The sequence below is a fragment of the Oncorhynchus tshawytscha genome, linkage group LG01 (assembly GCF_018296145.1).
Source record: "Oncorhynchus tshawytscha isolate Ot180627B linkage group LG01, Otsh_v2.0, whole genome shotgun sequence".
Lineage (NCBI taxonomy): Eukaryota > Metazoa > Chordata > Actinopteri > Salmoniformes > Salmonidae > Oncorhynchus > Oncorhynchus tshawytscha.
The window spans coordinates 12,670,152-12,814,330 of NC_056429.1; the positions used below are offsets into that span (position 1 = coordinate 12,670,152).

The 144,179-nt window shown below is 41.5% G+C and overlaps 1 protein-coding gene across 2 annotated transcripts; it reads left to right on the forward strand.

Moving 5' to 3' along the window:
* The first annotated feature begins 34,453 nt into the window (after positions 1-34,453).
* On the forward strand, positions 34,454-99,487 carry LOC112218638 (chemokine-like protein TAFA-5). 2 transcript variants are annotated; one of them, XR_002948647.2, is made up of 5 exons: positions 34,456-35,440; positions 64,061-64,210; positions 88,134-88,261; positions 94,668-94,802; positions 97,041-99,487. XR_002948647.2 is itself a non-coding variant. In XM_024379697.2 (4 exons), exons 1-4 carry the CDS (start codon positions 35,350-35,352, stop codon positions 97,047-97,049), a joined length of 378 nt encoding a protein of 125 aa, XP_024235465.1. In that variant the 5' UTR covers positions 34,454-35,349; the 3' UTR covers positions 97,050-99,487. The 2 variants fall into 2 exon arrangements, 1 of the variants encoding a protein (XP_024235465.1); XM_024379697.2 differs by lacking the exon at positions 94,668-94,802 and having other exon boundaries at positions 34,454-35,440.
* The last annotated feature ends 44,692 nt before the right edge of the window (positions 99,488-144,179 follow it).

A 144,179-nucleotide genomic window follows, 5' to 3' on the forward strand; every position in this document is an offset into this window, starting at 1 on the left:
ATTTGGTTGCAAGGTTACAGCCACTCTCATAATAACGCGGACACTGACAACTCGTACATAGGGTCCAAACTTTTAATTTGCGCCTCGGATAGCAACACCACCCGCTGGTGGGGGGATCCCGAGACACAAAGGGGGGAATAGTAGCCCAGACCCATGATGAGCCTTATCGAGGCCGGTGGGGGGGTCGAGACTACAGACAACACCGTACGAGGCCGCCAGAGCATAAATCAAATCTAGTTGTAAACTCCCCTTTGAGAACAGTGAGGAGCAGACAAGCACCTAGACGGGATTATCTTAGAACGCATCTAAGATAGTACTGAGGTGTACCACACTTGTCATAAAGGAAGTCCAGTGGACTTGTCCACCTCCAAAACAAATGGCAACAATAATCATTCCTTGCCATGTGTAGTTGTCACTACAAGACAACTAGTAAAATGCTCTAATCATGTATTTGTGTAGGATAACATTTCAGAATAAATCGGTAGGACAACTGGACCCCTTGAGTACCAGTACCAATACCACAGTCAGTCCAGCAACACTCAGTAAGAGGATTAGTAACCTCACAAGTTAAATTGCTTTTGATAACAGTGACATAGCAGTCACTCAGAGTGCAACACGGGGAAGGGAATCTCCATTGCACTCTTCCAATGGTTACACACGCCACTGATAAATAGAACCCTCCGTTCAGGAGAAAAGTTATTAGAGTCATGAACCACGATCACACCACATACGACTGGTCTAATACTTAGAGTACTTCCGTCATGAGGTTAGCTCCTCCATTGATAACATAGCTATGAAGTAGACTTCTTCATACCTACCGCCACTACAATAGTGGAAGACAGTGACTGATAGTAAAACCACTAGACTCCCTCGACTGACCTCCAGGCATCGACTTAAAAATTACCTGACTATGCCAGACTCATTCTGAACAAGTTGTAATCTGCCAGGATACTTGGTTTCCTTCCCTTGACATGTGCGCTTGCGTAAGCATAAACGCACATGCACAACGGAACATCCAATTAGGATTTATGCTAGGATCACTTAAGGGTCCGAGCAAAATACCAGCCTTAGTAAAGTTGAACATTTATTTTGAGGCCTTTAACTCTACAGCTACAGCACTCACCAGTTTTCTTCTCAGAAGTCCATAGGTCATCCCTGTAGATGGCCCAAAACTAGTGCCTTACAGCTGTAGACTTATCATATAGTACCCTAAGCAACACCCCGCAAATTAGGAAAGCCCTTGATATGACATTAGACAATGCCATGACAGGGTCATTTGACAAGACCATGGACGTAGATAGAATACAGTCTAATTAGATGATTAAGGTGGCATAACTACATTTTGTTTTGTTTATGCTTTCATTCATTTTGTTTCATTTTCTTCGGCACGTAGAAAGTGATAGAGCCATAAACAACTTCCACATACAACCATCAGTTAGTGCCACAACGCTGCTCATTTGGGAGGAAATGTAATGAAATATTTCATGAGTGTGTGTGCGTTGTTAATAACATCTGCCTAAGTTACTGCCCAGATCTTCCAGTCTGGAAGACCAGACGATGGGTCCGGAACGCCGATCCCAATCCGCACATCCGCTGCCCAGCCGTGGAGCGGACTTCTTCATTTGCAGACACCCTACCCTAGTCGACCACCAGAGGGGGCACTGCAACGGCGATCCCAATCTGGACATCCGCTGCCTACCATGGAGTGGACTTCTTTATTTGCAGACACCCTACCCGGGTCGACCACACCAGAGGGGGGACTGCAACAGTGATCATCAACTGGACATCTGTTGTCCAGCCATGGAGCGGACTTCATTCGCAGAAAGAGTACCCGGGTCAACCACCAGATGGGGACCACATCAATGGTCCACAACCAGGACAACCCACTGTATTTTTTATGTTGGTTTGCAACATGCAGGTTAATCGCAAGATTGAACCCAACATTGGGGGACTGTCATGACGTTGGCCTGGGGGTAGGTTTATTACGGTCATAAATACCTCTTCCCCCCTTTTTCCTCTCTCTACCCGACTGAGGTTACATTTAAAAAAAACTTGGTTAACATAGAGATTCTGAGAACATCAGTAGGTGGGGGGAAATGAACTATATTCTGGTAATCCGAACAAATGAACATATGCGATGGTACTTAATGAATATGATGTCAGTTCGGTTGTCATCTGAGACATTCTCATCAATGACAAGATGACAAACTCTACAGTGGAAAGTCTACACATCAGAGTTATCAGATTCACATGGAATTGTTGTTGTTCAAATTAAATGTTTGAATATGAAATTATTCGTGATGGGATGAAATGTGATTTTAGCTTCTAAAATGTGAGATTTGAGTTTTCATAAGATATTGCTGCTCACTCAGTGGCCCACCCACGTGAAGAGACAGAGGTTGTAAACTATGAAACACTCCCTTCCTATATAAATCCTTGACGACAATAGAACTTCCTGTTCCGAGGATATGAGGACGACGGTCCTATGTCAGAATGGTTCAGATAATAACTACAGAACGAAGCCAACATCGGAGTGAGCTTTGGTTGCGAATGGTATGAACCTTGAACTCTTAATCACTACAGAATAGCCGTTGAGTTAGCAACCGCAGCTGCAAAAACAGGTTAGGAAGGAACAGACAGAGTATCCCATCTCCCACACAACGATGTTACTACAACGTATCCAATTGACCACCAGAGACATTCTTCAAAGGACTCGGTTGGGCAGCACGGCCTTCCATCAGAGTAAATATTTATTGCATTTTCCTTTTCCAAATGGGCGGTAATTTAGAATGCATAAGATACTGTATTTATGATATCACAGCTTCGCCTTTGTTCTTGTCTTCCCGCTCTTTCACTCAACCCAGCCCCTTTTCCTTTGTGTAACAAGCAGTCATATCTGTTCCGCCCTCCAGGGACGTTTTCCTTTATGACGTCATTTGTAATCAAGTTATGATTTAATTATGTGTGATTAGTTAGGTATTTAGAAAATAAATAATTAAACCCAATTTGTATTGCTGATTCAACTTGTTAGCCAGGGTTCGTGCAAATTAAAATAATTGACAACTTTCAGATGGGACTGAATTAAGATGACAATTGATGTTGACTGCTATTGATGTAAAATATTACTAGGTCTTTAAGAGGTTATTCGGAAGATAACAGCTCTATAAATATTATTTTGTGGTGCCGGACTCTCTACTTAATTCCATTTACATTAATAAAAAATTATTTTATAGAATAGCATATCATATGAATGGATCCGGCATAGGCAAAGACACGACACACTACTATGCTTGAAAATATGGAGAGTGGCACTCAGTAATGTGTTGTATTGGATTTGCCCCAAACACAATGTTAATTGTTTTCCAAAATGTTTTGCAGTATTACTTTAGTACGTTGTTGCAAACAGGATGCGTTTTGGAATGTTTTTAGTTACAGGCTTCCTTATTTTCACTCTGTCAATTAGGTTAGTATTGAGAAGTAACTACAATGTTGATCCATCCTCAGTTGTCCTATCACAGCCATTAACCTCTGTAACTGTTTTACCATTGGCCTCACGGTGTCAACATTGGCCTTATGGTGTAATCCCTGAGTGGTTTCCTTCCTCTCTGGCAACTGAGTTGGGAAGGACGCTGGGTCACGCCTGTTTATTTGTAGTGACTGGGTGTATTAATACACCATCCAAAGTGTAATTAATAACTTCACCATGCTCAAAGGAATATTCAATGTCTGCTTCTTCTTTTTTTTACCCATCTACCAATATGTGCCTTTCTTTGCGAGGCATTGGAAAACCTCCTTGGTCTTTGTAGTGGAATCTGTTTTTGAAATTCACTGCTTGACTGAGGGACCTTAAAGATAATTGTATGTGTGCGGTACAGAGATGAGGTAGCAATTCATGTTAAACACTATTATTGCACACAGAGTGAGTCCATGCAACTTATGTGACTTGTAAGCAAATGCCATAACAAAGGGGTTAAATACTGTTGTTTCAGCTTTAAATTTTTTATTAATTTGTAAAAAAAAAAAACATAATTCCATTTTGACATTGAGATATTGTGTGTAGGCCAGTGACAAAAATAATCTAAATGTAATCAATTTTAAATTCATGCTGTAACACAACAAAATGTGGAAATAGTCAGGGGATGTGAATACTTTCTGAGGGCGCTGTATCATAGTTCAACCTCAAAGGATTTGATGTGATGGCGTTCGTTGGCCCTGTAGAATAGCCCCACAGTTGTCATGACAACACTGACATAAGTAAGGGATAATAAAAGAGGGGCTATGTGTTCTGTGGAAAATAATGTACGACGTGGAAGGTGACACGATGCGCTAGCGGAGTGGCACTAACCTTCCACAGAATTACATTATTTTCCACAGAAGACATACAGCTCTGAGTTGATTATTCTGCTTATTATCCGTGGCTATAATTTAACTCATTTGCCACTAGAAATGTGTTTATTGCACTGAAGTAGCTCGCAAGTTAAATAGATAGCTGTAGTTGCCTTGGTAACCAAGGAAACAGACCTGCTAGCTTAGCAAAATAACATATACAGTTGAAGTCGGAAGTTTACATACACCTTAGCCTAATACATTTAAACTCAGTTTTTCACAATTCCACAATTAATCCAGTAAACATTCCCTGTTTTAGGTCAGTTAAGATGCCACTTTATTTTTAGAATGTGAAATGTCAGAATAAAAGTAGAGATTTATTTCAGCTTTAATTTCTTTCATCACATTCCCAGTGGGTCAGAAGTGGTTTAACTTGGATCAAAAGCTTCGGGTAGCCTTCCACAAGCTTCCCACAATATGTTGGGTGAATTTTGGCCCACAGAGCTGGTGTAACGGAGTCAGGTTTGTAGGCCTCCTTGCTCGCACAGGCTTTTTCAGTTTTGCCCACAAATTTTATATAGGATTGAGGTCAGGACTTTGTGGCCACTCCAATACCTTGACTTTGTTGTCCTTGGGCCATTTTGCCACAACTTTGAAAGTATGCTTGGGGTCATTGTCCATTTGGGAAGACACATTAGTGACCAAGCTTTATCTTCCTGACTCATGTCTTGAGATGTTGCTTCAATATATCCACATAATTTTACGTCCTCATGATGCCATCTATTTTGTGAAGTGCACCAGTCCCTCCTGCAGCAAAGCACCCGCAGAACATGATGCTGCCACCCCTGTGCTTCACGGTTGGGATGGTGTTCTTCGGCTTGCAAGCCTCCCCCTTTTTCCTCCAAACATAATGATGGTATTATGGCCAAAGAGTTATTTTTGCTATTTGCTAGCTATTTTTGTTTCATCAGACCAGAGGACATTTCTCAGAAAAGTACGATATTTGTCCACATGTGCATTTGCAAACCGTAGTCTGTTTTTTTTATGGCGGTTTTGGAGCAGTGGCTTCTTCCTTGCTGAGCAGCCTTTCAGGTTATGTCAATATAGGACTCGTTTTACTGTGGATATAGATAATGTTGCACCGGTTTCCTCCAGCGTCTTCACAAGGTCCTTTTGCTGTTGTTCTGGGATTGATTTCAACTTTTCGCACCAAAGTACGTTCATCTCTAGGAGACCGAACGCATCTCCTTCCTGAGCGGCATGTCGGCTGCATGGTCCCATGGTGTTTATACTTGTGTACTATTGTTTGTACAGATGAACATGGTACCTTCAGGCGTTTGGAAATTGCTCCGAAGGATGAACCAGACTTGTGGAGGTCATTTTTTTTCTGAGGTCTTGGCGGATTTCTTTTGATTTTCCCATGATGTCAAGCAAAGAGGCACTGAGTTTGAAGGTAGGCCTTGAACTACATCTACAGGTACACCTCCAATTGACTCAAATGATGGCAATTAGCCTATCAGAAGCCTCTAAAGCCATGACATAATTTTCTGGAATTTTCCAAGCTGTTTGAAGGCACAGTCAACTTAGTGTATGAAAACTTCAGACCCAATGGAATTGTGATACAGTGAATTATAAGTGAAATAATCTGTCTGTAAACAATTGTTGAAAAAATGACTTGTGTCATGCACAAAGTAGATGTCCTAACCGACTTGCCCAAACTATAGTTTGTTAAGAAAAAATTGGAGAGTGGTTGAAAAACAGGTTTTAATGACTCCAACCTAAGTGTATGGTAACTTACAACTTCAACTGTATACTGACAAGATTGACCTCAATGCTGTAACTATTGGAATCATTTACACGAAGGCAAGAGGCAGGTGGGAACATTCTAGTCAATGAAAGTGCAGATTTACATTTGAACAACAGGCACAACTACAATATAACATTGTTTCTTAACTGCCACATGCATCCAGTTAAAGTTAAATTTGTAACAACCTAAACATGACAAAAATGTCTATTCGATCAAATAAGCCTAATTAAAAAAATTAGCAATTACATTTATGTTGACCAAATTTGTCACACTCCCATTGACCTTCTGACAAAAAATCTCAACTTTCACTGGTTATCGCTTTATTTTCGCATGGACAGATTTTGGGGCGTAGTCAGCTCTTTCGCTTCACCTCTTCCTCTCTGGCTTAGCTAACCAAATCATCAGTCCTGCTTGCTTGCTATGTTGAAAATCGATTTCAACAATGTCTATAATATTTTCAATTTCACTTTTGCTTTCAAAAGCAGTTGAAACAGAACATGTAAGAATAAACTTCATAGCCATTTAATATTGTCGTACATTAAAGGGAAATAATATACGCTCTAGAATGCCTTTCAAGCCAAGTAGAAATTAGTATTCGTCAATGCTGTGCTATAAACTGCTACAACACATGAAACATTTTCAACATAAAGGAACCCCACAAAAAATGTAGCTGAAGAGACAATGCAACAAATGCATTTGAACTTTGTTTCTGAGGTCAAGTCTCTTCTAGGAATCTTCTGTAATGGTGTTGTTAGAAGTGATTGTGTCTTTCAGAAGGAGTGCCTGGTTTTGTACATGCTGGCTACTCCATGACTCAGCCTCTCTAGCCTGTTCCATGTTCACCAGCCAATCATTACATTAATGTAATTACCTCAAGGTTCCATATTTCTTCATTGCAAGAAGACTTGCCTGGAAGCAACTCTCAGCAATTCTCATTAGGGAAATTAATTCATGAGATGCTTACATATAGATAAACTCGAACCAATAATCTATCTTAGACATAAGGAAGTGATAGCATAAGTCTTCAATGTTCATACAGAATGTGAACACTGTCAATATTTAAGAATGTTGCGCTTGTCATTGGTGGTTAGTGTTCTAGCTGAATTTAAACAAGTGAAACAGATCATAGTGAATATGTGATTTGTTAATTTACAATATACTGAACAAAAATATAAACGCAATATCCAACAATTTCAACGATTTTACTGAGTTCCGGTTCACAAAGAAATCAGTCAATTTAAATGCATTAATTAGGCACTAATGTTTGGATTTCACATGACTGGGTAGGGGCGCAACCTTGGGTGGTTGGGAGGGCATAAGCCCACTCACTTGGGAGCCAGGCAAAGCCAATCAGAAGGAGTTTTTCCCCATAAAAGAGCTTCATTACAGACAGAAATACTCCTCAGTTTCATCAGCTGTCCGGGTGGCTTGTCTCAGATGATCCTGCAGGTGAAGAAGCCGGATGTGGAGGTCCTGGGCTGGCGTGGTTACACGTGGTCTGCGGTTGTGAGGCCGGTTGGACACACTGCCAAATTCTCTAAAACAACGTTGGAGGCAGCTTATGGTAAAGAAATTAACAATCAATTCTCTGGCAACAGCTTTGCTGGATATTCCTGCAGTTAGCATGACAATTGTATGCTCCTTCAAAACTTGAGACAGCTGTGGCATTGTGTTGTGAAAAAACTACACATTTTAGAGTGGCCTTTTATTGTAACCAGCACAAGGTGCACCTGTGTAAGGATTGTGCTGTTTAATCAGCTTCTTGATATGCCACACCTGTCAGGTGGAAATTTGTTCACACAATTTGAGAGAAATAAGCTTTTTGTGCATATGGAACATTTCTGGGATCTTTTATTTCAGCTAATGCAGTGGCAATTTTAGCATATAAATCTTGGTTGGGCAAACCCCCAAATAATTTGGGGTATGCATGTCAGCAAAGCCAATACACAACACAACACTAAACAATACATTAATTGCACTACAACGATGACAAACGGTGCCCACAAACTGTTAGGGCCTACATAAAGCTGTCCCAACAGCAGTCCAAACACTTTACCACTGCTACACCTGGCTATCAGGGGAGACTAGTCTGGCAGCGAAACAGTTCATTCAGCCTCATTTCCCTCCTTTTTTAAAAAACATAGCTGATATGGATGACTTGCTTAAACTAATGTTGTTTCTATTGACGATTGAGATGTGCAAACTATGGCATAAGGGGACAACAAGAGGATAAGAGGCAATCTGTCATTTCATTCATGAGCGAGCTAGGATGGATGTAGTCACTTTAACTATTTGTTTAGCACTTTTGAAATGTACAGCGTCAGAATTCAGAGCCTGGGCCGTTCTTACAGTGTTCTCCCTATACACCAAGTCAGAACCGTATGATAAATAAAGGGGGCATATAAGCAGACAATGAAAGCTCTTACAATATTCAATGATTACATTTCTCTAAAACAGGTTATAGGCTACATGTGCAACACCAAGTCACAGGACAATAGGTGAAAATAAGAGGGGAAAATAGACCAAATTATTAGGGTGAGGCACATGGGCTACTAACAGCTTACTACACAACATACACTTAGTATTACTTTATTAGCTACAGTATACATATCTCCCTGGCATATTACGTCATTTATGCAGCAGCATACAATACATTTTTGGACTCACCTTGTGGTGTTGGGCTCACTTGAACAGGAAGGTGGCATGGCGGTCCTTCGTGGGCAAATTTTACCATCAAACTTTAATCAAAGTCTGCCGTTCTCTGGATTTATGGTGCTTTCAAGACAATTGGGAACTAAAAAAATCATTGTCAAATCACGTTGACGTCAGTGATCTTCAGGTCGTTGCTCAAGAAATAGGCCTGAGTTTCCGACTTACAATCCCAATGTGGATGACCATTAAAAATGTAGTTCCCAGTTGTTTTGCACTCACTAAAGTCAGATTTTCCAGTTCTGAGTTAACAGTTTTGAGCACGGCAGAAATCATGCTGGATTGACAGTATGATTGACAATGTTGAATGTTTAGAATTTTAAGCTTGGAAAAGAGAACCTTAAACTGATAATTGTGACCACACACCCACTTCACTGAATAGCAGGATAGTGATTGCTGGCCTGCTATTCCCTTCCAAACCACTCATTGTTGAATTTGCAATTTCCAACTTGTTGTGTAATGTATGTCCTATGGCCGATGAGCACCGATACGTTGTATCTATAATTTCTCTTCATTATTTCTCTTCATATGACACTGATTAAAAATGATTTGCCAGCAGATTGTCAACTTGATTCATGATGATGACTGCTACCGTAGCTAAAATGTTGTCCAATCAAAGCTACTGTAGATATAACGTGATTTGACATCATTTTATCTGTGGCCAATGACCTTGAGCCTTCTTGGATGGGTACTTCTAATGTAACTCTAGGGCAGCACACAAGGGACTTGAATTTTCGAGCTCTACCCTTAGATTTGAAAGTGACGTAGTGTCGCCATGAGTGACAGAACACTGAGCCAATCACGGTGCAACTAGAGAACATTGCTAACCCCTACGCTCCGTATTTTCTGCTGGCTGCCCCACCACCACAGAAAGCACTGAGCTAGGCTGAACCACCTGCATTTTGGAGCTGCCTTACTCAAGAAAGCAAAAAAGAGTCCATGTTTGTATGGAGGCTTTATTAACTAAATTTAAAAAAAAAAGTTTTATATTGTTTGCAAACTGATATGTGACACATATTAATTCCAAAATAACATGCAAAACAGACAAGCCAAAATAACATGCAAAACAGACAACGGTCATTCTGCCTCTGGGTCGCCACTGAGCTAATGGAACATTGCACCGACACTTTACATGCTGCATTTATATATTTGTTCAGTATATTATCTCTATTTTATCTCCTAAAATACTTATAGAATTTGGAAGCCACAGTCCTTTCATGTCTGCTTGAAGTATTCCAGAATTTTTGCAAATTTGCAAACATGTTCCTGTGAGAATAGACTGGCTTGTGCCTTAACTTTAAGAACATCAAGTGGTTTGTTAAAAGGGCCTTTAAACTATTTGGGAGGGTATGAGGCAGAGCATCTCAGAGGAGTCTGCCGCCATATGGAAGACGGCTTTTAAGCTTGCTTCCTCTTTCCTTGTGGGGTTTGTTAACTTTGCGACAGAGCAGCCATTTACAGCGTCTTCCGAAATTATTCACACCCTTTGAAGTTTTCCACATTTTGTTGTGTTACCAAGATGACATTGAATGTTCTCAAATCTCAAATCGGCTTCAAAATCTATGGCAAGACATGAAAATGTCTGTCTAGCAATGATCAATAACCAACTTGACAGTAATTGAAGAATTTTTAAAACAATAATGTGCAAAATAAAAACTTACCCAGAAAGGGTCAACTGTTATCGCTGCCAAATTTGATTCTAACATGTATTGACTCAGGGGTGTGAATATTTATGTAAATTCGATATTTCTGTTTTTCATTTTCAATAGATTTGCAAACAATTCTAAAAACGTGTTTTCACTTCGTCATTATGGGTTATTGTGTGTAGATGGGTGAGGATTTTTTTAAAATACATTTTGAATTCAGGCTGTAACAACAAAATGTGGAATATGTCAAGAGGTATGAATACTTTCTGAAGGCACTGTAGGCGTCAACCATTTACCAGGTCAAATACTGTATACCATTCAAGTCAAGTAATCTCTATTATCCCAGCATTCGATTGACATTCAGCTACGCACAATAGCAATACCACAATAAAATGCTTATTTGAATTCATATTGTTAGCAGAGCTGTGTTTACAGTGTACATATGCGCGCATGCACACACACACACACACACACACAAAATCACTGAGAGGGAGGGCTTTATCCACATTGGAGAATGAATGTTAAACCCATTCACACACTTGTAGATGTCTATGAAATTAACTGTTCAATATGAGAAAAGGCTAAACTAGGAAACGGCTCTCAGAATTCCTGGAGGGCCACATCAATGGGAATCGGCTTTCGCTGCTGTGGCAGAAAGCGTCTGAGGGACAAGATGAGGCAGGGAGGAGAGAACAGCGACAACAAGACATAACCAGTCAGAGGAAATTGTTCAGTCTGCTGATTCAACAGCCAAGGGAGTCAACAGATTTAATACAATAAATAAGTTAGGTCCAAACCATTAGGGAGGGTAACTTCAAACATGACATCAATATGAATGGCAAAATAAATACTCATATTTTACTTTCGGACAGATACCAACCATATTTTGGATCCCGTCACATCTTTTTTGACTGTAATATGGAGAATTTACCTGAATATAAGGTAGCATGTTGTGAAAGCTACACTAAATCCATTAGAAATGTGATCATGGGCTCTCAGGTTAGGCTACACAGTTATAGCTACCATAAAAGCCTGGGTGTTTATTTTCCTCAAATAAACATTGGATAACTCTGGTGTAATGTGTCATATAGCACTTACATATCGGCTCTGAAATAACTTCTAAATGTTGTCATTCATTTCCATGGAGTGAAACTACACTATGTCAACAATGGTTTATATTTCTGGGTTATGGATAGAACGATGAGGGCTCGCACATGCATTCCATCCTGTCCACACACAACATGTGAACACAGGTTATATTATTGCAGAGAGGATGTTTTGTCCCATTTTGTTGTTTTCATTCATTCATTACCACCCCAAAACATTAAATAATAATAATAATACGCTTAATAGGGATTTTCATTCGACAGAGTCTCAAAGCACTTGTTAAGCAAAATAAACAAGAAGTTATTTAAAAAGAGATATAGGCTACAACAGTAGCTGGATCAAGTCTGTTTGAGTTCTTCTTGAAGCCTCCAGATGGGCAGTCACAGTCATGAGAGGATCTGGAAGCTCATACTGTAGCTAGATGGTCAATGGAGGGGGTGGTCAGGTCAGCATGTCCAAGGGCAGGCAGGTAGGCAGGCAGCTCGATGTCATCAGGGCATCTCCACTGATCTATGTATTGGGACCCACAATTAAAGTAATTAGTGATTTATGCCAAGTACTCCAGGCGATCTTCACATCAAGTCTATTCACCCTAATGCTCTCTGACTTGTAAATCACATATAACGTGGATCATTCCTGCTGATGCATCTATTCAACATGGCTGTGCTATGCTTCATCATTGGCTACGCACATAGGGCTAGAACCCCCCCTTCTTTCGTCATCTTTCTGTCTCTGCTCAGTTGCTTGCCTATCAATTACATAACTGTATTTCTGACACTATGTCCATTTTATTGGCCCCTCAGGGTTTAAAGGGTCGTTGTGACAATCCAACTTGAACCCATTTCAAGTAAATCACCTTTCTGTTCCATTAGGATTGAAGTGTTTCAATCATGCTTACTTTGACCACCTACTGATTGGTTGGTCATGCAGGTCCAGAAATCACTTGCCTATCACGTTCTTAATCTAGTCAAAACCGATGAGGTCAAAATAGCCCGTGTGTGATGTTTTCGTGTGGTCACTGTATACTCTATGGAATGACTCATATTCAAGCATAACAATGATATGCTTGTTTACATGCTTCCCCCTTTATTTTCTGAATAGATCAGTTGAGGCATAACCCGGTGTGTGTTTTCAATATGATTCCAAGTAATACCATACATAATTCCTAGAGCACATTTATACCACATAAAATCATTTGTTTTGATCTTACTTTCATTAATATGTATTAGGACTTATCTCTCCAAGCAAATGTTTTGACATCTGTTGTCGCCAACATTCTAGTGGGCGGTGATTCAGAAAATCACTTTTACTCACCTAATACCACCCAACAGAGGACAGATGTCGAGATGCTAATTAGCTAATCTGCTGGTACTGTTACAGAATATTTTAAGGTTTTGCATCCACCGCTTTAATGGTGCAAGGTGTGCTTAGTGTGGTATTATGGGCTTACCTGGGGAAAACATAGCAAACAAACAAATCTATAAATGGAGGACGATTTAAACACAATCACCTTTTTCTAAATTGCAAACATCCACAGTAATTGGTTGTTCTACCTCGTACCCAGTGGCCGATGGTTAATTGTTTTGTGTTCAGTCATTATTGGTGAAATGTCTTTAATCCTCCTTTTCCCTTAATATTTTCCCTTAATATTTCTACCTTGATGGGAATTTGTAACGCTCAGTTAAGACCGGATCTGGGGATGATTGATGGGAAGGCTTGGTGGCTCAAGAACTCAAACTTATTTTAAGGGCAACAGATTCCCTCCACTGGCAATGATGTTAGACCACATGGTTATTTATATCTGTTCATCTGCCCACAGAGTTTCTCCTGCTAATGTAATCGGCATATTATTCAGCCTGCATCTATTAAAGGCAAGCACTGTTGAATTTATCGCCCAGGGTTTAAGTCTACGGTAAAGGATCACATTAGGCAGATGATATCGCAGTGTATGGAATGATTATGCACCCTTGCTGAAGAGAAAGGGAAGGCTGGCTTAATTAAATGCAAGGCCTTGGTTATACATCAACGGCTTCCTCGAGCAGTCCACGTACCCCGGCCCGGTCTTATACCAGGAAGATGCAGGCTAAGCACATTTTTTTCACACCTATTTCAGATACTTTTTTGTAAATAATAAATAGAACAAGCCTCCAAGCCTGGGGTTTAAATTTAGCGGCTGCAAAGTGGCTAAACAGTCATTTTGTTCAGCGCTCTTAAAGACCTTACTTGAACCTATGTTTGTTTCATGCTAATTGCTTACACCCATACTAGATTTCCTGTTACATTCTATAAAACACAAATTAGAGGAAAGTGTACTTTCAGTAATCATAGAAACAACCATTGTTTTATCCAACCATAGATCATTCCTGCTGCCAAACTGAGAGGCCAACACAGTGCTTGGCTTAAATCTGAGTCATGCTGTTTTTGAGCTGTGTTGTGAGAAGAAAAATTCAGTTTGTCACTGTGGTTCCAGTCACAATATATTTCATGGAGTTAGCGCCCATCTCAGGATAATTCAATTTGAAGCACAGATTCCCTCCAGGGTTGACCCACAGTATTGTTTCGCACCCGCAGGCCGCTACAATTTCAACAATTCTCAACACTGTAACCCTTGTAAATTGTGTCCCAGTACACGGGGCAGTGGAGGCGATATTGCCAAAAATGTATCAATATGATGGTAAAGCAATAGAAAAAAGCAACAAACACTTTTGCCCTCCAAAAGGCAGTTCGTCAAAAGGAGTCATTGGCAAAGCCGAGCTTTATGGCTTCTTCCTATCTGCGAGGCATTTGTTGTGTGGGATATCACTGTTACTGAAATTGTTTTTCCCACTTCCGTGACGCATCATTGCCATGTGCAACCAGCCATCATGCCCTTTACGCTGAGCTTTTCTTGCTAAACTAAATCAAGTTAAAGTTAAATGTGCAAGGCATGCCAAAGTGGAGTCTTGCAGCCCCTGAATAATGTAAAGAAATTGCTATTTTGGCCTGTTCGAGAATCTGCTCGGGGTTGAACTAATTTAAAGAATGCTTTCAAAACAGTTACATAAGCGTAATGACTGTGTTTCCATGCTTTCCCAAAGCTCTCAAAACAAATTACCGCAGGCACAAGACCTGACCTTTCATCCATTCATTTATATTGAGAAATGCTTATCTTTTTCCTGTCCAATTTGCAAGCCCAGATTTGTTTGTGCTTTTGCTGTGTTCCGTGGCAGGGTACCTGTATGGGATGAGGAACATCTAACATCACTTTGGCTTATGTTAAACTGCAAGAGGCTTTTACGTTCAAGTGGAACTCTGAGACCATTGGGTTCACACTGAATATTGTGGACATTGTCTGGATAATATGAGCTGTGTGTGCCTCTCTCTCTCTCTCTCTCTCTCTCTCTCTCTCTCTCTCTCTCTCTCTCTCTCTCTCTCTCTCTCTCTCTCTCTCTCTCTCTCTCTCTGTGTGTCAGGCAGACAGAATCCAGAGAGAGAGAGATAAAGGGAAAGGAGTTTAGTGGGCAGCAGTGTGAGGAAGTAAGCTCCGGAATTAGCACAGTTAGGTAGAACTAGGTCTCGCATTTACTAAGCTAGTATAAACGTCTTAAAAAGTTTTTAAAAAGGATACAGTAACGAGCCACTTAATTTCAAACCACATCGGCTTCTGAGGGAGTGGCCTTACATTGATGCAATCAAAGCTTGGAGCACGCCTGTAGCTTCAATCCTAGGTAATACCCCCCTGAGATCCGTTCAATGTCATAATGCCTCGACCATGGGGCAAAAAGACACAGGCTAACACCAAGTCCTAGTGTCATTTTCTAATCCTCTTTGCTTAAGTATTCTAAACGATTTGCAGCCTTCTACATGAATCTTTCTCTCTCTTGCACACACACACACACACACATCATACCCAGGCACACCAGCACCCACGAAGCCCAATAAGACTAAATGCGTCGCTCAGATAACATTTATAATACCCATTCACAGAATCACCTGCTGTCAAAAGCTGGGTCCAGGTATGATTTAAGTAGACAGGAAATGCATATCATGTTTAGGGGTTTGTTATTATCTTCCCTTTCATTTAAACCCTCCTCTCCGAACCCCCCTTCCTCTGTAGCGTTTAGTTCAGTGAGATTGTTTCTTGAGCTCGGTAGCCACAGGGACAGCTGGTTTATGGCTTGCCTTGAGAATGTCCTTGTGTGCTTTGCATAGCAATGACCGGGAAACAGATATAATTTCCGAGCTGAATTTAAAATAAATGTATTCCCATTTGACCTCCGGGCAATAAAATTCATAAAGTGTCCTATCTTTTATGGGTACATTAACTTTTCCCCCCTCCACTCCCAATACAGTGTGTGATGTTGGAGCAGGAAATGTGGCTATCTTCAATGGAATGCTATAATGTCATTACATCTCAGGCCAAAACTATATTTTAGCCTAAGCATTATTTTATATCCGTAATATCTCAAAATGATATTGCTTTCAAATGTTTTTACCTATTCAAAGCCCTTGCTGAAATACACTGTTCATATGTATCTGAGGTCAAATTGGTAATTGGACTGTTAAAACGCACAGTTTCTCTGCATATCCCTGATATTTTTTAGTGACATTACCATAAAAAGCCTTAGTTACAACATATTTGAATTTAAGTACAAGACACTTCCAATCGGTGAAGACACTCCAGATGCTCCACTCCAAGAGGCAAATATTTTTTTTATTGTGTTACATGCTGATAGGGTATTCTTTCGTCGGCAGTGTGATTAACTCCACTGTCATGGTTGTCATTGGTTGTATGACGACGGAGGCGATTTATCACCCAGGTGTTGGGATTGATGCGCTGTGACTTCTCTCTGGAATCTTTAGTTAACGGTGCGGTTTGCTCTTGCACTTGACTTTTCAAATCTTCTTAAGTTACAAACCGTAAAACTTCAAATAAATGCTGAGTCTCAAATATCCGCCTGTCCCTTTTAATGGCTGGGCAACGACACCCCTTTTCAGCAAATAAAAGCTAATTTCAAATAAACACTAGGTCTAAATGAATTGTTTGCGAAGTTGCCGTGAATTACCATGAATTGTTAGCGAGATTTAATGTTGATTTGCTACATTAAATAATTCAGTAATGACACAAAAAGGACGGGAATCATACTAAGACAAAAGAAATGTGACACAGTGTATAAATAAAAAAACAAATATTACAATGCTGAAAGTGAATGCTGTTATTAAACAATTAACTATGCAAATGAGCAAACGCTGTGTGCATTAAGGAAATAGACGCCTGGCTCAAATAGAATCCTGTCTCTAATAAGTGCCTCTTGTGTTCAGTGATTTAAGCAAATAAACACCCAGGCTATTAATTGAAGTTTTATGATAACGTATAATTGTGTAGCATATCCTCAGAGCCCATGATCAAATTTCACAATAGCTAGCTAAATTGATTTAGGAAGTCTGAACTAGCCAAACTAGCAGACACAGCATTTTCTCATATCTCTGAACCAACTAGGGCGCCCACATTTAAAACACCCAAATTAAGGAAAAAAGACAATCGCACACACACACACACACACACACATACAGATCCCCCTCCCGCTGCACCGAACAAGCTAATTGAAGCGTGCCTATAGACTAGTCTTTTGCTTTGTGCAAAATTTGGTCATGCAAAAACAACAGACCAAATGTGTGAATGTTTAATGAAAATCTGGGAACAGTTGGCCACGGAAACATTTCTGGTTGGTTTCAGGGAATGTAAAACAGGTAGGAAGGGAGACTTTGAAAACTGGATTGTGTGAAGTAGTCTAGCAGCAAATGTGTTTAATGAGCAACTAATGAGCATGCAGAGCTTCACAAGTTTGAAGAAATACCCTTATCTTTTTAGCCTAATATGGCTATTTACTTACTTTTGTAGCTCTTCGTCAGAAGCACACTTTTTGTAAGTAGTTAACTGTCCTCTCCAAGTTTAGCTGGTATTTAGACCGAATGGATTTGACAAATGTAATTGGTTGATGATATGACATTGGCCTACGTCTCGTCTTGCGCTGCACAGAATATCAGATCTCAACAATGATTGTAAAAGTGTTTAACATCACCAGTATCACATCCTTATGATATATCATCTTGTCAAAAGTGTTTAACATCACCAGTATCACATCCTTATGATATATCATCTTGTCAAAAGTGTTTAACATCACCAGTACCACATCCTTATGATATATCATCTTGTCAAAAGTGTTTAACATCACCAGTATCACATCCTTATGATATATCATCTTGTCAAAAGTGCAATGTGACTGCAGAAGAGACAAGTTGGAATATCTGACTGAAATAGGGGACAAATTTGCTGATAAAATGCAGGACAATGCAGGTGTAAGAAGATGGCACCGATAGAGAAACTGTGCAGTATTTTATTTTTTTATGTGTTATTTATTACATTGTTAGCCCCAAAAAACTTTAGGTGTTATTACATACAACCGGGAAGAACTATTAGCTATCAGAGAGACGTCAACTTACCAGCACAACCTCCACTACAATATGAAATATGACTTTCCCAAAGCGGATCCTTTGTCTGCACCTCCAAGGGCATTTGAACTGATTCCAGAGGCCGACCCAAAACAACACCACCGGAGGAGAGGGTGCCTGGAGAGGTCTCCTAGTGAGGCTTTGGAAGCGCGCACACCACCCACCCCTCCTGAGTATATTACTTGCTAATGTCCAGTCCCTAGTTAGCACAGTCAACGAAATCTAGGCAAGAGTTGCTTTCCAAAGAGATATCTGGGATTGTGACTCTGTTTCCCAGAAACATGGCTAGCTGGGGACATGCTGTCAGAGTCCATACAGCCAAACCATATATCCTGAGGCTGCGTTTTTTGTAGCTGGGGATTTTAACAATGCTAATTTGAGAACAAGGCTATCTAAATTCTATCAGCATATCGATTGCTGTACATGAGCGAGTAACACGCTCGACCATTGCTACTCTAACTTCCGTGAGGCCCCCCCCCGCCCTACTTTTGGCAAATCTGATCATGACTCCATCTTGTTGCTTCCCTCCTATAGGCAGAAACTAAAACAGAAAGTGCATGTGCTTAGGTCTATCCAACACTGGTCTGACCAATTGGATTCCACGCTTCAAGATTGCTTCGATCACATGGACTGGGATATGTTCCGGGTAGCCTCAAATAATAACATTGATGTATACGGTGACTCGGTGAGCGAGTTTACAAGAAAGTGTATAGGAGATGTTATACCCACTCTGACTATTTAAACCTTCCCTAACCAGAAACCTTGGATTGATGGCAGCATTCACACAAAGCTGAAAGCACATACCACCGCATTTAATCATGGCAAGGTGACTGGAAATATGACCAAATACAAACAGTGTAGTTATTCCTTCTGTAAGGCAATCAAACAAACAAAGTGTCAGTATAGAGACAAAGTGGAGTCGACGACTCAAATACGAGACGTATGTGGCAGGATCTACAGACAATTACGGATTACAAAAAGAAAACCAGCCCCGTCACGGACATCAACGTCTTGCTTCCAGACAAAGTAAACAACTTCTTTGCATGCTTTGAGGACAATACAGTGCCAATGATGCGGCCCGCTACCAAAGACTGTGGGCTCTCCTTCCCTGTGGCCGATGTGAGTAAAACATTTAAAAGTGTTAACCCTTGTGTCATGACGTTGGCCTGGGGGTAGGTTTATGACAGTCAGAAATACCTCTTCCCCCCTTTTTCCGCTCTCTACCCTACTGATGTTACATTTGCAAAACCCTTGGTTAACATACAGATTCTGGGAACATCAGAAGGTGGGGGGAAATTAACTATATTCTGGTAATCCGACCAATTGAACATATGTGGTGGTACTTAATGAATATGATGTCAGTTCGTTGTCATCTAAGACAATCTCATCAATGATAAGATGACAAACTCTACAGTGTAAAGTTTACACATCAGAGTTATCGGATTCAGATGGAATTGTTGTTCAATTTAAATGTTTGAATATGAAATATGAAATTATTTGTGATGGGATGAAATGTGATATTAGCTTCTAAAGTGTGAGATTTGGGTTTTCATAAGATAGGGCTCTGCTCAATCAGCGGCCCGCCCCTGTGAAGGGACATGGGCTATAAAACTTTTCAAACATGCCCTCCTCTCCCTTCCTATATAAGCCCTTGACAACAATATAACCTCCTGTTCCAAGAACGTGAGGATGGCGGTCCGATGTCAGAATGGTTCAGATAATAACTACAGAACGAAGCCAACATCAGCGTGAGCTTGGTTGCGAATGGTATGAACTTTGAACTCTTATTCACTACAGAAGTGATACCTCCTAGCCGTTGAGTTAGCAACAGCCGCTGCAAACGAAGGTTAGGAAGGAACAGAAAGAGTATCCCATCTACCACACAACGACGTTACTACAACGTATTCAATTTACCAGCAGAGACATTCTTCAAAGGACTCGGTTGGGCAACACAGCCTTCCATCTACCACCAACCTACTGAAGCGCAGCTCAGAGTAAATATTTATTGCATTTTCCTTTTCCAAATGGGCGTTAATTTAGAATGCATAATATACTGTATTTATGATAGCACAGCTTCGCCCTTTGTTCCTCAGTCTTCCCGCTCTTTCACTCAAACCCAGCCCCTTTTATTTTGTGTAACCAGCTGTCATATCTGTTCCGCCCGCTAGGGACGTTTTCCTTTATTACGTAATTTGTAATCAAGTTATGATTTAAATATGTGTATGTGTAATTCTGTGTGATTAGTTAGGTATTTAGTAAAATAAATAATTAAAATCAATTTTGCATTGCTGATTCAACTTGTTAGCCAGGGTTCGTGCAGATAACCAAGAATTTTCAACTTTCAGATGAGACTGAATTAAGATGATAATTAATATTGACTGCTATTGATGTAAAATATTACTAGGTCTTTAAGAGTTTATTCGGAAAATAACAGCTCTATAAATATTATTTTGTGGTGCCCGACTCTCTAGTTAATTACATTTACATGATTAGCTCAATCAGGTGATATTAATTACGGAGAAATGATTTTATAGAATAGCATGTCATATCACTTAATCCGGCATAGCCAAAGACACGACACTTGCAAGGCTGCATCCCTAGCTGCATCCTCAGAGCATGCGCATACCAGCTGGCTGGTGTGCTTACGGACATATTCAATAAATCCCTATTCCAGTCTGCTGTCCCCACATACTTCAAGAGGGCCACCATTGTTCCTGTTCCCAAGAGAGCTAAGGTAACTGAACTAAATGTATATCGCCCCGTAGCACTCATTTCTGTCATCATGAAGTGCTTTGAGAGACTAGTTAAGGATCATATCACCTCCACCCTACCTGACACCCAAGACCCACATCAATTTGCTTACCGCCCCAATAGGTCCACTTACGATGCAATTGCCATCACACTGCCCTATCCCATCTGGACAAGAGGAATACCTATGTAACAATGCTGTTAATTGACTGCAGCTTAGCATTCAACAACATAGTACCCTCCAAACTCATCATTAACCTTGATACCCTGGGTCTCTTCCCTGCCCTGTGCAACTTGGTCCTGGCTATCCTGACGGGCCACCCTCAAGTGGTGAAAGTAGGAAACAACATCTCCCCTCTGCTGATCCTCAACACTGGGTTCCCACAAGGCACAATTCTCAGCCCCTCCTGTACTCCATGTTCACCCACGACTGCGTGGCCATGCACGCCTCCAAATCAATCATCAAGTTTGCAGACGAAAATAACCTCTCACTCAATGTCAGCAAAACAAAAGAGATGATTGTGGACTTCAGGAAACAGCAAGGGGAGCACCCCCCTATCCACATCGAAGGGACAGCAGTGGAGAAGGTGGAAAGTTAAGTTCCTCATGTTCATATCACCGACAAACTGAAATGGTCCACACACACAGACAGTGTGGTGAAGAAGGCTCAACAGCGCCTCCTCAACCTCAGGAGGCTGAAAAAATGTGGCTTGCCACCGGAAACCCTCACTAACTTTTACAGATGCACCATCGAGAGCATCCTGTTGGACTGTGTCACCGCCTGGTATGGCAACTGCACCGCCCACAACCGCAAGGCTCTTCAGAGGGTGGTGCAGTCTGTACAACACATTACTGGGGGCAAACTACCTGCCCTCTAGGACACCTACAACACCTGGTGTCACAGGAAAGCAAAAAAGATCATCAAGGACAATAACCACTCGAGCCACTGCCTATTTACCCCGCTTCTATCCAGAAGGCGAGGTCAGTACAGGTGCATCAAAGCTGGGACAGAGAGATTGAAAAACAGCTTCTATCTCAAGGCCATCAGATTGTTAAAAAGTCACCACTAGCACAGAGAGGCAGCTGCCTACCTACAGCCTTGATATCATTGGCCACTTTAATAAATGGAACACTAGTCACTTTAATAATGCCACTTTAACAATGTTTACATATCACGCGTTACTCATCTCATATTTATATAATGTATACGACATCCTTCACAATCTATCCTTCACTATCTATTCTTTCTTTATCTATTGCATCTTAGCTGCTCTGTCACTGCTCAGCCATATATTTTATACTTATATATTCTTATCCCATTCCTTTACTAGATTGTGTGTATTAGGTTTTGTTGTGGAATTGCTAGATATTACCTGTTAGATACCTCTGCACTGCCGGATCTAGAAGCATAAGCATTTCGCTTCACTCACAATAACATCTGCTAACCATGTGTATGGGACCAATACAATTTGATTTGATTTAACTGTTAGCCTCGTACAAACCATCCTGATCTTACTTTCTGTTTCATTGAATCCATGTAGCGAAACAGAATGTAAGCTCGCAAGATCAATATCGTTCGTACGAGGCTAGCGGAATGCAGGACAAAGGGCCAAAAAGCGGAACTGTCCCACACAATCCAGAACATGTGGTCACCCTTGAACCATCTGAACTAGGGTTCACAGCATTTTCCCATATCTCTAAAGTAGCAACGTTAAATAATTACTACACTGTTATTATAACATTTATCAAACAATATCAGTATCAGAATGGTTTGTGTGAATGCTGCCCTATGGGATATTAAAGAGTACATCATATATCAAGATACTGATGATGGGGATAGCTATTAAGGTACAAACAGCAAGGGTAAAACTATGTACCTATAACTAAAGGTACAAAGGACATATCTTACAGGGTACCACTAGTGACAAGCATTTGTACCCCTTTAGTTAACAAATCTGTACCTTTTATTTCTAAGACTGTATATCCTATGGAGTGACATATACCTATGGCCGGCCCGGCAATTAGGCAGATTCCTATGGCTACAGATTCACATTGGTGGTATTTTCAAAGCTAAACTGACCAGGAAGCACCTCCAACAACCCATAAAACCTCACATAATTCTGCCCAAAAACAATGACAATTTCTCTCAACCAGTGGCATTTGGGCTTTTTAGGTGAGAGCTTATGCCGCCCTGTGATAAGCAGTGCCCGCTTTGTCAAAGGCAGGGGAGCAAAATATTTAGCTTGTCCATTCCCGGCACACCTCTCCATAGTGCTGTTGGAGAGACGCATTGCTGCAGCGCTCCACCAACATTCCGTCCAAAACAATCCTCTAACACAAATCATGTAGCAGATAGAGCCAGGGCCGGCTCCAGGCATAAGCGACCGAAGCGGTCTAAACTTGTAGTAATCATGGCCGAATACCGAACTGGCACGCAGGGCACATGCCCAGGGGTCCCTGACCTCCAGGGGGACCCCATTGGTTTCAAGGGTCAGACACACCGACAAATCTGACTGCCGATAGGTACCTAGCACCTCTGCCCAGAGTGGCAGTTACCCTTTGGTTGTTCACACAGAGTGAGTGGACCTGACTGCCAAGTGGGTGGGCCTATGCCCTCCAAGGCCCACCCATGGCTGCAACCCTGCCCAGTCATCTGAAATCCATAGATTAGGGCCTAATGAATTTATTTCAATTGACTAATTTCCTTATATGATCTGTATCTCAATAAAACTTTGAAACTGTTTTTTTTTGTTCAGTATAGATACATACACTGCATGACCAAAAGTAGGTGGACGTGCTCATCAAACATCTCATTCCAAAATCATGGGCATTAATATGAAGTTGGTCCCTCCTTTGCTGCTATAACAGCCTCCACTCTTCAGGGAATACTTTCTACTATGTGTTGGAACAATACTGTGGGGACTTCCATTCAGACACAAGTGCATTACTGAGGTCGGGCACTGATGTTGGGCGATTAGGCCTGCCTTGAAGTCGGCGTTCCAATTCCTCCCAAAGGTTTTCAAAGGGGTTGAGGTCAGGGCTGTGTGCAGGCCAGTCAAGTTCTTCTACACCGATCTCGACAACCATTTCTGTATGGACCTCGCTTTGTGCATGGGGGCACTGTCATGCTGAAACAGGAAAGGGCTTTCCCCAAACTGTTGCCACAAAGTTGGAAGCACAGAATTGTCTAGAAGGTCATTGTATGCTGTAGCATTAAGATTTCATTTGGATTTTCCAAATGATGATCCAGAAGAAGATTGGGAGAATGTCATATGGTCAGATGAAACCAAAATATAACTTTTTGGTAAAAACTCAACTTGTCGTGTTTGGAGGACAAAGAATGCTGAGTTGCATCCAACGAACACCATACCTACTGTGAAGCATGGGGGTGGAAACATCATGCTTTGCGGCTGTTTTTCTGCAAAGGGATCAGGACGAAAGGAAAGAATGAATGGGGCCATGTATCGTGAGATTTTGAGTGAAAACCTCCTTCCATCAGAAAGGGCATTGAAGATGAAACGTGGCTGGGTATTTCAGCATGACAATGATCCCAAACACACCGCCCGGGCAACGAAGGAGTGGCTTCGTAAGAAGCATTTCAAGGTCCTGGAGTGGCCTAGCCAGTCTCCAGATCTCAACCCCATAGAAAATCTTTGGAGGGAGTTGAAAGTCCGTGTTGCCCAGCAACAGCCCCAAAACATCACTGCTCTTCAGGAGATCTGCATGGAGGAATGGGCCAAAATGCCAGCAACACTGTGTGAAAACCTTGTGAAGACTTACAGAAAACGTTTGACCTCTGTCATTGCCAACAAAGGGTATATAACAAAGTATTGAGAAAATGTTGTTATTGCCCAAATACTTATTTTCCACCATAATTTGCAAATAAATTCATTAAAAATCCTACAATGTGATTTTCTGGATTTTTTTTTCTCATTTTGTCTGTCATAGTTGAAGTGTACCTATGATGAAAATTACAGGCCTCTGTATATAGTGTAACTAGCATACTAGCAATATCATAATGGATTTAAATCACAATGGATTTATTTTTGAATGAAGCAGCTGCCTGTTAGATGTTCAGTGTAGCTAGCTAGCTATGTTGTACTGAATGGCGATGTTAACTGTTTAGCAAACGTTAGCAAGCAAATTAACTGACACTGGCAGTGTAGGAAAATGGACAGTGCATGGAATTACTTCATCATCTTGTTAGATAGCTAGCTTGGTTAAGCATTTAGTTTTGTGTGCATTGTGCTGCACTTATCACCCCATTCATTTCATATAAACTGTGTGTGACTGCCTAGCCCAATTATCAATCTAACATTAACTAGCTAGCTAACTAATGAGCAGGTGCACATTATTGAACTGAACAAAAAATCAGTCCTCAACCACAAATCTCCTTAGATAGATGTAAAAGATTGCTCTAGAAAAATGTTTTATGCAGCTTTATTGTTTTTGATACAGTTGCTAGAACAATTCTGATGGAAAGGTGGTGGATTATACCAGGAAAAGTTTGGTTGTCACTATTTACCACAGCCACAAAGTAAAAATGTCCTATATCATAAAATAATCATCGGGGGTTAGCTGTAATTATGACTTAGTTACTTTGTGGTAACTAGTGACAACCAAAAAGTTTCCTCTTTTCCTTTTTCTTGTCAGTTCTGTCTGCTCCCTCACATTAAGTTTGTGCTCTCTGATTGGCTCAAAGTCAAGTTCTAGGCCACAAGTCGAAATGGCAGGTTCTTTGGTACCAGGTCAGTTAACAGCAGGGCCGTCTTTTGTTCTAGCAAGGGAAGGAACGGCCTCCTACTGTGCTAAATGTCAATGGGCAGTCCGATTTCTCTGTGTGTATGTACCACTAGTCACTCTAACTCAGATATCATTAACATGGCATAAATCATGGCAAAATGTGTAGAATTGCAGAACATTTGCTTCAAAACTGCAAACACTAACCCTAACCAACCAACTCCCACTTAGGGCCCCCAAAAGGCTTGAGTCCACCCTGGATATCGCCTATGGTAGAAAGACTATGTGACCTTTTCTGTAGCATACTGGCTGGAGATAAAAATGAATAACAATGTAATGAGACTGACACTTTTTAAAGCATGCATATTTCTCAGATCAAATAGCCTAACCAAAATGGCTCCCAATCAAATAAATGCACTGACATTTTAACAAACACAATATCCTAAAAACAGGACAGGTCAAAGTAAAATGGACAATCAGGCTACTCACAACTGCTGTCCAGGAGTTTCACCCCATGGGCTAAATTATCATGACCAGTGGTTTCAGTTTGTATCCGTACATTTTTTGTCAAGCTAGCGGAAAAAAAAATACTTGTGCATTTCCCACTGTGTAAACACATTGATTCTCATTGCAAATAGGTTCAGGATAACTCCTGATAAAGCTGGGTAGATGATATTCAGAGCTTAAATAGTCAAATTGATTAGTCACAGGAATCAGGACTAATAAGGCCAATGCAACTGCCTGTTTTACAAACGGTTGGACTACCACATGGATGGGCTTTCATAAAAATTTCAATGCAGCAGTACTGTAGGCTACACCCCAGTAAGCATGGCCGACGTCTTTTTTTTGGGCTCTGACCAGATGTCTTTTTTTTGTGTTTTACAAATGGTAGGCCTACCACATGGAAGAATGGTAGGCCTACCACATGGATGGATGGTAGGCCTACCACATGGATGGATGGTAGGCCTACCGTCAATGTCCGGAAAATACGTATTTTTAACTTTAATTCAGAACTGAAAATTAACCTGATTTCAACGTCCGATAAAGACATCTTTTAACCTTTTATTCAGAACCTAAAATGAACCAAAATGTAATGTATGGAAAATACTGTTTTAGATATATTTTCAAGTTCATTTTGTTTACTGAGTCTATTGTAGATTTGCGTGGGTAGAGGAGGGTGGCAAAAATAAATCTCCCATAAGGCAGCTTAATGGCCAGGACTGGACTTGCTATACCGAACAATACTTTCAATATGGATTATGACTTCATGTTTAAATTACAGTATGTGTATTTTGCGTTTTAAGGCAGCAAATACTGCAGCATAAATAACAACAATCTCCCCCCTGTAATGCATAGCTGCTTACATTTGGTTTGAGGTGTCTCTTCGAATTTCCAATTCAGCCACTACTGTGAGTGAGAACTGAACACACACACACACACACACACAATCTGATAGTGAGGTAATCATACTCCACGTCTAGATTTGTGACCCCCTGTGGGGTTGATTGACACTTGGAGACCTTGATTTGAGTCTTCTGTCTCTTTGACAGGGCAAACCAAGTTGCCTTGAGGCTCGACCGCTCTGCTTATCTCTGAGAGCTTAGAACTTTTCACATAGGCAAACAAACTGTCCAACAATGGATGAATATGTTTTGTTAGGTTAGACACACATCATGCCAACAGATGCTCTGTCCTTAGATATTGGTAATTTGAGTGGTTCTCATACATTTACTTCCAACTACATATCCATTGATGCTTTGCTCTTCACAATAAGCCTATGTCAGATGTTTTGATGCCAGCAGCATACCACCCTGCATACCACTGCTGGCTTGCTTCTGAAGCTAAACAGGGTTGGTCCTGGTCAGTCCCTGAATGGGAGACCAGATGCTGCTGGAAGTGGTGTTGGAGGGCCAGTAGGAGGCACACTTTCCTCTGGACTAAAAAAAAATATCCCAATGCCCCAGGGCAGTGATTGGGAACACTGCCCTGTGTAGGGTGCCGTCTTTCGGATGGGACGTTAAACGGGTGTCCTGACTCTCTGAGGTCATTAAAGATCCCATGGCACTTATCGTAAGACTAGGGGTGTTAACCCTGGTGTCCTGGCTAAATTCCCAATCTGGCCCTCAAACCATCATGGTCACCTAATAATCCCCAGTTTACAATTGGTTCATTCATCCCCTGTAACTATTCCCCAGGTCGTTGCTGCAAATGAGAATGTGTTCTCAGTCAACTTACCTGGTAAAATAACAGATAAATAAATCATTTGACGTGTGTCCTTGATGCATCACTAAAGGGATGAATCGAAAAATAATAACCCACCCACCTGCACAAGCTGCTTCATGTGTAAAGCAACCTACTTATCAGGTAGTGTTGGCGACCTGAGCTGTACTTCCCAGGTGTCTGCATGACAGGTTACTTCAAAAGGTGGATTTACAGTGCAACACTTTGTCTACATTGCCAAACAGCGAACCATCATCTTCAAGTTCACCAACTCGCAACTGGAATACCATCCCAGTGCAGGCACCAGGAGCCAGCCTTAACATATTCAAGTTCCCTCCACCTGCCATATCTCATCTTATTTTATTCTCCCTGTATTCATCTCCTTAGGATACCAAGGGCACTAATGGCTGTTCCTCTTATGTGGGAGACATTAAAATGTCAGTGTCATTAATGTAGTCTACACTGGCACTGGCTGGATATCATTAATGTATTTGACAATGAGCCACCTAGAAGGCCAAGTATTGCATAGGGTATACTACTGTTGCCAATGGCCATATTATTATAATAAACCGCAGAGCTGAGAGCTGTCATCAACTTGCACTGGAAAAACATTTAGAATTGTCCAAGAAGGCGAGGTGGGTGGGCATAATGCTTATGTATGACAGCATCTATGAATTGTTGTGGCTCACAAAAGATTTTCAGGCACAAATATGCAACTGTATGGTTGCCTAGGCGTTCACCGTATAATTTATTCATGAGCTATAAAAAGTCTAGAAAGGTAAACAAACAGTGGTGATGTGTAAATTGCATTTTTGAATTCATTTCTATGCAGAGCTTCCACCCTCCCACCCACACAAACATGAACACAGACACATACTCTTGTGGTGGAGGGACCTGAGAGGTGTTTGTCAGCAGAGTAAATCAGAAGCTTTATCTATACTCACCCTGTGCTTGAATACAAGGTGCGACACATAAACACAAAATAACGTATTGCAGCACCCACCACAAAACCCACTCCCTAAAAACTCAAGATAAGACAAAACCCTGCAAGATTACACAGCACTTCACCAACCAACCAACCTACCACAGATAGTCACATACCATTATTCACACACCGCCTCCCACTACTCTCAGCCGGAGACAAAACCCTACACACTTACTCCGTCAGACCGCATTACAGCCTCAGAAACAGGGGGACCAAAAGGGGCGTGACACGTATAGAGGGAGCAGATGAGGCGGGAGGCTGGGGGGGGGGGACTCATTTAAACGTTACACTGCCCAGATTCTTTCTAGTTCTGCAGGTGTGCTCTCTCTTCACCGGCTCCCAGGCCTCCCGGTGGTCACCACATGCCAATTAAATTTCATTACTCAAGAGGAATCTCACACCGCCACAAATTAATTGCAGAGTGTCTAGAGGAACAAAAGAACGAAAGAAAAGAAAGGCGTACTCTAATCTTTAGTGTAATGTTACTGCCTCAGGCATCTACAAAGCCCTTACTCTCCACCTCCCCATTGGTTGGTGGCTGGGATCATTTTGAGAAATGCACCATGCACCCCATTTCAGTAAATCCAGTTTTACGCAAGGCACCCGTACTAATTTATTGTGTGCAATACGCTAACATTTACATATATTTTATGGTGATTGAAGTGTATGCGGATTGTTTGCATATTACATTTATATTGAGAAAAGAATGCAGTGGATTTTTTCAGCAGTTTACCAACAATATGGTCTGTGAAATGTCACAAGTTTCCATACATTTAATCATGTAGTTTCCTCTTGAAACATTCTGCAATAAGCTCAGGACAGTAAAATCTATTTAAAGTTGACTGCTCTGAAAACTTCCTTGATTTCCTCATGCCAACAATCTGTGAACGTCAGAGACACAGAATGCAATAAAATGGTACCAACATGTAGAGGGTTGGGCAGTTCCATTTCCTTGACGATTTGAAGATGGGTGATGTCTAAGAGTGTCCAGGTTCATATATCTCACTTTATGTTCGCATGAAATAAGAGGCCATTGATGGACATCAGTGAGAGAAAGGTAATCGATGAGAAAAAAAGCACACAATCAAAGGGTGGCTGGGGACATTGATGGAGTTTCATGACAGATCCAGAAGTGTTGAAGGATTCGATAAGCACCTGGGCCTCTCTTAACTCTCCTGTCCTCAAAAGCTTAGCGATCAATCTCCCTGCTCTAATTTAAGAGTAGCAGGAATTGGATGGATAAAGAGGTTGGTGGTTAAATCTGTAGAGATGGGCCCCAGGGGCCTGTAGCTAGAATTATTTCAATACTTCCTTTCCTTGTGTCCTTTCCCTCACAGCCACTGATCAGACAGGATTACGGAGGTCAGTGTCGTCTGGTGGAGGCCTATCCAGTCCTGTCTGCAATCAGTGGTCATGGAGGGAGTTACGACTACTGGGACTCATCAACTGTCCCCTACCTGTACCTACAGAGAGCTATACATCAATCAGCTTTGCAATCATTATCCATTTTAACATGGTAAGATTAAATTCACTTCATGAACTGGAACCTCCCTCATTGAAATGTATGGTCTCTTCCCAATACATTTAATGCGTTGAACTATTGACCCCGAAGTCTATTTCCTGAAGCCATCCCTCTCCCACAACCCTCTCTGCCTCCTTGTCTCCCTCAGAGCACCCCAGGCCCATCTTTATCAGTGCAAGGCCAGATGCATCCTGGGTGGTTTAAGCCATCCATTATCAACACAAGGCCAGGTGCTTTGTGGGATGGCAGATCAGAGGTCTCCCAGGAAGCTGATTGGGTCTTGTTCCAGTGGGGAAGGAGAAGCCTGGCCGATAGCAAAGAGGCACAAGGGACAGAAGGCCAGCACTGTAACTTATGGCAATGTGATGACCTGCATGAGAGGCACACACTATTAGCTAGCTATGTGGCTATTTCCCGAATACACCATTCTGCAGGAAAGAAAAACTGTTTGGTAATAATAGTAGTTAGACAAAAAGTGTATCAAGGGAATGTTGTTTATGTTCGTTATGTTTCAGTGACTATATGTTGACCCAGCAACTTCCATACACATGTTGTTGGAAACAGGTTGGTGTGGGCAGAAATATGTATCATGAACATACAACAATCCCTACACTATACAGGCCATGGTAGTGGTGTAAGGCTTGGAGAGTGTACACAGTATTCAATAGTCAATTGCTTTTGAAGTTTCTCGACAATAATTGAACCAACAGACGTAGACTGTTCCTGAAAATGCCCCCACAGAAGTTTTCTACAAGGTATCATCACGTTTCAATTTCTGCTTGAGAAAACAAATGCATTGACATTTTTATCCTGATCTTTGATAATGCTCTTATGACCTAAAAAAAGTAAATGCAGATTTGTTAACGGTGAAGCGAATATGTAGAAATAACTACAAGATCTTTAATTTTGGTAAATCTATTTTATTTAGGGAAATCCCATTGAGGCCATAGCCTCTTTTACAAGGGATCCCTGTACACAATCATACAAATTCACAATATTTACAATTCCAATGCAATAAAAACACAATATTTACAAACAGTTTAAGAAAAGTAACTTAGAAAACACGATCATTCCTCAATTTAAAAAAGTAATCGACTAGCTGTCTGAACTGCCCTACCCGCACCAATTCATGCAACTTTAGAGAGTTCTGGAGATCATTCCACAAGCAAGGTGCAAAAAAACTAAACACAGATCTACCTAACTCAGTGAAGACCAAATGGATCTCCAGAGTTAGCCATCGCTGTGATCTGGTCTAGTGACTCGTATGCCTGTAATTTAACAATGAAGCAAGGTGTGGCAGAAGTTTGCACAAGAGGGCTTTATAAACAAAAACATTACGAGACTTAATAGAAAGAAGGCTATGCTACGTTCTGATACAGTGATGTGTACTGAACCTATCGCCCGTAATAAAGCATAGTGCGCAATGATAAACTGCGTCCATTGGCTTCAATACAGTGGCAGCTGCATTCATATAGACAATATTCCTATAGTCTAAAGCCGGAATGACCGTCGACTGAATGATTTGTTTTCTGCTATTTAACAAAAGGCATGTCTTAAGCCATTTTTTATTCTTAACTAACTCATCAATATGCTTTTTGAAAGATACCCTGATATTTATAACAATGTGGGCACCATTTTCTTTTAAAAATAACCTATACTTAGTTTTGCATTAAGTACCAGTTTCAGTTCAACAAAGGCTTTCTGTAAAGCAAAAAAGGCAGATTGTTGTTATGAAAGAGCCTTGTCAGTAGCCTATAATCTAAAGATAATTTGCTCTGGAGAATGACCTTTTATAATGTTTTTCAAGTACATGTACCATGCTGCCATGGATACAGAGGCAGAGAATCATGTGTGGTTAGGCTTTTCTACAAGGCTACAAAATGTATACTATTTTCCAATAGATGAGTATACCGTATTTGCTGTGATACTCTCTTAAGATAACTATATTATGGCACACAGTCATTAGAAGAGCCAATAGTGTAGGTCTATCTTAGGGGACAAGATAGTAGAGGTACAAAAACATTGGAAAAGGGGAGGATGGAGAACAACACCTGGATTGTTCTCCATCCTCCCCAGATTCAGAATATATACTTCTCCTAATCATGACACGCTTTGTTTAAGAGCTATTGGAGATTGAAATACAAAATCTTAAAATATTTTTATGAATTAAAAATAGGTGTTGATTGTTTCTCCATCCTCCCCAGTCATGGCATGTGTGGTTCAATAGCTATTGGCGAGAGAGAACCAAATATCCAGTGTAATGTTTAAAACATGGTCCAGCTATTGCAAGTGGAAAATATTCCCAATACCTTGCTGAGTGAAAATCGACCACAAATGTTTCAGTCATTAACTCAAACAAGCATCATCAACGCAACTTTGTAACAGACCCGCTGGTGTTTTCAAATCTGTGCGCATCATCAGCTGCCTCACAGACGGACAGAGAGCAGACAATATGAACCGTTAGAACATGCATTTGTCTGCTGAATTACACTTTTATTCTGTATCACTCAACTCTGTTATGCGGACTCTTGTTTATAATAAGAGGGATAAAGAGAGGCCTATTTGTATTGTTGATGTGTTGCTGTAGTCGTGGATGGATCAGACTAACAGATAGGCCTAGAACCTAAACAAAGAAGCATCATAAGAAGGCTACCTGGAGAAATCTGGCCTGCAATTTGTAAACAAAGCTGCTGTACTTTGAAGTGACACAAATGGCAACTTAATTCATTTTGACTTTCTTGAAAATACACTTTTGTTTATCATACTACAGTCATCCACACTTAAGAACATGTTTATCACTTTAAAATGGACATACATTAATCATTTTAAAGCTCACTACATTATATTGCACAATTTATAAGCCCATTTCATAAAGGGTTAACACTGGACTATATTTAGTCAATTCCTTGTAAGAGATGGTGATTGCGACTAAATAGTTGTTTGGTAGTCTAAATTCAGTGTACATGTCTTTAACTGCCATTTCCAGATAGTCAGACTCTTCCCACACGCCAACTCATTTTTCTCAGCTTCAGAAGCATCTGCATTCACCAAATATGGTGTGGTTATCCTTAGATATATTCTCCAGTCTTGCCCAGAGGGAATTGTTAATATGTTGTACATTTTTATTCTAGTTAACATTTTCTTTGGAAAATGCCACAAAAAAGAATTGTCCATGCATATCTTAAGTATTTTACAGATAGAAACATTTAATAATAGTTATGACACAAACTGCTATGGTCCTGGAGTGTCTTAACAAATTAAAACCAATATTTTTAGGCTGTCTTCATCCAGTATACAGAAAAATGGATTTGCATGATATGCAGATATGCACCTTTTTTAGTTATCACCGAATTTTCCAAAAAATAGTAATACAAAAAGTGTTATTTGTGTCTAAATTCAACTGATTTAAATTGATTGTAATATGATTAAAGGGGGAAAAAATATGCAATGAGGGTGTGATGCCTGGCCTTAACTTTTACTCCAGTGAGCTAAATCAGGGTCACACAGAGTGTTTATTGGTAGTCTTAAACACATCTACTTTGAAACAAAAGTATACACATCACACACATGCTTACGGGCTTAAAACAAAAAGAAGACACCTGTACCATATCAGTTGAAATGTATTACATTTTGAGTTTGCATCCCAATATTACACTTTATATACATCAAAGAAGACTGAAATATAACAAAACCGTTAACATAACACTGGATTTTTTTCAAAAAATCTATATTAATTATGAAATTCTGAACAATATTAATAACGTTCCACCCATGAGGCCACTAGAGGGCGATTTGGTCATTTGACTGCAGGAAAGTGGTACAGCAACCCTCATAGTGTCTTGGTATGTTTCATAAAGGTGTTTTGAATGCATGTAGGCTATATTCAAATGATACCGATTTATTTTTTCCTCATAGCTTATTCCTGCACTCCCCATGTTTTATGTTACGCATTCTAAGGCATGTGCATAATGCATGCATGCACTCAATCTGGAAAGGGACATTAATTCAATGGAACTAGCTAGGCTGCAACACTACATTCACATTCCAAAATTATCATCGATGCATGGGAGGTATCAAAGTCTTTGTGCGAAATGTGAGAGGTAGTCATGGGTCTAACGGAATCATGTCCCCCGATATGCCCTCAACCGAAAACAGCCTGTGGAATTGCCCGGAGATAAAACACTAATGGCTGTGACGTCACGTAGAGAGCTCAGTGAAAGTCGCTCGTGAAGCCGCGGGTAAGAACGGGGGCAAGCCCGAGACGTATTGGTATATTGAACAGTATAGTGACGCCGCAGTGTCTCCACGAGCTGCCCATCATTAATTTCACAAGTTATCCGGGTATTTGCATTACATGGTACTGGACCTGATGCTCAGCGTAGTCTGTGAGCAGTGAGCTCCTATTTGATGTGGTTTCATATTGACTTCTTATCCATCAGTTTTGGGAATATTGTGAAACACAATGGAAAGAGTCGAAATGGGTAGAAGACGAAGAGAGATCTAACTTGGAGACAGCGAAGATGGACGTTTCCCAAACCGGCAGCCACTGTCTAGTTAGTGATATATCTCATGCGGAAAATATCGAGACAAATTTCATTTTACGCAATTGCTGCAAAGTGTTCCGGTGGCGCAGCCGTCTCATATCATACTAGCCATCCCGGAGAGTGGGAATCACAGAGTCACTGCGCTCCAAGCTCAGAGAATCATGTGCGGTGAAAAGCAGATTAAATTAAAGTGAGAAAATGCCTCACTTCAAATGATGTGATGGTCTAACGATTTGAACTTTTCTCTCCATTATAGGCTATCTGAAGAACGAAAGGGTTGCATTAATTTGGAATTGAAGGGATCATATAAATTATCTGTCATGGATTGTGCCTATTTTGTATTTTACTTTGAATTTAAACCAACGGAGTAGCTTTAGGGAATCAACTCACTTTTCTTTTAAACACTGGTGCATTGGATCAGAATGGATTTGTCATTGTAGCCAACAGCTGCTGCTGAAGACCGCGCGCTCCGTCCGGGATTTCTGACTTTTTTCCCCTCAACGATGCAGCTCCTTCGACTAGCGTGGGCTTTAACCGGAGCCGCAGTCTGCTGTTTTGTTATCCTCCTCATTCACTCACACGTTCTAAAAGAAGGTAATTCCTTATCCATCGCTCTTCTTGGCTTTGTAGACCACTATTCTGAAACACATGTTTTATTTCACAAGCCTATGGCAATCTGTTAAAATACCATAGCCTATATTTATTCATGCATTCATGAGTAACGTTAGCCTACATCGGTTGTGAAGAGGATTGGGGATGAAGAGGATTGGGGGTGCTTCAACTGTAAGACGCCTTAATGTCCCATAAAATACTGATTTTAATAATTCATAGATTTGTAAGGTGTAGTTTAATAAAATATCTCAACATGTATTATTACATTAAATAACATGCCTGGTGCAGAGAAAGAGAGAGAGATAGAAAGCAGTGTGTTGGGAGCAAGAATAGAGAGGTCTTTTGTTAAATTATTTATTTCGTTATTCTTCAATAGATGGCACCAGAGTCACACTGAAGGACAATGTCAGGGTCAATTGTAATTACATTTTAGCATAATAATTTATTGTGACTAAGACATACATTTCTCGGTTCGATGTTGCAACTGACATTCACACTTGAATAGAATGCCAGCCACATGTTTTGGCGTTTTGAAAAGGTCTGTTGTAATCACATATTTACAGACACAGTGGTTGCACACACTTCATTAACTTAATTTTGATTCACAATAAAATGTGTGCCCACTATTATGTGAATGTAATTGTGACAGAAAATAATTACATTAAAATGAATGTCATGGGGAGAGTTGTTGCAGGCAAGTCAAACACACAAACTCTCCTTCCTGGGTGGGTAGTCCACTGCTTTGTGAGGAGTGCCTGTAATGGGTGACGCGGCGTGTCCCTTTCTCGTGCAAGGGGGCTTTGTGACAAAATATGGCACAACCATTTATAATCCCACTTCGCCCGGTGTTCCTTCCGGATCTTGGTGAGAAAGGCTGTTGAGAAAGCGCCGTTGTGAAAAAGTAATTGCTCTTCCATACCGGCCGTATATGTGACCAAGTGATTAAGTGCGAGTTCACAACTTTGTTATGAGATTAGATACATTTTTTCATAAACTTTATTGGAATGGACGAGGGTGTATACATACTGAAGCTGTCAGAGCTATTGAATGTGGCTGCGTTTGCATTGAGCAGATGCAGTAAGACATGCTCCCATTTTCCAGAGCTGGTGGGATGTGGGCCATCTTATTTCTCGCTAAATTGTGGTCAAATGCTGGTTTCACGCACATTGTGCCCTAGTGTGGGATCTCTTCCTTAGTATTGTCTCATCTCAGATTGTATTTGATTTGATTGTGTACAACAGTATAATTTCACTCATAAAAAAATACCCCATATGGAAAAATCACATGATTTCACATGTGACATTTCCACATATTTTGCACATGTGAAATCATGTAAAACCATGTGTTTTTGGGTAACTTCACATGTGATGATATTTCACATGAAGTTTCACGTGTGGATTTTCACGTGATTGCATAATCTTTCATACGTGGGTTCAAATTGTCACGAGATTGTACAGGTGAAGTGTAAGGTGACGTGTACCAAGAACACGGTGTCATAGGATTTCACATGTGAAATGTCACAAAGTGTACCAAAAACACGTTGTCATAGGATTTCACATGTGAAATGTCACAAAGTGTACCAAAAACACGTTGTCATAGGATTTCACGTGTGAAATGTCACAAAGTGTACCAAAAACACGTCATAGGATTTCACATGTGAAATGTCACAAAGTGTACCAAGAACACGGTGTCATAGGATTTCACATGTGAAATGTCACAAAGTGTACCAAGAACACGGTGTCATAGGATTTCACATGTGAAATGTCACAAAGTGTACCAAGAACACGGTGTCATAGGATTTCACATGTGAAATGTCACAAAGTGTACCAAAAACACGTTGTCATAGGATTTCACATGTGAAATGTCACAAAGTGTACCAAAAACACGTTGTCATAGGATTTCACGTGTGAAATGTCACAAAGTGTACCAAAAACACGTCATAGGATTTCACGTGTGAAATGTCACAAAGTGTACCAAAAACACGTCATAGGATTTCACGTGTGAAATGTCACAAAGTGTACCAAAAACACGTTGTCATAGGATTTCACCTGTGAAATGTCACAAAGTGTACCAAAAACACGTTGTCATAGGATTTCACATGTGAAATGTCACAAAGTGTACCAAAAACACGTTGTCATAGGATTTCACCTGTGAAATGTCACAAAGTGTACCAAAAACACGTTGTCATAGGATTTCACCTGTGAAATGTCACAAAGTGTACCAAAAACACGTTGTCATAGGATTTCACATGTGAAATGTCACAAAGTGTACCAAAAACACGTTGTCATAGGATTTCACCTGTGAAATGTCACAAAGTGTACCAAAAACACGTTGTCATAGGATTTCACATGTGAAATGTCACAAAGTGTACCAAAAACGAGTTTTCACCTGTCGTGTGAAATCATGTGATTTTCCACATGTGAAATCATGTGGTTCAATATGTGACATGAAACTACACGGTTAGCCATTGCTGGTAATTTTGCAGAAAATGTGTCATTTTACTGTACATTTCCACAGTAATAGTGTTTTGCTATATACACTACCCTTCAAATGTTTGGGGTTACTTAGAAAGGTCCTTGTTTTTGAAAGAAAAGCAATTTTTTTGTCCATTTAAAATAACATCAAATTGATTCGAAATACAGTGTAGACCTTGTTAATGTTGTAAATGACTATTGTAGCTGGAAACGGCAGATTGGCCCATTATCAGCAACCATCACTCCTGTGTTCCAATGGCACGTTGTGTTAGCTAATCAAAGTTTATCATTTTAAATGGCTAATTGATCATTAGAAAACCCTTTTGCAACTTTCTTCTGAAACTCATCAGTCTATTCTTGTTCTGAGAAATGAAGGCTATTCCATGAGAGAAATTGCAGAGAAACTGAAGATCTGGTACAACGCTGTGTACTACTCCCTTCACAGAACAGAGCAAACGGGCTCTAACCAGAATAGAAAGAGGCACTGTCTGTGTTCTTTTGCCCATCTTAATCTTTTTATTTTTATTGGCCAGTCTGAGATATGGCATTTTCTTTGCAACTCTGCTTAGAAGGCCAGCATCCCGGAGTCACCTCTTCACTTCACGTCTCCTCACTGTTGGCAATTTCTAGAATGGAATAGACATCATTTCTCAGAACAAGAATAGACTGACGAGTTTCAGAAGAAAGTTATTTGTTTCTAGCCATTTTGAGAATGTAATCGAACCCACAAATGCTGATGCTCCAGATACTCAACTAGTCAACTAGTTTTATTTCTTCTTTAATCAGGACAACAGTTTTCAGCTGTGCTAACATAATTGCAAAAGTGTTTTCTAATGATCAGTTAGACTTATAAAATAAAAAACTTGGATTAGCTAACACAACGTGCCATTGGAACACAGGAGTGATGGTTGCTGGTAATGGGCCTCTGTATGCCTATGTAGATATTCCATTAAAAATCTGCCAACATTAACAATGTCTACACTGTATTTCTGATCAATTTGATGTTATTTTAATGGACCCAAAAATTGCTTTCTTTCAAAAACAAGGACATTTCTAAGAGACCCAAACATTCTTAACGCTAGTGCATTTACTGTGAATTGCAATACACTTGGGTACTTTTTGGCCCGTGTTGCAAGTTAATGTGGCACACCTCACTTGCAATTGCATGTAAACGTAGGGTAATTCTTTCGATGTGCTTATGGCACAAAGTTTTTTTTAAATCCTGTAATTTTATATTAAGTTACCGGCTACTGAGTGCCAGTGAAAATGTTGGAAACAACTTTTTATGTTTTTATACAGCTGAACTGTATTTTTACAGTAAATATACTGTACAACTTTGAACTGTATTCAGGAAGTACACAGAAATTCCAATTATATACAAAACCGGAAAATGTAGAATTTGGTTCACTTTCTGAAGTGACTGAAACTTAAATGGAATTGACATCAACATTGGTTAGCACACCTGGGACAGACACAACAACACCTATGATTTGAATTCACAGCCTCTTGGATGCTAGCAACATGAATTTCCTACTGCACCACCAGGTCTGTGGCCGTGACACATATCGGCCACAGATTTATTGGCAAGAATACATTTCTTCACTTTGCTAAAAGTTGCCCGGAATCAAGTCAATAATCATGCAATTATCTGACAACACCAACGAAAAGTAGCTGTGCTCAAGGAAACTTGACATTAAGGTCTAGATTTAATCAGATCAAGCATACATACGTGATTGCCAACACCCTCATAGCTGGTGCAGATCTGGTCTCAGCACTGCCACCATATGGTTATTTGTTACCAAGAACATGTATCCACACACTCTCAAATATAAGAGTATGGTTATGGTACAGTGTTGTTCCCTGGTGTACAAAAAGGTCAAAAGTACACATTAGGTGCCTTCGTAGGTACACATAGGAACTCAAATGGTACTTTTTAGGGTACATGTGCAGATAATCTGATAATCTAGTATAATGGTACATTTTCTACCCAATATATTCAATATAATGCAGAGTTCGTAACCATGTGGGAGGTGGTGTAACGGGTTTCTTCTTCCTACTCTGAGGAGGAGTAGTAGGAAGGATCGGAGGACCAAAATGCAGTGTGGTATGTATCCATAATGTAATTTAATGGAAAATGAATATAAAATACAAAAGAACAAGAGAATCAAAATGAAAACCGAAACAGTCCCGAATGGTGCAAACACTGAAACGGAAAAATAATCACCCACTAATCAAGGGTGAAAACAGGCTGCCTAAATATGGTTCTCAATCAGGGACAACGATTGACAGCTGCCTCTGATTGAGAACCATACCAGGCCAAACACAGAAATACCAACTCATAGAAAAACAAACATAGACAACCCACCCAACTCACGCCCTGACCATACTAAAACAAAGACATAACAAAAAGAACTAAGGTTAGAACGTGACAGGTGGGAATTTACCAGTTGTGACGTCGTAAATACCAGTTGGATGCATTCATGTGTTTGAACTCGTTGAGAATGAATGTAAAAGATGCAAAAACAGTGATCAGGAAGCATAGAAATAGCTCACATAGAACAGATCTACTGCTTCTTAGACTTGCTTTTAATAAGCATGATAGATCTATAACACACATTTGGTCAGGTCGCGCAAAAATGTCAATATTGCAGCTTTGTAAGAAATTAGACATCCACAGCATCAAGTTTTCATTAAGTTACTGGAAAATGGACAATAACCTCTTTACAGTGCAGCTCATTACTGACACATTCTCGTGCAAAGTTTGTAGCACAGGGTCAAAGGAGTCGCTCAACTTGCATCGCCAAAACTAACCATCAAACTTCTGCAACACTTCCATTGACTGTTTGCACATATACACATATATTTAATCACGCGCCAAAATATGCCAATGAGCCCCAACCAGTACATTGCCCCCACCCAAATTTTAAAACGCAATAATGATCATAGCTTATATTCAAAATATTGTGTAGAAAAATATCCCGTTATCTACAAGATACCAAATTGTACCATGTGAGTTTAAATCTCTTTTACGCTCACAGATCTAGTGGTATAGCTGCACTGTAGCAGGACATTACAGGTTGGTAGCGAGCAAGGGGTTATTAGTTTAATTCCAATTTCAGTCCCATTTTTGTTGACAGCACAAAATTAATCAAGATTTTACAGTAAAAATAATTCAGCAGAATACTGTCATTTTATAGATGTAACACTGTCAAGTTGTGTATATATATACATTATTTTTACTGCAACTTTAGGCAAAGTGCACAAATGTATTTGTGGCAATAAATATATAGCCAATCTCCATTATGTCCATAGACCTGGTGGCTCAGCAGGAACATTATTCCTAACATATTACCCCTTATCAGAGTATATCAACACTCCAAGTATGGTGAATGCTCTATTGTGAAATGGTAACCGTAATTCCTTTTGGTTGGAGAAATGGTGGTGGTATCTTCCCACAATGTTGAATGTATTGGTATTCATACCCACCATTCATTGACTGAACATGTTTAATTAACAGTGTTGAATCTTCTCTCATGTACATTATGTAGTGATGAGTACCCGATACTGCCTTTAAGTACAGTGTATTCAGACTTTCTCACCCAATTGCTCAGTTCGGCCGGGCGGCCAGCACTAGGAAGAGTCTTGGTGGTCCCAAACTTCTTCCGTTTAAGAATGATGGAGGCCACTGTGTTCTTGGGGACCTTCAATACTGCAGAAATGTTTTGGTACGCTTCCCCAGATCTGTGCCTCAACACAATCCTGTGTCAGAGCACTCTGGACAATTCCTTCAACCTCATGGCTTGGTTTTTGCTCTGACATGCACTGTCAACCGTGGGACCTTTTTATAGACAGGTGTGTCCCTTTCCAAATCATGTCCAAACAATTGAATTCACCACAAGTGGACTCTAGTCAAGTTGTAGAAACATCTCAAGGATGATCAGGGTAAACAGGATAAACCTGAGCTCGATTTCGAGTCTCATAGCAAAGGGTCTGAATACTTATGTCAATAAGTTATTTCAGATTGTTTCAGATTGTGTGTAGATTGATGAGGAAACATTTTTTTAAATCCATTTAGAATAAGGCTGTAACTTAACAAAATTTAGAAAATGTCAAGGGGTCTGAATACTTTCCAAATGCACTGTACAGTATGTCTAAGCTCTGAGTGAACTCTCAAATCATCTATAAATGATTTATCCACATGCATAACTGCTAAAATGATACCGAATTTTAAAGTGGCAATCCTTTGAGCATTAACAAATGAGTTACCAACATTTTATAACTGCTAGAAAGATACCATTAAATAAAGTGGAAACCTGCAGACCATTTACTAATGAGTTAGGTCGACCAATATTTAGAATTTTCTTTAAATGTAGCTTCAGAGAAAGTGGAAACCTTCTGGCTATTTATAACAGCATATATTCTCCTCAAAAATGCAATACATAGTGAGAGCAAAATGTAATTTAATAGAAAGATACATTGGGAAAACAATTTTATTTGCAGTGACTAAAATCTGTAGCCTATCATTGGTATAGGGAGTAGCCTAGCTAATTCAGATAAACGGGGTATTTTTCTCCCCAAATCAGAATAGAAATTGAAACCAGATTAACTATTTAAAATAAAACCTAGGGTTGCATGGTCCCCTTCTGTGTCTTCATCTGTTTCTTTCTTGTTAAGCATTTCCCATCCTGGAGCCTGAGATCTTATGGGAATCTGTGGGAGAGAAGAGGAATTTATGAAAATGTAGCTTACTATCATCATTATCATGATTTATAGCATTTAGGCTTAGGGAGTTATCTTAGCAGCTACTACTACTACTACTACTACTACTAATAGCTAGCTAGTGTTCAACATTACTTGCTAATACTAATAGCTACACTGTACAGTGCATTTGGAAAGTATTCAGACCCCTTGTCTTTTCCCACCTTTTGTTACGTTACAGCCTTATTCTAAAATGGATTCAGTAAAAAAAAAAATCCTCAATCTACACACAACCCATAATAACAAAGGGCAAACAGGTTTTTTGACGTTTTAGCAAATTTAAGTATTCAGACCCTTTGCGATGAGTATCAAAATTTAGATCAGGTACATCCTGCTTCCATTAATCATCCTTGAGACATTTCTACAACGTGTTTGGAGTCCACCTGTGGTAAATTCAATTGATTGGACATGATTTGGAGAGGCACAGAACTGTTTATATAAGCTCTCACAGATGTCAGAGCAAAACCAAGCCATGAGGTGGAAGGAATTGTCTATAGAGCTCAGAGACAGGATTGTGTCAAGGCACAGATCTGGTGAAGGGTACCAAAAAAGGTTTGCAGCATTGAAGGTTCTTGATAACAGTGGCCTCCGTTGTTCTTAAATGGAAGAAGTTTGGAACCACCAAGACTCCTAGAGCTGCCCAACCGGCCAAACTGAGCAACGGGGAACTCGATGGTCACTCTGACAGAGCTCTAGAGTTCCTCTGTGGAGATGGGAGAACCTTCCAGAAGGACAACCATCTCTGCTGCACTCCACCAATCAGGTCTTTATGGTAGAGTGGCCAGACGGAAGCCACTCCTCAGTGAATGGCACGTGACAGTCCACTTAGTTTGCCAAAAGGCACCTAAAACTTTCAGACCAGGAGAAACATGATTCTCTGGTCTGATGAAACCAAGATTGAACTCTTTGGCCTCAATGCGGCACATAGTACAGAGCGATCCTTGATAAAAACCTGCTCCAGAGCGCTCAGGACCTCAGACTGGGGCGAAGGTTCAGCTTCCAATGGGACAACAACCCTAAGCACACAGCCAAGAAAATGCAGGAGTAGCTTTGGGATAAGTCTCAATGTCCTTGAGTGGCCCAGACAGAGCCCGGACTTGAACACGATCAAGCATCTCTGGAGGCATCTGAAAATATCTGTGCAGCGACACTCCCCATCCAACCTGACAGAGCTTGAGAGGATCTGCAGAGAAGAATGGGAGAAACTCACCAAATACCGGTGTGCCAAGCTTGTAGCGTCAAACCCAAGAAGACTCAAGGCTGCAATCACTGCCAAACGTGCTTCACAAAGTACTGAGTAAAGGGTCTGAACACTTATGTAAAACCTGTTTTTGCTTTGTCATTATATATTGTGTGTAGATTGACGAGGAAACAAATATTTTTATCCATTTAAAATAAGGCTGTAACATAACAATGGGGAAAAGGTCAAGGGGTCTGAATACCTTTCGAATGCAATGTATGTAGTGAGGCTATGTTGAACTAGTTGTGTGAACCAATTTTAATCAGCCAAAATGGCTGACTTGCCATGTTTTCAGAAAATTAAAAAACATCTCTGACATTGGGGGCAAGAAGCATCATGACACAAGATGATAGGGTATGGGTTTGTTTACACGCCATGGTAATAGAGATACTAACCATTATAAGAAGAACAGCAACCGACGCTGCATGATGTCAAAAGCAATTTCAACCTAATCATTATTTCCCTGTTTTGACTTGAAGGCCAAACAAAGGAACCTGCATTTGTGGCACGGCTATTTAGTGCATTGCGTGATTGTTATTCCTATTTTCAATTTGGAGGAAATTAAAAAAATATGGCTTTTAATGAATATCCCATATCAATGAATGTCACTTTCCCTTATTCCCTCATCCTTGAATAAATTGCATGCCAGTTGCAATTGTATCCCAACTGAAAGCAATTGGAAAATATTATGATTCAGGCTATGTAGCAAGTGAAAAAGCAATATCACCACAGAAAGCTCTCTCTCATTTCCTGCTATAATTTCATTATTTGTGATCATGAGTGGGCCTGGTTATGCCTGAGATGTTTATTCCACAATGAAGAGCATCACATGGTGTTCATTTGCTCTCATTGCTTTTGCCTTTCACCAGTTGATCACTAGTCATGATCTTCAGTTTAGAATGCAATCAGTTTAATCAGCTGTGTTTGCTAGGGACCGGGGGAAAAGTGTGACCGGCCCCCAAGGACTGGAGTTGCTCTATCTGAAATAGGGGAAATGGAAGACACATTGTTCTCAAAGTAAGGAAAGTGTGTCTAGTTAACATTGTTTGAATTTCATGCTTAAAACAGATCTTTCTTTTTGTGAACCTGTACATAAACTTTCCTTGTCTTACATGTGAAGCTCTCTATAAAGTAGTATATGCAAAATTCTAGATAGTATTTTGAAGAATAATTCAGATGGCTTTCTCTGCTAGTAAATATCTATACTATATATACTAAAACACAGATTAAACAAGGAAGTGCCCTTGACAAATGACTCTGAATTGCATAACTGTATATTCATGTACTGTATCTATCCTGCCTATCATCTATCTGCCCAACTTTTATTTACAATGTCTTTCATCCATCCATCCATCATTCATCCATCCGTCATTCCATCTTCCTTCATCCACCCATGTCTGAAATGTCTACATGTTAATGGTTTTAAATGTATATAAATTGTAAAGTCTTTTAGTCTTTTTCATTAAGTCTGACCCCAAGAAGACTGTCGTCATAGCGTCAGCTAATGGGGATCCGAATAAAATAATCCATCCAACTTCCATCCTTTAATCCATCTATCCATCTATCTGTCAATCTAAGCAACCACAACATTAGTTAGGAAACATTATGTTTGTTAAGGTGGGGTAACATGCAGGTACATATGTACAGCATACATTATACTGTATTGATTGTAAAGAGGTAACACTCCATGGACCATTTGTCTAAATTATTGTAATTTATGTTACCCACAAATGGTTTGTGGATAACATGGATGGATGGATGGAAGATGGATGATTGAAAGATATTGTAAATAATTGGGCAGATAGATGATAGGCAGGATAGATACAGTACGTTGCACAATAGTTTCTGTTGGGAATAACAATTATTATCTAGATATGAAGTGAATGTGCCCTTGTCAAACTGGGAATAAATGGAAATAAAAACAGTAGAAATTATTGGTTATTATGGTCAGTCAGTAAATACACACAGAAGTGCAACAATTTTTGTATTCATTCCAAGTTCAATGCAGGGCCTTGTAACCTTTCTTGATTCTTAGTCCGCTGAGAACTCTATCTGAACGTTCCTGTAGTATAAAGGCTAGCCTTGTGCTGGAAAGTGACCGGTGGAAATGATGAATCTATCAAGAGATGATGAAATTGACCAGTCAAAAATGACACAATGTTTCAAACTTAAAGTTGTGTGAATGTGGGCTTTTGCATTTTCTGAATGTCCTCCATGGCACTTTCCATGCTAAAACAGGCTTGGGGGCACTAGTCCTCTATGGATCTCTTTATCACCACTCCATTGAGCTCCTCTTTTTTCCTAGTCAGTTTCCATTCAAACTTTTTTAGGCAAGAAAGTGTCATGACAGGCCTGATGGAAACAGAAAAATTGTCGGTAAACCAAATGTTGACAAATGATGACAATATTGATATAATAACCATGGTGTGTGGTCCTCCCACTACGACTCAGGAAAGCATGCAGTTCATTAGTCTGCAGATTAAATAAATGACGATGAACTTCACAGGGTGGTGAAAGTGCAAGGTGATGAGCTTGATGTTCCTTTCCAATAAATATCAAGAGTCTAATTCTACTGACATGATGATCAATGCTTGGTTGCTGTTTGACAAATACAAATAACATCAATAAGTTATTTTTATGTGCATTATGTAAACATATACAGCCTAACCCAAGTCAACTTGATGGAAACACATCTCTGGTGAGAACATGTACGTGTTGTTATTGTGCGGTTTTAGAATATTCACATTCAAATCTGTCACCAATTGGATGGAAACTTAGCTATTGTCTGTCGGCTTAATTTCTGTGGAACATGCTAGATGGAGGCGTGAAGGACAGGAATGAATTGGAGGTGGTGAGTAGAGAGAGCAGGGGAGAGATCGACAGATAGAAGGAACGCTGTTGCCGTTCTCTGTGGTTACCATGGGATACCCGTTACTGAGTTTCCTCTTTGGCTCTTCGACCGAAGCGTCATACATCATCTAAATGTTGGCAGAATGAATTACTGCAAATAACTACCTTTCTCTTGGGCTTCAACTGGTGCTGAACCAGGCATTTTGTTCAACATATGATTGAATAAGTAAAAAGCTCTGTTTGTGTCATTCAGAATGAGGTATAGAGCTTAGTATTTGCAGTAGTGTTTCCCAAATGGTCTGTTGAGGCCAATTCCTTTTGGATGGCAGTTTAAGACTCCCGAGTGGTGCAGCAGTCTAAGGCACTGCATCGCAGTGCTAGCGGCAGCACTACAGACCTTGGTTCGATTCCAGGCTGTATCACAACCGGCCGTGATTAGGAGTCCCATAGGGTGGCACACAATTGTCCCAGCGTCGTCCGGGTTAGGGTTTGTTTGGTAGGCCGTCATTGTAAATAAGAAACTGTTCTTAACTGACTTGTCTAGTTAAATAAAGGTTAAATAAAATACATGTTCTGAGTAGTAGAGACAAAGGTCTGGTTGACCTGGTGGGTCACAATACATTTTCAAAAGCTTTACAAGAGTCACAGTATGTTTATGTCAAAGTAAAGACCTTTGTCTGTCAATGAAACCATCTAGGTAGATGGAGCGTTTCCATAGTCTAATGACACATCTTTCATGTTTACCTTTAACCATGCACACAAGCTACATGAAAAATGCCATTCCACTCGAATCCAACCATTTAGAATTTTTGACCTCCATGTCACACGTTAGCCCCTTTCTACATGGAAAGAAGCATTCACACTTCTGAAGTAGCTCTGCTATCGCCATATGAGCAGTCAGGGAGGGGGCGGGGGGTGATAAGCATTATCAGACTGTCTTTCACTGGCTGCCTGAGCAGTGAGAATACCAGTGATGAGATACATTAGCTCCCATACAGTCCTGAGGCTGGGGAATCGCAATGGAGTGGCCCGGTGATTGGAGTGGCCCAGTGATTGGAGTGGTCCAGAGTCATATCTTTATACAGGCTGTCAAACACAATTACAAGGTTAGTTAATTTATGGCTAGACAGACACACACACACACTGCAGATTCCGACATGCTTTTTGGGTTCGTATAGGAGGAATTATTCTGAAAGCCAGGAAAACTGCTCTCTTATTTTGTGCCACTTTTGCTGTGGACTAATCTTGTGATTTAATTCATCCTATAAAGTTTTTTATAGTGCGTTCTTCTCTAAATATGGCTTGAAAGCTGACATCTCTTTTCAAATGTGTCTTGGAATAGCGATCAGAGTTGGCTATAGACCCTAGTAGACCCTAGTAGTAGCAATGGAGCTTTAGTGTAGTCTTTTCTTGGAGGCAGAACTGAGCGATTTCCCCGTGTATAGGCCAGCTGCAAAGTCAAAATTGGCTATATTGTAAAAATGTATAAAAAAATGTTATTTTTGGTCTTAACTTATGGTTAGGGTTATGGTTAGGTTCAAAATCAGATGTTATGACTTTGTGGCTGTGCCAGCTAGTGACCACTCTGCAGAGCTGCCTCCAGAACAAGACTCATGATGAGCCTCAGCTGATGTCTACATCTCCTTGTTTAAAACATGGACTCAACCAAGCATGAGCCAGTGCACTGCATTACAATATGTCATTTGGACAGGAACATTACCATAGCATATCTTTGGCCTTTTCACTAGGAGTGAAAGAAGTGGCAAAGAACTGAAGTAGTGGCAAAGAACTGAAGTACTCAAGTAATTTCACTCTCCATTGCCGAGTAAATCGCATCTCTCTTTTCTACGGAGACATGCAACAAATTAGATTTTTTAAATTTGATAAACAAACACAGATTTTTTTGGGGTTGACTCATCTCAAAGGACAAGCTACTTAATCGCCTAAATCATCATGAATGTATACAAGCTTGGTGTCCTTGCTGTCTTCAACTCTTAGATTTGTAAACAAGTGTGTATGTGGGCACATATCCTTTGAAACAGACATATTTTCTGATACTGTACTGTGTTCATTTTTTCAATCCACTCCTGTGGGACAAGTATCACTGTCAGTGCTGCCTTTTGGCTGTGGTAAGCCACGGATGAGTGCCAAGATGATCTGGCAAGGGGACAGACAACCGGCAGACTCCCTCCACAGTATACCCAGGCCTCCAAGGGGTTCACCACGGAAACGTCCTCTTCTAAGCAGCCCTCTCTATATCCCAGCAGCCAAAACAGGGAGGTCAGTTTGGTTTTTAAGCTTGGCGAACATGTTGTTTATGTGTTCCTGTAGCATCCATGTTGGATTGTTGCATTCCATCTCCCTGATTGTTGTTGTGTCAGACGAGGCTATTGTTAGCATGTAGATTCTGTCTGTACCTCCATTTCATATCATTGTCCTTGACTATTTCATTAAGCACTTTACATTAGATCAGAAATGAATTAGTTCCCTGTCAAGGAAATATGTTTGAATGTGTAGCATTCGTCCTTTCACAGTAAGACGGCTCTTCACAGTGATTCCTTTTTGTTGTAAAATAGGGTTTTTGAATAACAGGACATTGTCAGGGGAAAAAGCCTCTTCTGGGTGACACAGTTGTCAGTTTGACTGCCATAAAAACTAAGGACTAACTGAAGTGGAGAGTGGTGGTTGACGTAGCAAGCAGTTGCACTGTCACTCGGTACGTACACAGACCCAAGACACATTTATCTTGTCAAAGCCGGCGTTGTCGCCCATCACGACTTTGGGGTACTTAGTAGGGCTCAGCCTTATCACTAAAATATGTTTGGGTAGATTAGTGTCTGTTTGATAAGCTACATGGTTGAGTCTAATTTTTCCTTCCAAACAACGTGGTTCTTGATTTCTACTTAAGAACAAAACTAGCTTTTTTCCTCAATAAGCATCAACAACTGACTATTAGCCATATTTAATAAGGAATAATTTTTGTGTTCTGTTTCCAAAGTAATTCTTAAGTACATAAACTGTACAATAGGAACATATTAAGGGATTGGGTAAGCATCACTTTTCACCAATGCCATGAGACAAATAATACATGTTGTAAATTGTACATGTTTGAAATAAGATGCCCCAAGCAAGGTAAACCCTGAAGTATAAAGCCTGTCCCTGGCAAGCACATACATTCTTACCCAAGATTATGTAGAGCCACCATTTTTCTTAAGTGCATATCCAAGGTCAGAGTTTGCTCACCAAATTTAGTTAAAATGCTCTGCATATGAAATGTTTATGCAGTACTGCACTTTGGTATCTTACTGCTTTGCACTGTGATTTTCCTATCCAGAGTTATTTTTGCTACCCTATGTCAGAGCACCTTTGATCAAGTATTTTCTGAGGGTAGAAGTCAAGGATTGAGATCAGAGATGGGGGGGAAAGGAATCGAACCCTGAGAGGAAAGAAAAGACAGGGAAAGTCACACAGGGGGAGGTAGTACTAAGACAGGGAAGGTCACAGGGGGAGGTAGTACTAAGACAGGGAAGGTCACAGGGGGAGGTAGTACTAAGACAGGGAAGGTCACACGGGTACATAGAACTAAGACAGGACAGGTCACACTGGGGGAGGGTAGTACTAAGACAGGGAAGATCACACTGGGGGAGGTAGTACTAAGACAGGGAAGGTCACACTGGGGGAGGAAGTACTAAGACAGGGAAGGTCACACTTGGGGAGGTAGTACTAAGACATGGAAGGTCACACTGGGGGAGGTAGTACTAAGACATGGAAGGTCACACGGGTACATAGAACTAAGACAGGACAGGTCACACTGGGGGAGGTAGTACTAAGACAGGGAAGATCACACTGGGGGAGGTAGTACTAAGACAGGGAAGGTCACACAGGGTGAGGTAGTACTAAGACAGGGAAGGTCACGCGGGTACATAGAACTAAGACAGGGAAAGTCACACAGGGGGAGGTAGTACTAAGACAGGGAAAGTCACACAGGGGGAGGTAGTACTAAGACAGGGAAGGCCACACGGGTACATAGAACTAAGACAGGGAAAGTCACACAGGGGAGGTAGTACTAAGACAGGGAAGATCACACTGGAGGAGGTAGTACTAAGACAGGGAAAGTCACACTGGGGGAGGTAGTACTAAGACATGGAAGGTCACACGGGTACATAGAACTAAGACAGGGAAAGTCACACAGGGGTAGGTAGTACTAAGACAGGGAAGATCACACTGGGGGAGGTAGTACTAAGACAGGGAAAGTCACACAGGGGAGGTAGTACTAAGACAGGGAAGGTCACACTGGGGGATGTAGTACTAAGACAGGGAAGGTCACAGGGGGTGGTAGTATTAAGACAGGGAAGGTCACACTGGGGGAGGTAGTGCTAAGACAGGGAAGATCACACTGGGGAGGTAGTACTAAGACAGGGAAGATCACACTGGGGGAGGTAGTACTAAGACAGGGAAGGTCACAGGGAGAGGTAGTACTAAGACAGGGAACGTCACACTGGGGAAGGTAGTACTAAGACAGGGAAGGTCACAGGGAGAGGTAGTACTAAGACAGGGAACGTCACACTGGGGAAGGTAGTACTAAGACAGGGAAGATCACACTGGGGGAGGTAGTACTAAGACAGGGAAGGTCACAGGGAGAGGTAGTACTAAGTTGAGGACCAATTAAATCAGATTCCCTCCCTCTTGCAAATGTGTTTACACAGTTGAAGTCGGAAGTTTACATACACCTCAGCCAAGTACATTTAAACTTAGTTTTTCACATTTCCTGACATTTAATCCGAGTACAAATTCCCTGTCTTAGGTCAGTTAGGATCACCACTTCATTTTAAGAATGTGAAAAGTCAGAATAATAGTAGAGAGAATTATTTATTTCAGCTTTTTTTTATTTCACCACATTCCCAGTGGGTCAGAAGTTTACATACACTCAATTAGTATTTGGTAGCATTACCTTTAAATTATTTAACTTGGGTCAAATGTTTTGGGTAGCCTTCCACAAGCTTCCCACAATAAGTTGGGTGAATTTTGGCCCATTCCTATTGACAGAGCTGGTGTAACTGAGTCGGGTTTGTAGGCCTCCTTGCACTGGGGGAGGAAGTACTAAGACAGGGAAGGTAACAGGGGGAGGTAGTACTAAGACAGGGGAGGTCACAGGGAGAGGTAGTACTAAAACAGGGAAAGTCACACTGGGGGAGGAAGTACTAAGACAGGGAAGGTAACAGGGGAGGTAGTACTAAGACATCGGAGGTCACAGGGGAGGTAGTACTAAGACAGGGAAAGTCATACAAGGGGGGTAGTACTAAGACAGGGAAGGTCATACAAGGGGGTAGTACTAACACAGGGAAGGTCATACAAGGGGGTAGTACTAAGACAGGGAAGGTCATACAAGGGGGGTAGTACTAAGACAGGGAAGGTCATACAAGGGGGGTAGTACTAAGATAGTACTAAGACATGGAAGGTCACACAGGGGGAGATGTGTGTGGGAAAAAAAGTTTGAGAGAGAGAGGAAATAAGCAGGGAGAAAGAGGGAAAGAGAGAGGATGTGTGTGAGTATATTTACCATACAGCTGATCCACAGCACCATTTCTGAGGCTGAATGAATGGATGAAGGGGAGAGATTAAAGCCTAGGCGTTGGGAAGTCTGCATTCAGTCACTGCAGTGACCGCGGGTGCCCTCTCGCATGCTGATGAACTCCTATGAATGGGCCCATGGACTCTCCCTACTCCAATATCTACCAGGCCCCAACAATTATGGCCTATATGCAGGAAAGGACGACAGACCAATGGCAGTTTCTCTCCAGAGAGACCAGAAGGGTATACTATGTATCTGGTTTAAGGAGTTAGCGAGGTAACTTTGGTCAACTCTGAGTTCAGGTCGGGATAACTGGTACCACACAAGTGGCTCATCTTTTAGTCAGATTAATTTCTATGACAACAAATGCTTCAGAACTATCCTGCTCTGGGGCAGGCTAACTCAGAATTGACACAATTCATCCTAAATGGAGTTTCTGAGCCGCAAGTTGAGGACCAATTAAATCAGAGTCCCTCCCTCTTGCAAATGTGTTTACACAGTTGAAGTCGGAAGTTTACATACACCTCAGCCAAGTACATTTAAACTTAGTTTTTCACATTTCCTGACATTTAATCCGAGTACAAATTCCCTGTCTTAGGTCAGTTAGGATCACCACTTCATTTTAAGAATGTGAAATGTCAGAATAATAGTAGAGAGAATTATTGATTTCAGCTTATTTTTATTTCACCACATTCCCAGTGGGTCAGAAGTTTACATACACTCAATTAGTATTTGGTAGCATGACCTTTAAATTATTTAACTTGGGTCAAACATTTGGGATAGCCTTCAACAAGCTTCACACAATAAGTTGGGTGAATTTTGGCCCATTCTTCTTGACAGAGCTGGTGTAACTGAGTCAGGTTTGTAAGCCTCCTTGCTCGCACACGCTTTTTCAGTTTTGCCCACACATTTTCTATAGGATTGAGGTCAGGGCTTCGTGACGGCCACTCCAAAACTTTGACTTTGTTGTCCTTAAGCCACAACTTTGGAAGTGTGCTTGGGGTCATTGTCCATTTGGAAGACCCATTTGCGACCAAGCTTTATCTTCCTGACTGATGTCTTGAGATGTTGGTTCAATATATCCACATAATTTTACGTTCTCATGATGCCATCTATTTTGTGAAGTGCACCAGTCCCTCCTGCAGCAAAGCACCCCCACAACATTATGTCGCCACCCCCGTACTTCACGTTTGGGATGGTGTTCTTCGGCTTGCAAGCCTCCCCCTGTTTCCTCCAAACATAACGATGGTCATTATGGCCAAACAGTTCTATTTTTGTTTCATCAGACCAGTGGACATTTCTCCAAAAATGTTGATCTTTGTCACTATGTGCGGTTGTAAACCATAGTCTGGCTTTTTTTATGGCGGTTTTGGAGCAGTGGCCTCCCGGGTGGCACAGTGATGAAGGGCACTGTACTGCAGCACCAGCTGTGCCACCAGAGACTCTGGGTTCGCGCCCAGGCTCTGTCGTAACCGGCTGCGACCGGGAGGTCCGTGGGGCGATGCACAATTGGCCTAGCGTTGTCCGGATTAGGGAGGGATTGGCAGGTAGGCATATCCTTGTCTCATCGCGCACCAGCGACTCCTGTGGCGGGCCGGGCGCAGTGCACGCCAACCAAGGTTGCCAGGTGCACGGTATTTCCTCTGACACATTGGTACGGCTGGCTTCCGGGTTGGATGGCGCTGTGTTAAGAAGCAGTGCGGCTTGGTTGGGTTGTGCATCGGAGGACGCATGACTTTCAACCTTCGTCTCGCCCAAGCCCGTACGGGAGTTGTAGCGATGAGACAAGATAGTAGCTACTAACAATTGGATACCACGAAATTGGGTAGAAAAAGGGCTAAAAAAATTCACACAAAAAACAACAAGTTTTAATGACTCCAACCTAAGTGTATGTAAACTTTCGACTTCAACTGTATATATTTTTTTTTAAAGACATTAAAATGCATACCACATTACTTATTTTGTAATTACAAGGAACATTTGAAAGTTCACATAGAGTAAAACGTTGTAAAAATATTTTATCGATAGGGGTGGGGAAAAAGGTGTTGTGTTCATTGATAAGCACAGTAAAGCACATCAAAGATGGCATTAACAATATGTAGTAAGAGAACGACGGCACTATTAAAAGCCTATTTCACATCATAGCCTGCTGAATTTGCAAGATAAGATAACTTTTGGCAAACATGTTAATGTGGCACTGACTCGTTCATGGATTGATGTTTCAGCATTGTCTCACTGACGAGTTCGGAATTCGACTGGCCGTGTGTGACATGCACGATCAGTTATTAGCCTGTTAGAGTTGGCGGCAGACGGACGAGCAATATCCACCATCGTAGTACAGATGAAACCTGAGCTGGAATGTGAAACTAACTGAAACTAGCTAATTAAAAAAATGCCTGGGTACATCTAGCTACGTGCAGTATATCGTATAGCCCTCAGGGTTCCCCAGCATCCAAATAAAGTAGTTGAAAAAAAGCCAACAACATTTCTGGTTTCTCATGGAAGGGAATGGGGAAGTATGTAATGTGGGGGGGAAAATGTAGTATTTAGACCCTGTGGAGTATAAGCTGATCTCGCACGGGTTTTGAATACATTCCATTAAAACACAGCACCATGGGTAAACATGAGGGTTCACTTATTGTTCTTCATCTTCTTTCTTTAATGGTTTTTCTAGCTGTTTCTTGACAAGGAAACATAATACAAGGCCAAAGCAGAAAATAATTACTGCAGAGACTAGGGAAAAATGGCAGATTTTCCTATGACGAAAGATACATATCTAAGGTCATGTAGTACAACAATCCACCTTGGTTCTAATGGAAAATGTACTTGATATTTAATTCAAATGAGGTTAGCTACACACTCACCTACACAATTTCTGAACAATGGTAGCGTACCAAGACTTACATACATGGGCATTTAGAAATGTTTTATGTTAAAAGGCTGCAAAGTCATTAACGAAGTAACATTGGAAGAGAGTGAACATTGAAATAACTTTGAGAGTTATTTGGATGAGGTAAAAGGGAGTAGAGAAAGAATCAAATCATCTCTTGAAAATCTTCCAATAATCACTGAAGTGCTCAAGCAACTCATCTGCCGAAATAGATTGGATTGAAAGTTTCAGTTTTCTGATGAGAACAGTTGTAGCAAGGCTCATCCACAGAAAGGTTTACTTTGGCAGCTCTGACAGAGGTGTATTATTTCTTTGCCTTTGTAAATGTAGGCTGAATTATGACGGGTTGAATTGTGACAAGTAATAAACTCTGCCTTGGATTCAGTAGAATAGTTGATGGTCAGTGCTATCCGGATCCTTGGGACGTCCCTACCCTAACCTTAACGCATACCTTTACCTTAACCATAGCCCTTACCTAACCTTATTCCTTACCTTAACCATAGCCCTAACCTTATTCCTTACCTTAACCATAGCCCTAACCTTATTCCTTACCTTAACCATAGCCCTAACCTTATTCCTTACCTTAACCATAGCCCTTACCTAACCTTATTCCTTACCTTAACCATAGCCCTTACCTAACCTTATTCCTTACCTTAACCATAGCCCTTACCTTATTCCTTACCTTAACCATAGCCCTTACCTAACCTTATTCCTTACCTTAACCATAGCCATAACCTTATTCCTTACCTTAACCATAGCCCTAACCTTATTCCTTACCTTAACCATAGCCCTAACCTTATTCCTTACCTTAACCATAGCCCTTACCTAACCTTATTCCTTACCTTAACCATAGCCCTTACCTAACCTTATTCCTTACCTTAACCATAGCCCTTACCTAACCTTATTCCTTACCTTAACCATAGCCATAACCTTATTCCTTACCTTAACCATAGCCCTAACCTTATTCCTTACCTTAACCATAGCCCTAACCTTATTCCTTACCTTAACCATAGCCCTTACCTAACCTTATTGCTTACCTTAACCATAGCCCTTACCTTACCTAATTCCTTACCTTAACCATAGCCCTTACCTAACCTTATTCCTTACCTTAACAATAGCCCTAACCTTATTCCTTACCTTAACCATAGCCATTACCTTATTCCTTAACTTAACCATAGCCCTAACCTAACCTTATTCCTTACCTTAACCATAGCCCTTACCTAACCTTATTCCTTACCTTAACCATTTTACCTTTCAACTTCAATTGGTAAGGACGTGGCACAGATTCAGGATAGCTCGGAACAATGGTTGATGAGGCAAACATAGACGGGGGAAGTATTTTGGATGAACACTAACAGGAAGTTTATCTGTTCAGTTTTGTGATTCATATGATTGATGTACGGTGTGTACCACATGTTACTGAAATTATGCACCATTGTGGACATAGGCAGTAGTGAAATTCAGCATTATTTAACATTGAACTTCTGACTGGCTTTGACCTTCTGTATTCCATGACAAAATAAATGTTTTTTTGTGTTTAACATTGTTTGTTGAGGTGAGCACTCCCACATCCATTCGAGCTGTCCAGACGCAGGACAGAAAATAGACAGCAACAATGGAAAGCAGAGATTTCACACCTGGAAAAAAGCTGTATTGGATTGAATCATGGAATGATTCAAATGACATACATACCTTTTCCCTGTAGCATAATCACAGTGTGCCATATCTTATTTTCAATAGCCACCTTTGAGAATGTTCTGCCTCTGGATAGCAAGCATGTGATATGTGGTGATTTGATCATTCACAAATAAATGTAAGATCTAAGCTGCCCATAATGCGATATGGCACTCCAGAAGGTTTTCTATTCATATAAATGTGAAGAAGATAATGGCCTCTTGTTGTTTATGATTTAGCAGATGAATAAGGTAGGGTTAAGGTGGGAGCAGTATTTTACTCAACTTTTCCTCACCAAGAATATCACAGACCTAACAAGAGAGAGCTTACAAAAGTATGTTTGCTTTACCTCAACTTGAACAGCGAAAGGACAAACCATCCCCTTTTTTTGATAGGCGTACTGTGATACTAAAGGAAATAATCTGCTGGGAAAAATCTTTGATTTCATTGCTCAAGGTTGTGTCTTGGCATGCTTGAAAAGGAGAAGCATGCAGAATAAAGATGCCATGTCCATTTTGGAGTTTTCATTTGCAGTCAGCAAATCAATCCAAATGAGAATGATATCTGAGCAAGGGAGGGAATGTACAGAAATCCCAGAGAGCTTGAGTGAGATGTCAATAATCACATCGATGATGTAGTTATACAGTAGAGACTGCAAATCCGTCTCCATCTTTCAGCTTTTGATGGAGTATTTATTTACCCCATCTGCACATGCATCTTCATCTAGCCATCATTAATGTGACAGGCCTATTTTATGGCAGCTTAATGTATATTTACGGCAGACTTGGACCTTCGCTTTCTCTCCTTAAAGCTACATACAGGTAGGGCCAATTCTAACGTGGTCAGTGCTTTTTGGGATCCTTGGGACGTCCATAACCTAAACACTAACCTTAACCCTTACCTTTTTATATATTTTTATATTTCAACTTCAATGGGGGCTGGGACATCCCAAGGATGCCGGGTAGCACGGACCATTCTAATGAGTTAACGTTCATGCTTTACTTGTCAGATAGACGTTTTTTTTTGTTGTATATATCTTAATCTCACTTCTATCTAAGAACTAAATATACTTTCCTGCAACCCGCCTCACCCATTGTGGTACGGATCTGCTATTTTGATTCCTTATAACTGGAATTTCCATCAGCAGCTAGCCAGCTAACTAGCTACCAGTCTTTGTTAGCCACGGCTAGCTGTCTTCGCCTTTTCCCCCCGGCTTCAGCCAGCCTTAGCTCGGACAATCACCTGCCAGTCTACACTGAGCAACCCACAGAGCATATCGGACTGCTTCTCTCAACGATATCACTGGATTCCTGCAACCCGCCTCATCCAATGAGGTGCGGATCTGTTATTTTTATTCCTTAAAACTGGAACTTCCATCAGGAGCTAGCCAGCTAACCAGCTACTAGTCTTTGTTAGCCACGGCTAGCTTTCCTCGCCCTTTTCCCCCGGAATCAGCCAGCCTTAGCTCGGATAATCACCTGCAAGTCTGCACAGCGTGATATCAACCCAGAGCATATCGCATTGCGTCTCTCTATCATATCACCGGATTCCTGCCGCTCTGGATCATTACGCTGGATCATTACTCCTAGCTAGCTGCAAACGAATGGCTACTGTTAGCTAATGCCTCTGTCCCGAAGCAAGCACCAGCTACTCTCAAGCGAGGCCCATATACCAACTAATTCTAGGGCTACAATTACCTCCTTTGCCAATTGGCCTGGACCCTTTATCGTCGACACGGAGCCCCGCCGATCCATCACAACTGGACTGCCGACGTGATCGCCCGATGTGATCTCATCAGGCTATTCTGTTACGATATCACCGCAGAACCATCTATTAGCCCAGGCCCGTTAGCTTTTTATGAATGCTGTGTCCCCTGCTCGCCCAGTGTAGTAATGAATACCGTACAGCACCCTGTCTCACCTATTGCTACTCTTTTGACCCTATGATCACTAGGCTACACAGCTGGTGCCCCCTGCACTGTTTCACTGTTACCTGTCGGCCCCAGCCTCGAACCCAGGTCCTGTATGTATCTAACTGACCCACTCTGCCCTTTCTTCGCCATTTACCCATTGTCTTAGCTCTCCTGATCAACACCTGTGATTGCTTTATGCCTCTCTATAATGTCACTATGCCTTGTCTACTGCTGTCTTGGCTAGTTTTTATTGCTTTATTTCACTGTAGAGCCCTCAGTCCCGCTCAAATTGCCTTAGATAGCTCTTTCGTCCCACCCCACACACATGCGGAGACCTCACCTATGTTAATTGATAACTCCAGAGACGAAACCTCTCTCACTAGTCGACCAGTTCTTAAAGCCTTTAGCTGTACCCTTTTCCTACTCCTCCTCTGTTCCTCTGGTGATGTAGAAGTTAACCCAGGCCCTGTAGCCCCGAGTTCCACTCCTATTCCCCAGGTGCTATCGTTTGTTGACTTCTGTAACTGCAAAAAACTTGGTTTCATGCATGTTAAGTTTTTTTCTTCTTCACTGCTTTAGCACACTCTACCAATCCTGATGTCCTAGCCGTGTCTGAATCCTGGCTTAGGAAGGCCACCAAAATGCTGACATTTTCATCCCAACTATAACATTTTCCGACCAAGATAGAACTGCCAAAGGGGGTGGAGTTAGCCTGCAGAGTTCTGTCATGCTATCCAGGTCTGTGCCCAAACAGTCCGAGCGTCTACTTTTAAAAATCCATCATTCCAGAAATAAGTCTCTCACTGTTGCCGCTTTTTACAGACCCATCTAAGCCCCCAGCTGCGCCCTGGACACCATATGTGAATTAATTGCCCCCAATTTATCTTCAGAGTTTGTACTGTTAGGTGACCTAAACTGGGATATGCTTAACACCCCAGCCGTCCTACAATCTAAGCTAGATGCCCTCAATCTCACCCAAATTATCATGAAACCTACCAGGTACAACCCAAAATCTGTAAAATCAGGCACCCTCATAGATATCATCCTGACCAACCTGCCCTCTAAATACACCTCTGCTGTCTTCAACCAGGATCTCAGCGATCACTGCTTCATTGCCTGCGTCCGTAATGGGTCAAACGACCACCCCTCATCACAGTCAAAAGCTCCCTAAAACACTTCATTTCTAATCGACCTGGCCCAGGTATCCTGGAAAGATATTGACCTCATTACGTCAGTAGAAGATGCCTGGTTATTCTTTAAAAGTGCTTTCCTTACCATCTTAAATAAGCATGCCCCATTCAAAAAAAATTTGAACCAGGAACAGATATAGCCCTTGGTTCACTCCAGACCTGACTGACATTGACCAGCACAAAAACATCCTGTGGCGTACTGCATTAGCATAGAATAACCCCCGCGATATGCAACTTTTCAGGGAAGTTAGGAACCAATATACACAGGCAGTTAGGAAAGCAAAGGCTATCTTTTTCAAACAGAAATGTGCATCCTGTAGCACAAACTCCAAACATTTCTGGGACACTGTAAAGTCCATTGAGAATAAGAGCACCTCCTGCCAGTTGCCCACTGCACTGAGGCTAGGAAACACTGTCACCACCGATAAATCTACGATTATCAAGAATTTCAAAAAGCATTTTTCTATGGCTGGCCTTGCTTTCCACCTGGATACCTCTACCCCGGTCAACAGATCTGCCTGGTCAACAGCTCTGCACCCCCCACAGCAAGTTGCCCATGCCTCCCCATTTCTCCTTCACCCAAATCCAGATAGCTGATGTTCTGAAAGAGCTGCAAAATCTGGACTCCTACAAATCAGCTGGGCTAGACAATCTGGACTCTCGATTCTAAAATCATCCACCGCAATTGTTGCAACCACTATTACTGTTCAACCTCTCTATTGTATCGTCTGAGATCCCCAAAGATTGGAAAGCTGCCACGGTCATACCCCTCTTCAAAGGGGGAGACACTCTAGACCCAAACTGTTACAAACCTATATCTATCCTACCCTGCCTTTCTAAGGTCTTCAAAAGCCAAGTTAACAAACAGATCACCAACCATTTCGAATCCCACCGTACCTTCTCCGCTATGCAATCTGGTATCAGAGCTGGTCATGGGTGCAGACAGAGTTCAGTGTGTCAATTCGGAGGGCTTGTTGTCCGGACCTCTGACAGTCTCTATGGGGGTGCCACAGGGTTCAATTCTCGGGCCGACTCTTTTCTCTGTATACATCAACAATTTTGCTCTTGCTGCTGGTTATTCTCTGATCCACCTCTCTGCAGACGACACCATTCTGTATACTTGTGGCCCTTATTTGGACACTGTGTTGACTAACCTCCAGACGAACTTCAATGCCATACAACACTCCTTCCGTGGCCTCCAACAGCTCTTAAATACAAGTAAAACTAAATGCATGCTCTTCAACAGATCGCTGCCCAAACCTGCCCGCCCGCCTAGCATCACTACCCTGGACGGTCCTGACTGGATATGTGAATATGTGGACAACTACGAATACCTAGGTGTCTGGTTAGACTGTAAACTCTCCTTCCAGAATCCAGATTAAGCATCTCCAATCCAAAATGAAATCTAGAATCGGCTTCCTATTTCGCAACAAAGCATCCTTCACTCATGCTGCCAAACATACCCTCATAAAGCTAACTATCCTACCGATCCTTGACTTTGGCGATGTAATTTACAAAATATCCTCCAACACACTACTCAGCAAATTGGATGCAGTCTATCACAGTGCCATACGTTTCGTCACCAAAGCCCAGTATACTACCCACTACCCACCGTATACTACCCACCTGTATGCTCTCGTTGGCTGGCCCTCACTTCCTACTCGTCGCCAAACCCACTGGCTCCAGGTCATCTATAAGTCCTTGCTAGGTAAAGCCCCGCCTTATCTCAGCTCAATGGTCACCATAGCAGCACCCACCCGTAGCACGCGCTCCAGCAGGTATTTTTCACTGCTCACCCCAAAGCCAATTCCTCCTTTGACCGCCTTTCCTTCCAGTTCTTTGCTGCCAGTGACTGGAACGAATTGCAAAAATCACTGAAGCTGGAGACTCAAATCTCCCTCACTAGCTTTAAGCATCAGCTATCAGAGCATCTCACAGGTCATTGCACCTGTACACAGCCCACCTGTAAATAGCCCATCCAACTACCTCATCCCCATATTGTTATTTATTGTATTTATATATATTTATTTTCCTCTCCTTTGAACCCCAGTATCTCCACTTGCACATGCATCTATCACTCCAGTGGTTATTTGCGAAATTGCTACGGCTTATTTATTGCCTTACTTCCCTAATCTTACTTCATTTGCACACACTGTGTATAGACTTTTCTATTGTGTTGACTGTATGTTTGTTTATTCCATGTGTAACTCTGTGTTGTTGTTTGTGTCACTGTCATGTCCTGACCGTAGTTCCTTTTTTTATGTCTCTATTTTAGGTTGGTCAGGGTGTGAGTTGGGTTGGGCATTCTATGTTTTGTTCTAGTGTTCAGTATAAATAAAAGATCATGAACACGTACCACGCTGCACCTTGGTCCTCTCCTTCCTCCACCTACGATGTTTGTTACAGTCACACTGCTTTGCTTTATCTTGGCCAGGTCGCAGTTGTAAATGAGAACTTGTTCTCAACTGGCTTACCTGGTGAAATAAAATTCATATTTTTTTTGGGGGGGGGGGTATGGGTACATGTGAAGCACATGTGATTGTTCCTCATGTCCAACAGTATGTAACAACGTGGGATTGGATTGTAACCTTCCCTGTTTCTCTGGGCCTATGGATATAGCTGAAATGGCCCAATGGTTGTGCATTGACAGTGCACTGTTGTGTATACAGTAAAACATATGACAATGATTTCTTCAATGCTGTAGTTACAGTACTGACGGAGTCTTAGTCTAAATATGCCAGTGAATCTGCATGTTCAGTTATTTTAATCTAAATGTAATGCAGCTACAAAGTAACTGATCTATAATGAATGTGGCACAAATCAAGTGTAATTTTTTCAGAACTGTCGTGCCTTATCAAAAAGCGTGTGACCTGCATTACTAGTGAAATAATTGGATGGAGGGCAGGAGGTCCAATTCCAAAGTATTAATATCCCAGTATTTATCCTGACTGTAATATTACTCTCAAACATTTTAGTAGATGCACTTACCTAGAGCAACTTACAGGCGCAATTAGGATTAAGTGCCTTGCTTAAGGACACATTGACAGATTTTTCCCCTAGTGAGCTCTGGGATTCAAACCAGCGACCTTCCAGTTACTGGCACACCATTCTTAACTGCTAGGCTATCTGCTCCGGTTATACCAGAGAACAGATGTGTTGTGCTTTTCTCCATCTCCATTTTAACTGGGAACCCTCTGAGAGGCTGGAACATTTCTCTCTGAATCACTATCCGACAGCCCACCATTACTCTGGATGTGTCCCTGCAGTAAACTTAATTAACTCCCCAGAACCTCTACACTGTGACTTGGGGCCAGATTAAATCACCACACCACGCTGCTTGCAAATTACAACCGCTGACTCTGAGAGCCCACTGAATCCCTATGGAGAAGACCCCAGGGCCAGTCCAATCACACAGGTTAATCTCCAATCAGGAGCTAGGTCAAAAGGTCCCAGAACTTAGATACATCAACAACTCTGGTGTCCAACCAAACCACTGTCCCACCTCATCCATGCACTGAGGAAGGGAAATGAACACTGAAATATGACTGGGAGGTATAAGTGGATTTCTAAGGAAACCTCTAGAGACCATTTTATCATGTGTGATGGTGTCAGAGCACAAGAGGTTGGTGGCACCTTAATTGGGAAGGACGGGCTCCTGGTAATGGCTGAAGCGGAATATGTGGAATTGTATCAAATACATCAAACACATGTTTTGATGCCATTCCATTGACTCCGTTCCATCATTATTATGAGTCGTCCTCCACTAAGCAGTCTCAACTGTGTCAGAGATGATGTTAGCCTATAGGATGTGAGGGGAATGGCCATGAGGTAGGACACTGGTCCTTTGTGATTGGTTATGATTGGTGGTGAATGATTGATTGGTCAATGTTCTAATTTTGCTAAATGTATCCATTTAATGGGACCTTTCACCTCAAAGTGTCTAAGCACTGGAAGTACAGTATCTCCCTCCATATGATAATTCTGCCATGCCTTCACTTCCACTTGTTATCTGTCTGACATAATTTCCTCTTCCTATCTTCAGGTCAGTTGGCAGCAGGTACGTGTGAGATTGTCACTCTGGACCGGGACAGCAGTCAGCCGCGGCGGACCATAGCACGACAGACGGCGAGGTGTGCCTGCAAGAAGGGACAGATTGCCGGCACCACGAGAGCCAGACCGGCTTGTGTAGACGGTAAGAGCCAAGATCCACCTCCATCTTTCACTTTCAGAGAGAGCCCCCCCAAGCATAGGGATTGAGAGGGGCTTAGAAAGCTCCCCTTGAGGGCCTCTTTGGGCCACCACCTCCTATGTATCCCCAGGACCAATTCTGATGTTGTGGATTACTCTGTTGTCTCTGAGGTGGTTTAGGCATCTCGTATGGGAATGGAATGTTGCATTGCATTTCATCACCTGCTGTTCTTGACCTGGTTGCCATCTGGGGAGGATTGGAAAGCAGCTACTGGCTGCACAGAGAATTGTCTCTCTCTGTGGGGATTCCATTGAGCTTGTATTACTTTGGACGTTCTGTCAAGTTAAAATACCTTCTCTCCATTTGTGTGATACTTACAAAGATGATTTGACAAAAGCCCTCAAAAAGTTCTTAACTTATAAAGGCTGAAATTGGCATTTTGCACTAGTTGTGACAGAAATGTGTACCCTTTCTATAATGTTGCCTAGCACCAAAGCGACTATTTTAGGCAGCCTCAACTTTGTTTTGGCATTTTGAGAAGCTGCTGATCACTGTGACCTGTTTTTCCAGCTTTACTGTTGACAACTTGCCTTTGACACTCTTCCTGTAGCTGTTGTTGCTATGATACCTCTCTACCTAAGTGAAATGCATACACAACATCCTAATGACAAGTTTAACACCTGAGGTGTCTGGTGGTTGTCGTTGCTCTTAAAAATATGTCGGCATACAACTTCAGTGACCTTTACTTACCTAGAGCATGCCGTATCTTTGCAGGCTTGGTATTTATGTCAGGTCGCATCTTAGCTCGGCCACTCATTTTCTTTTGTTGTTTGTTCCAGAAATAAACATTGGGGAATGAACCATAGAGCAGGGTTTATTCCATCAGACTGAAAAAACGAATGAGATTTCAATCATTTTTAATCTTCCCCTCAGTTCTCAAGGTCCCCAAGCTGCAGTACCACGTGCTCCAAATGATTTTGTCCTCTATCCCCATTCCTTTGTTCCACAGAGGTCACATTTCTAACAGGATAATCCATATATCCATCACATCTTAAGCCCTCTGCTCCAGCCAAACTGCAAGGATGTGGGCAAAAATATCTCAAAAGTCAACTAAATCAGTAATCCTCCATGCGGTGTTGTCTTTTGCTCATAAGGAGTTGGATTATATTTACAAAGGCACAATAGGAGTTTAGATTGCCTCTGCCTTTGTGGAAATGTTACCATGTAATGATTTCACCTGTGACTTTGATCTCTTTCAAAGACCCTCAAGGCCTTTTTCTAATCACACAAGGAACAGCTGCCATTTGCCGTCGCAAATGACTCTCAAGGAAATATTGTGTGAAACATTCCTTCAGCGTGTTAGTTCATAGGAAATAGAGACTTCAACAGAATCAACAAAAATCAGGAGTTTGTAGCCATTGTTGTTTATATAGACTTCGCTTCTCTGCTATTTCATGCTATCCGGTCCCCTTTCAACATCTCCCTGAAGTGACAGGGTGCCTGGTATTGATTTCAGTTAAAGAGAGAGTGAGAGATGAAAAGGTTCTGTTGTCAGGGTTGAGTTACTGTTGCCACCAGGTAGATTAGTGGCGTTGTTGAGGTCTGCTCTGGATGTAATGATATCACTCCAGTAGACCAGGGGGATGACTTACGGGGCACGGTACAGTTCATCTTAACTGGAGACCCATTACTCTTTCCCATTGTGATTATAAAATAAGTTACACCTGAGACCTTTAAATGTGGACAAAGGGTCACTGTAGGGGCAGATTTGTGTGCTGTGGCTTTGCTGTTTACTCGTTTCAATTGATCGCCGGTGTCTTCGAGAGAACAAAGGAGGTACTTTAGATGTAGTTTCTCAATTTAAGATTATATTCTTTACTGCCTTTCAAAAGGCCTAGAGGCCAAAAAAAACATCCACCTAAAAAGTTGCCGCCTTTTCAACATGTTTCAATGGTGTTTTTCTGCTAGCGATGTAGAGCATCATACGAGAGATACTGTATAATGACGAGATGGTCTTGTCTCTTCCCTAACAATGGGAGTCGTTGTCCCAAAGGCGGAGGCAGGTGGACTGCTTATCGGTCTGCTTATCGGTCTGCTTATCAGTCTGCTTATCACTGTATTCACGCAGGGACAGATATTGACGTGAGTGAACCCTCTCGCTTCGCCTCTTCCTCTCAGATCGTACTGAAAGCATCAAGAATCATCAACCTGTCCAAGGGCAGTCGCTGAAGGGAAGATTTAGATGGACGGTAATTGTGACCCCAGACAGTATATGGAGAACAGTGTATTCCAGTGACTTCTGTTGCATTGCAGTATCATTTGATATTGGATACAAGCCATTCGGAATAGTCTGAGTTTGCTGCTTTTTATGATCATTTTATGTTCTACCTACAGTACATAATTGTGATCCCTTTTGATCCATGTCATGTTGTTATGAACATTATGGACATTAAAAGTTACATTTGGAAGAAGAGTAATTGCAACTGACCAAAAAGCTCAGCTGGAAAGATGGGAGGTTCAAAATATGACTGCAAAGTTTCTCTACAGTCTCTCAAACAATTGTAACTCAGGAGGGAATTATATTTTTGTAAAGCAAGAAAGAAAATACAAATTTAAAAAGAGCATTGTTGACTTGACAGGTAGAGTAATATGAGGAAAGAAGTCTAATTTGCCTGTAAGGCTACAACTTGACATGGACATTAGCATAACAATGACACATTTTTTGAACATTAGCTTTGATTCTGAGACAGAGCTGAGCCACCTATTCAAAAAGTGTTTTAAAAACTATTTGCCATCTTTTAACACCTCTTTTGACACAGATTTTGGAAAATGATGACAGGAAACCTGTAATATCAAATTCAATTATTTGGTCATTTGTCTTGTATACAAGTACAATTCAAATCAGACAACCTTTCATATGAATTTGTCTAAATATTACAATCTCAAATGTCGGGGGCATTATGTGGACCACATTATGTACAGATACAAACCCTGCAGGCCAATTGCAACCATCCATGGCCCCCCAGATTATCGCTATCTGATCTGTCATTAAACCATCAATCACCAGCACAGGTAATCTCAATTGCATCCGTTATAGGCCATCAATTTACCTCTCCCTAAAGCGGATGTCGGGGTTTACTCTTAATCCTGATTGCTGCCAACATTTTCATGAATATTTCGCACTCTGGTGGGTATTATCATCGGAACAATTTAATCCTTTTAATTGAGCAGTCTAATGACGACTTATCTATTTGGCAACCATTCTGTCGAATTTAAATAAAATATAAATTTTCTTTGTTTTCCACGGCAAATCAACAATGGCAATGTAGCCATACCCTACCTATTTATAAATGGAAAAATGGTTTAGGATTACATTTTCGTTTCCAATTAATGTAATCCGTTAAAGGTCCAATGCAGCCATTTTTATCTCACTATCAAATAATTTGTGTAACAATTAAACTACTGTTATATTAATGTTTTCAATTAAAATGGTAAAAAATAAACAAAAATAGCTTCTTAGCAAATCACAATTTCTCAAGCAAAAATGTAGCTAGGACTGTCTGGGAGTGGTCTGAGTGAGGAGACTAATTGGATGAGCCTAACGGCAGGGATATGTAACCTGAAAACTATCTGCTTTTGGCAGAGATATTTTAAACTCTCTTTGTTATCTATTAACTTATACCACCTGGGGATGTTGCCAGGCTCTATCCCACCAAAACAAGCTGAAATTTCAGGTGGTCTTTTCAAACAGCACTTACACTAAAAGGCCATTATCATAATTTTTTTTACAATTTTTACTATTTTCTACATTGTAGAATTATAGTGAAGACATCAATACTATGAAATAACACATATGGAATCATGTAGTAACTAAAAAAGTGTTCAACAAATCAAAATATATTTTATATTCTTCAAATAGCCACCCTTTGCCTTGATGACAGCTTTGCACACTCTTGGCATTCTCTCAACCCGCTTCTCCCCGGAATGCTTTTACAACAGTCTTGAAGGAGTTCCCTCATATGCTGAACACTTGTCGGCTGCTTTTCCTTCACTCTTCGGTCCGAGCCCTTTTTCATTCGGTCTCATCTCCTATTCTACTGTCCATGGTATATATTGAAGCACTCAATAAAGCAGTGGCGCTTTGAATTTCTCGCATGCATAGGTAGTACTTTTGTCACAATGATGACTTCTCTGGAACTGGTGCATCATGTTGATTGGCCAGTGAAAAGCTTTGTCATATCTTGCCTGATCTTCAACAGTAGCAGCCAGTAAAGATCTCCTTCCATGGCTCAGTGGTTTCGTGCCAAACTTTTGCATATTTGGGCTGTATACTATGTGTTTTGGAATCACATCAGTGGCAGGCCTCTTCGCTTGTTTGAACGCTCAATCTTTATTTTTGAACACCTGCAGCTTTACCCTTGGCTCTTCTGGCTGACCCCTATGGCTTGTAGAGGCCCTTGGCTCTTCTGACTGGACCCTCTGGCGGGTAGAGGCCCTTGGCTCTTAATTATCAACAATGGAGGGGGGTGGGGGAGGTTGTGGATGAGGGGAGAGGGGTAGGTCATCATCACTGATAACGTTGTTCCTGTCATGATCTGTTTGCATAGGTTCAGCATATGCATTCAACAGCCTGGCTGGCAAATGGCCTGTCCACAGTCCATATCTGACCCATCACTATCACAATCACTCAGGACAGCATCTTTCTCATTATGAGGGATAACTGCAATGTTGCATGCCTTGTCTGGGCAGTCACCTAGATCCAACATATCCAGAACTTGACTCAAAGTGAAACTAAAAGAAAGAACAGAGTAGAAAGTTAGGTAGAACAAGAACTATATATGTGTATAACTATGTGTATGCCTAGATGCACTGTGTTATCCCACCGGTCACTATTGATGCCGTCAACATGTTTACACATTCTATGACCACACTGTACAAAGGTGAGTCATTGTAAATGCATATATCAAAACTAGACACCTTAAAGATGATGTATACCAAAAAGCTTTGTCCTAACTTTATTTTAACATACTTTACTAACCTTTTGTTTGGGAGCTTTGATGCAGCCATCCTCTTCTCATGGTGCAACCAGGAAGTAAACAGATCGGGTCATGTGACAATTTACACTAAACATGTGACACTGCACATCATTCATTGGGACCCTTTATTATTTAAATATTTACTGGAAATGCATTGATAGATCATTCAGTAACATTTTTAGAGCCTTATAACTGAAAACGTTTTTTTACAGTCACTATTGTGACCGATGGGATTAAATAGGTTAAGTTTCCCTGCATTAAAGTCACCAGCCACTTGGAGCGCTGCCTCTGGATGAGCGTAGTAAATCCTTCCCGTCCGACTCATTAAAGAAAAAGTATTCCTCCAGTACGGGTGAGTAATCACTGTCCTGATATCTAGAAGCAATTTTCGGTCATAAGATACAGTGTTGGTAGAAACATTATGCACAAAATAAGATACAAATAATGCGAAAAAACACACACAATAGCACAATTGGTTAGGAGATCGTAAAACGGCAGCCATCTCCTCCGGCGCCTTTATTACGTTGGTAACCAGTCGATAATAATAATAAGGCACCTCAGGGGGGGGGGGTTGTGGTATATGGCCAATATACCACGGCTAAGGGCTGTATCGAGCACTCTGAGTTCCGTCGTGCTTAAGAACAGCCCTTTGCTGTGGTATATTGGCCATATACCACACCACCTCGGACTTTATTGCCTCATTAAGCTTTCTCTCCTGATGTTTTCAGAATACTTCACTCATTTACTCATCCTTTTGCTCCTCCCCTTCTATCCCCAGTTCCGTCAAATGTAGTTGTCCCTTTTTTCCTCAAGGGACATGCACGCAACCTTCTTTCTGGAAGAACCTACCATATTGATGAATAACGTGATTACTAAATGGTTTCCTCTTTGAATAAATTGAGTTACTTACATGGATGATGCTTCCTGTGTATTTACACAAAGCAACAATAAATCAGAGTACACAATGATAAAGTGTTTGCAGGTGTTCAGGTGGGTTCAGAACAATTGATATGTAACATTAATAAAATGTTCTGCTACCGCCGATGCTTGGCTGCAGTTAATTAGTTATGAAATTGGTGAGGGTTGCAATGCATTATTCTGTAGCCTTGGCAACACATTGTCTAACAATTTTATTCTCTCAACTTTCCTCTTTTTTAGAATGGCCATGGTCTCTAGTAATACAGTATTTCTCTCACATCCTTAACTAATGCACCTCTCGAGCGGTGAGTGTAGACACCCAAAAAAAGTATTGCACCACAACATCTGTTTAGAAGAATCTTCACCATATTTTATTTACAGACAAATTGTCTCAATGAATTAACTGTTAAAGAGGGAATTACGAGCATTAAGACGAGTGAGCCTTGAGCATCAATAGCAGTGATAGCATTCGGGGCTATAACAGTCAGGCCAGGGTTTGTTTCTACTCTGCTTAGAAAACCCCTTCCAGCAGTGGTCCGGCCTGAAGAGTAGCGATGTCTTTGAGGTTGCCCTCTCTATATTTAATGCATTGCATGTGTTCTCCATTCTCTGATGTAAATCTTCTCTTAATTCTCTTAAAAACCTCTTAAGGATCTGACCCTTTTTTTCAATGTTCATCTAAAGTGACATACCCAAATCTAACTTCCTGTAGCTCAGGACCTGAAGCAAGGATATGTTAAAGTATGATAGCTCCTCTTTTTTAGTATAGAAGAACTTTAGCATTTACGCAATCCTTCAGGCTCTTTCCAAACGTAAGCTAACCACATCTTTGATTGAAGCAGCATGAGACAAGGCAGTCTTCGAAAACTATTAAAGTTATTGTTAAAATTGCAGTTGTTGTTTGAGGAAATCGAACATGGTACAGTCAATCGAGGCATGTATACCATTGCAGTAATTGTCAGATAATAGAACACAATTTTCAGTATGTGTTTCAACACTACACATGCTAGTGCATTGGAAGAGATTTACACACACACACATTTGTTTTGTTGTCATCTGTCACTGTGATATGTTTTTTTTCAGGTCATTTAGCAATCTTCAGAAAGGATCTTTTAGAGGTGCTTAAAATGTGCCATGGAGACAAGCATGTTGTAATGAAATCTGTCCATTGGAAAGAAGGTCTTAGTCCTTTCATGTGACGGTGTTTAGACTATATGACACGACTCCCTACAGTTTCTAGTCATTTGGAATAAGGAACAATGTTGTTCATTAGGCAATTAGCATTTTGAAGGACACAAAAACATCACAAAGATGCTTCTTTTTCTGAGAAAGCGTTGTGACTAATTTAGAAGGCACCAAATAATTTTGCTGTAACACAAATAGTCAATTTTCTCATATCATGACCTGCCTTTTGATTTGCTTTTGATTGTTTTTTATGTTATTGTAATGTAATAGACAGATTTGAATTTATTTTGTGTTTAGGGATGTTCCTGGGGTGGGAACGGCTTTGAGTTTGATTGAAAACCAGCATTGAAGACATCTATTTCAGGAGTGTGTTTTGTTTGCACAGCAGTGTGTCCCATGAAGGCAGTTTACACTTGATTGAGACACGGGCTGTCCCTTGGCATGATCCATACAGTTCTGATGACAAACCTGGCTGAGAAGTCATGCAACTTGACTGTTTCAACCAGCTGCGCATACTGGGAAGTTGTTGCCTATACTTTCTCTTTCATAGGGGGATTTGAATGTCAAATCCAGTGAGGGACTAGTGATGTGTGTGATACTCTTTACTGCCTACAATTATGCTCTATTGTTATCGCGAAATTATTTCTCTAAATACATTGGAAAATATAGGTGACCAGGCCAGACCTTTGTCCTTGGGAATGTTTGCTGTTGCAGCAGTAAAACATGATGTGCTCTCACAAGTCCCCTTAACACATGAGGACATACATCATTATCCCACACAACATCCATTTGGTCTGGGGCCACAGAAAAAAAAGAGACAACATAAAAAAACACACATTCTTCCACTCTGTCACTCCAGGCAATTTTCATAAGAGGGTGTTCATGGGATATAGGGAGTGGAGGGGGGACTCCAAAATCATTTTTATGACCTCAGCAACAAGCCTGAGACAAACAAGTGAAGAATGGCAAAAGGGCAAATGATTATAAGATGATATCTACAATGAAAGAGGATGAATGATGCGTGAATTAATATGTACTGTATCACCATGGCAGATTATTTTCCCCTGTGACACCCTTTCCCAGAGATACCTCTCAAAGGATCCACTCAATAAGAGCTGTAAACCGATGACAAAACGTTCTCTTTATGCTATTGTCATAACACGGATGAGTTTAACTTCTTTGCATGAGTAACTGGCATTACAGACCCAAACAAATGCCATAAATACAAATCAATCATCCAAAATGGCTTTTATTAAATAATTTCATCAGTGTTGCAAGTGATTGATGCCAATGAAGTGTAAATAGTAAGGATCTCTGCCTAGATGACTGGAATCCCACATCTCTTATGATGTAATACACGTTTTGGTCACTTTAATAACCAACGGTAATGTAATTAATTTGTTCATTTATTCACCTATTTGTGGGTTGTAATTTCACACAACGACATATAGCTTTTCTTGTGCCTCAAATTGAATCAATGAATACATTTGTCAAGAAAACACATGTCTTCTTTCTGGATACGTTTGATTTGAACTTATACGTGTACGTATTAATGGTTGTATGTGTGCCACACTTGTGTGATGAGTAATGTTGCCTAACACCAGATGACTTGAAATACCTAGGCTTTAGCTCAGTCTTCTGGTGCACAGAAGACCTGGGTTCGAAACCTGTCAGACACAAACACACACAAACTCACATTCAACTCTTGTCACCTGGAAACACTACAACCACCATCAATATGAATGGAGCTCATTTGCATGGACACCTCTATTAATACTGATAAACCCCATGTTTGTGACTTGCTGCAAAGCAATTTCCTAGAAGAGGCAAGAGGGCTTATTCATGCAGCTGTCTGCAGCTTAGGGTCAAGTGCAGCCACACAACTCTCCCAGATAAATGTGGGTCATTTGAGAACATTTGTGGGGGTCAATGATTTTTCACATTTAGCCATGGTAATTGTGATACTACATAATTTAGACTGCATTTAGGGGAGATGTTTCATCTTAAAATGTCTAAGATCAAAGTTATAAATTGGCCAATTGCTGATAGGAGACTTGGAAAGCAAGCTAGTTCAGAATTAAGACACATTTGGACTGTTGACTCAGTACGTGCTTTGTCAACAATCAATCCATCAATCAAATTTATAAAGCCCTTCTTACATCAGCTGATGTCACAAAGTGCTGTACAGAAACCCAGCCTAAAACCCCAAACAGCAAGCAGTGCAGGTGTAGAAGCACGGTGGCTAGAAGAAACTCTCTAGGAACCTAATAAGAAACAGTCTTGAGATCAATGTAATTAACTGCACATCAATTTTTTTTTTAAATAACATTTTGTATCGGTGCAACTCAAATTTGGCGAGTCCTGGAGACTTTAACGTAACTTGTGTTAAAGTGTTGCAATGCTGAACAGAGATATTTGTTAGAGGGCACTATAGTGACTGCAGAGCCTTTCAAATATCTTAGAATTTGTCCAGGGAACCAGCAACCAGAAGAATAATACACCTGCCACTTCCAGTCAGCCTCAGGCTGTGACAGGGGGCACTGTGCTATCCATTTAGACCCAAATGCCAACGGGGCCTAGAAAGACTTTTACCCTCTCAGAGTAGGAAAAGTAAAAAGATTACTGAATAGGAGAGTTGTTTTGGTATTTGGAGCAACCTTCATTTGAGTTGTAGCCCCTTTCCCTTGATAGTCTTACTAAAGTGGAAATTGATTGTCTCATTTTGGTTATGGAAAAAGCTGGAATTCCCCTAACTTGCTTCCTAGTGACTCCAGTAACAAATGAACTATTGATTAGTTGTTTACCATTTGGTGAATATCATGATAGATCTATAACGGTTCCGAGAGAGTGGCTCTGTAGTGGTAGGCGTGTGTTGTAAAATACCCAATCGCTAATTGTTATTGGTACTTGCTTTCCATCATTTAAATTAGGAACTCCCTGGAACTCATGCCTAGAATAACTGATGTCTTTTTCAAATTTGACTGTTAAACTGTCTGTCTGATACATTTTGCCCATGACATTATGCAACTATTAACTTGGACAGAACACCTCTAAGCCTCTGAAATCCACAGTTAATATCCGTCCTCCGCATTTACAACACAACAATCCTGAATGAAGACCTCAAAATGTCTTTTAAGGCTTCCAGTCTTTTTGGAGTGGCTTACGTCATTTCCAATCGATCGTGGAAGGGAACAGGCTCGGAGACGGTCAAGCATTTAGGGGAGGGAGAGGGTTCAGCACTAAGCAGACTGACTCCATTTAGCATCGCTGAGGCCCGGAGTGTTGCTGTCGTAACCTTTGCTATTGATTCAAGCTGATTTGTTTAAAATGTCAAGTACAACACCCGGGCAGACGGTGCTCACAGATGTTGGCTCTCTGACTATCTGAGCTATGAACTCTACAGTGTAACTGGTGGTTACCTGGACCAGTTTATGTCATGCTACTGACATATTTGTAAATTGCTAATCTACTCTGGATTTTTATCAGCTAAACTATTACACAAATAGCATATGATGTTTTACAGCACTTGCTGCCATAGTGCTGTTCTCAATTCTTTTTTAACTGCATTTCCAGTGGAAAAGCTTTTAACAGGTCTTTTCTGGGGACTATAAACAAAAGGGACTTGTTGCAGTGGGGCTCCCGAGTGGCGCAGCTGTCTAAGGCACTGCATCTCAGTGCTTGAGATGTCACTACAGACCCTGGTTTGAATCCAGGCTGTATCACAACCGTCTGTGATTGGGAGTCCCAGAGGGCGGCGCACAATTGATCCAGCATCGTCCGGTTTTGGCCGGTGTAGACCGTCATTGTAAATAAAAATTTGTTCTAAACTGAATACAATTATTATTTTTTATTTTTTGAAATCAAGACGAGTTTAGTATTTCTTTTAGTTTGTGTCCGTGTGTCCAAGTCTCTGAGGAATGCCCACAGGGGTAGGCCTTTGCTTTCCATGCAAAGGAACAGAAACTAAAGACAGCAACGCAAGGCTGTGTAGCGCTTACCAAAAGTCTTTATCAAAATATATAAATAATATCTCGTCCAAGGGAACGTGAAGCCCCTCTCATTTATCGTCTCAATAAATCCTGTCGGCAGGTCTCTGCATCGGTCATCAGTCAGCGCCTACCTTAACTGGGTCAAGACCGCCAAGGCTCCAGAGACCACTTCCCCCTCTCTGTCTGCAGAATGCTGGCTGAACACAGCTGGGACTGGGCCATCGCTCAGGCCTAATAGGGACCCGCAGAATTCAAGATGAATTCAGGGGAATGTGGTGGGGCATTTACCGTTTGGAGAAAAGAGGGGCTGTTCCGAGTCAAGGGTGTGATTCAACTGTCACACTGCACCTTTGGTGCAACTCCACTGTGCAATGAATGGTATTTTTTCACATTAACCTCTTTTTAATAGCAAGATGTCATTTGTGCCAAGCTGTTCTTTGTGAATCCTTTTTCTCTATATTGGTAGCCTATGTATAGTAGACTTGTTGTCTTAGTTACATGCCCACCACAGTTGATACATACTCCAGGTACCTTCAATATGATTCAATGCCTTCTCTCGTTCTCTCGTTGCTCTTCACACAGAGCTTGAAGTTGGACAGTGCATCATGCTGCACAGCAAGGATCCCATTGAGATCCTTGTGCTTCTAGTATCCATAAAGCATGTCCATAAGCAGCGATACCATGAAAGCTTCCGGTCTAAGATCGAGCTGCAAGGCTTCCGATGAAAACTGTTTCGAGGACCAGCAAAGACAAGCGGCTGAATTAATGAAAGCGTTATCAAGGGAAGCGTGTGGCGCACGCACTTAGGGAAGGTGTCCTGGGATGATTGAGGATAGAGATGTAGCTCCAGACATTCCCAGGGAATTAGATTAAGAAACAATGTCTCCACAAGAGCATACAAAGAAAAATGTCCTCTATCCTGCCGAGTTTAATACACTCTGCAAAAAAATGACAAGACAAAACAGCCTTTATTCATTGAAGCTGTGATTAAATCTTACATGGATTGTGTTCTCTCTCACTCAATTTTTTTTTACATTCCACCCCTGACACTTCTAATTACACCTTTGAATAACAATGCCCACACATATTACAGGTTTTAAGGCAATATGAGGTGGCTCTGCTTAGGTACCTTGTGAATAAACTCAGGTATTCAGGGAGCCCAGTCTTACTGTGCGTGCAGGTTCCTCCGACTGGATTCGTCACACGCCTTTTTGTTTGTGGGCATTTGGCTGGCAGTTCTGGGTTCAGGCTGAGTACAGCACTTTGATGTATCGATTTACAAAAGGCTGCACTGGGAACAGCTGTGTTCCTCCATAGTCTGCGTCCCCGCCGAGTGACAGGCTCTCTGAGCGGCAGAGCATATGCTATGTCTCATTAGAGAGGGAGTCTTAGTGTGTGACTCTGTAGCCATGACAGTTAATAGAGGGTGGGAGTCTGTTTGTTTGTTTCATTAAAGCTTGCTCCCATTTATCCAACCTAAGTTCAATTCTCCTGCTTAGAGGACTTTCAATATAATTGAATTGTCTTATCAAGGCATATCAAGGTAATTCGCTTATAAATCAACTTCTGTTCGGCCAAATCGCTTCACGACAGTTCTGGCTGAAAGCCTCGCTTCCCTGCTTTAATTCAGTTGGCCAATGGCGGGCCTGCAGCAGGTGGTGGTGGGGAGGTGGAGGTTTGTCAGTAAATTGTTGACGTAACACGCAAGTGAAAGAATCTAGGGGTATGTTGACATATAAATACATCACAAGATTTATGCCCATTGGTGCCTCAGCTAGCGTGGTGGAGTTGTATTAGTGTGCTGTGCTCATAGGCTAGAAGATCATAGGTGAACGACATTCCGCACTTGGCTAATAGTAAAAGAGGAGGAGAGTCATGACGCTATGCTGATGGTGATAACGTTTGTAAAACTAACAAATACATTCCACTATGCCCATAGAGAGGAAGCAATTTATAACTATATTTTGCTTACTGAATGAAGTCAAAAGCGAGCTAGCCATTCAGACAAACCTTACTGATTAAACTACCATTTGAAAAGAATATCGCAGATGACTGAAATGACAGCATTAATATTCAGATACCTCTCATATAAACAATGTGCTATCAGCCTAACTGTACTCAAAGAAGGAATAAAAATAGATTGAAATAATAATAATAATTATTATTTAGGTGATATCAGGTTATCCATTTTACATTTTGAGACCCTGTTCAGTACAGTAGGAAAGATGGGGGAGGTGAGTGTTGGTGCAGAGATGCAGCCTGTCATCTCCATCACAAATGTCTGTGTTGTCTACTAACCTGGGCCATTGTAGAAGTCCCAGAACATCCATAGAACACTGCCTTGTATGTCATGTAGAAATGGTTTTGAAGCTACTGAGGGTTCTGTTGAAAGTTTGAATTTCTCTGCCATGTTGACACCTTGTTTTGTAGACCCTCATCAAGCCCACCAAACGAGCAGAATATTCTCATTAAAATAGGGGCCATGTATGAGTAATTATGGAGAAGGGCTTTTTTCTTATCATGAACACAGCACTACATAGTAACGCCTGTGATTTGGTGAGAAAGAGGTGACTCGCACCAGTGAGCTGATGAATAGAGAACATTGTTAATTAGGTGAATTACTGTATGCATCATAGACATAGAAAGCATGGATGTCTCTTGTACTTTCCAGACTACACTCCTCAGAAACTGCTTATTGCATCAAAGCAGAACACAATTCGACCAACCTTTAACCTCTTAAAGGCTTGAGCAGTTAGGCCTACACACAGTTTAGCAAAGCAGAACATTGAGATTGGGAGAGGCTCACTGTTTCCATATATAAAGTGAGTGGTGACTCCTGGAATGTTTTTGTCTCTATTGAGAGTTTGGTAGCTATCCCTCTTGAATGGGATGTGCTTGTTCAATGGAGCCTCAATGAGCCCAGCCTCTGACATGATTTGAGCGTCTTAGCATCGGAGGCTACACTATGAAAACAAGACCCAGTAAATTGGCTGCCCTAAAAGGCACTGTCGTTACAGAGTTTGGTGGTTAATGCTAATTCTAATGCTAATGCATGGGGGGCAACTGGCAGGCTTTAACTCTAAGGGGTCTGGGTATGCAGATGGTTTGCAACTCTGCAGGTACTCCCATTAAGACCTGAAGACTGAGACTGGAACAAGATGCACAGCAGTATTTACACTCACAAACTCACTGACATCTGGGGTACAGTCTCAATGTGGAGGAGTATTCACTGTCCTACAATCAGGGATGGGCAAAAATACAATTGCATTTTTTTTTACAAAATACCCTAAAGAACCACATATCAAAATAATTTATGACATACATTTGCAAAGTATTGTATTTAATAAAAAATTCTAAAATATATTAGCAAGTAACCCCCTTAGCAACAACAACATGCTCAGTAATGATTATATAACTTTTTGCTTACTTTTGAATTACTTTTTATCTACCTGTAACGCTCGTCGAAATGGGTAGACCAAGGCGCAGCGTGATTTGGGTTCATCATAATTTCTTTAAATGTGAACCAGTACCACCCCCCCCCAAGGTGCGGACTCTGGCCGCAAAAACCTGAAACAAAAAGGGAGGGTTAGGGGTGGGTGTCTAGTGTCGGTGGCGGCTCTGGTGCGGGACGAAGAACCCTCTCATCCCGTGAATCCAGTCATGGACCCGGGCTGGACACAGAAGAAGACTCTGACCTTGGAGCTGGACTGGACTCCGTACTTAGACTGGGCATCGGTGCAGGAGAAGGCTCCGGCCATGGAGCTGGAGGTTCCAGACCATGGACCATCGCAGAAAGCTCAGGACCGTGTACTGTCGCAGACGGTTCCGGACCGTGGACCGTCTCTGGAGGTTCTGGACCGTGGACCGTCTCTGGAGGTTCCGGACCGTGGACCGTCTCTGGAGGTTCTGGACCATGGACCGTCTCTGGAGGTTCCGCACTGTGGACCGTCTCTGGAGGTTCCAGGCCGTGGACCGTCTCTGGATGTTCCAGGCCGTGGACCGTCTCTGGAGGTTCCGGACCGTGGATCGTCTCTGGAGGTTCCGGACCGTGGACCGTCTCTGGAGGTTCCGCACCGTGGACCGTCTCTGGAGGTTCCGCACCGTGGACCGTCTCTGGAGGTTCCGCACCGTGGACCGTCTCTGGAAGTTCCGCACCGTGGACCGTCTCAGGAGGTTCCGGACTGTGGAACTGTCGTCGGAAGTTCCGGACTGTGGAACTGTCTCTGGAAGTTCCGGACTGGGAACTGTCGCCGGAAGCTCTGGACTGGGGGCCTGATGGAGGCCTGATGCGTGGGGTCAGTACAGGTGGCACCACGCCGGTGACACGCACCTCAGGGCGAGTACGGAGAGGAGGCACAGGACGTACTGGACTGTGGAGGCACACTGGAGGTCTGGAGCGTAGAGCTGGCACAACCCGTCCTGGACTGATACCCACTTTAGCACAACAAGTGCGAGAAGCTGGCACAGAACGCACCGGACTGTGAATGCGCACTGGGGATACAGTGCGAAGAGCCGGCACAGGATATCCTGGACCGAGGAGGCGCACTGGAGACCAGGCGTGCTGAGCCGGCACAACCCATCCTGGACAGATACACACTTTAGCACGACAAGTGCGAGGAGCTGGCACAGAACACACCGGCTGTGAATGCGCAAAACATGGTGCATGACCGGTCACACACTCCCCACGGAGAGTACTGGCAGTTGGCTCTGGTTCACTCCCCTCAACTTTCGCTGTCCACTCCTCGCCCAATCTGTCCCAATATTCCTCATCGGTCTCTGACGCACCCCTCGGCGTCGCTGACCACTCAACCCCCCAAAAAACATTTTTCGGGCTGTCTTTTTGGTTTGCGTCGTGGTCGCGAACCCTGGCGTCATCGCTGTCCTTCCCTCGCTGCTTCCGCCTGCTTCAATGGTAGGCTTCTGTCTCCTGCCATAATCTCGTCCCACATCCAGGATGTCCTCCATTCCTGGCTTTCCTCATGTGCACGCTGCTTGGTCCGTTGTTGGTGGGATCTTCTGTAACGCTCGTCGAAATGGGTAGACCAAGGTGCAGCGGGATTTGGGTTCATCAAAATGTATTTAAATGTGAACCAGCAACAAAACATTAAAGAGAAACAAGCAAACAAACGTACAGCCTTGTAGGGCTCAAAAGCAACAATACAAAAAGAAGATCCCAAAATCAAATCAAATCAAATCAAATCAAATTTTATTTGTCACATACACATGGTTAGCAGATGTTAATGCGAGTGTAGCGAAATGCTTGTGCTTCTAGTTCCGACAATGCAGTAATAACGAGCAAGTAATCTAACTAACAATTCCAACAAAAAAAAACTACTGTCATACACAGTGTAAGGGGATAAAGAATATGTACATAAGGATATATGAATGAGTGATGGTACAGAGCAGCATAGGCAAGATACAGTAGATGATATCGAGTACAGTATATACATATGAGATAAGTATGTAAACCAAGTGGCATAGTTAAAGTGGCTAGTGATACATGTATTACATAAGGATGCAGTCGATGATATAGAGTACAGTATCAACGTATGCATATGAGATGAACAATGTAGGGTAAGTAACATTATATAAGGTAGCATTGTTTAAAGTGGCTAGTGATATATTTACATCATTTCCCATCAATTCCCATTATTAAAGTGGCTGGAGTAGAGTCAGTGTCATTGACAGTGTGTTGGCAGTAGCCACTCAATGTTAGTGGTGGCTGTTTAACAGTCTGATGGCCTTGAGATAGAAGCTGTTTTTCAGTCTCTCGGTCCCAGCTTTGATGCACCTGTACTGACCTCGCCTTCTGGATGGCAGCGGGGTGAACAGGCAGTGGCTCGGGTGGTTGATGTCCTTGATGATCTTTATGGCCTTCCTGTAGCATCGGGTGGTGTAGGTGTCCTGGAGGGCAGGTAGTTTGCCCCGGTGATGCGTTGTGCAGACCTCACTACCCTCTGGAGAGCCTTACGGTTGAGGGCGGTGCAGTTGCCATACCAGGCGGTGATACAGCCCGCCAGGATGCTCTCGATTGTGCATCTGTAGAAGTTTGTGAGTGCTTTTGGTGACAAGCCGAATTTCTTCAGCCTCCTGAGGTTGAAGAGGCGCTGCTGCGCCTTCCTCACAATGCTGTCTGTGTGAGTGGACCAATTCAGTTTGTCTGTGATGTGTATGCCGAGGAACTTAAAACTTGCTACCCTCTCCACTACTGTTCCATCGATGTGGATGGGGGTGTTCCCTCTGCTGTTTCCTGAAGTCCACAATCATCTCCTTAGTTTTGTTGACGTTGAGTGTGAGGTTATTTTCCTGACACCACACTCCGAGGGCCCTCACCTCCTCCCTGTAGGCCGTCTCGTCGTTGTTGGTAATCAAGCCTACCACTGTTGTGTCGTCCGCAAACTTGATGATTGAGTTGGAGGCGTGCATGGCCACGCAGTCGTGGGTGAACAGGGAGTACAGGAGAGGGCTCAGAACGCACCCTTGTGGGGCCCCAGTGTTGAGGATCAGTGGGGAGGAGATGTTGTTGCCTACCCTCACCACCTGGGGGCGGCCCGTCAGGAAGTCCAGTACCCAGTTGCACAGGGCGGGGTCGAGACCCAGGGTCTCGAGCTTGATGACGAGCTTGGAGGGTACTATGGTGTTGAATGCCGAGCTGTAGTCGATGAACAGCATTCTCACATAGGTATTCCTCTTGTCCAGATGGGTTAGGGCAGTGTGCAGTGTGGTTGAGATTGCATCGTCTGTGGACCTATTTGGGCGGTAAGCAAATTGGAGTGGGTCAAGGGTGTCAGGTAGGGTGGAGGTGATATGGTCCTTGACTAGTCTCTCAAAGCACTTCATGATGACGGATGTGAGTGCTACGGGGCGGTAGTCGTTTAGCTCAGTTACCTTAGCTTTCTTGGGAACAGGAACAATGGTGGCCCTCTTGAAGCATGTGGGAACAGCAGACTGGTATAGGGATTGATTGAATATGTCCGTAAACACACCGGCCAGCTGGTCTGCGCATGCTCTGACGGCGCGGCTGGGGATGCCGTCTGGGCCTGCAGCCTTGCGAGGGTTAACACGTTTAAATGTCTTACTCACTTCGGCTGCAGTGAAGGAGAGACCGCATGTTTCCGCATGCAGGCCGTGTCAGTGGCACTGTATTGTCCTCAAAGCGGGCAAAAAAGTTATTTAGTCTGCCTGGGAGCAAGACATCCTGGTCCGTGACTGGGCTGGGTTTCTTCCTGTAGTCCGTGATTGACTGTAGACCCTGCCACATACCTCTTGTGTCTGAGCCGTTGAATTGAGATTCTACTTTGTCTCTGTACTGGCGCTTAGCTTGTTTGATAGCCTTGCGGAGAGAATAGCTGCACTGTTTGTATTCAGTCATGTTACCAGACACCTTGCCCTGATTAAAAGCAGTGGTTCGTGCCTTCAGTTTCACACGAATGCTGCCATCAATCCACGGTTTCTGGTTAGGGAATGTTTTAATCGTTGCTATGGGAACGACATCTTCAACGCACGTTCTAATGAACTCGCACACCGTATCAGCGTATTCGTCAATGTTGTTGTCTGACGCAATACGAAACATCTCCCAGTCCACGTGATGGAAGCAGTCTTGGAGTGTGGAGTCAGCTTGGTCGGACCAGCGTTGGACAGACCTCAGCGTGGGAGCTTCTTGTTTTAGTTTCTGTCTGTAGGCAGGGATCAACAAAATGGAGTCGTGGTCAGCTTTTCCGAAAGGGGGGCGGGGCAGGGCCTTATATGCGTCGCGGAAGTTAGAGTAACAATGATCCAAGGTCTTTCCACCCCTGGTTGCACAATCGATATGCTGATAAAATTTAGGGAGTCTTGTTTTCATCCCACAAACAACAGGTGGGAAAAGGCTGCCTAAATATGATCCCCAATCAGAGACAACGATAGACAGCTGCCTCTGATTGGGAACCATACCAGGCCAACATAGAAATACAAAAACTAGACTACACATAGAAATAATAAACTGGAACATCCAGCAGTCACGCCCTGACGTACTATTTTCTATGGTCAGGACGTGACACTACCTCAGTTGAATGCACTACCTGGAATTGGCTCTGCATACGAGCATCTGCTAAATGACCAACATTTTTTTTTAAATGTAAAAATGAACAACTGCAAAGCACACTAGCTATTACTATTGGCCTTGTTTTGGGGGCGGAGGTCATTAGAATAATACTCTGCATGTTTTACGTGTATGTTTTACCATTTACATTTTGTCATTTAAAAGACACTTCAAATCAAATGTGTCACATACGCCGAATACTACCTTACCGCGAAATGCTTACTTACAAGCCCTTAATCAACAATGCAGTTCAAGTAATAGAGTTAAGAAAATATATACAAAATAAACTAAAGTGAACAAAATATGTAGTCCAAAAATCCTAAAGTAACACAAGAAAATGACATAACAATAACGAGGCTATATACAGGGGGTACCGGCACCGAGTCAATGTGCGGGGGTACATGTTAGTCTATATAGACTATAGAAAGTACAGCTCTCGAGAGTATCTTGTTAGAAAATACATAAAGTTACTTGAAATACATATTTCAAATACATTTAACAGAAATACTGCCCATCGCTGCCTACAGAAAAGGCTGCAAAATGAATATATTGCATTTACGGCCTCTGTACTGTGGTATTGTATAGAGGCAGTAAATATACAGGTGTAGGGAAGGAGCTGGTGTGTTTTCTCTGTATTCCCTGTCCTGTCCTTGGGGCAGATTAGCAGCCCCAGCCCCTATCTTGGCAGACCCCCGGCTTCACACCATATTAAGCAGGATTTATCACCCGGGGCGGCAGCTGTTGACGGCTCAGTGATATGCTATTTCACAGACATACTACCCCACTGGTGGATGTAATAATGTTATTTCTGTCTTATCTCCACAAGATGAACTGTGCCCCCCATCCACGCCCACCTCCTCTCCATCTGCACTCTCACACACACACACACCTTCACGTAGGTAGATTACATCCAGGTTTTTTCTTCTTCTTTTCATGATTATTATTCCACAACAGAGATTGCCTTTGGATCCCCAGCTGTTTCAGTTGAGTGGCCGCCACAGCTAATGGTGGGATAATGAAGGAGAACAATAACTTGAATTGATTGTTATCTGAAGGTGGGAATGACCTCGGGAAGGCGGGCGGCGTGGTGATTGGGTGTTATTGATATACTTATCACTTCCACTACCCCCTACCACATCAGATAAAGGCATGCGGAAATGGAAGACTTGAATTAAGGACCATTTTTGAGAGGGTCTCATGTCCCATGGTGTTGTTCAACGGAAATTCAGATTGATAATTGAGGCTAACAGGTTATCACTGTAAAATTTCACCAAAGGAGAATGTATTACCTTGTTAAGCAGTCCATATACCATTTAATTTTCTATACCATCCTCTGGTCGCGCTAGGAATTTAGTGCAGGGTACCTGAATGCATTTTATATAGTATAAATGGTTTGGCCTCTCCCTCTAAATTTGTTATCCCTATCTCTGGCATTCAAATGCCTCCCCATGCAAATTGTTCACTTCCAGAAGGATCCCTGCAGCATCCCTGGCAAAGTTACATTTAATTGAGGTGGATGGGGATGTGAATTATAAGGATCTGTTTGATTTAAAGTTCTAACGTTCATTATTTTTCCCTTCACCCTTGTCTAGTTTTTTTGTGATTACGTGTTGGTATTTGGGTTTTTGTTAGGATCCCCATTAGGTGTTGTGAAAGCAGCAGCTACTCTTCCTGGGGTCAACATGTGTCCTGTTTAAGAAAATTGGTGGACATGCGCTTACAATGTTTTTGTTATTTGTCCAATGCTATTAATCTGCCTATTGATTGAACATATATTTTAAACAATTATCAAAAAAATACAATTGGCATCAGGTGTTCCCATGACAACATTGAAACACATTTGGTATAGGCAGTTGCACCAACAGTAGATCCTCTGTTTGAGGAAAACATGTATTTTACCTTTCTATTCCAGTTTGAATCTACTGTAACTTAATTGAGTTTGTACAATGGATTTGTTTGTACTGCTTGTAGTGGTAATTCAGTGTTCTTCCTTTCACTGTGTGAGCAAAATAATGTTGCCCTTGGCTTTAAATCAAATCAAATCAAGTTTTATTTGTCACATACACATGGTTAGCAGATGTTAATGTGAGTGTAGCGAAATGCTTGTGCTTCTAGTTCTGACATTGCAGTAATAACCAACGGGTAATCTAACCTAACAATTCCACAACTACTACCTTATACACACAAGTGTAAAGGGATAAAGAATATGTACATAAAGATATATGAATGAGTGATGGTACAGAACGGCATAGGCATAGTTTAAAGTGGCTAGTGATACATGTATTACATAAAGATGGCAAGATGCAGTACAGGATATAGAGTACAGTATATACATATACATATGAGATGAGTAATGTAGGGTATGTAAACATTATATTAAGTGGCATTGTCTAAAGTGGCTAGTGATACATTTTTACGTCAATTTCCATCAATTTCCATTATTAAAGTGGCTGGAGTTGAGTCAGTATGTTGGCAGCAGCCACTCAATGTTAGTGCTGGCTGTTTAACAGTCTGATGGCCTTGAGATAGAAGCGGTCCCTGCTTTTATGCACCTGTACTGACCTCGCCTTCTGGATGATAGCGGGGTGAACAGGCAGTGGCTCAGGTGGTTGTTGTCCTTGGTGATCTTTATGGCCTTCCTGTGACATCGGGTGGTGTAGGTGTCCTGGAGGGCAGGTAGTTTGCCCTCGATGATGCGTTGTGCAGACCTCACTACCCTCTGCAGAGCCTTACGGTTGTGGGCGGAGCAGTTGCCATACCAGTCGGTGATACAGCCCGACAGGATGTTCTTGATTGTGCATCTGTAGAAGTTTGTGAGTGCTTTTGGTGACAAGCCGAATTTCTTCAGCCTCCTGAGGTTGAAGAGGCGCTGGGCGGCAGGGTAGCCTAGTGGTTAGAGTGTTGGACTAGTAACCGAAAGGTTGCAAGTTCAAATCGCCGAGCTGACAAGGTACAAATCTGTCGTTCTGCCCCTGAACAGGCAGTTAGCCCACTGTTCCTAGGCCGTCATTGAAAATAAGAATTTGTTCTTAACTGACTTGCCTAGTTAAATAGAGGTAAAATGAATAAATAAAAACAACGCTGTCTGTGTGGGTGGACCAATTCAGTTTGTCCGTGATGTGTACGCCGAGGAACTTAAAACGTACTACCCTCTCCACTACTGTCCCGTCGATGTGGATATGGGGGTGCTCCCTCTGCTGTGTCCTGAAGTCCACAATCATCTCGGCCTGTCAGGAAGTCCAGTACCCAGTTGCCCAGGGCGGGGTCGAGACCCAGGGTCTCGAGCTTGATGACGAGTTTGGTACTATGTTGTTAAATGCTGAGTTGTAGTCGATGAACAGCATTCTCACGTAAGTATTCCTCTTGTTCAGATGGGTTAGGGCAGTGTGCAGTGTGGTTGCGATTGCGTCGTCTGTGGACCTATTGGGGTGGTAAGCAAATTGTAGTGGGTTAGGGTGTCAGGTTGGGTGGAGGTGATATGGTCCTTGACAAGTCTCTCGAAGCACTTCATGATGACGGAAGTGAGTGCTACGGGGCGGTAGTCATTTAGCTCAGTTACCTTTGCTTTCTAGGGTACAGGAACAATGGTGGCCCTCTTGAAGCATGTGGGAACAGCAGACTGAGATAAGGATTGATTGAATATGTCCGTAAACACACCACATGCAACTTATTTATGTGCAAAGGTGACTCCTTTTTTCCCTGATGCTGTACGTGCCACCATTTGCATACTTTAGTTTTTGTTTGTTATAAGCTATATTCTGCTCAATTATCATTTTCCCCTGGACCTATATATGCAACTCTCTCTCTTTCTCCCTATCCCCCTCTCTCTCTGAGGGCCAATTGGGATGTCATGATATGCAAATGATAGTGCGAATGCCCTAGTTTCTTATAAATAGACATGTGTATGATCAAGTATAAAAACAGGTCTACTTCAAGAGAAGGCTCTTTGTAGAGCTAAAATGTTCTGTTTCATAATCACAGATCTAATTATTAATTTGGCGTGTTTTATTCAGGCATTTTTATTTTCCTGTAGTCTTTGTGGTTGTGGTTACCCTTGCTGTGTGTTGTTTAACCTCTGAGTGTGCTAATGTACAGGAATGGGGTTTAATAACACCTGAACACACACTCTTTCCCAAAGTGTGGTATTGTGGAGGGCTGCAATCTCCAGTGTTGAGCAGGTGTCTCTCTCACACACACAGACACATGCACACACACACGCACACATACGCACACACACATACATACCATTCACTTTGTTTCATCAAAGAGTATGGCTTGATAAGGTCGAGAGAGCCTTGCCGCAACCCATGGTGAAATCTAAGAGCAGGCATTGGTTGGTTCCCTCCAGTGGGCTGTGAATTATAACAACCCGAGATCAGATGGTATACAGCAGTGTGCTGACCATTAGAGCGTTCCTGCTTCATAAGCTCAATGATCAATGGTCTTTCATAACATGTCCCCTCTCCATCCCTGTGCTGCAAATCCTACATGTTCTCCAATGTTTTTCACTTTCCTCTCCTTCTCACTCTCTCTCACTACTCTCCGTCTCTCTCTCTCTCTTGCTCACTCACTCACTAACTCTCTTTGTCTCTTATTATCTCTTTCTCTCTCTCCCCTCTGTCTCTATCTGTGTCCCTGTCTGTCCACAGGCTTTTTTTTCATTAGTTTGATAGATTCGGCGATAGTTAACCATCCCTCTTTCTCTCCTCTCCCCACAGCTCTCATTGTGAGAAGCCGGCAGTGGTGTGAGATGACGCCTTGCTTGGATGACGAGGGCTGTGACCTCTTAGTAAACCACTCGGGCTGGACCTGCACACAGCCAGGGGGCCGGGTGAAGACCACCACGGTAAGACAAGACTGCCAAGCCTCGTGACCACAATCTGTCACAGTTAAAGTGACCAGATTTCGTAGTCATAACACCTGTCCAGAGACCTGTCATAAGACGTGTCCAGAGACCTGTCATAAGATGTGCCATAAGACGTGTCCAGAGACCTGTCATAAGACGTGTCCAGAGACCTGTCATAAGATGTGTCCAGAGACCTGTCATAAGACCTGTCCAGAGACCTCCCATAAGACCTGCCATAAGACGTGTCCAGAGACCTGCCATAAGACATGTCCAGAGACCTGTCATAACACATGTCCAGAGATCTGTCATAAGACCTGCCATAAGATGTGTCCAGAGACCTGTCATAAGATGTGTTCCAGAGATCTGTCATAAGACGTGTCTAGAGACCTGCCATAAGACGTGTCCAGAGACCTGTCATAAGACGTGTCCAGAGACCTGTCATAAGACGTGTCCAGAGACCTGTCATAAGACCTGTCCAGAGACCTCTCATAAGACCTGTCCAGAGACCTCTCATAAGACCTGCCATAAGACGTGTCCAGAGACCTGCCATAAGACGTGTCCAGAGACCTGTCATAAGATGTGTCCAGAGACCTGTCATAAGACCTGTCCAGAGACCTCTCAAAAGACTTGCCATAAGACGTGTCCAGAGACCTGCCATAAGACATGTCCAGAGACCTGTCATAAGACATGTCCAGAGACCTGTCATAAGACCTGTCCAGAGACCTGTCATAAGACGTGTCCAGAGACCTGTCATAAGACCTGTCCAGAGACCTGTCATAAGACGTGTCCAGAGACCTGTCATAAGACCTGTCCAGAGACCTTTCCGGAGACCTGTCCAGAGACGTGTCCAGAAACCTGTCTTAAGACGTGTCCAGAGACCTGTCCAGAGACCTGTCCAGAAACCTGTCCAGAGACGTGTCCAGAAACCTGTCATAAGACGTGTCCAGAGACGTGTCCAGACAACTGTCATAAGACCTGTCCAGAGACCTGTCCAGAGACCTGTCTTAAGACCGGTCCAGAGACGTGTCATAAGACCTGTCCAGAGACCTGTCTTAACACTTGTCCAGAGACCTGTCATAAGACCTGTCCAGAGACCTGTCATAAGACCTGTCCAGAGACCTGTCATAAGACCTGTCCAGAGACCTGTCATAAGACCTGTCCAGAGACCTGTCTTAACACTTGTCCAGAGACCTGTCATAAGACCTGTCCAGAGACCTGTCATAAGACCTGTCCAGAGACCTGTCATAAGACCTGTCCAGAGACCTGTCTTAACACTTGTCCAGAGGCCTGTCTTAACACCTGTCTACTAGTCATTTTCAGGATAACTCAATTGAATGAGTCTTTGTCACGTATGTCTATGTGGTCAGTGACTGATGTGATTAGCTTTTTGTATGGCTGCACCATCTAGCTATTTCAATATGTTACAGTGTGTTTTTTTGTGTGTCTTTATGTGACAACAGAAAGGAAACCAAAGCTTAAGTGTGTTGATTAAATAATTCTCACTCATGCACACTTAATGCCACTCCCTGAATGGTACTTCTGTCGCTCTCTTGTCAGGGCATCCATTTCAGCGGTGATCAAGGAGCTCCATTTCAATAGGGTCATTCTGCTACATTCATTTGCATCCCCATCATTGGCATGTTGTCTGATGTTCATAAATGGGGCAGAAAGGTTGTTCATTTATATCTACGCCATAAAGCGTTTACAGAACACATGCACTGCAGCTCATCAACCTAATAGCTTATTGTTAGCATTCATACAAAGATAAGGCATTAACTAAAAGCTTATGATTTACAAATTTGTCATTGCATTAAGGTTGCGTACTTCTCTCCATTATCAATAGCAGCTAACATACACATCCTGCTAACATACAGATCCTATAGAGGTCTTCTGACTATCATAAACACCTGTGATAGTCTTCTACATCGCAAAGAATCAGGTAGAATTCTCTGAATTTCCCTCCAGAAGTGTCTTGAAGTCTGAGGGGTAGTCATGCATGCTCAGGCTTTCAGTGCCATGGTTGGCGGCCTGAGACAGGAGGCTGGTGGGCTGTCAGTCTAGGTACTGAATAATGAAACCTGTCAACCCAAGCATCACTTTGAAAGTCCAGCATTTTATGTGGAGAAACCCTCTGTTCAGGCGCCATTGCTTTCAATGGGGCTTGTTTTAAAGATAGACAGGGGCCAAGGGAGCTACTAACCCTGTAAATTCTGTCTAAAATAACAGGTGTCTCTTGGTAGACCGTTAGAGCCATCTCCTGTATTGCGGTGGCAGACTCCATTTTGTGCCAATTGTGTCCGATGCTAAGGGATTCTGCTCTGTAACCATAAAAGCTTTAGTAGGGATAAGAAAACAAGCCTTTTTTTCCCTAACTTAACAACACAGACCTCCAAAGTTAAGCCCTGCCGTGGCTGACTACACAGAAACTAATGGATTCAGATGTTGTTATAGAATACATTTGACTCAATTATGTTGAAATCCTTTGCCCCAGACTAAAAAGTAAAAACTATTGTGCAAGTCACAGTAACCAGTGACATTTTCATCCGAGGGCATTGTCTACGGATGGTCTTAAAACTATGGATTGGGCTTGAGTGCTTTTTTACATTTTATAATCACATGCAGGACATTAACACATCACATTACATAATGTTTGCAAAATGTTTAGGCATGTTACCACCTGTATTGGATTATGTATTTATATTTTATATTTTAAGTAGTACACAATGACCCAGAGGCATTACTGATTTCTAATTCATGAAATAAGGAGTGGTTATGGCAAACTGTTTTCTCCATACTTAAAACTTGAGCATTTTGACTTCGTTCGATATCATTGAGATGCGCCATCGTTCTCTAACTCTGGTCATGGAGAGCCACTGGATGTGCAGGCTTCCGATTCTGTCCCATGGTAACACCTGATAATCAATAACCTGGTGAACAGCTAATTAGTAGAATCAGGTGTGCTAGGTTAGGGTTGGAATGAAAGCCTCCTGTAGGGAACAGCAGCTCTACCGGACCCTGAGGTCTAACATATAGCTTAGTACATGATTGCCAAATATGTGCAGCTTAATGTGTATAAAAGTCACTCTGTTTTTTTTATAAGACTATAAAGATGAATATTACAGCCTCAGTATAATTTTTACAGCATGCTAATGTAATGTATATAAAATGCATTTTACAGTGTGAAAGTTATAATATTAGACTCATTAAACTGATCTTCTTAAAATGTCCAAACATTCTCTTATAGGCCGCCCTTAAGCACATCTTCATATTCTTCAATTCAATTTCCATATTTATTTTACGGATCCATCTTTTACTTTACCTAAGATTAACAAGCATGATTTCGACTTACTTGTTGTATCTCTGTCTCTTGGCTTTTTTGTATCCCCTGATGTAATGTTCCTGACAGTATGGCAATATATTATGTCATTCAGTGGATGCTGAATCATGCGCAGACTTAGTATCATGTTCAAACCAAATTCCTTGTGCTTGTACCTAGATATTGTGTCATGGGCATCTAAAATGGTGCAATGTAATTGGACAAATTTAACAATGGGAGAGTCTGTTCTTCCCTGCATGAAACTATTACTGAGAGAGAGGGAAAGGGATTCAGAAAGAAAGAAGGAAAGAGAGGCAGCGAGAGTGTGGAAAGACCAGCCAAATCAACTCACGATATCTGGTTCTTTTCTGACAGTATAATAGTCTATCAATGGCAGAGGAATTAGCCGTTTTGCTATATAAATGCATGGATAATTTGAACACCAATATTACAGCATGTTTAACATAATATTCCCATCTTATAAGCTTCAAGCTGGTAAGAGAAATGGAAGCCCATTTTCCAAGTAGCAGAATGATTTAGAGGCAGTGGATGTTCTTCACGTATCTGTGTAGCCTATGCTTCAGTCTTTTGTCATTCATTGTCATGCCAGGCAGTCTAGGCTCGCTGTCATCGTCTGTCTAGACTTTTTTTGAGCATTAAGGGCGAGGAGTAGAGCAGGCCTTATCCTGATTCAATAAATACCTTCAGCCACACAATCTAATCACAGACATTGTTGACACAGGCAGGTATGCAGCTAGCAAGCCCAATTCATATGAAACTGGCCTTACTGCACATACTCTAGTCTTGACCTGAATGAACACACTTGTGTTGACATGTTTAGATATTGTCCATGAGATGTAATGTCACAAAATCAAGTTTCAAGTGAAAGTACCTTACACATCAGCTATACATGTTGTGCTAGCTACAATTATGTTAGCTAGCATTATGCAGTTGCTAGAACAACTATTCTTTTCTTACCCTTATTTTACCAATAATTTTACTGAGAACATATTCTCATTTACAGCATCAACATGGGGAATAGTTACAATGGAGTGGATGGGGGGTGAGTGAGCCAATTGGAATTGGAAGCTGGGGATGATTAGGAGACCGTGATGGTATGAGGGCCAGATTGGGAATTTAGCCAGGACACCGGGGTTAACACCCCTACTCTTAGGATAAGTGCCGTGGGATTTTTAGTGACCACAGAGAGTCAGGACACCCATTTTAAAGTCCCACCCGAAAGACAGCACCCTACACAGGGCAATGTCCCCAATCATTACCAGCGACCCTGCCCAAAATATCTTTGCACATGACGATCAGCTAAAGCATTGGACCAGAAGGTTTGGCTCAACAAAGAATAAGGTAGAGCTGATACAGGCTAACGCACGAACATGCTCGTTTTTTGTTGCTTTGAGATATTTGCCAATTGCTTGCCTGTTTAACTCAATCAAATCTCATCTTGTTTTGCTCTCAAAACAAATTCCTTTTATTTATTTTTTACCAAAACTTAATTATGTGCAAACCCAAGAAACACAGCCCCTTTTGTTTTCCAATTAATTTTAGCAGGATTATTTATCGCAAAAAAATGAGGACAGATAACAACATCCATTTTATTAAAACTCAAAAAACGTTTTTTGCCATCCCGTATTCACATTCACACTCAATTTCTAGATGCAGTGAAAGTTCTTAATTATATGATAAAGCTCATCGGTTATTACCTCTCTCTTTACTGTGTGGCAGACTAAAAATGAACATTCTGTGGTACATCATCATTAACACTGAGGAATGAGATTACTGTAATCAGTCATATTTGGCAGCTGGCATGGACAGTCAATGTGAAGAGATAGAGACAAGGAAGTTATGGTTAATTTTCATGTACTGTCAGGACCACAACTCTTTCCCTATGTATGCAACACATTTTTAATAAAGACTATTGACATGAACTATATTAGAGTGTGTGTGCGTGTGCGTGTGCGTGCCCAGCTCTTCCGATTGGGGGAATGCATGAGTGGACAATACAGAGATCTATAAGAAGACAGATAGACTGAGCTGTGGTGGAGCTGATTCTCTTTCCCTAATTGATCCCATTGGGCAGCCAGGCTTTACCAGGACCAATCAAATCACAGTTCGAACACCATCACCATGGAGGGGACAGCTGTTCGTCTGAACACAGTGCAGAATGACTCAAGGTTGTAGGATCTGCCTACCCTTCACCAATCCTAACGTTAAGCATTATGGAGGTAAAATGCTATATAGACTGGTCATAGGTCAGAACATAAGAGGCAGCGATAACCTCATCTCAGCATTTTCCCAATGTCAACACTATTTTCCCTATCTAACTGCGGGAAACAACAACTTTATTCCTCAGAATTACTTCCAATGTGTTAATAACTGTGTCGCTCTTTGAATTTCTGTTGACTAATCCTATTTGGTCTTGAGCATATGGTTCACCTTTCATCTGTATTGTCTGTATCAACATTGCTGTATCCTTATGCATTTAGGATGTATCCCTGTATTCCACTGGCTTTTCCGTCATTGCCTCATGCTTCCAGACATCACTATGCTTTGTCCTGTGCTAGCTATGCTACATTGCCATGAGTATCTATACATTGGGCAATCAAAAATCGAATCATTTTTCTATCAAAACAAATAACTGGGAATTCCTGGAGACACAATATAGGTGTAGCACTGCAATAGGGAATGTTTCAATTGCTACACAGTTAAGTTTTTATTTGTTCACACAAAAAACGTTATTATATTGACATTTTGAACCCAAGTAGACATTTTCACAGCTCAAAAAAAGTGTTTTATCTAACCAAAGAAAATGTAGCATCACTCTTCATTTAGTATAAGACCATGCTTTATCCCTATGCATACACTTAAAAAAAGGGGTTCCAAATTGGTTCTGCGGCTGTCCATAGGAGAACCCTTTTTGGTTCCATGTAGAACTCTTTTAGAATGTTCTACATGGAACCCAAGGAGTTCTTCAAAGGGTTCTTCTATGGGGACAGCCGAACAACCATTTAAGCTTCTAGATAGCACCTTTTTTGAATGACCAAAAAATGCAAGAAACGCTCCCTGTGATTTCAGGCCCTATGACGACACACACACAAAGACACAACGCCTTGCCAGCCAGACAGACAGCAAAAGTCAACCACTTTTCAAGGACAGACAGGAGAGAAACAACAAACTGCAGATCCTGGCAGGCTAGAGCGACACAGCAAGGTACAGATGAATTCTGTTTCCCCTAAATGTCATATGCATGATTACTCCTTTGTGATGGCAAATGACACACTTGTTTTCTCTTCCGTAATGATGTTGGGCAAGATGACGCTGACAGACATGGCAGATCTGCTTCTAACTCCTAAGCACAAGCCTTTTGCTACACCCGCAATAACATCTGCTAAATATGTGTATGTGACCAATAAAATGTGATTTGATTTGAACAGCATCCGATGAAATGTTGACATTAATGACATTAATGATATCTGTAATGATAGATACAGTTATATTTGATCCCTGTTTAATTAGCTTGAGTCAATAATACAGGGGAGATTCAATTGGCAGTGGGCCAAAATAAAGGTCTAGAACCCAGGTTCATTGGCTTTACCGTACTGTTTTGCCTCTGCTTTGGAATTCCTATTACAGATGTACAAGACAGTTACAAGACGGTTATGAATTATTCAATGCATACTCGCCCCAAAGGTGCACTTGTTCAAAGGCTTCACCTGGAATTGACTACGACACTGCCCTTTAAGGGACACAAATATTTTTCCTGCCCATATTATCTTCCGTTGTTAATTTTTAGAGAAAGCTTTGAGTGCGATCCCGAAATATGAATATACTGTCTGCCTTCGTCGTGCCATCTTTCTATAGTCTGTGCTACGCATGATTTCCACTGTAGTCTAATTTGGATTCAAGCAGGCAAATGAATCTATGGCTAAAGAAAACCAACCATGGTATATTTAAGCAAAAAGGCTGAGGGGTGTGGTATATGGCCTATTCAGAACTAAGGGATGTTCTTATCCACGATGCAACACGGAGTGCCTGGATACAGCCCTTAGCCGTGGTGTCTTATTGCTATTATAAACTGCTATTATAAACGTGTTACCAATGTAATTAGAGCAGTAAAATAAATGTTTTGTCATACCCATGCTATACAGTCTGATATACCATGGCTGTCAGCCAATCAGCATTCAGGGCTCGAACCACCCAGTTTATAATTGTTTGTAGTCTGCTTGTGGATCTCTGTCAGGTAATATTTACTTGTGAGGTCATTTTTGATAATGTGTGTCTCCTGATTTTATTGTCCAATTGGGGAAATAATGTTTCTAACATCATGCACAGATTAAAGGACATTAAATATGCAGGACAATGAGAATGACTTACAACTACACAAAATACACAGTCAATATAGTGTTGAAGGATATACGTGAGTTAATTTGATATCAGGGTTTGTAACACGTGGTTGAGATGCAAGGGGAGGCTTGAAGTGTCAGTCATCAATATAGCAAGAATGACCTCCCGACTGTGCCCTCTATTGCAATGAGGTAGGAAACATGACGCCTGCATGACATTGTATTGTAAGTGTGGGGGAAGTGACTTATGCAGGGCACTAAGGCATACTTCAGTTAAATTGCTTTGTGAATGCGCAGGGAAGACATTTTGCTTCACTTTGTCATTTCATCTATGATGTTGTCATGATTTTTAGCATAACCAAATGGCTAGAGGGCAGTGTGGAGCCCCACACTATCTTTTGTACATTAAGGGCTGTGTCAAGTCACAGTGAATTCGAAACAACTCTGATTACATTTAAAATCTATCTGTGTATGGAGAAGGTCTGTCACACTCTTTAATCCCTGTACTGTTGGGTCATCGAAAGTGATGGTATTCAATTGAATGAAGGCTCAGTCTGACAGTGAGGTCTGCCTCACGCCACTGTATTCGTCACCTCATTTACATCTTGTGCGTGTCTAATCTCAACTTGAGCAACATCTTGGCATCATTAGAGCGAGTTCATTAACTGAAATGAACGTGATACAGTCGGAGAATAAAGAACATTCTGTGCAATTTTATCTATAGAACACAAGACATGGATATGGAAAAAAGTATTGTTAATCTTTAAAAGTGTTTGCGACAGAGAGAGAGGGGGAGGGGGAGAGGGGGAAAGAGAGAGGGGGAGAGGCAGGGGGAGAGGGGGAGAGGGAGGGGGAGAGAGAGGGGGGGAGATAATCTGCAGCTCAAAACATTCAGACTCCTGATGTCAAACCCCAATGTTTTCTGAATCACACATAACATGCTGCATTGAGTCCCCTGAAGTGATGGGCTTGCCATTTTATCGACGGTGGCCGTCACCATAAATACATTGCTTACACAAGCAGAAGGGCTCTCAGAGCCAGATGTCGCATGTCGTCCTGCATCCTCTTCTCCCCTGACGGCTGTTGTGTTCCTATCGATTCCCAGGTCTCCTGATGATGGCGGGGACAGACGCTCCCGAGCGAGAGAGAGGGGATGGTGTGTGAGCTGCTTCCCATAGTCCATCGTCACCGCCTGTGTGGAGCATACGTCGTCTTATCATCAGCTGTCCGTCTATTGTTCTGTGCAGCAGCGTGAAGCCACGTAGAACCTACGTTGCCAAAGGCCCGGACTCCAAATACAGGAGTTGGAGCTTAACATGGAACATATGGACTCTGCAATGCTCTATTATTCCTTGGGAGACAGAACTTATTTTTCAGTTGAGTTTGGAGAATTCTGATGTGTGTCGTCATGAACTTCTGGATCTGACCCAACCTAGACTTTGGAGACATGGGACAAAATGTTTATTTTGGAGTTTATGCTTGGCAACTCCTCTGTAGTGATTTTACAGACCAAAGAAAAAGATAGCCGACTGCTCCATATTTTGGAGACACAGTGGACTTCGGGATGAAGGGTTTAGAGACTTTTCCAAGTTGATGAAACATGCAATCCCATATTCCCTCTCACCATATTACAGACTCTAGACATACCCACAAATGTACACATGGTGATAAAAGTGATGTGTTGTGCAGAGTAAATGTGTACAAATGAATGACGAATACTGAATGGAAAAAGTCAAGGGACGTTGTGTAATTCGTCAATGATGTTTCTCTTGGACTACTAAACTGTACTTGTATACTCACTGCTCTATTTTGAACATACATTAAATCAGATATACATTTTCAATTGCTATATTTGGACAATTTGCAGTCAGCATGACTGGTTATAGTGAAAGAAACAAATAATTTCTCACCAGTAAAGAATAGGAGGAAAATAGTAAATACATCATATCTGTTTGGGGTAAAGAAACATTAAATGTATTTTCAAAAGCCTAAAGTTATATATTTAACAGTTTTATATGTTGTATCTTTGTAGAAAACCTTATTTAACACTGAAAATGTGGTCACATTGTGTATCCACAGTTTATGATTGGCAATGAGCTATGTCCTTAACCTACTGGTCTCTTGTTCATTTGAACAAGTTTTTTCATCATAAAAAGTCAATTATTTAACATGAATTGAAGAAAGAACAGAATTAAAGCATTCAGATCATAGTACAGAGCCCATTTCTGAAAGGTTATATGTTCTACGTGTTCTACGTGTTCTACTTTTATAGCCCCTCTCCAATAACCTTTGTGGAAATGTTGCACAATTTGGGGTTTTACTTTTCAAACCACTTAAACTACATTCAATGACCAAGCTACTGCCATTTTCAATGGAAGGGGGAGACATTTCGTGAGTTACTCATTGGCGACTACAGTTTGCGACCAAAGCTCAGAAAGTGATGAGGCTACTTTTGAAATAGCCAATGGGGGAGAGAAGCTCTCGCGCTAGCGAACTTCGACACTGCTGGTTAGGCTACCACCAACATGCTGTTTTGCATGCTGTTCAGAAGAAACACACTAGGATAATTTCAGCAACATGGTACAGAAGGTCGCGAGCAGTATGAACGTCCTGTTAGTAGTTCAACCCTAGTGGTGGGATTATGCCACAGCATTGGAGTATTGGATCAATGAGTGGCAAATACGTACTCTATTGTGGGCCAATTTAAACACAACTTCTACCACTGTCTGTAGTCTCAATGCAAGTTTTCTCTGGGATTCTGTAAAGATTTTACTTTATATCAGAGAGAATTCATGGGAATATCATATACATAGGTGAACATTGATTTACAACATATCATCCTACAGTAACATCTCTAGACAAACATGGATTTAACTAATTATTTCCTCCTTATTTCAACTGACTTTGTCAACATAATCCGGTTCCATCGATGTGGCTAATTGGTATAATTAGTGAAAAAGTATCAATAATATACAGACTACACATGGTCTACTTTCACAATATTTCCTGTAGATTTTGAGTCTGGAAGACATGAGTATCATGCTCTTTAGATGCTGTTCGTACATGGCCATTTAAATGCCTTTGTGCCATCAAAGTAAAATGACATCAAAGAGGATATCAAATCACTTGCATAGAGTATTTCCATATGACATACAGTCGGGTCCAAAATTTGTGAGCAAAAAACAAATAATAAAAATACTAAGCTCTCAAAAAATGTATTTTGTTTTTAAATAAACAGAACATCATATACAGTGGGGTGTGAAATTCTTGACACCCTTGATAACGATGAGAAACATCACTGCATAAAATAAATATTTCTAATATTATTTGGGAAATTATATTACGTAATACTAAACGCAATTGCTCAGAGAAAGAGATTTTGTTAAACAAGAAATATCTTTTTTTTAAAGATCATAATTATTGGCAACCTGGTTTTCAATGTCTTTCAATACCTCACATTTCGACGTTAATGGCAATGAGCCTTTTTATAAAATGCTTTTGAGATTGTAGAACACATTGGGAGGGATCTTAGACCATTCCTCCATACAGAATCTTTCCAGATCCTTGATATCCTTTGTCTGTGCTAACTAATATTTTTGTGTGGATTTTGATGTGTGCTTGGGGTGATTGTCTTTCTGGAAGATCCACTTGCGGCCAAGTTTCAGCCTCCCGACAGAGGCAACCAGGTTTTTGGCAAAAATGTCCTGGTACTGGGTAAAATTCATGATGCCGTTGACCCCATAACATCAAAGATCCACGACTATATTTAAAAGTAGGTATGGGGTTCTTTCTGCATGTGCCACCACTGGTGTCTGTGGCCAAAGAGCTCAATTATCATGTCATCCAACAAATGTAAATGCCAAGAGTTTTCTAAACGGCACTGGCACTTGGATTGGAACCTGTGCTATGGTCAGATGACATGAAAATAGAGCTCTTCGGCCACGCACACCAGTGGTAGGTCTTGCATCGCAAGAAAGATGCATTTATCAAGGGTGCCAGTAATTTTGGACCTGACTGTGTATGAACATATTAACTTATTAGAACAGTTATGAGGCGTTTGAAAACACTAAAAATACAGAATGGTTCAAATGTAGGACTTTAGTCTCAGAGGCTGTGGATTTATTATATTGTCCGCTTTTATTTATCAACTTTATTCTGGCCTAGTTTTTGGACCTACAGTACTATTAACACACTTAAACTGAGAGTAAAAATGAATTATGCTTCTGAAAGTCCTTATGCCATTTTGGTTTAAGGTATTTGGTAATAAATATACTGTATTTTAAACAAAAGCTAAGTCATAGAAAGACACCAAAAGTAGTTGACAGTAGGTTAATGTATACATTCTATCTTGCAAAATGTATGTGATTTTAGAATGTACTTGAATGTACTTCACCTTGGCTTTGCACAAAATCGACCACGGAGACAGTGGCATGTAGGTGGGTCTTCGACAGTGACTTTTTTAACCTCAGTTCTAGAATAGACCCCTTAAAAGGTGAGTGTATTGATATCAGGTGTTCCAAGAAACAATATCCTTCCCTTTAACCAATTTTACCATCAACCCTCTTCAGCCAATATTTGTACAATGAATGTACTCAGTAAGTATTTTCTGCATAAATGATAGCTACCAGCAATCAATTTGTACAGTTGTGTTTTATCATGGATTTCCTCAGGATCAGCAAACAGCCCGGAGAAGAAAATTGCATGAAGTTGCTTTATGTAATGGCTGCCTAACAAGGTGGCTGACATATTTAATTCCCCTTGATTGAATTCCAATAACCTGCTGGTATCCTGGAGGCAAATGTGTTATAGAAGTCATGCCTCTACATATTTAATTTGGGAATTAAAATAATCATGTGGGGTTTCCTCAAGCTATGGATTTTTCAGGTAAAATGATGGCAAGATGGACTCCTTTCTAATACTCTAAAGCAGGGGTGGTCCATTAAATCTATATTCATACATTTTTGGGAGAGAGGGACATTTTTATTTGGGGTTGAAAAACACTCCACGCCACGCTTGAACGTCTAAAACTAGATAGAAAATATGTAGAAATTATAATGGATATTTTCAACTGCATTTTTTTCTCTCCTGCAAAATTGATTTAGATTTTTTTTAAATAGGTCCCCAAAAAAATCTGTGCAGCCCTCCATTGAATGTTGGTCCTCGAGCCAAAATGATTGCCCACTCCTACTCTAAAGGCAGATCAAATGGGTCACGTATTAATGGATTCATGTTCATAAAAACTAACGCATTGTGTGTGTGTGTGTGTGTGTGTGTGTGTGTGTGTGTGTGTGTGTGTGTGTGTGTGTGTGTGTGTGTGTGAGAGAGAGAGATAGAGAGAGAAAGAAGAATGAAAGGCGTATCACTGAAGTTCAACGTCAGTGTGATTGAAATGTAAACACAATGTTCCCGTGTCAGTGGAGACTACATTCCCGGTAAACGCTGCATTGGAAATTACCTTAAAAGTTTTAGCGCCGCAATCTGTAACTCTTCAGTGATACTTTGGACTCTCTTCAATCTGTATCTTCCTCCAACACAACACTGATGTTCTATTTGCGATGAAGTCCACATAAAAAAGGCCTGACCAATTGAAACACCATAATATGGTGTAAATTTATTTCTGTTTAATCCTTGAAACCTTTGGTTGACTGTGCTGTAACAAAGTGACAGACCATTTTTCTCATCTCTGTCTTTAGCTCCTCCACCAAGGAAAGAACCGTGTTACAGAGATCAACCAAACACATCAGACACAAACCCTAATGTTTTAATTTGATTGATACATACTGTAACATGATCTTTCAATGCAATTGTCACATTGTACATTGTTGCTTGAATTACATACAATATGGAATGTTTTACTGTTCTTGCAATGGAGAAAGTACAATCAATATGCAATATACCTTCCACAGCTGCTTCCCCGTACGGCTACAGCAGCTATTATTTTCCTTCAGGCGAAAGAATGTCAGGGGGAGAAAACATGGAAACACTACAAAGTCCCTTTGGTGTCGTTAGTGTGTCAATATGTAGTGTTTTATCTTTGACCTGTTGACCTATGCAAAACGGGTCAGCAAAATGGCAAAACACAAAACCATAAAAAAATAAAACTACAGAGCAGATAATGCACAACTCAAAAATAAAACTACAGAGCAGATAATGCACAACTCAAAAATAAAACTACATAGCAGATAAAGCACAACTCAAAAATAAAACTACATAGCAGATAATGCACAACTCAAAAATAAAACTACATAGCAGATAATGCACAACTCAAAAATAAAACTACATAGCAGATAATGCACAACTCAAAAATAAAACTACATAGCAAATAATGCACAACTCAAAAATAAAACTACATAGCAGATAATGCACAACTCAAAAATAAAACTACATAGCAGATAATGCACAACTCAAAAATAAAATAAAACATGTTTTATACATTCACCTACATTTTTGCAAATTACCAGGCCATGATAAATCATGTAATTGTAGCTGCTTGGTAGATTACTTCTATGGACAGATTTTAGTGCCCTCTTCTCCCGGACCTCTTGTTTTTCCATTTCTCTTCCTCTTTCCTCCTGAGTCACCCCAGTCTCGTCCTTCACTCATCCTCCTCTTCGCCCTCATCCTCCATGGGCTCAGAGGAGATCTGCCTGTGTCAGCCAGGCGTCAAGGTCCATTTAACATCACTAACAGCCTGCATACATTAGCTCTTATTACACAGCCACCACCGGCCACACTACCATCACTGCAGCAGTAACCTGGCATATGGTGTGTGCAGAGATGGGCAAAAATGCAATTACAAAAACACCACAAAGATCAATGTATAAAATTGAACTATGAATATCCAGTTAATGTTTTATGCCTTTGCAAGTACCCAGCATGATTGCAACAACATTCTCAGTAACGGTTACAAAAAAGTTTTTCTTGCTAAGACTGTGATATGTTGTTGTTTATCTACCTTAGTTGAGCAAGTCACTCTGGAGAAGAGTCTGCTAAATGACTAACGTGTATATGTGAAAATTAACTTAACAAAATTAACTGCAAAGCACACTGGGTATTATTATTGGCCTTGTTTTGGGACGGAACTCATTATTTTAATACTCAGCGTGCTTTGCAATCGTAAATCTTTATATTTCCATTTTTGTAATTTATCAGACACTTTTATCCAGATCATCTTACAATTAGTGCATTCATCTTCAGACAGCTAGGTAAGACAACAACCTATCACAATCGTATCAAGCACATTTTCCCTCAACAAAGTATTTATAAACATTTTTACGTATACATTTATATTTAGTTCATTTAGCAGACACTCTTATCACACCATAGTGCTATCATTCACCCTACATACTAATGCAGGGTGAATTTTTAGTTTAAATGTAACCTTTATTTAACTAGGCAAGTCAGTCTTATTTACGATGACGGCCGACGGGACTCCCAATCATGGCCAGTTGTGATACAGCCTGGATTCAAACCAGGGTGTCTGTAGTGACACCTCTAGCACTGAGATGCAGTGCCTTAGAGTGCTGTGCCACTCAGGAGCAGCTGGGGTTCGCAAGAAGTGAACTGCTATAAAAAAAATGGTATAGAATAGTATTTTGTATTTTCAAAATGCAAATTACAGTATTTTGAAAATACAAAATACATTGGAGTGTAGTTTAGCCCAGTGTAATTCAAATCAAATCAAATCTAATTGTATTTGTCACATGCGCCGAATACAACAGGTGTAGACCTTGCAGTGAAATGCCTACTTACAAGCCCTTAACCAACAATACAGTTTTTAAAAAATACCTAAAGAAATAAAACATAAAACATTTTTTAAATAATCTATAAATAAAAAATGACATAAAATGTATACAAAAAGAAAAACAACAACAACAAAAAAACATAAACGTTACAAATAATTAAAGAGCTGCAATAAAATAACTGTGTGTGTGTGTGTGTGTGTGTGTGTGTGTGTGTGTGTGTGTGTGTGTGTGTGTGTGTGTGTGTGTGTGTGTGTGTGTGTGTGTGTGTGTGTGTGTGACCACCATGACTGCTAACACACCTACGTCCTCACCAGTCAAATCCATCAAGTGTGCTAGGGCTTCTGTGTTTGATTATTGAATAGCTAAATTGTTGAATGGCTCTGGGGTGCATTAGGTAATACTGTATATTTGTAACTAATTGACCTTATGTTTTCATATTTTCATTCATTTCTCTACTGAGACTCTAGCAGAGTTGAATTACTCGTGCAATTTTATAGAGACGTCTTTGTATTCCATGTGTGAATTTGAGAGCAGTTACATTTCCCCAGACCCAGTCCTCAGCGTTATACTGGACCAAGCAATTCAGTCTGTGATAAGAAAGGTTTCCATTGGGCTGAAACACCAAACTCAGGATTTTGGATTTATTCCGTTTAAAAAAAATGTATTTTCAAGCCGGTCCGGCAATTCAATCCATGATAAGAAAGCATTGCAGGGGCTGGCTTTCCCTGAAACCGGTTTCAGAAAGGAAGTGGAAACAAGCACTGTCATTATCTTGGCACGGGGGAACAAACGGAATCTTCTAGTCACCCTGCATGTGTACACAAAATGGACTTGGCAAAGCCAGAGAAGGGTCTATTAAAACCTACCAGCTTCATTGACTGGATGCCATTAAAATGTTACCAATGTCTTGATCAGAGAGTGGCCCCTCTTCCCCCTCTTTAATTTAGTCTGTAGAGCCTGTGTTTTACATTCAGACAGCATCTGCCCAGACATAAAGACCTATCTGGGACTGCATACAGAATGTTTGGGTAATGATGCTGCTTCCACAGATGGTTTCAAGGCTGCTCTACATCTACAGGGGCAGTGGAGGAGTCTTGAAAGGGGGCCAGCCGGGGCAGAGAGAAAAGGTACGCGAATTGTGCCCCCCCCCAACACAATGGCTCAGTTCAAATAGTCCTACACAGTTTCCTTTCCTTGTCTCCTTCACCTCCTGACCTCAGATCTGATAGAACAGAGTGGGTGTAAGCTATATGGTGGAAATATGGTGCTCACAACAATGAAAGTAGACAAGGTATGGAAGTGAACCAAGAGGATTAGAGAGCAGCCACTGTTTGCCAGGCTGGACTAAACCCACAAACTCCATTGCTTTCTTATGTCTTTCCAAGCTGCCGATGTAAGGCCAAACAACAGTGATGAATATGTGAAAATGAGGAGACCTCCCGTTCATCATCAGGTCCTGGTGTGTTGGATTTAGCTGTACTGCATCCAGATGAACCAAAGCAGCTGGAATCCTGGCCTGCTCATTCACAGCCTAAATGAGAAAAATTAGCACCTTTGCCAGTTCCTTTATAACCCCATTTCCATCCTGTCAGCTCTTATTAGGAACAGAGAGAGGTGACAATAGACCGAAATATGCATGAGAGAAGGCCCAGCCCATCCTATCACGGTAATTCTGACCCCCACTTACCAAACTGCCAGCTGATTTTCTCGTTACAAAGCAATTTTTTTTCTCTCCCTTTGCCAAAACTATAGACGGTAACAGCAATTGCCTGATATCCTCCCTTAAGCAGTTTTACACAATTATATGTGCCAGTAACAGTATCAGTGAAAGGATTAGAGTTGCTAAATGCTGAGCCATGAATAAATTATCCCCAGGGTTTTGCATAAGAATTACTACGATGGAAAGAAATAGAGAAAATAATTAGCTTTGAAAGAAAAGTGTTGGTATATGCTGACATGCAAACTGAAGACAACATTTCATTCTGTCAGTTGGGAGATTTAAAAGTACACATCTAAATCTCATGACATATTTATTTATTAGCTTAAATCTATTATGACATATTGAACATGTGTTTTTGTAATGTTTAACTTGATAGTTACCTACATTTCCTAGATTCATTTCCCACAATCAATGATCCATTCAAGTGTTCCAACTGGATGCATGCTGAATGTTAATTATGATGTATTGTTGCGGATGGTTAATGGTTCATATCTGGTGGTAATTATTCAGTCACCATCATGTCCATTGGTTCAGCTTTCCCATTCACTGAAGAGGTTCCCTAAAAACATGTCACTTTGATACAGCTTTAACCGGAAGTTACTTTTTTTGTCACAGGTTAGGAGAACTTACACAGTAGGTTACCATAATTAACGTAGCAGGTTAGGAAAATTGGGTTAAGCTTATTAAAAGGGTTAGGGTTAGGGAAATTGCTCTCATAACCTGCTATAAAAAGTCCCTTCCGGTCATAGCTGTATTGATGTGGTGTGTTTTCAGGGCGTCCCATTCGCTGACAGCTTTATAATACAAGGCGTAGGGTAGGTCATCTGCATTTCAAATCAAAACAGTTAGAAGATGCTTATTGCACAACAATGATTGATCCCTATTGTTGCATCTGCAAAATGTTACAATAAATTGTTGGCTCTCAGCTGTGTCTACGGGCAACAAATACCCCTTTTATCGTTGAAGGGAGAGATTTGAAAAATAATTCCTCTCTTTATAGTGCAAATTTATAATTGCATCCATTTGACAAAGATCCACACATTTGTAGGTAATTGCGTGTGGGCAATTATCTATTACCATGATAAAACCTTAGCTCACATGAAAACCCACAAGTTCACACCTGAAATGAACAAACGTGTCAAGTGAAAACTGAAAGGTATTAGAGAAAGAAAACACATGAAGAGATCTATTTTTAACATGCTCAGACAGACTGGCAAAATGAGAAACACCACATCCCGACCGGATTTTCATCAATAAATGAAATATTTGATACTGTATGTTATTGAAGTAAGCATATTCTAACCTTTGTTTGCATGCAAAGCATTCATCTGCTTTTGTTGAATTGGAACCATCTACTCATGGTTAGAAAGTCACTTGATTACAATTTGATTATATAGTTTTGGTTTTCATGTTTTATTCAGTACTAAAAAAGCAAGTGAAAAATTGCAGTAGAGGCACTTGGTAAGTATATATAGCGCACAGTCTTTCCCTAGTCTCTGAGAATGGCTGTGATGGTGTGCACAGCTGAAAACACATTGAGGACCAAATGGTGTTTGAAATGTTTTTAATCTACTCCCGTCTCTTCATTAGTGGAATAATGCCACTCTGGGGGTGGCGTCTTTTCTGCAGTCGCTCCTCTCACAATCCCAGGGGGCATGGTTTCATCACCACTATGTGAGGGAGAAAGGCTGTGATGTATCCGGAGCGTTCCTCCTTCACAGTCTGCCAGAATTACCTGGTCCTTTCCATTTGTCGTGAATCATAAAGAATAACTCCATTAAAAGGCCCAGACCAGCGTCCTTACAATTCAATTCATTCAAGGTAACAATAATGTTACTTGCTACCAAACTGTAGCAGCCCACTTTGGGCAGCCCTGTTATGTAAGAAACAATGTTTCAAATTAAAAATAAATACGTTTTCATTCATGTGTACAAAACATTAATGAAATATCACTTTATGTTAAAATATGTATTCAAGAAGCATTCCTGCACTTAAGTGATTTCCCCCAACCTAACAGAATATTTTAGCATAGCAAATCTCAGCCAATTATGGACTGTTGGCAATCATTCTTCTGTCAATGTCAAATTTGCAAGGACAATTAACACGTTATCTTTTCACAGAGATGGTGTATACATATATTTGCAATGGTGTATACAACGTTCATCTAAATAACTGTAGGAATTGCATTTGTTTTGATCATCTTGTAAAATTTGAGCAATGAAATATTCCAACTCGTAATTTAAAAAATATACAGTATATTGTAAGTGTTCATAGATTATGTGGGTGAAACAGGAGAATTTAATTATCAAAATGATAAATGTCATCTCATTCATGAAGGGTAGGGGATATAGCCAGGAGAGTTGAGGAAGACTTGGCTCCCAATCTGGGGAGTTGGGTATACACTTAGCACCTTTTTTTCTATCTAGAACCTAAAAGGGTTCTTCAGCTGTCCCCATAGGAAAACCCTTTCAAGAACCCGTTTTGGTTCCAGGTAAAATTATTTTGAGTTTAATGTAAAACCCTTCCCACAGAGGGATCTATCTGGAACCAAAAAGGGTTCCCCTATTGGGACAGAGGAAGAAGCCTTTTGGAGTGTACCCTGTTAAAAGAGTCAGCGAGGTACTGTCCTGTTCTGTCCTACTGCAAATGCCACAGGCATGTGTTGGGACTATGAGTTGCATCCTAACCCTTCAAGTAGTAGCTGTGACCTAGTCATAAATCATCTACAGGCAGCGTCCCCTGCTCTCTGTGGAATGGTTTAGTCCTCCCCTGCTATCATCGTGTCCACAGAGACCTTAGACATCCTAGCACCTGTCCACCTCAACCCAGAGAGGAGCCACACATTCACAGTGTCCGCCGTGTGACCTCCAGCTCCACCAAAAGTCACAGTCCTTCAGGGACATAGGACGGGTGAGGACAGGTTTCCTATCACTTTATGGTACAGACACGTGCTCACAGGAGACTCCCATACTCAGCCATGTATTTCTGCATTCCCATCTTGTAGCTCTACACAAATAGGACATAGACCGACTCAGACACAGACTTCCATTACAACACGGCAGATGGTCTTGGAATCTCCTAAGTTGCAGTAAGAGTACAGTATAATCATTCTCTAGCTAAGATTATGCCTTCAGGATTGCACGAAGTACTGTATGCTACTTGTCTAACATCATCTTCGTAGTCTCAGCATGAGTAGTTCTTTAAGGCCATGTTTTATCTTTCTTCATAATGAATGTTCTCCTGCTGTACCCTTCCCAATGAATCTCAAACTCTCACCCTCATGGGCTACACAGCATCTGTTGGTTTTTATCCATTCATTTTAATCAGACTGACTGATCTACATCCAGGAAACCAGGTGAATAGACTCTCATGGGAGACTTCAATCAATTGCTCTAATTGATAAATGAAATACCAAGGAAAAATGCAACGCAGCAGGGGTCGTGTTCCCTAGAGACTGGGATTCCTCTTGCAAGCCTTTCTAAAGCGTTCTACCTTTTGTAAAGCTTATTGCTGACTACATTCACGATGTTATATTGACTTAAATAGAACAATAGAAGATGCCTTCAGGACTGAGGATCAAAAGATGGACACAACAGAACTTGTATGAAATCATGTCTAAAGCTCATGAGTGATCTCTCAGCTTGAGGAGGCAGATGCACTTGACGTTGTGGTGTCAGTAATAATCTTCCCTCACATAAACAACAGAGTTTAGAACAACGCAAGACATGTGAAAGACATTTCAAAGACCGTAAATAGACATTTATCAGGCCATGTTCTGATCTTCTCCAAGCCCTTGCCAAAGCTACAACTTTTTTTTAAATGTAAACCCTGTATTTTTCCTACATCACCAGGTATTGCACCCAAAATACTGGTTATGCAAGAATATCCATATCCATTCCATTATTTGACCTGTCAAGATAGAGCCCACAAAGTATTATCAATCGCATAGGGAAATGTAGGGCTTGATTTCATCTGAAGCTCTATTGAAATGTAAAGGTCATTTCCCATTGAGTCAACATGTTCAGCGTTACTGTGAATGCAGTCTCCACGAATGCAGGAACAATCCCTTTACATTTATATTGGACTGTAGTGCAGGTCTTCAGCGTTACTGTGAATGCAGTCTCCACGAATGCAGGAACAATCCCTTTACATTTATATTGGACTGTAGTGCAGGTCTTCAGCGTTACTGTGAATGCAGTCTCCACGAATGCAGGAACAATCCCTTTACATTTATATTGGACTGTAGTGCAGGTCTTCAGCGTTACTGTGAATGCAGTCTCCACGAATGCAGGAACAATCCCTTTACATTTATATTGGACTGTAGTGCAGGTCTTCAGCGTTACTGTGAATGCAGTCTCCACGAATGCAGGAACAATCCCTTTACATTTATATTGGACTGTAGTGCAGGTCTTCAGCGTTACTGTGAATGCAGTCTCCACGAATGCAGGAACAATCCCTTTACATTTATATTGGACTGTAGTGCAGGTCTTCAGCGTTACTGTGAATGCAGTCTCCACGAATGCAGGAATAATCCCTTTACATTTATATTGGACTGTAGTGCAGGTCTTCAGCGTTACTGTGAATGCAGTCTCCACGAATGCAGGAACAATCCCTTTACATTTATATTGGACTGTAGTGCAGGTCTTCAGCGTTACTGTGAATGCAGTCTCCACGAATGCAGGAATAATCCCTTTACATTTATATTGGACTATAGTGCAGGTCTTCAGCGTTACTGTGAATGCAGTCTCCACGAATGCAGGAATAATCCCTTTACATTTATATTGGACTGTAGTGCAGGTCTTCAGCGTTACTGTGAATGCAGTCTCCACGAATGCAGGAATAATCCCTTTACATTTATATTGGACTGTAGTGCAGGTCTTCAGCGTTACTGTGAATGCAGTCTCCACGAATGCAGGAACAATCCCTTTACATTTATATTGGACTGTAGTGCAGGTCTTCAGCACTACGGATTGAATAAAGGCCTTAGTCATTGAAAACTAAAACATCCATCAATTGGATATGCATATTTTAAGTCATCCAAGCAAAAGTACACTAGCTTGGATAACGCTACACTTTATGTTAGAGCCAATGTATGTTAGATTAAGAATGTACGAGGTCATGTCACATCAGGAGAGTCAGATTCAAACAAAGCAGAAATAATCAGATGTATTTAGCTAGATGATTCATTATGTTGATGTAGGAGATGTAGCCTATGTAACATTACAAGTAACATCTACAGCACAACATCTTGGTGCTGATGACATACTGAGACAGAATAATATAAGAACATTTCATTGTAATGCCTGCATGGATTCAATAACTGATTCAAATTGACATTACCTATAAAAACAAAAGTAATTTGTAACCTTTATTTACACTACTCATTGCTATTTGTGTAATGAAATAAACAAATGTAGGGTTGGGTTGGAATAGTAATGCAATTATGGCTTGTAAATGTGTACTAAAGATGTACCCTAAGCCAATACAACATTTCCAAAATAATAAGTCACAAGGTCAATTTAAAAAATATATATAATATCTAACTTTATTGGACAGATACTGAGAGGATGATAGTGGGGAAACATAGAGGTTGTGTCAAAGGGCAGTAGGTAGTAGCCAGTAGTAGATTTGAACCTATGCCAAAACCTTAGACGTGCTGGAGGCTGTCAAATTATCGTAGGCCAGCCAGGCCACAGTCACAATGTTAAACAATGTTTTAAAGTTGTACTGAGTCTGGCATCAATCATCAATCCAGTATTGATTACATGTCCCTATTAACTACATACACTGTCTTACAGATGTCTGAGCAAAGGAAGTCCAGTGTCCTTTGTACATGGTACAATGATAATGGTAGACACTTGAAACTATTACCATCAGCTTCTTTTACAGGGTTGCAATTCCTTGAGGAGAGTCAGAGCAATGTGAAAACCAGGTCTGGATAATACAATTCACACCAGCCCTATTTCTGTCTGTCCTAAACAACAGGGAGGAAGTCCACTGTTACTGCTAGGATGACTCTTCACAGGGGAGCTCTCTGGACACAAGAGGCAACGTCCCTTTACAAAAAAAACATTTGAAAAACTCTACTTCTGGGGAAGTAACTGAATTCACCACTTTCAAAGGGAAGACATTTTAACCCTGCTCATGGATACTGTCAGTACATGTAATAATGCAGAGAAAAACAGAGCAAATCAGTCATTCATCAAAATGCATCATTGGTTAGTGCTCATCTATTGGATATAATCAGATATTATATCTGTGTCCAGTACATGGGTATACAATATGTACATAGGCTTATCTATTTACTTTTGCTCTTGTGTTAACCCTGTGTTTTTGTTGGCTTCTCTATGGTCCGGAACGACACATCTAATTTGTTATCCGGGGAACAATGGTTAAAAGTTTTTATTTTATATTCCTGACAGGATGAATTGAATTGAATCGTCTCTGACCTTGGTGAATGAGACGTCTATGAACAGAAGGGTTCAGTGCAGCTTTTTACATGACAATGGACATGTAATGTATCTTCTTGCCGTGAGCATGTCTATGATGTCAGCTTGACAAATCTGACAGTACGGACCGGCGGTGGAGGGTCCTTAGAGGAGTTTGTTGAATAAGATTGATAAACCGTGTTCGGACACCCATAGAGTGTTTCACATCATTGTAGAGTGACTTTAGCGGATGTGCTAAGGCATCAGCATGCTTCAGTTTGATGGCGGCTAGCCAAGGTCGGCTAGGAGAACCGAACGAGTGTGCTCATAAACTCCCTTAAAAGACCTTTGTTTGAGAAACAAGGAAGTACTGTTTGTCCATTTTGAGACGCCGTAGCCAGTATACACATCTTCAAAATAGTTCAAAATAATCTTAGATAACTCAAGAAATCTGTCATTAACTTAGATATTTTTCCCAGGTTGCGCAATTTTACATCTAACTAAGATGTGTGGTGCAGTATTTCTCAATAAAAAAAATAGCATTAAAACAAGTAGTCTCTCATTGAATGACAACAAATACTTTTTTGAAGAATCCCTACAGTTGACCAATCACGGACAAAGGGGCATAGACTTTGGCTCCCGAACTTCGGCTGACTTTGAGAAAAACAATTGTGTTCCAGAACAGCCGAAAAAACCCTTACCAAAGTCCAAAACGAACAAAAACGTCATAAAATGTTGTAATAGTAAATGCACAGCGTTGGGTAGGTTACTTTCTAAATGTAATTCATTACAGTTACTAGTTACCTGTCCAAAATTGTAATCAGTAATGTAACTTTTGGATTACCCAAACTCAGTAACGTAATCTGATTACATTGTTACTTTTAGATTACTTTCCTCTTAAGAGGCATTAGAAGAAGACAAAAATGTATGTTACCAATTGAACGACATCTATTGCAGGATAAATCAGTGTTAAAGTTTACATATCTGGCCATATATGGATGTTACATTTTACTCCATGGATTGGTTATGTAGGCTTCTTCTAACCCATCGCTTTCTACTACATTTAATAATATGATTAAATTATATATTTACATTAAAAACCAAAGTCTGTCAGAATTCCAGTCATTCCAATAAATGTTATTCATCTTACAGAATAGGACTTGGAAATATGGAAGTATAGATTTGCCAAATTGTTTTACCTGAGCATAACCCCAAAACTAAGAATTTATTAGCCAGCCCTACTCTGTTTATGAACAGGTGGCTGATTTGCTATTGTTTCATCTGTGGATTTGTAGTTGTTTAAAGGGCAAATCCACAGATTAAACAATAGCAAAACAGCCGCCCCGCCTCTGTTTTGGTAAAAGGCTGAGGGGTGGGCCTGGAGAAATGTAATCCCTCTCAGATTAATAGACAGAGCTATGGATGCAAGGACTGACCATCCATGATATCACAATTATTGTTTTTATGTTATGAGGCTATACAGTGTTTGTTAACATTTACAATGTTTCCAAACATTGGAGAAAACAAGCTTATATTTGGGGTTCCTATGGTGTGTGACAGTTGAATTAAACTCATAAATAATATTCTTCAAGAATCAATGTGTCACTTTCACTGTCTTCAAACTCCCTGTTATAGATGAGCCAAGGCGCAGCAGCGTGCATGTAAATCCACATCTTTTAATCGTAGTGAAACCGTCACAAAAAAGAACAGGTAAACAGAAACAAACGTGATGCAACCGTGGCGCACACAAACACACACAGAAAATAAATAATTACCCACAACCTTAGGTGGGAAAAAAGGCTGCCTAAGTATGATTCCCAATCAGAGACAACGATAGACAGCTGCCTCTGATTGGGAACCACACTCGGCCAAAAACAAAGAAATAGAAAACATAGAATGCCCACCCAAATCACACCTTGACCTAACCAAATAGAGAAATAAAACGGCTCTAAGGTCAGGTCATGACACAATGGCTATATATATCATTTCTAAGGGCGTGACAGTACCCCCCCAATGGTGCGGACTCTGGCCGCAAAACCTGACTCTATAGGGGAGGTTACGGGTGGGCATCTATCCTCGGTGGCGGCTCCGGTTCGGGACGTAGCCCCCGCTCCGCACACTGATCCCTCCACTTCTGTGGAACCGGACTGTGGATCGTTGCCAGAGACTCCGGACCGTAGATCGTTGCCGGAGGAACCGGACCAAGGATCATCGCCGGAGGCTCTGGATTGGCAACCCCCGCTGAAGGATCCGGACTGCAGACCACCACTGGAGGCTCTGGACTGCGGATCGCACCTGGAGGCTCCGGTCCGCCGCTGGAGGCTCCGGTCCGCCGCTGGAGGCTCCGGTCCGCCGCTGGAGGCTCCGGACCGACGCTGGAGGCTCCGGAATGGGGACTGTCGCTGGGGGCTCTGGAATGGGGACCGTCGCTGGGGGCTCCGTGCCCTGGATTTTCACTGCAGGCTCTGGGCCATGGATCATCACTGGAGGCTTCGTGCCATGGATGTTCACTACAGGCTCTGGGCCATGGATCATCACTGGAGGCTTCGTGCCATGGCTCATCACTACAGGCTCCGGGGCATGGATCATCACTGGAGGCGTCGTGCCATGGATCATCACTGGAGGCTTCGTGCCATGGATCATCACTACTGGCTCTGGGCCATGGATCATCACTGGAGGCTTTGTGCCATGGATCATCACTACAGGTTCCGGGCCATGGATCATCACTGGAGGCTTTGTGCCATGGATCATCACTACAGGTTCCGGGCCATGGATCATCACTGGAGGCTTCATGCCATGGATCATCACTACAGGCTTTGTATGTGGAGCCGGATCAGGTCTCACTGGACTGAGGAGACATACTGGAAGCCTGGTGCGTGGAGCTGCCACAAGGCTTACCAGCTTGGGGAGACATAGTGGGGGCCTGGTATGTGGAACCGGATACACTGGGCCGTGGAGGCGCACTGGAGGTCTCGAGCGTAGAGCTGGCACAACTCATCCTGGCTGGATGCCTACTTCCGCCCGGCAAATGCGGGGTGCTGGCACAGAGCGCACCGGCATGTGAATGCTCACTGGAGACACAGTGCGCATCACCGCATAACACGGTGCCTGACCGGTCACATGCTCCCCACAGTAAGCACTGGGAGTTGGCTCAGGTCTAAACCCTGACTGTGCCCCCCCAAAAAACATTTTTTGGGGACTCTCAGGCTTCTGTGACCGGGTCTTGTCCCCTGCCAAAATCTCCTTCCCGGGCCAGCTTGTCCTCCAAGTTGGCACACGCTGCTTGGTCTTTTTGTGGTGGGTAGTTCTGTCACTTTCACTGTCTTCAAACTCCCTGTCATAGATGAGCCAAGGCGCAGCGTGCATGTAATTCCACATTTCTTTTAATTGTAGTTGTGATAACATGCGTCTTGGTGAGAGGTGTAGGAGTCAGGCACAGGAGAGCAGGGATGTCTGAGAAGCGTGTTTAATAATATAGTCCACCAATATAAAACGGCACAGACAAAAATCCCAAAAACTATGCTCTCGAATACTCAGAAACTCGTGCAAACGCATGGAGGAACAAACACAGTTCCGACACTTTACATACACGTGCGTAATAGCGAAAAAACAACAAACCACAAATACAATCGAGCGCAATACTCACAAGTCTAATCCTGCACGAATTACGGCAGGTAACAGGTGCCCTATATACCCACAGAAATCAAAGCAATTGAAAACCAGGTGTGAAAAGGAACACAGACAAAACAACCAGAAAAAGAAAAAGGTATCGGTAGCGGCTAGTAGACCGGCGACGCTGAGCGCCGAGCGCCGCCCGAACAGGGAGAGGAGTTACCTTCGGTAGAAGTCGTGACAGTAGTGAAACTTTCACAAAAAAGAACAGGTAAACAGAAACAAACGTGATGCAACTGTGGCGCACACCATCACACACAGAAAATAAATAATTACCCACAACCTTAGGTGGGAAAAAAGGCTGCCTAAGTATGATTCCCAATCAGAGACAACGATAGACAGCTGCCTCTGATTGGGAACCACACTCGGCCAAAAACAAAGAAATAGAAAACATAGAATGCCCACCCAAATCACACCTTGACCTAACCAAATAGAGAAATAAAACGGCTCTAAGGTCAGGTCATGACACAATGGCTATATATATCATTTCTAAGTCCAAAAATTGATGTTTTTTACCAGCATGAATTAGATTGAGCAATAAATGCCTCACTTTTATTCAATAGGCTGGGATCGGCACTATGCAGCTGTTGCAAGAGCACATTTTCACTGGCTGTCCACTGGTTTCAAAAGCAATGAGTGATAGGCAGCTTAAATTTCTTGAATTCAACCATTATTGGGTTCAAATACACATTTAGTTTTGTGAACAGTCATCCACAACAACCACAATCAAGGCATCATAGTGGTCTCAGACTCGCTCACGTTGAACAAATGTAAATTTGCACTTTTTTCAATGCTGAGTGGTATGTCATTGAAAAAACAGAGAAGTGTCAAATATTTTTTTCCGCAAACATCCTTTCTGAATTTAAAAGTAATCCTTGAAGTAATCATCTAGTTTTTCAAAAAGTATCTGGAATCTGAGTACAATATTTTTGCTGGTAATGTAACGGATTACAGGTACAGTTTTGTAACCCGTTACTCCCCAACCCTGTATATGCACAAACTCATCCAAACTGTTTCAGCTGGGAAGCATGCGGACACCTTTAGTGTAATTGGGGGATTTAGCCATAAATATCAATATCCTGTAGCCGATACTACGCCACCCTTTTTATACACGAGGTGAGGTCCTCGAGACTAAACTAATTAATGTATTTAATGTAGTCCAGGGAGAAGGAGGGCGTGTCAAGGGAGAAAGAGGGTGTGTCCAGGGAGAAGGAGGGCATGTCCAGGGAGAAGGAGGGCGTGTCCAGTGAGATGGAGGGCGTGTCCAGTTGGATGGAGGGCGTGTCCAGGGAGAAGGAGGGCGTGTCCAGTGAGGAGGGCGTGTGTGTCCAGTGAGATGGAGGTCTTGTCCAGGGAGAAGGAGAGCGGGTTAAGGAGGACTAAAGATACTATGCTTAAAACACTACATTTACTTTGTTAAAACAACCATCACCGCCCCCATCCTCCCAAGGCACACCGACCTCGACATGGCAAAGGGGATCCTCTGAACGACAGAAAATGCACAGCTTTTATACAGATGGCCACGCCCTTAATTAACAATTAGACACACCTGCAGCTGGTAAAGGCGATGATGGTGTGTTCGAAATACTTTAACGGTTCTACCCTGTCACATGAATATGCTTAGAAGCCATTGAACAGTGACCTGAACAGAACGTTCAGAAATGTAATAGCAACACCACTGTGTGTTCAGAATCAGAATCACCTTTATCTGCCCGAGAACATTTAGACATACTCAGACCACCTGTTCATACCCATTCCTTATTTCCAAACAATGCAACACAGCAGTTTTCACTTAATGATTGTATGAAACAGAATGTGAGAGAGGGAGAGGACAGTAGAGATTAGATTCACACTTTTCCAATGAACTTCAAAGAGCAACACGAACTGGCTCTGACATTGGTCCCGTGGCGACAAATATTCATAAACAGCATGTCCTGAAGCTCCACATTGCCAGAGAAAATCTATTCAAATATCATTCAAAGTTCCATTAGATAAATAGCTTCTTTGATTAGTTTGGTTACTTTTAATTTAGTGGGAGGATGGATACACATTGTCTGCGGGTCTCGAATCAGTGTGAATTATGTTGTGGTCAAAGTTAGGGATGGGGTGCTCAATTGAATTCCCTGTATTTAACACACACACACACACACACACACACACACACACACACACACACACACACACACACACACACACACACACACACACACACACACACACACACACACACACACACACACACACACACACCTGGACCCTATTTTCTTATTTTCCTCTTTGTTTGTTAACATGGCATGCCTATAACAGATGTCTGGCTTTAGTGGTTCCAAACCAGATAGGACCACGTTGGAGACCCCTTGATGAGACAGGACCACGTTGGAGACCCCTTGATGAGACAGGACCACGTTGGAGACCCCTTGATGAGGTAGGACCATAATGGAGACCCCTTGGTGAGCATGGTCCACGTTGGAGACCCCTTGATGAGACAGGACCAGGGTGGAGACTCCTTGATGAGGTAGGACCATAATAGAGACCCCTTCATGAGACAGGACCATAATGGAGACCCCTTGATGAGACAGGACCAGGGTGGAGACTCCTTGATGAGGTAGGACCATAATGGAGACTCCTTTATGAGATAGGACCAGTGTGGAGACTCCTTGATGAGGTAGGACCAGTGTGGAGACTCCTTGATGAGACAAGACCAGGGTGGAGAATCCTTGATGAGGTAGGACCAGGGTGGAGACTCCTTGATGAGGTAGGACCAGTGTGGAGACTCCTTGATGAGACAGGACCAGTGTGGAGACTCCTGGATGAGGTAGGACCAGGGTGGAGACACCTTGATGAAGTAGGACCGGGGTGGAGGCTCCTTCATGAGGTAGGACAAGGGTGGAGACATCTTCTTGGGCCATAGACTGTGTGACAGGCTGACATGTCCATCACCCCAACAGAAAATCAACATCCATTCAACGTAACCAGAACGTCACAATGTTTAATGTACATCATACTCTTTGATCACTGGTCCAGAGAAGCATTGACTGTTCTAGCTCATGATGGTTAACGTTAGCTAAGGGTATGAGGCAAGCTAAAAAGGAAAGAAACTGGAGCATGTTGCCAAATGGAGCACCGGGTAGACTCTCATGCATCATAATTCACCAACACTCCACCATCAGCAATGGCCTCTGAAGCATTTTCTCTATCAGCAGCTGACATATAGACACAATAAAAGCCCCGTCTCAAACTGTGAATGCCTCAAAATGTACACGTGATTACGCTCCAGTCGGAATACTCAGTGACCTTCCGCGGTGTACATTAGTGGTGTCCTATGTCGGAGCCCCTGTGGGGTGGGAAGGGAAGAAGCCAAGCAGTGTGGTAACAGGATTATTGGAGCAAAGAGGAAGCCAGGGCTTTGTTGACCGGCATTTATTTTGGACCACTTTTACCAAAACTGATTGATTTATGTCGGCAGCGACCCACCAGAGACACCTGAATGTCACCTTTCCACATCAGTGGAAGTCACCATGCTGGAGGCCTGGGAATACAGTGGGAGAGATGTAGAGAGAGGGAACAGGGAGAGATGTAGAGAGAGGGAACAGGGAGAGATGTAGAGAGAGGGAACAGGGAGAGATGTAGAGAGAGGGAACAGGAAGATATGTAGAGAGAGGGAACAGGGAGAGATGTAGAGAGAGAGGGAACAGGGAGAGATGTAGAGAGAGGGAACAGGGAGAGATGTAGAGAGAGAGGGAACAGGGAGAGATGTAGAGAGAGGGAACAGGGATAAAGTAGAGAGAGAGGGAACAGGGGGAAGGTGGAAAGAGAGGGAACAGGGAGAAAGTGGAGAGAGAGGGAACAGGGAGAAGGTGGAGAGAGGGAACAGGGAGAAAGTGGAGAGAGAGGGAACAGGGAGAAGGTGGAGAGAGAGGGAACAGGGAGAGATGTAGAGAGAGGGAACTGGGAGAAGGTGGAGAGAGAGGAAACAGGGAGAGATGTAGAGAGAGGGAACAGAGAGATGTAGAGAGAGGGAACAGGGAGAAATGTAGAAAGAGGGAACAGGGAGAGATGTAGAGAGAGGGAACAGGGAGAAGGTGGAGAGAGGGAACAGGGAGAAGGTGGAGAGAGAGGGAACAGGGAGAGATGTAGAGAGAGGGAACAGGGAGAGATGTAGAGAGAGGGAACAGGGAGAGATGTAGAGAGAGGGAACAGGGAGAAAGTGGAGCGAGAGGGAACAGGGAGAAGGTGGAGAGAGAGGTTACAGGGAGAGACGTAGAGAGGGGGAACAGGGATAAGGTAGAGAGAGAGGGAACAGGGAGAGATGTAGAGAGAGAGGGAACAGGGAGAAGGTGGAGAGAGGGAACAGGGAGAAGGTGGAGAGAGGGAACAGGGAGAAGGTGGAGAGAGAGGGAACAGGGAGAAGGTTGAGAGAGAGGGAACAGGGAGAAGGTGGAGAGAGGGAACAGGGAGAAGGTTGAGAGAGAGGGAACAGTGAGAAGGTGGAGAGAGAGGGAACAGGGAGAAAGTGGAGAGAGAGGGAACAGGGAGAAGGTGGAGAGAGAGGGAACAGGGAGAAAGTGGAGAGAGAGGGAACAGGGAGATGGTGGAGAGAGAGGGAACAGGGGGAAAGTGGAGAGAGAGGGATCAGGGAGAAGGTGGAAAGAGAGGGAACAGGGAGAAGGTGGAGAGAGAGGGAACAGGGAGAGATGTAGAGAGAGGGAACTGGGAGAAGGTGGAGAGAGAGGGAACAGGGAGAAGGTGGAGAGAGGGAACAGGGAGAAGGTGGAGAGAGAGGGAACAGGGAGAAGGTTGAGAGAGAGGGAACAGGGAGAAGGTGGAGAGAGAGAACAGGGAGAAGGTTGAGAGAGAGGGAATAGGGAGAGATGTAGAGAGAGGGAACAGGGAGAGATGTAGAGAGAGAGGGAACAGGGAGAGATGTAGAGAGAGGGAACAGGGAGAAGGTGGAGAGAGAGGGAACAGGGAGAAGGTGAAGAGAGAGGGGGGAATATGATCGAACAGTGAATGTTGGGAACCGTGGAGAATGACATGGAGAGGGAATGAGAGATGACTAGAGTGAAAGAATGGAACAGAGACAGCTGGGATAGAAGGAGGATTGTAAACAACACAGACCATGGGACACGTATAAGGCAGGAGGCAATTGAACTTCATATGATTCCACAGCAAGTTCAACATGCCATTGAAGTCTGGTTCTATCAGATGGCTGCCCATATAGAAACACCACTAACCCATTTGTTGACAGCACACGATGTGTCCTCTAGTTACTTCAAAATGACATGGCAACTGCTACAACCTTATTCTATCACTGTCGATTCACATATGAAAGTCATTATATGCCGCTCTGGTATGACATGACTATTGACCACTGCATTGGCACGTATTCAGTACGTTCTTTGCAAATATTTTGCTTTCAAACACAAAACATTGTTAGGTAGTTATATCTCACCGTTGGAAGCATTCACTGCCCCTCCCAACCATCTATCGTGATCTTTCCGCTCTAATCGTGGTGTTGTGACATTTCCTTGTTGGCGTCCAGCCTGCTGAATCCCCCCTCACGGCTCGCTAGCGTTAGCAGTGTGCTATGACAGGTGACTGGCGACGCTAACAATAGCCTGACCGGACAGACAGCCCAGCGCTAAAGACTGCCGCATGATAAATTACCCTCATCAGCCTGTTTCTCCGCCAGACCCTTTAGGTCACCGGATAGAGCAATGTGACATTTTTCCTGTACTGTATATGCAAATAACTGCCAATCAATTAACGAGTTGTTCCTCTGCCTTCCCACAGCTGCACACTGTGATTGCAAGAATGGATTGGGGAGCAAAAATCAACATAACAGCCTGCAAAGAGTCCAGGGTCATTGGGACAGAGGGGAAACTAAGCAAGTTTTCTCACTTCGATAGACTCTCTTCTGTGGCTGCTTTTCCATTTCTTTCCATTATTCAGTTAAGAGAGTGCATACCATTCCATTTAGTACAATTGACCAAGAAATGGCATCGATTTAAGCCCCCAAAGAATTTTGGAATCTGAGGAGAGATCAATGTCAATTCCCATCAAACCGAAAGTACTGTTTTAGCTGGAAGGGGAAATCATGCCGAACTATGGCAAGAGGCTCAACCCAGACACAATGAGTTGTTGTGTGGTAAGGTGGTTATAGAATGGAATGTGGGAAGCATGTTTTAGGACACACTGGAGTAGTATGAGGATGATGAAAACATTATAAATGACATATTGTTCAACCAAAAGGGATCATATTGTTCTTCCAGAAGCAATTCTAGCACAGAGGCTTGGGAATGCACTGGTGTCCATTCATCTACTCACTTAAAGAGTATGGAAACAAAGGTGAAAAGGAGAATAGTCTCCAAATAATGAAACTAAAAACACTAAGAAAGGACAGTGAGATGAATAGAAATGTTAGGAGAGAGAATGGGAGACAGAGAGAAAGGGGTAAGAAACAGAGTGAGGGGAGACATGGTGTGTTTATGAAGAGCAGAGATAAGGGTATACAATGAGTGAACAAAACATTAGGAACACCTTCTTAATATTGAATTGCACCCCCTTTTTCCCTCAGAACAGCCTCAATTTGTCGGGGCATGGTCTTCTACAAGGTGTTAAAAGCATTCAACAGAGATGCTGGCCCATGTTGACTCCAATGCTTCCCACAGGTGTGTCAAGTTGGCTGGATGTCCTTTGGGTGGTGAACCATTCTTGATACACACAGGAAATTGTTGAGCATGAAAAACCCAGCAGCGTTGCAATTCTTGACACTAACTCGAACTGGTGCACAGGCATCCATGTCTCAAATATCTCAAAGCTTAAAAATCCTTCTTTAACCTCTGTCCTCCCCTTCATCTACACTGACTGACATGAATAATAACAGATGACATAAATAATGAATCATAACTTTCACCTGGATTCACCTGGTCAGTCTATGTCATGGCAGGTGTTTCTGATGTTTTATACACTCAGTGTATCACATTTAGAGTTGAAGTCGGAAGTTTACATACACCTTAGCCAAATACATTTAAACTCAGTATTTCGCAGTTCCTGAGATTTAATCTTAGTAAAAATTCCCTGTCTCAGGTCATTTAAGATCACCACTTTATTTCAAGAATGTGAAACGTCATAATAATAGCAGAGAGAATTATTTATTTCAGCTTTTCTTTCTTTCATCACATTCCCAGTGGGTCAGAAGTTTATATACACTCAATTAGTATTTGGTAGCATTGCCTTTCAATTGTATAATTTGGGTCAAACGTTTCGGTAGCCTTCCACAAGTTTCCCACAATAAGTTGGGTGAATGTTGGCCCATTCCTTCTGACAGAGCTGGTGTAACTGAGTCAGGCTTGTAGGCCTCCTTGTTCGCACACGCTTTTTCAGTTCTGCCCACACATTTTCTATAGGATTGAGGTCAGGGCTTTGTGATGGCCACTCCAATACCTTGACTTTGTTGTCCTTAAGCCATTTTGCCACAACTTTGGAAGTATGTTTGGGGTCATTGTCCATTTGGAAGACCAAATTGCGACCAAGCTTTAACTTTCTGACTGATGTCTTGAGACGTTGCTTCAATATATCCACGTAATTTTACGTACTCATGATGCCATCTATTTTGTGAAGTGCAACAGTCTCTCCTGCAGCAAAACACCCCCACAACATGATGCTGCCACCCCAATGCTTCACGGTTGGGATGGGGTTCTTCAGCTTGCAAGCCTCCCCCTTTTTCCTCCAAACATATCGATGGTCATTATGACCAAACAGTTCTATTTTTGTTTCATCAGACCAGAGGACATTTCTCCAAAAAGTACAATCTTGTTCCCCATGTGCAGTTGCAAACCGTAGTCTGGCTTTTTTATGGTGGTTTTGGAGCAGTGGCTTCTTCCTTGCTGAGCGGCCTTTCAGGTTAAGTCGATATAGAACTTGTTTTACTGTGGATATTGATACTTTTCTACCTGTTTCCTCCAGCATCTTCACAAGGTCCTTTGCTGTTGTTCTGGGATTGATTTGCACATTTCGCACCAAAGTACTGTATATTCATCGCTAGGAGACAGAACGCGTCTCCTTCCTGAGCCGTATGACAGCTGCGTGGTTCCATGGTGTTTATACTTGCATACTATTGTTTGTACAAATGAATGTGGTACCTTCAGGCATTTGGAAATTGCTCCCAAGGATGAACCAGACTGTTCGAGGTCTACAATTTTTTTCTGAGGTCTTGGTTGATTTCTTTTGATTTTCCCATGATGTCAAGCAAAGAGGCACTGAGTTTGAAGGCAGTTCTTGAAATACATCCACAAGCACAACTCCAATTGACTCAAATGATGTCAATTCACCTATCAGAAGCTTCTAAAGCCATGACATAATTTTCTGGAATTTTCCAAGCTGTTTCTAGGCACAGTCAACTTAGTGTATGTAAACTTCTGACCCACTGGAATTGTGATACAGTGAATTATAAGTGAAATAATCTGTCTGTAAACAATTGTTGAAAACTACTTGTACTTGTGTCATGCACAACGTAGATGTCCTAACCAACTTGCCAAAACTATAGTTTGTTAACAAGACATTTGTGGAGTGGTTGAAAAACGAGTTTTAATGACTCCAACCTAAATGTATGTAAACTTCTGACTTCAACTCTATGTCCTTGGTAGCACATGGGTGCATATTGCATTCAAAAAGCATACGTTGTGCCTCTGAAAGAGAAGGGGTCTAGCGTTTGAATTATTCACACTGCAGAGCTCACACACTACCAACGAGAGAGCATCAACATGTCTCATACACACTCTCCTATTATAACATCTAATTCAGGCAGAGGGAAAATGTAATTTGCCATCTAACCTGAAAACGCAATGCAGCAGTCTCATCCTACAGCTGACTGCCCAAGTTTGATAAGTGTGTGTGTGTGTGTGTGTGTGTGTGTGTGTGTGTGTGTGTGTGTGTGTGTGTGTGTGTGTGTGTGTGTGTGTGTGTGTGTGTGTGTGTGTGTGTGTGTGTGTGTGAAGCATGATGACATGCTAATGTTAAGTATTTAGGGGTGGAAGGCCTAGCGGCAATCATTTTTTCATTATCCTTCATGCATCCAACCATAATTTCAACTCACTGAAACTAATGAAAGTCAAGGCACCTTTTTTCTTTACTTCACCATATATGTCAAATCTGTTAGGTAATGTGCTGTGAACTGCATCATTCTACAATGAACTCCTCTCCCGAGCGGCCATTTTGTTGCCGATACAATGCTGTTATCAGTGCAGTAACAGGGCTTCCCTGTCAGGTGAATGCAACTGCAGAGACATTAAACACATAATGTAGATGTGCCAGATCTGCTGCCAAAGCCATGGCTCCTTATAGAGAGATAAGAGGGGCCATTACCTACCTCTGTCAGGATCTTTAAAGCACTGCCGACAACAGAGTGGAATCCTTTTAAACAATCAGCGCAGAATCGCTAAAGCCCTGCACACGAGAAGGCTACACACATACTAAACACTTCACAGAAACCATGCATAGCAAGGAAGAGAATATTTGACAGGCAGATTATTTATACTATAAATCATATTATTAGGAGTAGTGATAAACTTCTTGTGGACAGATGAGAAACCTTGAGAATCAATTGGCGAGGGCTCATATCAGTATTTTGCTGACATTGGTTTTGCCTCTCTTGTCTGATGGGGCATCACATTCATACTGAATTTGTGGAATTCATACTTGTGGAATACAAAAAAAATATATATTGATATAGATTTCCATTTAGCAGATGCTTTTATCCAGTCATGCGTGCATACACTTTTCGGTCACAATTCATTTGGATACCCCCAATAGTAAATCTGTAGATGTTCTACACACAGTCATACTATCAACAGCGGCTTGCTAAGGTTACAGTTAGGTTTAAAATAAAGGTTAGGATTTGTAGACCGTTAGTTGAAATGTTACTGAGAGCATCTACAGATGGACTATCCAAATAAAGTGTTATTCATTTTACATATGGGTGGTCCCGGGAATCAAACCCACTAACCTGGGATTGCAAGCAACATGCAATACCAACTGATAGACAGAGGACTTACACACCACTATTCACAACAAAGATACAGAGAGGGAAGTCCATTTGGTGGTTTTCCAGCTGTGCTCATGTCAGAAGACGACACTGATCCAGTTGATGTCCACAGCAGCCAAAGTGCCAATACGAGGACTGGCTATTTCCAAGAAAAAGGGGAGGCTAGTTGATTGAAAACGGTAGTGCACTGTAGTCTATTTAGCAATGGTGAGAAAGGATAAGAACACTTCTGGGAGAGTTTCTGTCAGCAGTATCTGGTTAGCTTAGCATAGCTACATCCTCTGTTGCTAATAGTGACGATGCTAGTTTGTTAATTCTATTTTAATACAGGGGTCGGCCTTTTGTGTCCGTTTTATATTTTAAGTAGAAATTGTGTACCAATACCAATATAAAAGCCTGTTAAATAAAGTGCCTTTTAATGTATACCACATGGAAAATTCTATAAATAAGATTTTCATATGGATAAAGACTTGCTAAACTGCCAAAAATCTGAATTTGGAATTCTAGGAATATTTGAACCCACTTAATTACGACATGTCTTATTTAACCTCTGGAGATGGGAAAACAAGTTTATGAGGTTGATCATGCGCTCTTTATGACAGAATGTAAAAAATTAGGTGAAATAAATAGTTTATTTTGACCAAATGATACTTCCCAAAAGGCACTGTACTGGTGGAATGCCACACAGTATGGTACATGAAATGTTATTCCCGGCACTGTGGGCACAGTTGTACAACCAAATAAAAGTTGTTCACAAAAACATAGAAAAGTTTATTTTCACTTTTTCATGAATTGAGTTTCAAATCCTGTCTCCTGAATAGACAGAGTAGAAATCGATTTGGCCCTTAACAGAGAGGAAGAGGCGAAGCGAGAGGTTTCTCTCTTGCCAAAATCTGTACAAAATAATCCCAATGCATTTCTATGGGCTTACTTTGGACCTAAGCTTGTTACCTGCCTTCCATACTTTGGGACAACGTCTCCCATTGTTAGGGCGGAGACATGAGCATCTCATCATTATTTACAGATCTATGCCCTAAACCTGTCTGCAATTGAATGCCACAAGTGATATATGTCATTTGAAATAACAATTTTTTTGAATGAGTGACAGGGTGAGTTACAGTGTAGAAAGAGTGACAAGGTGCGAAGGATTGGATAGTGTAGCACCTACTATGACACTATCACCTCCTAAAAATTGTATTTCTAACTCATAAGTACTTTTGTCCAGGGGATGTTGGGATAATGAAACAGAACAGATAACTCTTTCAAGTTGTGATTTAGACGTATTGGATGCAATGGAGGATTGGAGAATGAAGTCTCGAGGTGAGAGGACGGAAGATCAAGGGAGAAATGACCCAGAAAGCAAGCACTTACATTATATAAGCAAAAGTATGTGGACACCTCTTTAAATGAGTGGATTCGGCTATTTCAGCTATACCTGTTGCTGACAGGTGTATACAATTAAGCACACAACCATGCAATCTCCATAGACAATCATTGGCAGTAGAATGGCCTTACTGAAGAGCTCAGTGACTTTCAACATGGCACTGTCAGTTCTTCTTTTTTTTTGCCCTGCTACAGCTTCCCCGGTCAACTGTAAGTGCTGTTATTGTGAAGTGGAAACGTCTTGGAGCAACTATGGGTCAGCCGCAAATTGGTAGGCCACACAAGCTCACATAATGGGACCACCGAGTGCTGAAGCGCGTAACACGTAAAAATTGTCTGTCCTCGGTTGCAACACTCACTACCGAGTTCCAAACTGCCTCTGGAATCAACATCAGCACAATAACTGTTTGTTGGGAGCTTCGTGAAATGGATTTCCATGGCCGAGCAGCCGCACGCAAGCCTAAGATCACCATGAGTAATGAGAAGTATCAGCTGGAGTGATGTATAGCTCGCCGCCATTGGACTCTGGAGCAGTGGAAACGCTCAATGACATTCTAGACAATTCTGTGCTTCCAACTTTGTGGCAACAGAATGCAATTTCCTGTTTCAGCTTGAGCATCAAATCAAATCGCATTTGTCACATGAGCCGAATACAACAGGTAGACCTTATTGTGAAATGCTTACTTACAAGCCCTTAACCAACAATGCAGTTCAAGAAATAGAATTAATAAAATATTTACTAAATAAACTGAAGTAAAAAAAATATATGTACATAACAATAACGAGGCTATATACAGGGGGCTCTGGTACCACTTCTGTGCTGTAGCAAAGAGAACAGTTTATGACTTGGGAGACTGAATACTTTGACAATTTTTTGGGCCCACCTCTGACACCGCCTAGTATATATGTCCTAGATGTCAGGAAGCTCGGCCCCGGTGATGTACTGGGCTGTATGCACTACCCTCTGTAGTGCCTTGCGGTCAGATGCCGAGAAGCAGTTGCCATACCAGGCGGTGATGCAGCTATAGAACCTTTTGAGGATCTGGGGACCCATGCCCCCATGTACAAAGCGAGGTCCATACAGAAATGGTTTGTCGAAATTGGTGTGGAAGAACATGACCGGCCTGCACAGAGACCTGACCTTAACCCCATAGAACACCTTTGGGATGAATTGGAATGCTGACTGCGAACCAGGCATAATTGCCCAACATCAGTGCCCTACCTCACCAATGCTCTTGTGGCTGAATGAATGGAAGCAAATCCCCGCAGCAATGTTCCAACATCTAGTGGAAAGACTTCCCAGAAGAGTGGAGGCTGTTATAGTAGCAAATGCGGGATCAACTCCATATTAATAACCATAATTTTGGAATGAGATGTTCGATGAGCAGGTGCCCAGATGTTTGATGAGCAGGTGCCCAGATGTTTTTGGCCATTTAGTGTATACGAACCCTGGAAGCTATAGGCCTACACTTAAGATTAGATATCAATGTTTCAGTATTATGGCTGTACAGCAAGTAACCCAGGTGAGCCAGTATATCTAATACTAATTTAACGGGGTCTCGTTATTGACATCTATCATATTAGAAAGTCAGTGGTGAGAGTACATAACCATAAGGCACATCTTTCAAATTGCAAGAGGGGATCATTGCAAGGCACCATTCCACATCAGGGTCAAACAATTTACAGCTTAATCTGTAAAATGATACATCTCAAGAGGTCGGTTTCTTTCGGAGAAAAAGATACTGCGAGAGAAAGAGTGAGAGTAAAATAGTGTGCATGCCCTCTAAACCCACCACAGTGCGAAAACACCCAATTTCGAGCGTGAGATTTGCTCATCGAATCGAATGACTGTTTTTTTCTCCATTCTGTGTCTTGCTCGCTTCATTCTCTGGCACTAAGTGAAGAACCCCCTTGGTTTATCGTTGCCGAGTCTGGAAAGGGGCAGATGGACATGGAATAAATGTATAAATGATTCAATTCTCTCCCTCTTTAGAGAGGTTCACAGACAGTGCGTGATGGAGTGGAGTGGAGGCCCCTCCGTTGAGAGTTTGTGGCGCCAGCCTGCATTAAAAGCGAAAATATGTTGCTTTCAGCAGACCATATGGTAATGTGAATTGATGTCATGCCATGTCATATTGCATATGGAAATAATTTGAATAAATAAATCAAGTGACACAGAGGGTGGACAGCCACTGGGTGGTCTGGTGGAGAGAAAACAACCCAGAGATGAAACAGACGTGGCAATATGGCAGTTGAAATAGGTGTTATTTAATCTCCATTTGAGCAGGATAACACAAGGTCCTAAACTTTCAAATATCGCTCCCCGATGATGCACTTCCAAAGTACTCAACATGCACCAAAGCAAGACATTACATTGAGGTCACCAGGTTGCTGTTTGCATAAGTCCATACACCTGACAGAATCATTTCACATAATTTCTCATTAAATATAGTCTGCACTGTGGTTTTAAGCAAGATTTTTAAAAATCAGCTGCACTTTGTGCCCAGTTTGATATCCTAGCTAACTCAACCTACTTGCTGAAAGTCAACTACCTTCTGATCCATGAGTTTGGATTTGTTTGATTTGTCCACAGTTTATAGTTAAGACCAAGAGCATTTTCAGATTGAAGAGAGTTGTAGCAGAGGCATTGAGATGATTTAAAAATGTACATAATATGTACATAAACTTTTCAATTTACAATAGCAACTGAATGTTTGTGCCATATTGAATAATGTAACAATTCACACTCATGTGAAGATAAATAAAGGGTTCGTTTTCTAGTCAATACACTCATTGCACCCTTCACCATGGCGCTTTGAGATTTATTTTAAACTGCTAAACCCTTACGCACCACTGCACTTTATATACCAGGGTTGGCTGGCCTTCTCTAGTCACTCGTAGGCTCAGTCACTGGTATACTTTTATTTACAAAGCCATTTTGGGTTTACTACCATTTTATTTGGGCATTTTTATTGTTCAGAAATGTGGTGGGTACCCTTTTTGTTCACAGGACTTTATCCTGCTAACTGTTCCAAATGTCCAAACTGAATTTGGTAAAAGGGCTTTTATGTACTCTGTGCCATTGGCTTGGAACACTTTACAAAATCCTTTAATCTAAAATCCTTGGGGGCAGCAAGTAGCCTAGTGGTGAGAGTGTTGGACTTGTAACCGAAAGGTTGCAAGATCGAATCCCTGAGCTGACAAGGTAAAAATCTGTCGCTCTGCCCCTGAACAAGGCAGTTAACCCACTGTTCCTAGGCTGTCATTGACAATAAGAATTTGTTCTTTAACTGACTTGCCTAGTTAAATAAATAAACTGGAAGAACTTTTCCCGATTGGTGTTTTTAAATCACTGATGAAGGATTTTGAAGCTGATTCCCTGACCTGTCAATGTTTTTCATTTGTTGTTTTATGATTTTGTTATATTCTATGGTTTTTACTAGATTACTTGTAGTGTTTCATGTTGTCTGTCTGTAATTGTGTAATTACATGGTGCTGCCTATCTTGGCAGGACGCTCTTGAAAAAGAGATTTCAAATCTCAATAAGCCCTTCCTGGTTAAATAAACGTTAAATAAAAGAAAGTCATTTTAGCTTCAAAATATAAGCACAGTTACAGCTAGCTAGCTAAAGCTAACAACATGACTCGTAAAAAAATAAGTGATTACCTCTTTCATACAGATACAAAAGTACAATAGGCCTACCTTACAATTTTAGCTCATCAATGTTACCTTACAAAATTAAGCCTGGTTTGTTCTATCAATATCATGCAAAGCAATTGCTACTGAAAACATGGGTAATTCACTGGGGAGTTGACATCAACGGCTTACTAGCCAAATGTAAGCTACTTGGCTCAGTGCAGCCAAACACCTGTTTTTTTTAAGCTACGGTGACAATTTTAGAATGTAACAGGCTGTTACTGCAATTTCATGTAAAAACTCAATGAAACACGTCTTAAATATGAGGAATACATTTTAGCTGTTTCAAAAACACTGCTCTGCTATTACGATTTTATCTGTAGGTGCATTCCACTTGAAGAGACAATTCTATTTAAATCTGACTGCTTGGAGGGGGGTTCTCTCAGCCCGAGTCTCACCCGCAACCTCATGATGTGGAGTAGGAGACGTCAGGCTTTTCACAACTTGACACTACAGTAAAAGGTATAGCTAGGGTATTTTCTCAAAACCTCTACAGAATCTGTCGTAGTGTAAAAATGCCTCCTAGCAAATGTAACTGAACACCGTTGGAGACTCCTTGTAATTTTTGGAGACTATTTTTTTGACACAGCGGAATAAGCTAGCGAAAGAGTATAGGAGAAATGGAAGCAAGCAGGAAAAATATATATAACTAGCTAGCTAACCATTTGGGCTAACAGTGAGGTGAAACAAATCACTATTTACTGTTAGTTAGCTGTACCAAATATTGTACAGTATGAAGATGCTTAAAAACTGCTTCTGGAATAGAAGTCCCTAATCACGCTTGTGGGCGAGGTCATGGTGACATTGGCTAGCTAAGCTCATGTGCAGAAACACGTCAATGGGTCCAACGGTCATCTCTCATGAACTGTGCATGTGCATGCCATCAAATCCAAAGCACTTCTTTCATAAGTAATAACATGTTCAGCTACTTAAGACAGGGGTCTTCAACCTTTTCTTGGCCAGGGACCCCCTCCCAGGCATACTGGTGACCCAGGTACCCCACCATATGTTAGCAAAAACAAAACGTTTTCACATCTTGTATTATCATCAGGTGAGTGATAATAGCAAGAAGTAATCAACATTTTAAAGGACATTTTAGATGCCTAAAAACAAATCAAATGTATTTATATAGCCCTTCGTACATCAGCTGATATCTCAAAGTGCTGTACAGAAACCCAGCCTAAAACCCCAAACAGCAAGCAATGCAGGTGTAGAAGCACGGTGGCTAGAAAGGCCAAAACCTAGGAAAGGCCAAAACCTAGGAAGAAACCTAGAGAGGAGCAGGCTATGAGGGGTGGCCAGACCTCTTCTGGCTGTGCCGGTGTGGAGATTATAACAGAACATGGCCAAGATGTTCAAATATGACCAAGTGAGCTCCATACACTCCTACCTGCTCCTGGCCGCACCCAAGTCTCAACAAACCTGATATTGAAATGGATCAATCTCATCAGCCAATGAGATGAGTTCGGTAAATAGACAGCCTTCACTGGGTTGCACAACAGCATGCAAGATAGTGCCACAACACTTTGTCACACACGTTACATTTAGAAACTCTGTGGCTGTACTCTGCTCATTGCTAGCAAAGACTGACATGTGTAAACAAAACTGACATGTGTCTCAAGTTTGGTTTACATATTGTGGTTTGTGATGTCTCCACTTTCCAAGTGTATAGTTTGGTGTTGTCAGGGATTTCCTCCTCTTCTTCCGAAGAGGAGAGGCGAAAAGGATCAGAGGACCAATATGCGGCGGGTAAGTGTCCATGGTTCTTTTAATACATAAATGTGCACATGAACAACTGACTACAAAAACATGTGAAAACCTAAACAGTCCTATCTGGTGCAAACACAGAGACAGGAACAATCACCCACAAACACACAGTGAAACCCAGGCTACCTAAGTATGATTCTCAATCAGAGACAACTAATGACACCTGCCTCTGATTGAGAACCATACTAGGCCGAAACATAGAAATACCCAAATCATAGAAAAAACAAACATAGACTGCCCACCCCAACTCACGCCCTGACCATACTAAATAATGACAAAACAAAGGAAATAAAGGTCAGAACATGACAGGTGTTTCACATGGCCTTGTTAAGGCTCCGGAAAGAGGATCTCTCTCTTGCATTTTTTCCACATGTCAGTCAGAGCCTTTATTCAAATAAATGTGGAACATCTAAGAATATTTTCCATGTACGGAGAGCTGATTCAGACAGCAGTCATTTTCCCTATAGGCTTTTGAAAGTACACCCTAACAAAAGAAGACGGCAGTTGTGAAACAGCAGTAAAAGTGCATAACTGCAGTCGACTGGTATTTTGGATGCAGTAATTGCAAAATAACTGTAGTGTACTGAAGTTGAACTGCAGTTATTCTGCAGTTACACTGCAAAATTACTGTAGTAAAAACAACGGTGTTATTTTGGATGCAGTATTTGCAGCATACTGCAGTTATACTACACTCTTACTGAAATCATTTTTCATAAGAATAACCATTTGGTTTTATGCTGATATTTACTTATATTTAGCACTGTTCAAGATCACATCATAGTCATTTCCAATAAAAATAGATTTAGAGTGAAGCTATTCACCAAGAGCTTTGAACGAACTGGAAGCCCATTCAGTGTGGAGCAGGTATTGAGCGTTGTTTAACCCCACAGAAAGACGCCTCAGCCCCTGGGACAGACCCATTTCTCACACCCTCGATCCATCATGGCTGCCTGCGATCGAGAGAGGAGTGTTCGGCCCCTCGGGAAAAGAGAGTGAGAGTCCTTGGGAGTGCTTCCAAAACTGGTCATGTGACTTGCATCCCCCAAATCAGTGGCGGTAGGTTCCGTTTTAGATGAGGGAGGATGATTATTTTTTATGAGCATTGCCTCATTTCTAATACAGCATATTGGTTGACGGTCATTCACCCAGCTCAATGTAACATCAATAGGTTTAGGCTCCCACATGATGCTCAAATTTTCCCTGTACCCATCATGAAGTTGCTACAACCTAGCCTATGAATGAAAGTTTCTAACGTAGGTGCACAGGTTGGTGCACAGGTCTAAATAATTTTGAGTAATCAAGGTGACAGACAGTGACACATTCAATACCATATTGCACATTCTTGCCTGCATCTAGCTGATCTAAAGTGTAATCATTAGTCCAACAGTTGCAAACGAGAGTTTCTAGTGGACAAATTCAGGTATGTTTAACCCCATTTCATTCCGCTTGCTTCCGTTTAGGAAACGTTTTTCAACAGAATCGGCAGAATGAATACACCTCTGATCACATGTAAACACAGTTCACTTTCATAGCAGCCAGATATAATTGGCTCTTCGTATATATAATTCCTTCTCACAGCTATCTACACGCTCTCCTCCTCTCACCTTTTCCCTTTGCTTTTGGACTTCAGTGCACAACACATCAGCTGTCTGTGACCAGGCAAAAAAAACAAGCCAAACCTTCATATCATGACCACAAACTGCACACCACCTACATCATTGTCACATCATAGTCAACATAGCTACTAGAACTAATGCCTTAGTAAACTGCAATCACACACTACGCCAGCCACTTTAATAATGGAAAAATGTATATAATAAATGAATGATGAAAAATGTATCACTAGCCACTTTAAACAATGCCACTTCATATAATATTTTACATACCCTACATTACTCATCTCATATGTATATACTGTACTCTATACCATCCACTGCATCTTGCCATCTTGATGTAATGTATCACTAGCCACTTTAAACAATGCCACTTCATATAATGTTTACATACCCTACATTACTCATCTCATATGTATATACTGTACTCTATACCATCTACTGCATCTTGCCATCTTGATGTAATGTATCACTAGCCACTTTAAACAATGCCACTTCATATAATGTTTACATACCCTACATTACTCATCTCATATGTATATACTGTACTCTATACCATCTACTGCATCTTGCCTATACCGTTCTATACCATCAGTCATTCATATATTTTTTTATGTACATATTCTTATTCATTCCTTTACACTTGTGTGTATAAGGTAATTGTTGTGAAATTGTTAAGTTAGATTACTCGTTGGATATTACTGCATTGTCGGAACTAGAAGCACAAGTATTTCACTACACTCACATTAACATCTGCTAACCATGTGTATGTGACAAATAACATTTGATTTGATTTGATTTACAGTGTACAGTCAGAGGCAAGCAGTTTAGCAGTTACACTGGTGAGTCTCGGTGGCAATAAATAAATAAAACCAAAAGCTTACCTTACTTCGAAGAGTTACAGTGTTGGATAGCCATAGCCAGCTAGCTAACATAGCATCCCTCTCTGTTTGAGCCCGGTGTTTGAGTAGGCTAATCTAGCTAGCTGCATTCAATACTAGCTAAGTAAGTGAAAAAATATATACTAAAAAATATAGCGCTCTTGCGCTCTCTCTCTCTCTCTCTCTCTCTCTGTCCCTCTCTCTCTATCTCTTGCTTTTCCTTCATTTAGGAAGAAATGAATTTGTTCAAAACTGTTCAACTATTGTCTTTCTCTCTCTTTGAGTCAACTACTTACAACATTTTATACACTCTAGTGCTAGCTAGCTGTAGTGTATACTTTCAGTACTAGATTAATTCTCTGATCCTTTGATTGGGTGGACAACATGATAGTTCATATTGCAAAAGCTCTGAGGTTGGAGAACATCCTCCGGAAGTTGTCATAATTACTGTGTAAGTCTATGAAAGGGGATGAGAACTACAAGCCTCCTAGGTTTTGTATTGAAGTCAATGTACCCAGAGGAGGACAGAAGCTAGCTGTTCTCCAGCTACACCATGGTGATACCCATCAGAATGCTTCTGAGGCTACTCTAAACCTTCATTACAAAACAGTGTTTTAATCAATTATTTGGTCAAACATAAATATATTTAGCATAGTTTTATCTAAAAAGGATAACTTTCTAAATGTTTCACAATTTTTATTTGGAGAAAATTCACTGAGGAGGATGGTCCTCCCCTTCCTCTACTGAGGAACCTCCACTGCCCAAAGACTTACAACACAAAGTTTACTTCACCATTATTGTCACACAAGTCCTTTATTGTGTGGTAAAGGATTCAAGGGCCAGCTATTCTCAGAAATTAAACACATTTTCAATGGCATTCCTGTGGCATTTATTGTCATACATATATTCCATTTTACTGAAGTTTGACTGTGCTCAACATTCTTGAGTGTTTTCCCTCTTCTATTGTCATTCTTCAATCTAAGTACCCTTATCAAATAAACTATTTAGAGACTAAGATGTTGGGGGGTTGGTGCTAAACTGACATATGGATTTTTTTTCAGATGGATCATTTAGCTATTTGATTTAGAATTTAAGACCCCTTTAGTTATAAAAAAAATTCTATATACTTTTGGGGGGGATAAAATATTGAATTTGGCCTTTAATACTAAAGCCCACAGAAATGCATTGAATAACACATTCCTAAATGGCAAAAAAAAAAAGGTTTTGAAGTGTCTGTCCTAAATCTAGGAGATAAAGAAATCTGGAAAAATATATAATTGTATAGTGAAGAGGTGACTCCCGTATGCTGGCCTTCTAGGCAGAGTTGCAAAGAAAAAGCCATATCTCAGACTGGCCAATAAAAAGAAAAGATTAAGACGGGCAAAAGAACACAGATACTGAACAGAGGAACTCTGCCTAGAAGGCCATTATCCTGGAGTCGCCTCTTTGCTGTTGACGTCGAGACTGGTGTTTTGCAGGTACTTTTTAATTAAGCTGCCAGTTGAGGACTTGTGAGGCATCTGTTTCCCAAACTAGACACTCTAATGTACTTGTCCTCTTGCTCAGTTGTGCATCGGGGCCTCCCACTCCTCTTTCTATTCTGGTTAGAGACAGTTTGCTCTGTTCTGTGAAGGGAGTAGTATACAGCGTTGTGTTTCTTGGCAATTTCTCGCATGGAATAGCCTTCATTTCTCAGAACAAGAATAGACAGATGAGTTTCTGAATAATATTTTTTGTTTCTGTCCATTTTGAGCCTGTAATCGAACCCACAAACGCTGATGCTCCAGATACTCAACTTGTCTAAAGAAGGCCAGTTTTATTGCTTCTTTAATTAGAACAACGGTTTTCAGCTGTGCTAACATAATTGCAAAAGGGTTTTCTAATGATCAATTATCCTTCTAAAACAATACACTTGGATTATCTAACACAACATGCCATTGGAACACAGAAGTGATGGTTGCTGATAATGGCCCTCTGTACTCCTATGTAGATATTCCATTAAAAAATCTGCCATTTCCAGCTACAATAGTCATTTACAACATTAACGTCTACACTTTATTTCTGATCAATTTGATGTTATTTTAATGGACAAAAAATGTGCTGTTCTTTCAAAAACAAGGACATTTCTAAGTGACCACAAACTTTTTGTAGTGTGATATATATATATATATATAATGTATATTTTCACATATTTAAAGAACACAGAAGCCATTGACACTAGCAGGTGAGATAGAACATAACACTGGACATGGTGTCTGTGATAGCCCACTGGGCACAGACGTAAGCTCTACATCTAGTTTAGATTTACATTATATTTGATTTGTCAACTAACATGAATTCAACAGGAAATGAACAAAACATTTACCATGTCATTGGATTTAGTTTAAAAGTTGGGTGTAAAAAAAGTTTTCCACGTTGAATCGACATCATCACATAGATTTTTTGAGGGTTGATTCAACGTCATCAAATTTTGGGGGTTGAAATTATGTCGAAAAAATGTTGATTCAACTAATTTTTGCCCAGTGGGTTTAACAACACAGGGAAGAGGAAAATGGCTGCCTCTTATTTCTTGTTTAATTTAACCCCATAGCGTTGGTTGGTGCACCGGTGTGTCAATCTAAGTTACATAACCAATGCATCCCCATCAAAATCCTTCAGTTTAAGCTAACACATTGGATGTGTGTCAATCCACTGCATCCACCAGTGTCGCACTTCCGCATATGCAGTGGAAGGTGGGAGAGCTGGAGCAGTCTTTATCATCAGCTGTCCCAAAAACTGGTCGTCTCGTGAAAACGTTTGCAGCGCCCTACAAACTATTATGAACACACCATGGAAAGGGGAGACTCTCACAAACAAAACAGTATTTTTTTTGCTCTATGACCCCCACAAGTGTCAAGTGGGACTCATCTGAAGGTAAGGGGTTAAAGATAATACAAAGAAAAAAACATGATTTTTTTTTTTTTTTGTGTACCATCATCTTTGAAATGCAAGAGAAAGGCCATAATGTATTATTCCAGCCCAGGCTCAATTTCGATTTTGGCTACTAGATGGCAGAAGTGTATGTGCAACGTTTTAGACTGATCCAATGAACCATTGCATTTCTGTTTTGTATCAAGACTGCCCAAATGTGCCTAATTGGTTTATTAATACATTTTCATGTTCATAACTGTGCACTATCCTTAAACAATAGCATGGTATTATTTCACTGTAAATTGGAAAGTGCAGTTAGATTAACAAGAATTTAAGCTTTATGCCAAGAGCAGATATTTCTGTCCTGTGAAATGTTCTTGTACTTACTACCTCATGCTAATCACATTAGCCTATGTTAGCTCAACCATCCCAAATCAAATCAAATGTTATTTGTCACATACACACGGTTAGCAGATGTTAATGCGAGTGTCATGAAATGCTTGTGCTTCTACTTCCAACCATGCAGTAATATTTAACAAGTAATCTAATAATTTCACAACAACTACCTTATAACAGAAGTGTAAAGGATATTTTTTTAAATATATAAAAAAATTCATTGTATTATTTTTTTTTTCAGAGGGGGGTCCCAAGGGGGACCCACCGATCTTGTAGAGGTTATTAACCAGATCTAATGTGCTATATTCTCCTACATTAATTTGACATTTCCACAAACTTCAAAGTGTTTCTTTTGAAATGGTATCAAGAATATGCATATCCTTGCTTCAGGTCCTGAGCTACAGGCAGTTAGATTTGGGTATGTCATTTGAGGCCAAAATTGAAAAAAGGGGTGGATCCTAAATCATAAAAATGTCAATGTATAGATTGAGACAACCGCTGCTGTGTGTTATCGGTCACACATGCTCTCTAATTACCTCTTCTGTCTGTGTTTAAAGTGTCCCTGTCAAGACAAAGACTACAGGCCTGACATTTGGTGACCTCTGTGTCACCAGCATGTCAGCTTAGTAGAAAATCTGAGAATGCTAATGTTAACATCTTTATACAAGTTTTAAGGAAAGATGCTTGTGATTTTGAGCTACCTATACTGTTGTTGATTAAAAGAGAGAGTGGAACTCCATGTCGTATCGTGGATCATCCATTTTCATGTTTTTCAGATATATTTATTTTATTGAATTCAGCAGTATTCCTTGTACTTAAAACATTGGCTGTACTATTCTGTATGGGGGGAAAATACTCTCCAATGAAGACATGGAAATAGGGGGAAATTATTCTATCATTACAGTGACACTGAGCCCATGACACTAAGCAGACCTGGCCCAACAATGCATCACATTTCCTGAAATATCAATTTTACACTTGGCTTCACTCGCCTGCTTTCCCATCTATGCCGCCTATTTACTTTCCTATTCGCTTGTCATTAGTAGAAATCATTACTAAGCAATGGATGGAGGTTAAGCAAATAGATAAACTCTAAATCCTTGTTTCTGAGAACAAAAGAATACACTGCGCTAAGTAGTGGTGAGCTAAATGGATTTACTGTTTGTTACCAGCATAGCATAGTTAATCAGACACCGAGTACATTTCAAGTTCTTCATTTTTTTTGTATTTATACAGTTCTGTTTACTTATGTTTTAAAAAGAATAGCTCTCCATTCAAAAATAAACGACCATGAGCTGTAATTCGTATGAAAAAAAATTCATTGCAAAAAAAAAAAAACTTTTATTTTGGCACCTAATTATTCCTCTAGAGGACCAATTAACTGTAATATGATACTGAGTGTGGCTAGACATGAAACGAATTGAGGTCCAGCAAAATAAATCTCTAAAGTCTAAAGATATGTTTAGACTCTTCATTAAGACATAAAAAAAAGGTCCCTAAACTTTTGTGTGCAGAACTACCAATGTCCTGCTGTGGCTTTTTAACATTAAAGTGGATGGTGAAATGGACTGGTTTTATGTGGACAACGGACTGCATAATGTTTTTGGGGGAAGCAGCTCGCATGCTGAAGATGTATTAAATGCGTTGGGAAATGGTGTCCTGTAAAAACAGAGTCCTTTGCTAATGCTACCATAGTGCTATATCCGCTTGCTTTACCCACAAACTGTTTCTTAGGTGAGATATTTAACATTCAAAAGGGGACTTGAATAGCCTAGCTGAGATGACAGGACTAAACGTCCTCTGATTGATTGCTTGCACGGTGATATTACTCAAACTTGGCTGTAAATTCTGTAAGGAGGTTGTAATATCAAGGTAAGGGAAAAAGGGGTGGCGAATGCAGCGATGTCCTCTTCAAATCCACATTTTAGCACGTCAATGGGATGGATGCGTTTTATTTCCTGTCACTATGACAATTCATCATGTCCTTTAGTTTTACTAATGAATTACATTAAAACATGTAGACAGAAACGTATGCATGTAGGTGCTTAATTAAAGAATGTGCAGGGGTGAGTGCTATGTTCACTGACTATAAAATGTGTATCTTTTTGTCCTACAGAGACATTACATCTTCAATTACACATTACATTTTCATCATTAAGCAGACACTCTTATCCAGAGCAACTTGCATTTCATACTAATTTTTTTTCTCCTCCGTTCTGGTCCCCTGTGGGAATCGAACCTACAACCTTGGTGTTGCAAGTTCCGTGCTCTACCACCTGAGATACACAGAACAATTACTGAACAGTGTATTTCCCTCAGCCATCGCTATTAATTTTAACAAAAAGTTAAATGGACAATGATGTGAATATTGTAAAGACAAAAGTATTTCAAGTACGTTGTCATGCATATATGGGTTACATAATTGGACACAGGGTAACAATAATGAGGAACATTTAGAGTTAAATGTCACAGAAAAAGGACTACAACCGAAGTATCATTATTAATGGTAGCCTGAAAGACATAAGAATAGACATTCTTAATTGTCCCACACTTTCTGCCTAAATCAGTCCTTTTCTTGTTCCTAATTCTCTCTCTCGCTTTTTCTTTTGACCTCACTACATTCAGGAGTGCATGTTAAGCTAACTTTCTTTAACAATTGATACAGGGGACGAATAAAGCCCAGACAAATGGGGAGGGATGTAGTTCATCCATCACACACAAAGAAGACTCATTGTTTGCTGATTTTAACCAATAGGAGTTCTTCCCTTCCTTTCCTCTGAGACCCACAAATCATAATAAATCAAATAAGACAGGGAAGGGATTGGGATGAGGGGTTGAGCTCTGAAGTTTTGCAATAAAAGAAAAGAGAGGAGGATCTTTTTTTTTACCTTCTAGTTCCTTCTGAAAGGGGTCGTTTGTAAGCAGTGACACAGAGTTTATTGGTTAATGGAGCTCCTCTCGTTTGATTGCCTACGGTTTTAGGAGAGAATTAGACATAATACATGCCAGTCGTAACGAAGAGACCAGGCAATGAAAAAAAACTCTGATTATAAAAAACTAGTCTTTGACTGTCATCAGTGAATATAATGTCCTTTTCCTTTTGTAATAATGTTAAATAAGCAGGCTATGCAAATGTTATTCATGTAATGTTTCTGTTTAATCTCCCCACTGGGCACATAGTGGTTGAATCAACAGTGTTTCCACGTCATTTCAATTAAATCATGTTGAACCAATGTGGAATAGACGTTGAATTGCCGTCTGTGCCCAGTGTGTCAGTTCCAAGTTTTGTTAGAAATCTGTGAAGCCATCTAGAGATGAAGACTTTTAGATTCCTTCCTGTTGTTAGACCTATATTGTTCACCTCTAAGTCCCACAGCTTTTATTGTGATACAGCGAGCGGCACATAGGTTGTTCGTCACCATTTAGTTTTTATTTTCTACTGTTTGCAGTCATAGTATTTGTGGGCAGAGAACAGGTTTAAGCTGGGAACTTCAGCTTGTTCCCTTTTGGTCGTTTTTAACTTGGCTCCTTTTGCATGAAGTTATGTATTGGTTATGATCTCAGAGTACACAATCAAATGCTTCTGTCTGCTGGATGTTGGAAGCTGTATTATGCCGAGCAGTCACAGCCTATTTGCATGACGTTCTGCTCGTGGGAAAGGGCCTTTGAGCCACTCCAGTGAGATGGGAACTCTAATCAGTTTGGAGGGTGTCACATTAAAACACAGAGTCGCGTCTGTCAAGCCACAGTAGACTGAGTTCACAGTCCCCAGAGGAACCAGAATAAACACAGAACTATGTTTTACAGCTTCACAACGTTATCTCCAAAAACACGGTGGATTGAAGCTCTCCGAAGAGGCAGAAAATGAAAACAAAAGAAAGCGTAGAAAAGTTTACAACCCTAGTTACGTCAGTCGGTCTCTGCATGTTGCGTAACTTTAGAGCAAAGTCGGGTAAATGATAAAGGCGCTGCTGCAGAGCGAGTACTGAAGAATGGAGTGGTAACCAGCTTGGAAACGGCATGGGGTGTCTGGAGAACTGCAAGAAGTACAACGAGAACCAAACAGAGAACCCTGGGACTCAGGGGTTTGCACATTGAGCAGTGAGATTGATGAACCATGGTGATACTCGTACTTCGAGAGAAGGGACAAAGTTTTGTGTCTGCAGAGCAGCACTGATTTCCGGATGAGTAATTTATGGAAAACGTGCAGGAGAGATTATGTTGCTTTTGTCCCCGTATGTTACTGTAAGTAAATTGTTACGAACTTATGACCATTACTGTACTACCCAAGTGGCTGGTAGGCACCTTAATTGGGATGGGTGAGTTCATAGTAATGGTTGTAACGCAGTGCACTTATTAACGGTATAAAATACATCGTTTGATACCAATCCGTCCACTCCATTCCAGCTATTAATATGAGCCATGCTCCCCTCACTAGCCTCCTGCGCTGTACTACCAATCTTACTTTAACTCTCTAGTGTCTGTTTTCATACTGTGGTCAGAGCAGGTAGTCTCTCTAGTGTCTGTATTTAGACTGGTCAGAGCAGGTGTCTCTCTAGTGTCTGTATTTAGACTGGTCAGAGTAGGTAGTCTCTCTAGTGTCTGTATTTAGACTGTGGTCAGAGCAGGTAGTCTCTCTAGTGTCTGTATTTAGACTGTGGTCAGAGTAGGTAGTCTCTCTAGTGTCTGTATTTAGACTGTGGTCAGAGTAGGTAGTCTCTCTAGTGTCTATCTTTAGACTGTGGTCAGAGCAGGTAGTCTCTCTAGTGTCTGTATTTAGACTGTGGTCAGAGTAGGTAGTCTCTCTAGTGTCTGTATTTAGACTGTGGTCAGAGCAGGTGTCTCTCTAGTGTCTGTATTTAGACTGTGGTCAGAGTAGGTAGTCTCTCTAGTGTCTGTATTTAGACTGGTCAGAGTAGGTAGTCTCTCTAGTGTCTGTATTTAGACTGTGGTCAGAGTAGGTAGTCTCTCTAGTGTCTGTATTTAGACTGGTCAGAGTAGGTAGTCTCTCTAGTGTCTGTATTTAGACTGTGGTCAGAGCAGGTAGTCTCTCTAGTGTCTGTATTTAGACTGTGGTCAGAGTAGGTAGTCTCTCTAGTGTCTGTTTTCATACTGTGGTCAGAGCAGGTGTCTCTCTAGTGTCTGTATTTAGACTGTGGTCAGAGTAGGTAGTCTCTCTAGTGTCTGTTTTATACTGTGGTCAGAGCAGGTAGTCTCTCTAGTGTCTGTATTTAGACTGGTCAGAGCAGGTGTCTCTCTAGTGTCTGTATTTAGACTGTGGTCAGAGTAGGTAGTCTCTCTAGTGTCTGTATTTAGACTGGTCAGAGCAGGTAGTCTCTCTAGTGTCTGTATTTTTAGACTGTGGTCAGAGCAGAGTAGTCTGTGGTCAGAGCAGGTAGTCTCTCTAGTGTCTGTATTTAGACTGTGGTCAGAGTAGGTAGTCTCTCTAGTGTCTGTATTTAGACTGGTCAGAGCAGGTAGTCTCTCTAGTGTCTGTATTTAGACTGTGGTCAGAGCAGGTAGTCTCTCTAGTGTCTGTATTTAGACTGTGGTCAGAGCAGGTGTCTCTCTAGTGTCTGTATTTAGACTGTGGTCAGAGTAGGTAGTCTCTCTAGTGTCTGTTTTCATACTGTGGTCAGAGCAGGTGTCTCTCTAGTGTCTGTATTTAGACTGTGGTCAGAGTAGGTAGTCTCTCTAGTGTCTGTTTTCATACTGTGGTCAGAGCAGGTAGTCTCTCTAGTGTCTGTATTTAGACTGGTCAGAGCAGGTGTCTCTCTAGTGTCTGTATTTAGACTGTGGTCAGAGTAGGTAGTCTCTCTAGTGTCTGTATTTAGACTGGTCAGAGCAGGTAGTCTCTCTAGTGTCTGTATTTAGACTGTGGTCAGAGCAGGTAGTCTCTCTAGTGTCTGTATTTAGACTGTGGTCAGAGTAGGTAGTCTCTCTAGTGTCTGTATTTAGACTGGTCAGAGCAGGTAGTCTCTCTAGTGT

Bases quoted from the DNA above. Each gene is read 5' to 3' on its own strand.
- LOC112218638 (XM_024379697.2), top strand. From the start codon at position 35,350: ATGCAGCTCCTTCGACTAGCGTGGGCTTTAACCGGAGCCGCAGTCTGC. The intron at 35,441-64,060 runs GTAATTCCTTAT...TCCTATCTTCAG, and splicing joins CTCACACGTTCTAAAAGAAG to GTCAGTTGGCAGCAGGTACG. The intron at 64,211-88,133 runs GTAAGAGCCAAG...CTCTCCCCACAG, and splicing joins CAGACCGGCTTGTGTAGACG to CTCTCATTGTGAGAAGCCGG.